This window comes from Tursiops truncatus, chromosome 8 (genome assembly GCF_011762595.2).
Source record: "Tursiops truncatus isolate mTurTru1 chromosome 8, mTurTru1.mat.Y, whole genome shotgun sequence".
NCBI classification, from domain to species: domain Eukaryota; kingdom Metazoa; phylum Chordata; class Mammalia; order Artiodactyla; family Delphinidae; genus Tursiops; species Tursiops truncatus.
In genome coordinates this window covers 101,214,779-101,336,971 of record NC_047041.1, presented here as the reverse complement: position 1 = coordinate 101,336,971, position 122,193 = coordinate 101,214,779, and the positions used below count along the sequence as shown (strand labels likewise).

The window sequence follows — 122,193 nt, the reverse complement described above, 5'->3', positions numbered from 1 at the left end:
TTCAAATCCCACTACAGATAGTACATCTCCTATTCTGTAAATGATGGCAAAAATTTCAGATTAAAAACAGAAAGTTTGGTAGGAACGTAAAATGGTGCAGCTCCTATGGAAAATGGCAGTTCCTTAAGAAATTAAATATAGAATGATCATGTGATCCAGCAATCCCACTTCAGTGTACACACCCAAAAGAAATGAAAGCAGGGACTCAAACAGATATGGGTACACCCGCATTCAGAGCAGCATTGTTCACAATTGCCAAAGACAGAAGCAACCCAGGTGTCCATTGATGGATGGATGGATAAACAAAATGTGGAATACACAGACAATGGAATATTATTCAGCTTTTTAAAAAATATTTATTTATTTATTTTTGGCTGTGTTGGGTCTTTGTTGCTGCGTGCGGGCTTTCTCTAGGTGTGGTGAGCAGGGGCTACTCTTCACTGTGGTGCGTGGGCTTCTCATTGTGGTGGCTTCTCTTGTTGCGGAGCACGGGCTCTAGGCACGTGGGCTTCAGTAGTTGTGGCTTGCGGGCTCTAGAGCACAGACTCAGTAGTTGTGGCGCATGGGCTTAGTTACTCCACAGCATATGGCATCTTTGATTAGGGATCAAACCCGTGTCCCCTGCATTGGCAGGTGGATACTTAACCACTGTGCCACCAGGGAAGTCCTCAGCTTTTAAAAAGAATGAAATTTCAACGCATGCTACAGCACGGATAAACCTTGAAGACATCATGCTAAGTGAAATAAGGCAGTCACAAAAAGACAAATAGGGAATTCCCTGGTGGTCCAGTGGTCAGGACTCGGTGCTTTCACTGCCCTGGTTCAATTCCTGGTCTGGGAACTAAGATCCCATAAGCCGTGAGGCTCGGCCAAAAGAATAAAGCAAACCCCCAAACTAAATACCGTATGATTCCACTTGTATCAGGTCCCTAGAGTAGTCAAATTCATAGACACATAAAGTAGAAGGGTGGCTGCCAGGGGCCGGGGCAGGGGGTGTGGGGAAATGTGGAGTTAGTGTTTAATGGATACAGAGTTTCACTCCGGGAAGATGAAAAAAGTTCTGGAAATGGATGGTGGTGATGGTTGCAGAATAATGTGAATGTACTTAATGCCACTGAACCATATGCTTAAAAATGGTTGAAATGGGGGCTTGCCTGGTGGCGCAGTGGTTAAGAACCCGCCTGCCAATGCAGGGGACATGGGTTCGAGCCCTGATCCAGGAAGATCCCACCTGCTGCAGAACAACTAGGCCCGTGCGCTCTAGAGCCCATGCTCCACAACAAGAGAAGCCATGGCAATGAGAAGCCCGCGCACCGCAATGAGTAGCCCCCGCTCACCGCAACTAGGGAAAGCCTGCGTGCAGCAACAGAGACCCAACACGGCCAAAAATAAATAAATAAATTTTAAAAAAGGTTAAAATGGTAAATTTCGTGTTATATATGTTTTACCAGAATAAAAAAAACGCATCACCTTTTAAAAAACAAATCAGTGTAGTCAAGAAAAATGCCTCCTGGTCTAATTCTGCTTTGGCCTCTGGTATGAAATCTCTGCCTAGAGGTAGAAAAGCCTGGGGGTGAGGTGGGAGTCTGAGATTTGTAGGGTCAAAAGGATGGAAAAGAACCAGCAGAGAATGGAAGAGGGGTCACCGAGGCCGGCATTGGCCTCCAGCTGCCCACGTGGTCTGTACCAGTCAGACACGAAGCCCCACGCCAGCACCTTCCCCTCCTCTCGGTCCCCACTGTCCCCACGCGGAGCCAGCCCTCTTCCTGCAACGGCTTCTTCCTCTTTGATCTTTGGTCCGTCTCCCTACTCGGCCTGGCTGGTGACCCTTCTAAAACCTGGGTCTGACCCCCCGTCTCTCCTGCTTAAACTCTTTCGGCAGCTCCCATGGCCTCAGCTTCAGCCTTGCAAGGAGAACTGTTCTAAGCCGACTCCGACCCAGTTTCCCAGCTTCACGGTCCTGCCTTTCCCAAGCCCCGTGTTCCTTTATGTCTCACAGCATAACCATGTTTGAATACCTTCCATGTGCACGCTAATAAACGTTATCCCTGACTTGCTTAACAACCCTGCTAGGTTGTTAGGTAGGTATCACTGGCTGCATTTTAGAGATGGGGAAACTGAGCCTCACAAGGCTAGGTTGGACTCAGAGACCTTTGCTCTTTTTGCCACATGTCAGATCCTCTCTGTCACTCACTCTGGTGCCTCAGTGCCTTTGCTTATGCGTGAGCATAAGTCCGTCAGCCCTCAGGTTTGGCTCAGAATCACGACACCACCGCACCCTTGCCCCAGACATTACCAATCTTGGTGTTTTCTTCATGGTGTTCAACACTATAGGAAATTTGCTTGCTTACAGATTTGATATCCTTCCCCCCACCAGACTTGGAGCATGTCTGATGCACTGCAGGTGCTCAGTAGGCAGCGCTGATGAGATGGGTCTGCTGACGAGCAAGGCTGATCCTGCCCAGCCCCAGGCCCAGCCCGCCCTGCCGTGCGCTCCCTCAGTCCTCTGGCGCCCAAGAAGCTGTTGGTTCCACTGCGCCAGGCCCGTGGTTATTCCTTGCCTCTTGGGCCTCCCTGACAAACCCCAGCCCCCAGGGCCAGCTCCTGGCCTACTCCGGTGCTTGGCCGTCTCTTGTCAAACACCCGAATTAACGTCAGAATATCCCCAATTGGCACTTGGTTCGTTCCTGCTTCATTCTCACTATGGGCTAGGAATGGGGTACCGTCTTCCAGAAGGCAGGCCCCGCCCTGTTCAAGGCCCTCTGGGGCTGGGGTCTCCCCCAGGGTCAGCCCACAGCTCCCAGAGCCTGGCCTGACTTCAAGAGGAGCCTGGGGGCAGGGTACGGCGAACACAAGTACCAGCAGCAGCAAGTTTTATTGCAACCAGAATCCCCTGGTCATGTAGGAGGGGTGGGGTGGAGGGACATCGGTCACTGGTGCCACATTCCCAGTTAAGGACACAGAGCCAGAGATCCAGCTGGCTGTGCCCCACGTCTTCCCTCACCCTCCGCCCCCCAGCAGGGCGCTGATGGGGCTGAGGCAGAGGGAGGTGAAAAGCAGATTCCATTTCAGCAGAGCCTCAGTCCAAGGGGTCTGAGGAGCAGTTGGCGGTGGGGGTCCAGGTGGCCCAGGAGGCACAGGGCACTTTGGGCTGACGTCTACACATATCCTCGTGGGGCTTAGGGGAAAGCAAAGAGGCCACTCTGTCCACGGGGAGAGGGTGGGAGGGAGGGGAAACAAAGGCTCAAAGTGAGAAATCACTGGCCAGCAACCACGCAGGTGGGACCTTGGGACCCCGACTTCTAGATCAGGGCCGTGTCCACCAACTGTCTCTGGCATTCACCCCAGCCTGGCCATTCTTGTGTCCTATGTGGGGATCTGCAGGTGGCCCAGGTCCTGGTCCATGATCTGGAGAACGTCGTCCAGGATGGAAGGCCCCAGGTCTACATGCAGGGAGAGCAGGGAGCTGGCGTGGGACAGGAAGGGCTCCTCAGCCCCAGACTCGGGGCTCAGCCCACTGTGGGTCGAGGCAGCCTCTGGAATCCGCCAGATGTCCACACTCCCTGCCTCCTGCGGGGAGGGCTGTGGGGAAGGCTGAGGGCTCTCCAGGTGCAGGCGAGGGGGTTTGGGTGGGGCCTGGGCGGCAGGCAAGGTGAGTGCCTGGGGCCCGCCGATGACGGGGAGGGAGATGGCGTTCTTGAGCAGAGGGGACGGCCCGTCGGGGAGCTCCCGCCCGCACAGGGTGGCCGTGCGCGTGAACTGGAAGGGCAGCTCAAAGCCACCATCCTCCTCGGCCTCCTCGACCGCCGTCCCCGGCAGGAGGTGGAACTTGCCTTGCAGGAAGGAGATGTCACCGAACATGTCACTGCCGCCACCACTGCCGATGTGAATGGTGTGACGGAAGTCCCCCAGTGGTGGGCTGATCATGTCTGAGGACAGCAGGTCCCGCAGCTTCTCCTTCTTGCCTTTGCGGCTGCCGCGCTTCAGATAGATGGGCACCTTGGTGGACATCGCGACCTCACCACCCAGGCCTGGACAGTCTGCTCGCAGGACCACGGCCTCCGCTGCCTCCTCTCACCACCCTCAAGAAACACCTAGAGGGAGGTTTCCAGACACCAAACACCTGCCAAGTGCGTGTGGTGTGACCAAAGTTGGCCCAAGGAATTTGGAAAAGAAAGATAAACGATCGATGAAGTCAGAGGATCGAGATAACAAAAATCACTTTCTCCCAAGAGGGTTGAAAACTCGTCTGAAAACTGGAAGCAGGAAGGCGCAGAGCTCGTAGGCAGTGATGCTGTCTGGGCTCGTCCTCGCCAGCTTCTCTCTGGTCCAGGGCTGAGGAGCTGAAACATCAAGGGTACAAGTCAGGGACAGAAGGACAAAGGCAGAGGCATCCGTCTTGTTTCTGGGTCTCTTTCATCAGCCCTGGGAGCCCACGTGGCGCTGCACGCCTGTGGGGAGCCCTCCTGGCTGAAGCCTGTGTTCGCTCACGGACTTGTTGCACCTCAAGGCCTGGATCAGCAGCGCCAAGCCCCTCCCTCCGTGAGTGGGGAACCTAAGCGACAGGACTGAAGTCACATACCTGCCCCGGCTCTGATCTCTTGCCCTGAGTCCCCAGCTCTGCTCATCGCTGTGGTCTGCATTCAACTGTGCCCAGGACATGACCGTGCCAACTTGTCTGGGGGTCTCGCAGATTTGTCTCAGCTCCCGATTGACGGAGGATTGAGATCTTGTAACCTCTGTCTCATCCTCCCAGGCCTGGCACAGCAGGAGTTCAGCCAACAGTGCATAACGACCGACACCTCCCATTTGGCCCCATCACATCCTACTGGAAGTGAGGTCACCTGCTCAGAGCTTCCCTTTTCTCCTCCTCTCCGTTAGGAGTTCCTTATGGGCAAGGCCTAAGCTTAATGTAGTTTCTGCCCCTCCTCCCTGCCCCAGCGCCTAAGGGGAAGATGGAGTGGGGGATACAAATATCTGAGGCGTGGCAGCTCTGCTCTGTGCCTGGAATTTCGTTGAGTTCTTTGCACACACATCTCATTTAATCATCACAACCACCTTCCTATCATTCCCATTTTAAAATTAGAGCTATCAGGGAATTCCCTGGCAGTTCAGTGGTTAGGACTCAGCGCTTTCACTGCTGTGGCCCGGGTTCAATCTCTGGTAGGGGAACTAAGATCCCACAAGCCACTAAATAAACAAACAAACAAACAAATAAATAAATAAAATTAGAGCTATCGGACATTTTGGAGGGATTCCCATAAGGCATTGCAGAGAGAGAGAAGCAAAATGAACAAATGTAGTCTAGAAGGATCCATTTTTTGAAAACATTGACCAGCTCTCCTCCCCACTCCCTGAACATGCATGTATGTGTACCTGCATATACAGGTCTGCATAGGATTATATTCGATATAGGAACAGAGAAGAATATAGAAGGCTGGCACTAGGTTGTCATGTGGTATACCTAGACTGGGGTAGAGGGCAGGGATGGGGTGTGGGTCTTGTGACATGGGAGGAAAGTTGTCCTCAGAAAAAATTAAAATCTGGGGCCCATTACTAAGAAATGATATATGTAAGCCAAATATGAAAGGATGGTCACCAAAATGTTGATGGTGGTTCTCTCAAAGTGGTAGAATTTCAGGTGACTTCCCTCTCTTGTTCATACTTTTATAAGCTCAAATTCTTTTTTTTTTTAATTTTTTTAAAGGAACTCTTTTATTTATTTATTTATTTATTTATTTATGGCTGTGTTGGGTCTTCGTTTCTGTGCGAGGGCTTTCTCTAGTTGCAGCGAGTGGGGGCCACTCTTCATCTCGGTGCGCGGGCCTCTCACTATCGTGGCCTCTCTTGTTGCGGAGCACAGGCTCCAGACGCGCAGGCTCAGTAGTTGTGGCTCACGTGCCTAGTTGCTCCGCAGCATGTGGGATCTTCCCAGACCAGGGCTCGAACCCGTGTCCCCTGCATTGGCAGGCAGATTCTCAACCACTGCGCCACCAGGGAAGCCCTATAAGCTCAAATTCTTAATAAGAAGCATGTATTATTTATGAGCACGTATTATTCATGTAGTCAGAAAAAATAAAGATATTTTTAATGTGGAAAAAATAAATACACTCTGGAGGGGTATCGTGCAGGTTTGACAGAAAAAGGAAGTGGAGCAAGCACTTCCTCTAGTTCCCACGGTGGGGGATTGGCCTGATGTGTAGAATCAGAGCATGGAAGGCAAAGCAACTTGTCCAAGGTCACCCAGCAGGTACCTAGATAAGCCCACTCTCCCCAGGCCAACAGGGGCTGAGCAGGTGGGAAATCACTGGGGAAGCACCGAGCAGCATCAGGGAGGCCTCTGCCAGGTCCTCTGCCCCATTATTCATCCCAGGCCAGGCCGGGCAGGGCGAGGGAAGAGTGAGGGGACCGGCAGGAGGGAGCAGGAAGGAGGAAAGAGGATGCAGGAGAGGCTGAGTCCCAGCTACACCCCCCCAGCCCAGGCCCTTACTCAGGAAACCCCACCCCAGGACCGGACACCCTGGGTCAGTTGAGCTGAGCCAAAGAGACCGGACATCTTGCCCCTCCCAGAGCACCTGCAGCTTAATAGGAAACAAAAGAATGACTCTCCGGTGGCAGAATTCCAGCTAAGCTTGGAAGAAGCTGGAGGGAGGAAGAGGGAGGCAGGGAGTGCTCTGAAGTTGAAGTCTTGGACTCCCATCACTCCTTTATCTAACAAACATTTATCTGTGCCCACCATGCCAGGCCTGGGGGCATGCCGACACACCTCCTATCTGTCCCCTTGGCAGGAGAAGTCTTGGGGTAGCTTTTCCTTCTTTTTCACTCACGGAGAGGGGGGCTAACCGAGGGGATCTGCCCAGAACTTGGGCCAGTTCCCTCCCATCATTCAGGGGTGCCAAGACAGCCTGAATGTTTCCACAACAAATCCGGTGTCCCTGACAGCTCTCTTGCTCTGAGCCAGATGTACCCACCCAATTCCAGATGTGGGGAGAACTGAGGCTGGGGGGAAGGGTTGGGCCAGCCTCAACCACCAGGGGAGAGCTGGGAATTGCAACCGTCAAGCCCCAAGTATTCAGATTTGGCAACTACAAGACCCCAGGCTCCAGCTACCCTTGCATGGTTTCCATTTTAACGTCCCAGGCACAGCACGGTGGGTGTCATTACTGGCCTTTACAGAGGCAGAAGCTGAAACTCAGAGATGTTAAGCAACTTTGCTGAGGTCACCCAGCTAGTAAGAGGAAGAGTGGGCACTACTACGTAGCTGGGTCCCAGTGGCTCCGATGCAGTGGGCCGTGTCAACCTCTGTGAACTGCTTGGGGAGCAGGAGAGAAATAGGCTCCCACCTGGGCTGGGGCCACCGGGTCCCCAGACCTCCTCCATTTAAGTCCTACCTCTTGGTTGGCCCCCTCTCTCAATTTGCAAGTGTCCAGAGATGTGAGAATGAGCTCTCCATCAGGACAAGGCTCTGGGGGCCTGGGACGGGGGGCCTTCCTGCAGCTTTGGGAGGAGCAGATGGGAGACATCCCAGCTCTGTTGGCTTGCTCTGGAAGGAGCCCGGGGCCTCCTTTAGAGAAAATGACTTCCTGGATGCAGAACCCTTCCTGTCACAAGAACTACTAGGCCACTCTCCACCAGGAGTGTTCAAAAAGCAGGCCTCTGACCTTGAACCCATCTCTACCTGGAACTCACCCTAACCTTGGGAAGACACCTTTCCTCTCTGGGCCTCACCTTCCTCGTCTATGAAATGGGATGACAATAAAGCCATTACCAGGGGGCTACTGGAGACCCTACTGCCATACTGCAAGTGAGAGAGAGCGCCGATGTACAAAGACAGGGGTAGCGGGTCACTTGTCAGCCCCGATATTTATTCAGCAAATAGCTGTAGGGCCTTCCTCAAGCATTTTGGTTCTCCGGGGACAGTGCTCCAAACAAGACCAAAAATGAACAGCCCCCGAGCAGAGGGGTCCGCCTCCGCCTGCCGGCCAGGACTTAGCCTGCCTGCGTAGAGTCCCCCTCGCTGGCAGCGGGGTCTCCCAGCGTCGCTGTGCAGAGCGGCGCTCGGCTCCGCGGCCACTAGGTGGCGCGCTCTCTCCCTCTACTGCCCCTCGTCCCGGAGGGTTCCCGGCGCGCACTCGGGTCTCCAGAGCGTCTCCTGCTCCCCCAAGGAGCCGCACGTTGACGTACCAGGTGAGGATTGTCTGCGGGATCTTCTTCTCTTGGGGGGCTCTGGTCTCACAACCCGACAGTGGGGGGAAAGGGAGAGATCCTGGACCCTGCCCGGGTATCCAAACTCAGGGAGGAGCCTCCCCCGTGCTTTCCGGCCTGGGCGATGTCCGAGTGTCCGCTCGGCTCAGGGCCAGAGCTCTGGCGTGCAGCCCCCGCCCCTGGCTCCCGTGGGTCCGGCTCCTCAGCCCCAGCTCGGGTTCCGGCGCCGACCCCTCCCAGCCCTCTGCCCGAGTGCAGCCCAGCGCAGTCCGGATCCGTTTCAGGACACTCGCGGCCACGGCTAAAGATAGGAGGACACCTCACCATACGACCCTGAGCCCGGGCGGGGATGGCGGCGGGAGGGTACTCCCGGGTCCTGGGGTGGGGGGCGGGGGCTCTGGCGCAGTGTGGAGGGCTGGACCGGGAGTTCAGGTTCGGGATGCGCGGCGCACCGCAGGCCGAGGGGGAAGCGGGCGTGGCCGCCGGGACCAAGGCGCGGGCGGGAAACATGGTGCAGCCCGAGGCACCCGGGAAAGGATCTACGTGGAGGTGAGTCGGGGGCCGGGGCGCGAGCTGGGATGGGGCGCCTCGAGTATGGGCCTCCCTAGGAGCCGCGGTCGGGCCGCAGAGTCCCGGCCTGAACTCACCTTGAGCGCGTTCAAGCGACTGACCGGCGGGCGGCGAAAGCTCAGGAGCTGGACCGCGCGGCGATGGGACAGACCTGGGCTGTGAACTTACAGTGCTGACAGTGGCCCCTAAAGCCCCGCCCCCTGCCGCGGAGCCAATGCCGGGACCGCCCCAACTAGGCCCCGCCCACAGCCTCGCCCTACTCCCTGGCCCGCCTGGGTTCCCCCTTTGGAGGCGCAGCGCGGGGGTCCAGCAGCCGCGCGGGCCCGGGGGTCCATTCCAAGCTCGGGCGGCTGCGGCCCAGGCGGCGTCGGGTGCACGGGCTGGACTTCGCGGACTCCGGCTGTGCCCGTCGGAACCAAAACTCTCGGTTCTAGGAGGGCCGGGTCCGGGGAGGCGCCCGCACAAGTGTATTCAGTGACTACTAAGGAAATGAATGAGGCCTTAGAGGCGTCTATGTTAAAATATTACAGACTTCCGAGAGCTTTCAGGAGTTTGCCGCCCCTTAGAATACAGGGCATTGAGGGTGTGTGCGGGAGGAGTGGCCGGGCCATGCCCGTATTTGCTGTCAGGCTAAGTGGCTTCCGGGGCTGGGGTGGGATCCGTACTTAGACTCATTCCAACATTAGTTGATTGGCTGGTTGGTTGGTTCATTCATTCTTTCATTCGTTCAGTACGAGCAACATTTACTGAAGGGCAGGCCCTACACAGGAGCTGGAGATAGACTAAAGGGAACTCTGCCCTTGCTCCTTTCAGTGATTCAGCAGATAATTGTGCATCTATAGGTGCCAGGCGCTGTTCTTGTCGCTGGGGATGCAGCCCCCTCCGGACTGGGACCTACTGTCCAATGAAGGGAAATGGAGGAAACCCAAGTCCCCAAGTAGACTGTGATACCCGTCTGAGGGAGCAAGTGCTAAGAAGAGTGGGGCAAAGGAAGGGTGGATGGTAATGAGGTGAGGGGACCTTGCTTTCTGGAGGGTGACAGCTGTGACCGTACAATGTGACCAGGATGATGAAAGCTTCCATACTGTAAATGTGGGAGGGACTCTTAGGGAGAGGGGGTCAGGAAGGCATCCTGAGGGAGGGAAGGATGGGGAGAAGGGGAGTGGAGTAGGCAAATGGCCCCTCCCTAAAGATGTCCATGTCCTAGTCTCTGGAACCTGTGAATATATTTCGTTACACAGCAAAGAATAATTAAGGTTGCCAATGGAATTACAGTTACTAATCAACTGACTTTAAAAGAGGGAGATTACCCTGAATTATCTGGGTGGGCCCAATGTAATCATGATGGTCCTTAAAAGTGGAAGAGGGAGACAGGAGAGTCAGAGAAAGAGATGTGATGACACAGAAATGCTGTGTTGCTGCTTTGGAAGATGGAGGAAGGGGCCACAGACAAAGGCATGTGGGTGGCCTCTAGAAGCTGGAAAAGTCAAGGAAACAGATTCTCCCCCAGAACCTCCAGAAGGAACACGGCCCAGCTGACGGCTTGATTTTAGACCCATGTTGGACTTCAAACCAACGGAACCGTAAGTTAATAAATTTGTGTTGTTTTAAGCCCCCAAGTTTGTGGTGGTTTGTTACAGCAGCAATAGAAAACTAATACAGGGAAGTTTCCTCCTTTAACTCCCCAGGGAGCATCAGTCAGGTGGATTCTGCCAGGACTGGCCTGGTGGCTCAGAGGAAAACTGAGGCCTGGACAGTGGAGGAATGGGGCCCTGGGCCAAATTGTCGTGTGTGTGGATAAGTATTGTACCTCTCTCCCTTCCTGCCACCGCGGCTCTGCCAAGAATCCACCCACCCAGGCTTGCCTGTGCCCTTACCAAGTGCCTCTTGCCCCTGAGCTCCTCAAATCCTCTGAGAGCCCAGCAAGGTGGGCAGAGCCAGCATCACTATCCCCCTTTACAGAAATGGAAACCGAAGCTCGGGCCCTGACAGTGATCTACTTAGACTGCAAGTGGCAAGACATGCTGGCTCCGGGCCCTCGTCCCCACTCAGTCTTCTCACCCAGCCATTGTCACCCCCCACCCCGCCTTCCTTCCCACACACAGCCAGGTAGGGGGACAGCTAGGTGCCAGGCCCTGAGCACTGCTTCTGAGCCACAGACCCAGGTTCTGAGCTGGCTGTGCTGCTGACTTGCTCTGTGGCCACAGACGAAGAAAGTACAGTCCCGTTCTGAGCCTTCTTGCCTGTAAAATGGGAGTTACATGAGTCCCAAGCAAGAGAAGGGACTTGCGAGTGTATTGTTGATGGGACCACACAGTCCCCGCAGGCAGGAGTTTCATGGAAACATTATAACAGGAGCTTTGGGGGGTGGTGACTGGCCTTGTCACCTGACCTGGAATGAGTCTAATGATGCCTAGATGACTCTAATGATGACCCCCCTGAGCCTGCGGCGCAGCCCCGCCCATCAGCTGAGCATCCTCCATTGGAGGAAGGGGCTCGGGGAAGGTCAGGAGCTCCATTCAGGGCTGGCGGCAAAACAAAGTTACAGAGGTGAAAGCTTGCAGAGGCAAAGACCCTCATCCAAGGTCACTCAAAGCCAGGAACGAACTCCAGAGCCCTTTGGAGAGGTTCTGGGGTGTGTGTGTGTGTGTGTGTGTGTGTTTGTGCAGTTGGGGAACCTTGGGGGATGGATAGAGAGCAGCAGATTTGGCCCCCGAGCCTGACCCAACCCCCGGACCCCTCCCTCAGCAACTAGCCATCCTCCCAACCAGGACCCAAAGCCACAGGAACCGTGCTCTGGGGACTGTTTTAATCCCACCTGGCTGTGACGTGGCTCCGCCCAGTGCCGGCTCCCTGTGCTGCTCTCCTGCCATCAGCCAGAGATATGGCCCCCACAAAGCCCACATCCAAGGCCCGCTTTGTGCCAGGCACTGGGTTCTGTGCTTTGCAAGCACTCAGGTAGGTGGTTCATTCTCCCCATTCACAGATGCGGTCATGTCACTTGGCTGGGGCCTGAGGAATCCCTGGGGATGGGGCTGCTGGCAGCTCTCAGCTCTGCTGAATGGACGAGATCTTCGCAGATACGCCCAGTGTTGCCATGGCAGCCCTGCAATTAATGAGCATTTATAAAACAGGATTTCATTGACTAAAACTGGCTTTTTTATGCAACTTCTCAGGCAGTGTGTAAAGGCCCAAGTATGGGTGGTGAGGCCGGGATCCTGAGCCACGGGAGGGCCAGGGTGTCCTGTATTTCTGACCCCGTAGACACTCAGGCCAAGTGCCCCCTGCCCAGCCTGACTGAGGGTCTGCTGCCTCAGCTAGGGCCTGGACTATTCTTGCTGGAAGGACTCCTGGACACCCCAGTGTCTGAGGGGGTAGGACCCTGAGGGACATTCAGGACAGGTTAGAGGCAAGGAAGCCTGTGTGGAGCAATGCCCCAAGGGGCTTCCCTGGAGGCCCAGTGGTTAAGACTCTGTGCCTGCAATGCAGGGAGCATGGGTTCGATCCCTGATCCGGGAACTAAGATGCCACATGCTGCGCGGCACGGCCAAAAAATCCCCCCAAAAAATGTGGTATTCAAATTCCTTCTTCTCAGCCTGGAGCCTCGCCTTGATCCTGAGATAAGCCCAGTCCCCACCCCTCTGCCCCCCAGTCCCACAGCAACTTCCCACACCCACAGGACCTGTAATCACCACACAGGGACTGACTCAGCCCTTCCTTCCCCGCCCAGTCTCTTCTTCCTGAAAATCACCCACGTCAGCAGCCCCAGCCCCCAAAGGCCCTGGGGGATAGGGCCCGAGGCCCCCTTTTCCGAGGTTAGCCTGGAAGAACGGAGGAACTGAGCCGGAGGGGTAGGACTCCCAGGCCGGAGCCAGCTCTCCTCGGCTCCGCCCACCCGGGGACCTAGGGAGGCAGGTGGGATGAGGGGACCAGGAGTCTGGGGACAGGTCTGAGAGCAGGGAGTCAAAAGGGAAGGGTGGTGATACTCTTGGGGGCGTCTAGGGGGCAGTGTGAGGAGACAAGGTCTCTGGAAGGGCCTCAGCCCCCGCCACCCCGATCCCCTGCCACAGGGAGACAGGGAGCAGGGCCAGAGCTCCGTCCACCCCTAGGAAGCCTCCTCCGCACAGCCTGAGCTCAGCCTGCAGGGCTCCGTGGCCTGAGCCAACCCCAGGCCTGGTTTGGATTTTTCCTTGATTGTTTCTTGTTTCCTTCCTCCCCTGGGCTCCTGCCAACTCCAGCCCTGCCCTCCTCGCTTTTCACTTGCCTTCATAGAACTCTGACCTGGCAGAGGCTGGGATTCGAGATGAGAGTCCCTTCGAAGCTACCGCCAGCTTCTGCCTCTGCCTTGGACCCCTCCTTGGGAGCTGGGTGGCAGGGCCTTACTGGGGGACTTTCCTTTGGGTCCGGATTTTTGGCCCCAGGCCCAGGGCCATGGGGGTTTCCGGAGTGGTGACAGCCCTGTCCTAGCAGGGACTGAGGCACTTCCTCCCGGAGGCCTCTGGGAACATCCAAGCCACATGGCTGTCTTTTGGCCTGGGGAACACAGAGTTAGCAGGCGTTGTTTTCAACACTTCCCACCCCTTCAAGGCACCTTGTCATTATTCATTTTGAAAACTCATTTGCATCTACCTTGTGCCTAGAGCTGTGCTGACTGGAGAAGACACAGAGGGTCAAGGCTGGGCCCAGCCCTCAGAGAACAGATACCCTGAGTAAAACAAATAACCAATTCTAAAACAGCACATTCTGTGCCATAATGGAGGTCCTTGAAAGCAGAGGCCAGTTCTGATTTACCTCTTTCTATCCCAGGCAGCATAGACGAGGCTCAGTGAGCGACTATGGATTGAGTGAAGAACCAAAAAGAACAGCAGTAAGAAGGATTTGTTCTGCTAGAGGTGGGGAAACAGATGGAAGAGTTAGGAAGGCTTCGAGAGGAGGTGATATTTGAGCAGGGTATTAATGGATGAGTAGGAATTTGCCAGGCGGAGAAAGGAAAGGATATTTCAGGGGGAGCAGGGAGAGGCAAAGGCAAAGGCCAGAAGGAGTGCGAGTAGATGCATGGTGTGAGCGGGAAACAGGATAGATGTGTCCAGCAGACCACGGCATAGGAGAGGGGAAAGACCAGGAGGGTAGCTGGCGAGCACCATTATTCTTGCCCAGCTCCCATTCCTCTTATTCTGCTGACCACCCCTCCATCTTCCAGAGTCTCCAGTATGATTGACCTTGCCTCCAAGCTCTAAAAGTGGGTCTGAGGCCCCAGCCTACCCAATCTGAGTCATAGGGATGGTTTAGGGATGGGCATGTCAGCAGTGGGCTTCAGCCTGGGAACTTGTGGTGACTATTAGGGTGACAGATGCCAAGATGTCAACTCAGGGCTGTCGACTCACGGAAGAGCTTGTCCAAGAATAAAGCCAGCACAGAGGAAAGCAGAGCCCAGAGAATGACTCTCAATAACATTGTTCGTGCTTCTGGATCCAGCCATGCCTGAATCAGACATCCATTACGTGAACCAACAACTTACAATTTTTGTTTAGTCCTGTTGGAATTGGGTTTCTGTCACTTGCCCATTAAAGAATAATTAAAAGCAGACAATAGCTCACGAGAGCAGCCGAATGCTGTGGGAGGGAAGCAAGGATCTGTGCAGAAGTGCGACATGACCAGAATTGCATTTTTTTAATGTAAACTATCTTGTTGACATGGTAATGCTTTCGTGTGGTTCACAATTTAGAAATCACAGCAGGCTGAAGAGCCCACGCGCCACATCGAAAGATCCCGCATGTCGTGACGAGGATCCCGCGAGCTGCAACTAAAGACCCGAAGCTGCCAAATAAATAAATAAATAAAAATATAAAAGAAGAAATCACAAGAGGCAAAACGTCTCCCTCTTACCCCTGTTCCCCAGGCACCAGTTCTCCTCTCCACAAACAACCAGCGTTATCAGTTTCTTGTAAACACTTCTAGAGATACTCTTTGCACATGCAAGCAAAGCCCCATCCATTTTTTTTTTTACACAAATGTCAATATTTAGACAAGTAGAGCCCCAAAGTACAGCAGACCTTGGTGGGAGCAGGGGGAGGACAGGCCCCACTGCCGGGGGCGATGGGGGAGATTCTGCAGGAGCCATGGGAAGCCACAATTTATTGAGCCTCTGCTATTCACATTGTCCGGCACCTTCCTTTCTTCAGTTGACATTATATCTATGACCACTTCATGTCAGTTCATAGAGTATATCGTCAGTTTCATTTTCTCACAGCTGCACAGTGTTTCACATGGGGTGTACCATAATTTATGCAAATTATGGTCTCTCCAGCCTCAAGCCCCCTCTCCACTCCCTCTGTTCTGGACAAGGGTCTTTCAGCCCATCAGCCACACCCATGGCCTCAGTTGACGGACGTTTAGGTTGTCCCCAGCCCTTTCCTGTGACAAGCAGTGCTGCCATCTTGCACAGATGCTGTTACACACTCGTGTGAGCACAGCTGAAGAATAAGTTCATAGGGGCTTGGGGGTCGCAGGACACTCTCTGTTGTCATTTGGTCAGCTCTGTCCACTTGTCTTTCTCAGGTGATGTGCCAGGTCCAGGCCCCCATAGGGACCACAGGGCCCATTTCTCCTCAGCCTCACTGGCAACTGGTTCTCAGCCTTTTTGATTTGTGTCACTCTGGTAGGTAAACACTAACTAAAGACAAAGGAGCCTCAGTGTGGTTTTAATCTGTGTTTCTCTTGTAAGTGAGTTTGGCCATTTTTCATAGGCTTCAGGGCCATTTCTATTTCCTTTTCCATGAACTGGAAAAGGAATTAGAGAATTATGCTTAAGAGGATCGATTCAGAGAAGGGGACGTGGAGGGAGGCCTGACTGGAGGCAGGTGCCACTTTGCGGGGGATGGATCAGGAGAGAGACGGAACTTGGCTCTGAGCTGTGGTGTGAAAGACGGCGCTGGAGATGATGAGGTCGAAAGATTGGAATTTGGTGACAGATGGGCCACAGGGGCCAGGGAGGAAGGACCGGGGTCAGGCCGGTCCAGTGTGGTGACTTGGGTGATGAGAGGGGCCAGGGAGGAAAGGGAGGACAGTGGGGCCACCAAGGGAGATGGAGGATCCCAGCAGGGGCCCCGCCCACTCTCCACCCCACATCATGACTGATGCAAAACACCAACCTGACGGCCACACGCCCCTGCTCACATGCTTCAGTGGCCACAAACCCTGGTCAGGGACCCTGCTGGCCTCCAGCCTCAAGCCACCTCTCAGCTCCCTCTTCTCTGGCCTTGAGCACACCCAGCCTCCAGGACGGGCTCCTTACACGGCTCCTCCCTTCACCGGCCGCCTCCTGCGATTCCTGCAGGTCTCAGCCATGGTATCTCCCCTCGGGGAAGCATTCTGGACCCCAATCGATGTCGAGTTCCCTCGGAGAAACTCCGGACCACGGTCCTCTCTGAGTCATCGTCATCTGATTCATGTCCATCCCCCACTGGGCTGTAACCACTGTTGCCTCCCCAGAGTGGATGGCAATGAATGTGAATGAATGAACAGATGAATGAATGAAGGGCAGGGTACCGTGGGTAGCATACAGGGGGCAAATAGGAGACGAGGGTTTAGGAAGTAAAAGAGCCTGCAGTTGAGACTTCCCTGGTGGTGCAGTGATTAAGAATCTGCCTGCCAGTGCAGGGGACAAGGGTTCCAGCCCTGGTCTGGGAAGATCCCATATCCTGTGGAGCAACTAAGCCTGGGTGCCACAACTACTGAGCCTGCGCTCTAGAGAGCGAAAGCCACAACTACTGAGCCCACGTGCCACAACTACTGAAGCCCGTGCGCCTAGAGCCTGTGCTCTGCAACAAGAGAAACCCCTGCTTGCAGCAACTAGAGAAAGCCCGCACGCAGCAACAAAGACCCAATGCAGGCAAAAAAAAAAAAAAAAAAAGACCCTGGAGTGGGCTGCCTCTGTTTGAGGCACAGTGGCTCTCGGTGCTTTCCTGGCGCCCCCTCTAGGTGGAGCAGGAATTCTCTCCATTTGGTGGTACGTGTCTGCATCCCGATGCTGAGAAGAGATCCCCACACAGAGCCGGCACCACTGCAAGTGTCTGCGAACAGGAGTAGGCGTGGGAACAGGCATGGGAACTGATGGGCTAGGGCCCAGGTGGACGTTTCATGACAAGGCATCCCTTCGGCAGGTATCTTTTGTGGGCCTACTGTGTGCCAAGCACTCTACAGGGACGGGACAGGATCCCTGCCCTCAGGGAGCAGGCATCGTGGAGCAGAGGGGCAAGAGAGTTGTGTGTATACACACACACACACATAATTTTTTCTTTCTTTTAAAATAGTCCATGCGCATGGCAAAAGATGTCAAACAGGATGTGAGAATGGACACGACAAATAATCCTCCGAGCCCTGACCCCTGGTTCTCCAACACCCATCCCCAGAGGTAAACCACTGTGATTGGAAATAATCTAAGGTCAGAACATTTGGGGTTTCTTTGTTCATTTATTTTGTTTTTAATTTATTTTACTGAAGTATAGTTAATTTACAATGTTGTGTTAGTTTCTGGTGTACAGCAAAGCAATTCAGTTATACGTATATATATATATAAAATGGTTTGCATCTGCTAATCTCAAACTCCCAATCCATCCCTCCCCCACCCCCCTTCCCCTTGGCAACCACAAGTCTATTCTCTATGTCTGTGAGTCTGTTTCTGTTTCGTAGATAAGTTCATTTGCGTCATGTTTTAGATTCCACATATAAGTGATATTGTATGGTATTTATCTTTCTCTGTCTGACTTACTTCACTTAGTGTGATAATCTCTAGGTCCATCCATGTTGCTGCAAATGGCATTATTTCATTCTTTTTTATGGCTGAGTAGTATTCCATTATATATATATATATATATATATATATATATATATATATATATACACACCACATCTTCTTCATCCATTCATCTGTCGATGGACATTTAGGTTGTTTCCATATCTTGGCTATTGTAAATAGTGCCGCTATGAGCATAGGGGTGCATGTATCTTTTTGAATTATAGGTTTGTCCAGATATATGCCCGGGAGTGGGATTGCTGGGTCATATGGTAGTTCTATTTTTAGTAACCTCCATACTGTTCTCCATAGTGGCTGCACCAACTTACATTCCCACCAACAGTGTACGAGGGTTTCCTTTTCTTCACACCCTCTCCAGCATTTGTTATTTGTAGACTTTTTAATGATGGCCATTCTGACCGGTGTGAGGTGATACCTTATTGTAGTTTTGATTTGCATTTCTCTAATAATTAGCAATGTGGAGCATCTTTTCATGTGCCTGTTGGCCACCTGTATGTCTTCTTTGGAGAAATGTCTGTTTAGGTCTTCTGCCCCTTTCTTGATTGGGTTGTTTGTTTCTTTGTTATTGAGTTGTTTGAGCTATTTGTATATTTTGGAAGTTAGGCTAAGAAGAAGAACATTTGAAGAGGACTCCAGATCTCACGGGAAAGTGGGCCCCGGGAGCAGCCCCCCAGGACTCAGGCATGGCTGAGCCTTCCAGACACTGGCCCAGGGCTCCTCCAGCTCCCGGAGCAGAGAGGGGCTGCTACGGGACTGCCTCTGCCCACCCTGCTCTCCCCCTTTCCTGGGGGTAGGGCCTGCTGACTCAGCCCTGCAGGTCTTCAGTTCTCTCTCTCAGTGAGAAATGCTCAGACCCTGGGAGGATCTGGGAGCCACGGGAGCCAGCAGGATAGATGGGGCTCTGCGGGGCCCCGCCAGGCTCGGGGCAGATGCCCAGGCTCTCAGGGAGCAGTGCACGGGGACAGGGGTCAGCGGGGTCACGGACCAGCAGCTGTCCCCAAGACCCCCGAGGGGCCCTGGGCCCCGGCAGCTGCATGGCTTTCAGCTGTTAGGCGGGCTCCCTGCTGACAGGAGGAGGGTGGGTCTGGGTGGGGAGTCTGGAGCTGGCCGTGGGCCCAGTGGGTCCCAGAGCAGACCAGCCCTGAGGCCCATGGGGCCCTGGCATTTCCAGGGCAGACCCAGAGGGAGCAGACATAGATAGGCCTGGCCGCTCAGGGAAAGAAGATCTAGAATGATGAGGCCAGGGTGACAGAGGGGCCCAAATGCCTGAGCGTGGGTGATTAAGTCCCACCCCAGCGACCTCCGGACTCTGAGGCCAGGCGCGTAAGCTCCCCCTCTGGTCTCCCCTCTCGTCGGCCAGACTCCCAGTGCTCTGGGTTCTCTTGAGAGTAATGAGTTCTACGCAGGCGACTCCTGGATCAACGCCTCCAATCCTCACGCCTCACCAGAGCCCGGATCTGTCATCCCTGATGTCCTGGGAGGCTGGGCCCATCTGGGTGCCCCCTTCATCCCGACCTGCCCCAACAGATCCAGGCATCCCCTCCTCCCACATGCTCCCAGGCACCTGGGTTGCTCCCTGGGACTCCTCTGAAGTCTGTCCTTGCTGGGTGGCCAAGTTGGTCAGTATGGCACAGAGGAGAGACGAGGGATTGGAGTTCAAATCCCAGCCCCATTGCTTACTTCGGCCGGTGATCTTGAACCTCTTGGAGGCTGCCAGAGGGTTAGATGTGATCTCTGTGTCAAAGTACACACAGTTGGTCCTCAGAAATGGTAATTCCCTTTCCTTCCTACCCAAGCTGTGTTTTCTCAACTTAAACTTAAGAAAAAAAAAGGGGTGTGGGGGGGAATTCCCTTGTGGTTCAGTGGTTAGGGCTTAGGACTTGGCGCTTTCACCGCAGCGGCCCAGGTTAAATCCCTGGTCAGGGAACTAAGATCCCAAAAGCCGCGCAGCATGGCCAAAACAAACAAAACCCGGATGGTGGTGGTGGTGGTGGTGGTATTTGCTATTTCTCTTTTTATTTTATTTTCTAAATTGAAGTATAGTGGATGTACAATATTAGTTTCAAGTGTACAACATAGTCATTCAGTACTTTTATAGATTATACTCCTTTAAAGTTATTACAAAACAATGGCTATATTTCCCTTTGCTGTACACTATATCCTTGCTGCTTATCCATTTTATATATAGTAGTTTTTATCTCTTAATCCCATACCCCATCTTGCTTCTCCCCCTTCCTCCTCCCACTGGTAAGCACTACTTTGTTCTCAGTATCTGAGTCTGTTTCTGTTTTGTTAGATACACTTGTTTGTTTTATTGTTTAGATTCCACATATAGGTGCTAACATGGAGTATTTGTCTTTCTCTGACTTATTTCACTAAGCATAATCTTCTCTAGGTCCACACGCATTGTTGCAAAGGGGGGTTGGTATTTGTGCTTTAGGTTTGGGGGCAGGAGACTCACTTCACCAGAGCTCGGACATTGTAGCCTGGTGCTGACCTCTCTCCCCAGCTTCTGGCTCTCTGTCCTCTGGTTTGATCCATATTCAGGAGGCGTTTCCCTTCATGGTGGCAAGACGGCTGCAGCAGCTCCACCCTTATGGTGTGTCTTTTCTCCCACCTCCAGCAGAAGCCTTAGAGTCATTGTGTTTGGCATGTCTTGGGTTGTGCCTATCCCTGGCCAATCACCGAGGCCAGAGAAATGCAACGTGCGGTTTGGTTTAGGCAAGGGAGGTGGGGGGAGGACAGGCAGTTCCTCCACAGGGGAACTGGGGTACTGTTTCCATAGGAACAGAGAGAGACTGCTGGGGGGCTCTGTCCTCTGATGGCTCTGAACGTGTCTCCCGTCTCCCGCCTCTCCCGGCTTCACTTTGCCCTTTGCGGCACTGCCAGCCCTTTCCTAAGACACAGATTGGATGTTGTCCTTCCACTACTCAGAAGCCTTCAAAGATTCCCCAAGGCACAAGAATCGATCCAAACTTCTCAGCAAGGCAGTCTAGCCTCCTCGAGGCATCTGGCTCCTAAGCAAGCACAGTTCCAGGCCCATCACTTCTTTCTTTCCCTCTTTTCTTCCTTCTCTTCTCCCTCCCTTCCCTTGCATTCCCTTCTTCCATAACTCTAAAGCCCCTCCCCCTACCATACCTGGGTATATGATATACCCAAGAGCATTGAGAACATGTTCACACAAAAACTTGTACAGAGTGTTTACAGCAGCACTACTCACAATAGCCCCCAAAGTGGAAACAACACTAATGTCCATCAACTGATGAATGGAGAAACCAAACATGGTCTATCTGTATAGTGGAATAGTATTCAGTCATAAAAAGGAACGAAGCACTGATAATGCTACAACATGGGTGAACCCTGAAAACATTATGCTAAGTGAAAGAAGCCAGACACAAAAGACTACATGCTGGTTGATTCCATTTATACGATACGCCCAGAATAGGTAAATCTAGAGAGCCAGAAAGTAGTTTAGCATTTGCAGGGGATGGGAGTGGGGTGGAGATGGTGAGTGAGTGCTAGTGGGTATGGGGCTTCTTTCTGGGGTGAAGAAAATATTCTAGAAATAGTGATGATGTTTGCATAACACTGTGAATGTACTAAAAGCCACTGAACTATCTATACACATTAAAGTGGTGAAATTCGGGAATTCCCTGGCGGTCCAGTGTTTAGGACTCTGCACTTCCACTGCTGGGGTCCCGGGTTCAATCCCTGGTCTGGGAACTAAGATCCCACAGACCTTGCTGGCAAAAAAAAAAAAAAAAAAGAAGAAAAGGAAAAAAAAAGGTGAAATTCGTGTTATTATTATATCTCAGTAACATTTTTTTTTTTAATGTAAAAAAAAAAAAACCTACCTCACCCCACCCCAGTCAGTCAAGACCTTTCACATCTACTTAGAGGGCCGTCTGGAGGGAGAGGCCACGTGTGTCCAACCAGAACTGGCTCTCAGGTGGCTCAGCCAGGAGCCCCAGGGTCGGGGGAAAGGAAGCGTGTATCAAACAGAGAAGTGAAAAATCAGCCCAAATGGCTACTCCCAGCACTAGGGGAAGCCGCAAGGCTGGGCTGAGCCGGGCTAGGTGACCCTGAGTGAAGGGAAAGGAAACACCGAGGCCAGGGCTGGGCAGGGCTGGGGCATCGAGGCCTGGGAGGCAAACGTGGTAAGAACACAGGACTTTGCTTCTTCAGAACCATCTGCTTCATCCTTGGGCTTGTGTCTTGAAGGCCCAGGGCACGACCAGGACGAGGGAAGATGCCACCAAAGGGGATTCTGAAGCAGGTGGGTCCCAGGAGTCCAGGCCCAGCCAGGTTCCTCCACTTCATCCACCCCCATCACCAGTGCCCCCTCCCAGAGCCTTATTTCAGAATCCTGAGCCCCAGTGAGGGGAGGGGGGAAGAGCTCTCCCCACAAGCAAGTGGGACGAGGCTTCAGGAAACTGGTGACCCAGGTGAAGAGGGGCCGAGGAGCAGTCAGCCGGTAGTCGCTGGGCACCGACTTCCCGCCAAGAGCAAAAGGGAAGCGTCTGGTGTCAGAGGGGCACGGGTCGCCAGACCTGTCTGCAATCTGGGGTTCTCATCCTGCTTTTTTTGTTTTAAATGCCTGCTCAGGTCCTCCCAGAGCATTGCCAACAGTCACACGACTTGTATCCAGGCAACGGGCTCTTGCTCCCATTCACGCGGAGCACCAGCTTTCTTTCCCGGGAAGCTGCACACCACCGCCTGCCTGCCCGGCACACGCCTCCCTCCCACCAGGATACAGGTCTTTTCTCCCCTCTGTAAACCGTCCTATCCCACTGGGGCCTCTGGATTGTCCTTGACCAATGGGCACCAGGACATTACCATTCCCCACAAGGCTGCTGCAGCAGCAACATAAGAATTGCCAGAGCCGTGACACCCAAGGAGCCACACGTGGGCTCAAACGGTAAGGGCCGGAGCCTTGTCTATTGTGGCCAAAGGCTCGTAATCTTCCCCGGCAAGGGTTTTCCAAGGCGGGGAGGGGTGGGGTTTTAGCTGATATGTGGCTTGATAGAAATACAAATGACATTCTCGAACTGCGGCAACTCTATCAGGTTGTGGAAGAGGGGCCCAGGCTCCATCCTGAGGCTGCTAAGTCACAGTGGCCCTTTGACCGTGGCTGGGTGCTTCCCGTGTGGGGGATCCTGGGGAGGAGGGAAAATCAGCTCCCCAGGCTGGGGCTTGTCTCCAATTCCTGCCTTCAGAGGAGGCACTTGTAAAACGAATGAAACAAAGCAGCGACTGCTTGTTTTCAGAGGGAGACCAGTTTTACCCAAGCCTGGTCCGATCTGTTGTTGATTCCACTTCACCATCAGAGGAGGAAGGCAAAGGTTGCACACTATTAGGTTAACTATTTATCTCTGACTCAAGGCATCGGCACGGGCTGCTCCCTCGGCCTGACAGCTGCGGGTTTCCAGCCTTGGCTTTGGCGTGTGAGGCAGGACAGCCGCCAGCTCAGGGCAGAAACCCGCTCCACGTTTAGCCAGCGACATCCTCTCCCCAGATGCCAGGACACACAGGTGCGGGGACGTGTTGGGGACCCTGGAAGGCCTGGCCTTCCAAGTGTTCTGGGCTAGAGGTGAGCCCCAGGCTGCTGGTGACTCGGCTGAACCAGCGCCGGGGAATCCAGCTCTGGCGCAGCTCTGGGAGGCCGCCCCTCCCGATGGAGGGGTCAGGCTGGGACCACAGCAGGCCGGCGAGGACCGTACTGGGCGGGCCGGGCCCGCAGCCAGCTGCTCGCTCCATGGCCCGAGCCCAGCGCCTCCTCAGCACAGAGGCTGCGGGGGCCTTGGGAGCAGTCTTAGGAGGATCGGGGCTGGGGCTGGGCGGAACCCAGTGTGACAGACGCTGCAGAGGTCCAGGGGGGCAACATTCTTTGTTCACTACCAGGAAAAAGACGGAGCGGAAAAAAGATTAAACTCAGAAGCCACAGAATTTACTTTCATATCTCCAAAAGTTGTTTCTATGTCTGACTCAGTAGGAAATCGCAAAGCCTTGACCTTCCCGAGCGCACCGCGTCCACAGTCAGTTCTTGCTGGGCTCCTAGTGTCCATGAAGAAACAACAGCTTCTTCCAGAGAAGCTCGACGTGGAGTAGGGGTCCAGCTGCCCAAGGTCTTCCCGCTGGGCCCCCTGCCTGCAGCCCTGTCCTCCCCAGCTGGCTGCCCCCTCTCCTTCCATGGGTGGGATCTTGGCAGATGTCTACTCCCGGGCTCTCAGTGTCTGGGAGGCCCGCACGACGGGGGGATGACAGAGGACCGAGACTCAGATCCTGACCACCTGGGCAGCAGTACATGGGCTCCGCCTGCCCTCGGCGCCCGCGGCCCGCCTCCTAAGGTAGAGTCGGCCGAAGGTGCCCCCCACCTGCCCTTTGGTGAGGCGCCCGGGATTCACACAGACGCAGCCAAGGATGTCCTGGGGGAAGGAAAGAAAGACTGTGGATTTGGAAAGGCCAAAATCATTGGGACTGATGTGAAAAAGCTGGACTCATCTAGCGATTAGACCCTAAAGAGGACTTTATAAAATGGAAACGCAGGCCGACAGAACCATCTAAGTCAAATATGCTAATTTATTATTAGAAAACTCAGAACCTTTTGAGTCTCTGAAACAAAATAAAGAAGATGACTCGGCAGGGTGACAATAAGCTCCCAAACTTGGAGACAAACTTGATCTATTTGTTTCCCAACATGAAAAAAAGTTTACCTCTAGAGGTTGAACTGGCTCTGGTTTGGCAAGAGGAGCTTGATCAGGTGGATTCCCTGTGAGGGACCCAATCCCCGGGCAGGGCCTCAGGCGGCAGAGATGAGAGTGACCAAGAGCTGCTTGGAGGTCATCTCAGAATTCAGGAGGGGGGCAGGCAAGCCCAGGGCACCTGAGGTGGCCTCAGGTGCGAACCATGGTTTGAGGGTCTTCCTACCTGTCTCCGGCGCCCCCAGGCTGGGCTGACGGAGTGCCGTGCCCTGGGGCGGGGAGGGCAGCGAGGGGGCGCTGCTCACTTACGCACTTTACTAACATTTGTTTTCTGAGACTGGTTCTGGCGTTTCTGGGAAATGGTGGAGTTCAAACCTACCTTCACAAAGTATCTCAGCTCTGAAGGGGCTATGAAGACATCGGGGGTGACGGGCAGCTGTGCATAGGCATAGAAATTCTCATAGTCAATGGCCATGTCCTCCTGGGGAGGGTAGAGCGGGTAGTAGCTGCAGAGACAGAGAGAGACAGTCAGCGGCAGCTGATTCAGGGACCCCCCTCCCCAGATGGATTTCTTCTATGTCACTGGTTTCCACGGTTTCACAGACCGTCTCTCCCTTTCCTCTGTGTTTAGGGGACAGGACGCAGGCTTGTCATCCCAGGGTGGAGTTCCCTGGTAGTGGCCTGGGAAAGGTGTCGAGGTCAAATCTGTCAGAGCTCCCTGAGCCCTAAGCGCTCCCTTCACGGTCAGCTACTCCGTCGGGCAGGCTCACCTCCGCTGCGTCAGGATGTGCTTGAGTATTCGGCTGAACCTGTCTGAAGTTCCGGAAGAACTAGGAGAGGAAGAAAAGCAAGAAACGGAAAGTGGAACCTTGTTTATCAGTGCCTGTTTCTCCTCGGGAAGGAGTTATTAAACTAGAGAGAAGCGACGCGGCCAAGGCGTGTGACAAGAAGGTACCTCTGGGGAAGTTTAAAGACCTGCCCGCAAATGCTCGGTCTGCTGAGCAGGACACTGGGTTGAGAAGGGAAAGAGCAGGAACACCTTGCGATCAGGGCCCAGGCAGGCTATCACCAGCTCCGCATCGTGCCAGAGAACGTGGAGTCTGTGCCGGCGCGAGGCCAGCTGTAGCCGGCGTGACCCTTGCTCCTCCAACCGGAGCCAACAAACACACACCCATTCTCGCCTAGGACGCAAACTGCTCCACACTCCTTCCCATCATGGCGATGCGAGCAGTGAACCGCTGAGCCTCAGCTCAACAGTTCTGGCTGTGTCTGATCCTCCGCAGGGCTACACACTGTTCTGGAAGGGGGAACACCCTGCGGGGTGAATTCACAGTCACCCTCTACAAGCAGGGACATCTTGTTTAGGTCACAAATGTGGGAAACAAAGAAAAGTAGATGAACTTCTATGACTAGAAGTTAAGTGCAAAGACAGAATGAATGTGGTCCTTCAGGGTCTCAAACACCACAGAAACAAGTGGTAACAGAAACACATGCATCCCACCGCTCCCCTTGGGTGCAGAGAAACTCAGTGGCCAAAGGCTTTGGCAGAAAGTGCTGCTCTAGGGGCTGCCCTCTCAACCCTGCCAAGCAACCCCTTGGCCAAGGACAGGACCAGGATCCAGAGGAACTGCCTGCGGGACCGAAAAACCCTTCTCACCTACTGATCTCCTCAGCCCCCATGTGGAGCAGCAGATCGGTGGATGTCAAGCCAAAGATCGTTCCATTTATGGAGAGCGTGCAGGGCTCGGACACAAACTGCACTCGCTAAAATGAGAAGGGGGGGACAGACGTTTGCACACCAAAGCTAGAAACTTCTTCCCCATGAAAATGGGGGGTCTGCAAGGGCTGGGGGGACCAGTGAAAGGGGGACCAACCCAACGGACAGTAAGTCACACGCCTGCCTGTTACAAAGAGAAGCTTAAGACGCAGGCATGTGTGCCTCAAAGGCGCCCCCGCCCTCTGCTTCCGGGACGAGTTGGGTCGCCTTCGGCACGTTGGACTCTGGCTGCCTGGTCGAGGAGGGGACGCTGGTACCTTTTTGTCCTCCCGAGGCAGGTCGGAGCAGCTGAAGGGCGGCTGTGGGTACACGGGCTCGTGGTGCACGTCTCTCAATGATGGGACGAAGATGAGGTGTGAGCCGGAGCTACTTTGCCAAAAAAAGCATCAGAACAGGAAGGAAAATGAGTGCAGCTGAGTTAGCATAGCTGGGTGACAGACTTAAAGGGTCAGAGCTGGACACAAGAGCCTACTTCCAGGGAAGAAGTTCCGAACGGAGCTCTCCTATGAAGGCGGGGTACCGTTCCCCGTGGGACACCAGGAACGAGAGACGACTTGTCCTAATTTACACACAACCACCTGGATGGGGCTCATGGCTCTCTCCCAGGACACGCTTTCTCCTGGCTCCGTATGACGTTCTACTCGAGAGAGGAAGAAGACTACTGTTTCGTAGAAAAAGGGGAGAAGAAACGGAGATCTAGGAAAGCAGGAAAGACGAGGATTTGACTGAAAATCCTCAGAGCCAGATCTGAAGCCAAAGTTCTGACTCTTCACACTGTGTGAACAGACGTGGCTTTTAGGCGTCACTAGCCTCCCTGGCTGGGGGCCTCTTCCCTCGGGAGGGACCCGGCAGGCTGAGCAGATCTGGGAGGGGAAGGCACGGCAGGTTCTGGTTCGCCAAGAGCCCGCCCCGCCCACCCCTCCCGCACAGGGAATCAACGCCCTTGGTTTTTCTTTCTCAGCAGCCTGTCTTACAAAGATGAAAGAAATATCTAACTGCAACAGTAAAAGCAGAGATGACAGACATTTCCTTTGATGGCGGCAGGAGAATCTCTAGGGTTACAAGATGTAAGTGAAGAAAAACCCCGTAACTCTAGAAGCCAACCTTTAACCTCTCCAGCCACGCAGAAGAAGAAAGGGGGAAAAAAACCTGTCCTTGGCGGGGTGGGGTCTATTGTAAAGAGGGAAAGTGTTACTTTGGGGCGAGTTTAACAGCCACCAATAGCTCTCACTTCTAGCGCCCTCTCTTGCTTAAGACGCAGTGGCTTCCCAGAGGCAGGTACAGGCACCTGTGCAGGTATAGGGACGTGGCTGCCTCTCACATGGGATAAAGGTGTTGGTGATGGTTGTCACACCTGTCACTTGTTTGTCAGGCCCGCTCAAAGCGTGAAGTGAGGCTTCTGCAGCGGAAATTCAGAATCTTGAGACCAAAGGCACTTTGCGAATTAGCTATAGTCCCTTTGACATTGAAAGTTAAGTCCCTGTAAGTAGCCAAGTCTATGGATTTGGGTGCTGAAGTCTGGCAGAGAGGCCGGGGGGTGACCCGAAGGGGACAGTCTGTGCTTCAGATCCCCGGGGCTCAGTCCGTAATGGACAGGAAGGCGGAGGCACGGCTGGCCGCCGTTAAGAGATGGACTTGCTCTGCTTCTGTGCAGGCTCTGGCAGAGCAACAGTTAAGGAGGAAGCGGGCCTCTGGCTCAGGGTTATAGGCTGGCTGCAGGGGGAGGGATCCGAGAGAAAATTCCAACTATGCTGAGCATTGCACAACTTCATACACCGCGGTGGGGAAGGGCCTTGCAGCCGCTCCCTCCCTCAAGCTCCCCCCCGCCCCTGCTGGGCTCTTGCGAGGGGAGGTGCTTCCTCACTGGCTCTGGTTTTCACTGATAAATCAGCTTAATGCTCTGCGTTTCTGACCTCTCAGAATAAAAATAAATTCCCCCCAAGGGAGGGCCATTTTTATACTGTTTTGGGAAGGGTGGGGCAGCCCCTCTCCCCGAGGCACACACTGGCCTCAGATGAAAGTGCCTGGTGGTGCTGGGAGCTCACCCCCAGAGCAACAATGCCTGGTTTGTTCTTTGTTTGTAGCACTGCTGTCAATACCATACGGGGTGAGGAACCCAAAACAGAACCCCATCTCAAATCGAAAAGCACCCAGCCTGCGCAAGGGCACCGCCCCGCAGTCCCTGCCTATCCCAGAGGGGATCTGAGGGCTGATAAAACAGGGACACCAGCCCTGCTCCCGTGTTTCAGGATTTATCTCCTGAGGAGTGCTAGGGGCCTCCAGGTCTGACAAACTCATTCAGGGTCACAACAAACCTGGGAGGCAGAGGGAAGGCACCTATGTTATCTCACTTGGAGGGAGGGAGGGGCAGATCCAGCTGCAAGGCTGTCACCTGCACAATTCATGCCCCCTGACTCTGGGGCAGTTGGGGGTGTTCTTCCCCAGTCCGAGAGGCCTACGACACTGGCCCGTGCTGCTGGTACAAGAAGGTAGAGTTACAGCTAATCAAGCTAATCAAGACCTGAGATCAGGTCTCCCGGCCAAGGGGCAGAAGATTATACATCTTGTGTTAAAAACCACCTTTGTTACAGACTTACTTTTAAAAGCTTAGCCTCGGGAATGTTTGTTTTTGATGAGCTCAGCTACAGGGAGGCAGATCCCCAGAGGAGGAGATCCACCACCAAGGGCAATTTCTCTCAAACCCTGGCGCTGGAGGGAAGGGACAGGAAGCGGAGGTGTCAGCTTCCTGAAAAACTTTCTACTTCTAGCTTAGACCCTTCCTGGAATAGAGGCTTTTCTCTCAATTTAGAACTGCCCATTTCTCATCACTGCTATGACCTTTCCCAGTCTCGTCCCTAGGGTCTGGGGCAAGCATTCAAGATCCCCACCCTCGTGAGTTTCTACGATGGTTCATACAAGGCGGCGGCGCCCATGAAACGAGGGAAGCACTGACTCGGGGAAGGACTTGGGCTCACCCCAAACTCACTCACACAAGGGATTTTGTGGTGTAAGTCATCAAACACCACCCTGGGAAGATTCCCGTGGAATATGAGTTTATACAAAAGGGAGTGAGAGGAGGAAGGAAGGAAAGAGCGAGCAAGGGAAGAGCGCAAGTCTGTGTAGCCTTTTCAAGTGTGTTTATCTTTGTTTTACAAAGACGCCTCCTCACTCAGCATCTGTGCACTTGAAGTTCAAGGGTTCTATCTGATCTCTGTAGTTCAAAAGGATATAAGGATGGGAACTACCACGACTTTTGAATAGTTTCAGTTTCTTAATGAGAAGCCCTGGAGAAACTTAGGAAGCGTAAGGTTCTGCCCAGTATTTTGAACTCTGACCTTCGTGTCCCTTCGATAATCGTTCGTAGACATTGCTTGAAAACTTCTTCAAATGGGCTTGTCAGTAGACAGCTCTGCAAGAAAAGAGGAGACAGGTTTACAGGGGAGACGTTTGGCATTTATTCACTTGTTGAGCGCTTGTCAGATGACCCTGGGGGCCAGCCCCTGAGCAAGGAGCTGAAGGAGTCACAGTGGCCTCTGTGCTCCAGGAGCTGAGTCTAGCTGGGGGCAGGAAGGAGGCGGCGGAGAATCAGTCCTCCTGAAAGTGAGCCGAGGGGACGACTAGGAAGAAGAGGGTTTTGGAATCTTTTCTGTGGCAGGTAAAACCTCCTGAGACAAAGGGAAGAAATGTCCTCAGAAGGGTCATTTGTGTTTTAAATTCAAAGGATGGCAAGATGATGTGGGTCATGGAGCTGAGGGTAGCAGCCAGGAAGGTACTTTCACAGGCGCACCTCCGGGACCCGCGGGCACCTGCCTCAGCACCAAGGGTCGGTCGCACACCAGGAGGACCGGGACTCGGATATCTGGATCCCCCTCCCCCAGCTTCCAAACAGCTCTGTATTCTGGTGAAATGAAGCCCTCAAATTCAGTACCTTTATTAAAAATGCCCTGTGATAATGCTTTCCTGATCAGCCACACGGATTCATTTAGGTTGTTACAGATGCAGGGTAAACTCAAAGAGACGAAAGTAACAGTGGGGGCTTGACTGAATGTGAGTATCCGGTATCTCCCCCTCCCAACCCCAGTCACTTACCTCTACCTGTTCATGCTTAGCATCCAGGAAAGGTCCAAACTGCAGATAAAGCCGCAGGGGAGAAACAAAGGTACCGAAAGAACAAATCAGAACCACACGTGTGTGAGTGCCCTCACATAGCCTCTCCTAGCAGTTGTCTGTCCAGGGTCCATCGTCCCTCCAAGGCCACCTGTACAGCCTGGGCCAGGCAGCAGCTGGGGCAGGGGCACCCAGCTAGTATCACAGGCAGAAGGACCTGACGCCTGGATGCTAGCTGTTTTGCCTCCTACAATACCGGGCTTTTTCCTTTCTCAACCCAGCAAGGGAAATCTACCTCCATGCAGTTGTATTGTGAGTTTTCAGAAGAGGTGAGCTCACAAACTGGAGTAAGAGACAGAGGTGGGGATACTGTAAAGTCAAGGCAGGGCGGCAAAACAGCTCGGGCTTTTGGATTAATTCCACGCACACCTCACCTCGCCAAAGGTGTAGGCTGAGCACTAAAAAATATTTTTAAAAAGGAGGAGAGTCCCACACTCATCCTAAAAATTTAGAACCTCATTAGACCTTTTTCTAAGACCGACCCCCCAGTTTTCCCACTGGTGCCTCCCCGGGTGAAGCTGTCCCAGGAGGGCCTCCTACCAGGATGCAGACGTCGGGCTGGTCACGGTTGATGATGGTGATCAGGTCGAGCAGGGGGTCAAATGTGATGCTGTCAGATGTGGTGTATGGCCCACAGGCCACCAGGACCATGATTTGCTCAGAATCTAAGAAAGAAAAGATTGTTAAGATGCTGATGAGAGGACGCTGGGATGGTGGGAGAAAGGACAATTAGGGAAAGATGCCACGGGACTCAATTCACTGAGAGTCTCCTTACGTGTGCAACTCCAGGAATCCAGGAGGAGCAAGACCTCATCCTGCCCTCAAAGAACCCTCCATTGCTGGCAGAGACAGGTAAGTATGCAAACAACTAGAACTCGATAGATATTTACCAGCAGCGCACGAGTCATGGTAGGGAAGTGGGCATCTGGAGAGACTTGATCAAAGTACCATTTGCTTACATGGTTTTCCTCCCAACATTTACTTTGTGGGGTGGGGTGGGTTGGGGGTTTGGTAAAATACATATAACACAAAACTTACCATCTTAACCTTTGTTTTTGGCTGCGCTGAGAGGCTTGCGGGATCTTAGTTCCCCAGCCAGGGATTGAACCCATGCCCTTGACAGTGAAAGAGCGAATCCTAACCACTGGACTTCCCTCTGATCTTAAGTAAACATTTCAGTGGTATTAAGTAAATTCATAATGGTGTGTAGTTATCACCACCACCCCTCTCCACAACTCTTTCTATCTCGTAAAACCGAAACTCTGTTCCCGTTCAACACCAACTCCTGCTCCCCCGGCCCCCACCCTCCCACTGTCTGTCTCTATGATTCTGACGACTCTAGGAACCTCGTCTGAGGGGAATCTTGTGGTATTTGCCTTTTTGCGACTTTGCTTACGCTTGTAAGTAGGGTGTGCCGGAAGCCAGGGCAAGGCAGGGGCCCGGATGGCCGAGATTTGAGTGCTCGGTGTGAGGGACCATCTGCTGGTGAGTGCAGCTGGAGAATCTGGTACCTCGAGGAGTCCATAATGACAGGCTGGGGTGCAAGGCTTGGGACGGGAGACTCTTGTGTGATGGGGTGCAGGGCCATTGCTTTGGGGCACCCTTTTCCTCACAGCGTCTGCTTTCCTTGTGGAGAATCAGCCTTGTCCTCCATAAGCGCCCCCCTCCACCAGGGGGGGCTGTAAATTAGGTGCACTGTCCTCCCCTAGCCAAGGAGCAGGTACGGGACCCAGCTTAAGCCATTCACACTCTCCTCTGGATTCTGGAATCTCAAGGTGAACTACCCAAGGACAGAAAAAGATTGGCGCTGACCCACCCCAGCAGAGATGCCTGGAAGAGACAGCGGGGGACTCCCTGCTACCTGGACACCTCGAGTTACTAAGCCCTAATCCGTGTCGTAAGCCTGTTCCAGCCACCTGTCCAGTCTGTGGGCTACCTGGATCTCCCCTAACAAATTCTCTTTTTATTAAGTTAGTCTGAACCTGGTTCTGTAGCTTACAACAACAAAACCCAAAGATCCCTGACCTCTTTTTTTTTTCCTTTTTTTAATTAATTAATTTTATTTTTGGCTACTTTGGGTCTTTGTTGGCCGCGCGTGCGGGTCTTTGTTGGCCACGTTGCGGCGAGCGGGGGCTACTCTTCGTTGCGGTGCGTGGGCTTCTCATTGCGGTGGCTTCTCTTGTTGTGGAGCACAGGCTCTAGGTGCACAGGCTTCAGTAGTTGTGGCGCACGGGCTCCAGAGTGCAGGCTCAGTAGTTGTGGCGCATGGCCTTAGTTGCTCCACAGCATGTGGGATCTTCCCGGACCAGGGCTCGAACCCGTGTCCCCTTCATCGGCAGGTGGATTCTTAAACACTGCGCCACCAGGGAAGTCCCCCTGACCTCTTAACAGGCAGTTTCATTAGTTTCCTATGGCTGCTGTAACAAATTACCACAAGCTTCGCGGCTTAAAACAATACACATTTATCATCTTACAGTCCTAGAGGTCAGAAGTCCTAAAATCAAGGGGTGGGCAGGGCTGCATTCCTTCTGGAGGCTCTGAGGGGAATCTGTTTTCTTGCACTCTCCAGTTTCCAGAGGCTGCCTGCAGTCCGTGGCTCATGGCCCCTCCCCCACCTTCGAAGCCAGCGGCCTAACATTTCTAATCTTTGTGACTCTCACCCTCCTGCCCTCCCTTATCAGGACCCCTGTGATTACACTGAGCTCACCTAGACAATCCCCATCTCGAGAGCCTTAACTCAGTCACACCTGCAAAGTCCCCTTTGCCATATAAAGTAATACGTTCAGGAATATATTCCAGGAATGAGGACCATTATTCACCTACCAGAGTGGCAACAACTCAACTGAGAAAGAGAATTCAAGGGGAAGCGTAACACTCGCCACACCCAGCAGTGCCGTGCTGCTGCGGGGGACAAAGCTAATGGTTCTGAGGAGCCTACAGGAGACGTCAATCCCAGGTAAACGGTGAGTGCCAGGAGGGCCAGGCTCACATCCTATTCTGTGTGTCCACACCCAGGGTGCTGTGAGCCCAGACGCTGCTCACAAACTGTCTGTTAACAACCTACTCAACTGCTTCCAAAGGCTTCCCTGGCACAGCTCAGGCTCTGGGCATTTCAGCCCTGTCTGTTTTCTTCGTTACCTGAAGTCGATCCAGTACCAGCACTCTTGCTTCCATAAACACTTATTTTCTGAGCGAATGTGCAATGTCATAAACTCCTAGATTTCGTTCCTGATTCCAGGCTGCCACTAAGAATGACCTCACACGATATTAACGTGGAGGGGGTGTTGACAATGTGCTAGTGTCAGCCATCTCCCTGCTAATCCTCAGCAGTCTTCTGCTTTGCTTACAAAAATGCTTGGAATTGTTCTGAAGCAAAGTTTATTAAAATGTTCGTCTTTTCCCATCTAGGTTAGTGACCAAATAACTCTAGGCTTTCTGAGAAATTTGCCTAATTTTTAAATACATTTTTTATTTTGGAATAACTTTAGAATTGTAGAAAAGTTCCAAACATAGTCCAGAGTTCCCATATGTACACCTTTCACCCAGCATCCGCTAATGTTAATGCTAGCATCTTATATAACTATGGTACATTTGTTGAAACTAAGGAATTAATGCTGGTATATTACTGCTAACTCCTGACTTTATTTAAATGTCACTAGTTTTCCCATTAATGTCCCCTTTCTCTTCCAGGATCTAGTCCAGGGTGTCACATGGCATTTACAGAAATTCTTTTAAAAATGGCTGCTCTTTAAAAAAATTTTTTAAATTTAAATAAATAAATAAATAGCTGTTCTTTTCCCTTTTCAAAGCTACCTTCAAATACCTGTTAAACATTAGTCTTTAAACGACAGTCCTTGTGGAGTCAGAGCACAGGCGATAACGCTGACAAAGCCATGTAGGCCCAGACCCCTGGCCTTCCACAAAGGGCCAGTGAACCCACCAATCCACAGTCGCCCTTGGAGCTCCGGCATGGTGCTCTCAAACAGCTCGTGTAGCTTCCCTGGGGCCTGAGGAACTGTGCTCCTGTACCCTTGTCCACCACCCTCCACCCGTATTGTTAGCAAAATAATGTTTGAAGCAAAGTTTACCTCCATCCTCTTCAGTGGGCTGATGGAACGGAAGAGGCACGCCCTTCAAACAGGAGAGAAGCTACGGTGAGGTTTTGCCCCCGGCACTGTCTTTGGTCAGGAATGCGGTGAGCACTGAATGGTGGTGTGTTTGCGGGTGTCTTGCCCCTTGGAGCTAAAAGCCTACAGAGTTGATGGTCCTGCCACTTTTCTTTACCGAGTGGCAAAGAAACCTGGGTAGCACAAGGTCACGGCTAAACTCATAAAACACCCAGCAAAAAGCAGGAGCAAAACAGGTGCCTGTAGGATCAGGGTCCTGCTGGGCGAGCATGGGTCCTGCTACTTCTCCTCGCATCCTCTGGAAATCTGTGGAGGCCTGTTGCTAGAGCAGGGGCGGCTGAGCCACGGGCTGTGGGGCAAATCCGGCCACCGCCTGTGTTTGTAAGTAAACTTTACTAGCACACAGCACACTCGCTGGTTTACGGGTTGCCTATGGCTGCCTTTGTGCTACGATGGCAGAGCTGACATTGTGAAGAGACCATACGGCCTGCAAGAGCCTGAAATATTTACTGTCTGGCCCTTTAGGGGAACAGTTTGCGAGGCCCTGACCTAGAGGTAAGTCCCACTCTATAGACAGAGAATTGAGAAGCAAATAACTGGGCCCTTACAAAGGATGGGCTCTAGGACAGACAGAACCGCATACACTGCCTGCAGCAAACCGGGGGGGAGTGGGGGGACACCGGTACCTCGTAGAGTCTGGTGGCAACAAGTTTTCTACCAGTGGTGTTGATTCCTTCCATAACCACAACCTGAAAGACAGGCAGCAGACAGGCTTGCATCACAGGGGAGATGAACGGGAGGTCTGGAATAAGTTATACTCTGATAGAGTTAAAAGTATTGTCCAGGACTTCCCTGGTGGTGCAGTGGTTAAGAATCCAGCTGCCAATGCAAGGGACACGGGTTCGAGCCCTGGTCTGGGAGGATCCCACATGCCGCGGAGCAACTAAGCCCGTGCACCACAACTACTGAGCCTGTACTCTAGAGCCCGCAAGCCAAAACTACTGAGCCCGCACACCTCAACTACTGAGACCGCGTGCCGCAACTACTGAAGCCCGCATGCCTAGAGCCCGTGCTCCGCAGCAAGAGAAGCCCCCGCAATGAGAAGCCCGCGCACCACAAGGAAGAGTAGCCCCTGCTCGCCGCAACTAGAGAAAGCCCACACGCAGCAACGAAGACCCAACGTAGCCAGAAAAAAAAGAAGTATTGTCCAGCTACTCTCATTCTGTAATTGTAAACTTGGGGGTATTTTTCTAGAAAACAAACCAAGGGGGTTATGTTGGCGTAATAATAATTGTACTTTACATGGGTGACCTCATTTTACCTCTCCTGTGAGGTAGGAATTATCATCCCCATTTCACAGGCAAGGACACTGGTTTTGAGAGGTTAGTAATATCTCTGTAATCACCTGCCTTGTGGGGTGGAACTGGGGTTTGAACCTGGCAGCAGATCCCAGAGCTAAGGTCCGAGCATATGGGGGAAGGTTGAAATCCCTACACTGGTGTCCCCTCTTGGGCCTGAGCTCCAGCTACACCTCACGGCATCAGACGTCAAAAGCGAGGGGCAGCTGGCCAGCGACGAAACGCTCACTCTTGGAGCCACAGCCCTCTACACACACTACGGAGCAAACAAGCACGCCCGTGCCCAGTGGGAGACGCCCCTGATCTCACCTGTCCAGGAAACAGAGAATACTCTTTGAGCTCAGATAGATCCACTGGAATCTGAGCGCCTGAGGAATGCTCCCGATCTCCCTCAAGAATCACCGACTTGTGGTTCAGCTTCCCGTTGCTGTCACAGCCAATCTGGCCCAGCAGGGTGACGGGCTCCTGCCGAAGGTACACATAAGAATGACAGTCTTTGGGACAGGAGCTCAAAATCTGGTCAACGTAATGAAGAGGGACACAGACCTTTTCAAAACAACAACACACGTTTTTTTTTGTCGGGGCATCATTTTGAGCCTGAGGTGACCACAAACATCATCACTGGCTCCTTGGGGTGGAAGGACCCTTAAAAGGCATCTAGTCTGCCCACCACCTAATGCTTGAGCCCCTCTAAGTGGCTGCCTGAGCCAGAGCATCTCTAGTTAAGGGGAACTTGCCCCCTTGCCACCCCCAGCAGCCCATGCACCGCACCCCTGGATAACCGTTAACAAAAGCTCTCATTTACTGAGCTCACTAAACAGCAGGCACCGTTCTAAAGGCTTACGTGTATTAACTCATTTAATCCTCACAACAACCGAAGGTGGATGCTATTACTGCATCCATATTACAGATGAGAAAAACCAGTAACAGAAAGGTTAGATAATTTAGTCAAGGTCAAACAGTGGGAGAAGCCTGGGTTTGAAGCCCAGAAGTTCGGCTCCAGGGCCATATCCTGAACCACACACCAGAGTGCCTCTTAACAGGAAGTTCTTCGTTAAACTGAGCTGAAATTTCCCTCTCTGTGGCTTCCTCTATCCTGTTCCCACTCCCGGGGGCAAACTGAGGAAGTCTAATCTTTCCCCACGAGATTGTACATCCCAGACTCCCCTCCACTACTTCCTCCCAAATTCCCCCAAAACTTCCTTATATGACATGGTTTTGCCTATCTTCCCCAACTGGCCATTCTTCTCTGAATGCAAACACATGACAGAGGTACCATAAAGAATCTTTGAGAACACATCTCCCCTTAAAGTACGTTCTAGAGAGAAAGCACTGGTGCACGTGCCAGATTAAACTATGACATAAAGACACGATTGGCAACACTTGGTCCCTAATGACAGAGGCCAGAGAAGGGGAGAGACTGTGAGTCACCGTTTCTGGAGATCCTCACCTTGCTGCTGTCCTCATATCCTGATACTTGAATGCTTGAATCCCTCAATCTTTGTTTACAGGCAAGACTCTAATACAAGTGCAAAGGAAATGATTTTCTCTGGTCACAAAACCAGAGAGCACTTATAACCCATTTTACCAAATTCATCCCAGATAGATGTCCTAACTAGAAGGTAGACGATCAGTGAAAAGGAAGCAGGAGGCTGCTTTTTCATCGATTTAAAAAAACAATATCATTCAGGAAAGATTATTAGAATAACTCTTACTTGTGCTGTGACTAGAACAGGAGTAAAAGCCTCAATCTTGTAATGCTCCTTGAGCTCACTGCCAAGTTCTTCTATCTTACAGGTCAGAACTGAAATCCCAGAGGGCAGAAAGTGTGTTTAAGACATTTTACTTGCCAAGAAGAGAAAACATAGCACCTTGTAAAACATTAAAGTCAGTCATTTTACAGAAGCAGGAAGGGTGCCTAGGACACCGGCCAGTTCGTAACTTTCTGAAGGCCGAGCCAATTTCCCGATGTTGGGCTGCTGAGCCCGGCCTTCCATTTGGCCACAGGGGGTCACGCGGCACAATCCCAGAGTCAGTCTGGCTCCCACCCTAGCCTTCCTCTCACTCAGGTCGTCAGGGAGGTTTAGAGGAAGCCAAGCCCAACCTGGAAAGCCTTCCATTCTTCACAAGGAAGAAGCCATAAATGTCTTTGCTTCCTTTAACACTTTAATTGGCTTTCTTTACACAGTTCAAGTGGTTGTTACTGGGAAATGGTTATGTGCTTTCTCTTTAGCAAAGTGACGTGATTTGGGAGAAATACTGAGAGTTATCAGCTCATATCCTTTTACTAATAGGGGCACCCGGAGGACATCTATCAAAGGCAACCTTGAAACTTGTTCTACCAGCCTAGCTGAAGCTTTGGTACTGACTCGAGACCCTTCCGGGTGGTTTTATATCCTCCAGAATTTCAAAGAGAAAAACAATTACCTTCTCGAATGTCTGGGAGCTTCTGAAACATGGATTTGTAGCTCCCGGTTAGTGGCTCTGGATACCCCAAGACCTTCACGCTGATGTTACTGGCTCCTTCTCTCCCGGACCAAGACATCACCTGTGCTGAGCCAAAGGAGGTAACCACTTCTCCTCGGTTACTTCTCGAGCTGTATTTCTGAGAGGGAGTAGCACTAATTGGAAGCAAAAGACATTAGTGTTAGTGTGTTCATACCTAAAAGGAGAGAGGAATAGGATGAGGCTGCCTCTTGAAAATGGAGATTTGGAGGAGCGCCAGGCTGGCCTCACAGTTTATAAATCTAACCAGCTTAATGGGGTTGCACATTCTGGGCCTTTAAGGAATTCAGGAACGAGGGGGTTGAGGAACACCAAACGTGTTCAGAGGAGTTTAGATGCAAGGACACATTTTAAAAGGTCTTCTCCTGGCTTAAAACTAAACAAAGTAAAACAAAACCCAAACTCTGAATTGATGAAAAAGCAAGTTCCGAGTACTATTTTCTTCTTACGAATTTTCAGCGTTTGTTAGAACATCATCAGAGCCTGGAACTGTGGATAAGCCAAAAGTTGCCGTGCATACACCTAAGACCTCACGACACAGTTCAAGGTAGAAACAGCAATGAAGTGAAGTTAAATGAAATGAATCAGCTTTCCCCAGTGTCTCTGCAGGTGGACGCATAACGAGTTCTGTCAGCTGGTGAACAAACACTCCCATTCTCCGAGTCTCAACGGACAAGTTCTCGTATTTCCACTCACTGACTGATAAATTCCACCTCCAAGGACACACGGGTATTGCTGATCTGCTTAGAGGACAGCGAGGTCTTCTAACCCTTTGGTCATGAACACGGCGTAGAGAGAGGTCCAATTAAAACAGGCTTCATTTAATGTTCCGAAACTCTGCAGGAACAAGTTCTGTGGGGGCACCGTTGCAATGGGTGCTACCAGTTCCTCCTTCCCAGGGAGGCTACAGAAAGCAAGCTTCATTAATTACCTCTATCTCCAATGCTGCCTCTACCTGAATAATTTAGAAGTTACTGTCATAAATTACAAAGCCAGTTTCTAATGTCAGCTTGCATTAAAAAATGGCGCGCATTAAAAAATGACTAGGCAGCACATCGCCGACTGCTCCGAGCTCCTCCCTGTGAAGCTCCATGGGGTGGGCGTTACAGCCAGCCCTTTAATGCAGGGAGTCGCTCACAGGGCGTCAGCCGTAGACAGATCTACGAGTTGCAAAGCCTTGCTTGCTGAGAGGATAGAACTGCTGTCATGGTGCCAGCACCTATGAGAACCATCTCTGTACACCACACCAACCATCTCTGTGCATCCAAAGATGCCCTTCTAAGTCTGGAAAGCTCACTTCGGAAGCCCGTTTGAGAACTCCCGAAAGCAGGAGTGGACCACACTAAAGTCAAATCGTCCCTCAGAATCCAACCACCGTTCAGCTTGAATGACGGCTATCACCTCCTTTCTTTTCTTTTTTTAATATTTTTTGGCCATGACGCGTGGCTTGCGGGATCTTAGTTCCCCGACCAGGGATTGAACCCAGGACCACGGCAGTGAAAGCACTGAGTCCTAACCACTGGACCGCCAGGGAATTCCCTATCATCTCCTTTCTAATGTGACAGGGCTAGAAAGTCTTAAGCTCTGCTCCGTCTAGAAGAAGTGACTCCTAGCAGCCAAGTGTTTCCCTAACTGGTTAACATCACTGTTCCTTTGCCTCATCCTGATGTGGCAGCGCCTTTCTCCTCCTCAGTAGAGCTCTCATCTATGGAATTCTCTCACATAAGACATGTCATTTATGGATTTCCAAAAGTCACATGTGATCATTGTGGATTTATGTGCAGAGGTGGCAGCAGGGATAAAATACCAATTAAGCTGGTGTAGATTCCCAGTGACAAGAAAACTCTCAGAAACTAATTGTAACCCGAGTGAGGGACAAAGAACAGGTTACGCAACATTATGAACAAAGATACGTGCTTTTCTTTTTTAAAAATAAATACTTCAGATAAAAAAAAAAAACCCCAACAACACACGAACTAACAGAAGCAGGTGGAAACCTATTTGCCTCTACTGGCAAGACTCAAAGGCCTCCCAACTTCTGAATAGACAGGTTGTTTTCAGTAGAAGATATCAGTTCCTGATCTAGGAAATGAGCCACAGAAAAGCAGGTAGAAAGTGAGTTCCCTTAATTACCGTAAGAAACAGTAATTTTCCACACAGGACAAGAGAGCAGGGAGGGCAGAGAGCCATAGGCTTTCCAGCCAGCTCACTGCAGAGGTAACAGTCCACTCATATTCATTCAGTCATGCTGTAGTGTCAGCCGCCACTAGAAACCAGAGAAAGGCAAGGGCAGGCCTGCTGTTGGGCAGCTGAATTAATTATGAGCCATACCTTGGAGAGAAACTTGATGGTGACAGGAGCTGATGGGGGCTTCGAGTAGACACACTCCTTTTTGTGAGGGGGGTTTCCGGAGTGGTGATAGCTCGCTTCTGAGAACCCTAGAAACAAAAGAGGAAAAGAGCCCAGTCACTCTAGATCCAGGCTGCTAATTAAGTGTACAGTTCCTTAGGAAGAAAGGGAGGACGGTGCCCGAATGAAGGGTACAGATAGGATAGGGTTGGTTTTCTTCTTAAGGCCCCATTTTCCAAGTATAATCTCAGAGAGAAATCCTCGTCAACTGTAACCCAGTATTCATCAGTATCATGTCTCCATTTGGGAGGCAATTATGAAACAAACGCCAACATTCCCCAAAAAGGATTGCCAAGCAGGCGATCTGTCCTCTCAAATCACTCGCGTGTTCACTTTCCTTCCCCACCTCTCTTTGCTTTACAACAGCTGTGAGTTTTGCTATGCATACGGTTCTGACCTGCGTGGACACATTTTCCTGACAAGGGATGGGACCATGTTACTATTTATTTTGGCAAAGTCTACCACGCATTTTCAAAATTAAAGAAGGGAGTGACTCCAGGCAGATAACGAGTGAGCTCATACTTGGAGAGGACTTAGCAAATGCCTCACTGATGGTCACTTCTGTTTTCTGGGTTTTGCTCATCAAGAATCCAGAGATACCCAGAGCAGAGGGTGAAACCCCCAAATCCCGAGATCCATTGTTCCCCAGAGTCTGGGACGACCAACTGTGGCTGAGGAATGACAAAATCCTTGCCTGGACGGCAACCAGGCGGCCAGCTAGTCTGCAGACATTCCCCTATCCTTGGGCTCCTCCTGGCTGCAGGTTTAAGTTATGCCACCAAAGCTGCCTACAGGGGTGACGACGAACAGATGGGAGAGAAAGGATTCAAAACCACCATGAAGGAGCTGGAATGGAAACTAGATTTTAAAAAGACCCTTATGCTACCACCCTTATACAAGAGCCATTTAAAAATATTCCTTCCTAGGGCTTCCCAGGTGGCGCAGTGGTTGAGAGTCCACCTGCTGATGCAGGGGACACGGGTTTGTGCCCCGGTCTGGGAGGATCCCACATGCCACGGAGCGGCTGGGCCCGTGAGCCATGTCCGCTGGGCCTGCACGTCCGGAGCCTGTGCTCCGCAACGGGAGAGGCTGCAACAGTGAGAGGCGTGCCGCAAAAAATAAATAAATAAATAATAAAAATATTCCTTCCTAGTATTTCAATATTTTTCCAATTAAAAAAATCCTAATAGTTGTAATCTTATTTTGAATATGAACCTTCACTTAAGTAATACATACACTGAATTTTTTGCTCTATATTAATTATGAGCATTTTCCCACATTGTCACAATCTTCATCCTTTTTAGTAGCTGTGTTGATTGAACTGATATACAATAATTTACTTAACTACTTCTCTATTTCTGGGTGCATTTGTAATTTCTGGTGACTATAAATAATGCTGAGATGCCCATTTTCACACACACAGCTTTTCCTAGAATTTGGATTTGTCTTTTTGTTTTGTTTTTTTTTTGCGGTACGCGGGCCTCTCACTGTTGTGGCCTCTCCCGTTGCGGAGCACAGGCTCCGGACGCGCAGGCTCAACAGCCATGGTTCACGGGCCCAGCTGCTCCGCGGCATGTGGGATCTTCCCGGACCGGGTCACGAACCCGCGTCCCCTGCATCGGCACGCGGACTCTCAACCACTGCGCCACCAGGGAAGCCCTGGATTATTTTTTTAGGGGAGACTCTTACTAGGGACGATTATTGGGCCATAGGATGGTAAAGATTTTATGGTTTTGATATATTTTCTCAAACTATTTCCCCCAAAGACCCTTCAATATACAGTGGGCTACAGAACTCTAGGTCTCCCAGGACATGGACAGAGGATGGGACTCTGGGAGAGAGCAGAGCCTCGTGGCTCTCATCCTCAGACCTTGCGGTGAAACCTGATTGTGTCAGCAAACCAGCTCCAGCTACGCTCCTTGGGGGTGCGCTCCCTCTAACCAAGCTCAGGAGACTCACTAATACTACGTGCCAGTTCATTCACCTGTAATGAGAAATACCGAGGGACCACAGTCTCACATCCTGGGGTGAGCATATCCTCACACCACACAGGAACCCAAATTGTAGCCAAGGATGCCAGCTTATTCACTTATTAGAATCATAATGCCGACATCATGGGAACTTCAAATCCTCAGGCGAATGCATCTCTCCCTGGCAGGAAGGACATGTGGAGAGCCAAGATTTATGGTGAGCATGGGAGCAAAAGTGTAGCTGTCAATTGCACAAGCCAAATATTTAATGGTGACAAGCTAAGACCACTGACATATTCACCTCTGTAACAGGGGCACCGCTGCCCCTAAGATCTGACACGGGCACTGTTTGGGTGGGAAAGGCCAAGGCTTGGCTCTGACTCTGTCATCATGCTGCCACTGATGTCTGACAGTTTCTGTGTGATGGGCACTGTTCTAAGCATTTTTCCTGTTTCTAGCCCAGCCCCATTCTGCCTCTCCTCTGAGCTTCAGACACATATTTCAAATTGTTTGCTCATTTCAACCCAACTCTCTCAGCTCTGATTCCAGGGTCACAAATTTTAATCCGTGACTGAGCCTCTTAGGTACTTTTGTAGCAGGAATGGGGTGTCCTTGATATGGTATTTCAGCCATCAGAAGGGTGTATACGTCAACAGTAAATTAAGTAAATTGGCATCTGACTTATGCATCAGTCTACTGAGAGCTGAATTACCATGAGTCAGTCCTGCAGAACACTGTGAACATTTTCGCTTTCTTGCTCTGGACAGGCGCACCTAAACTATTCACCTCCTTTCTTACAATGTAATTTACTTTGAAAGATTAAGGCTTACTCCCTGGTTAAGGATTTCCACAAACATATTTTCTATAAAGAGTAACTACTATTGATATTACTGAATACATTGCTTTGGGCTTGGCGCTTTACACATTCATTTAATTTTCAAGCCCTCTGAGATAGGAGATATTATCGGCGCTGGCTGCCAGCTTCTTGAGGGCAGAGCACACCCAAACCTGTTTCATTCACCAGTTCACCCAGTGCCTGGCATATAGTAGCTGCTCAATAAGTGAATGAATGGATCCTGATTTTAAAGGAAAGGAAAAGGCAGCTCAGAGAGATAAAAGCAACTCACTCAAGGTCACCGAGGTCTCTGACTCAGGCATGGAGGGCAATGCTTTTCCACTGCCCTACTCCACCTCTCACACTGGGGTCCAACACCCAAGTCGGATCATTCAGTTACAGTCCACTTGATACAAAACTAGGCAACCATTAAAAAAGAGTAATTATGGAGAAATTGCATTTATAAAAATTTTATGATATGATAACTGAAGAAAGCAGGACAACCATGTGTCCACGAGGACTGCCATCATGCATAAACATCTATGCATGTGATCGGAAAGGAAGATGCATAAGTGGAAGTAGAGCAGGAAACTGTATGAGTGGTGAATTTTCTCCCTTAGAACTTCAAACGCTGTGCTGATATTTTTAGACTAAAGAAAAAAATGCTGTGTGTAGAATGCAATTTCCAAACACGGCACACGCACCTTAGAGGGTGTGGTGTAAGCATTCAAGAGGGTCTCCTCTTCCTCCTCCACTTCAATCCTAAGAACACTGGTTAAGAGAAACAATAAACTTCCACCCAAAATCTAAGGCAAGCGTTGATCAAATAAGAAATCTGAGTATTAGTTACATTTGTTGCTTGTTTCTAAAATTATACATGCAACAGATAACAATAATGCAATGACAACAATAACAATAGATAAATGATGAAATACAATATGTGGTTTGATGCAAAGGCCTTGATCAGAAAAGGATACAGCTCTTGTATGGAAACGATGTCTCTGGCTCCCGCATGCCCACTGTCCTTGGAGGCACTGAGCCTGGCTTTGGACAATCTTTTGCTCAGAAACTGAGGAAGAAAAGATAATGAATATATTATTCCATAGTCAAGTAATAGAGGAGGCGTTCCCCACAGCCATGAGGTAATAATGGGCATTTGAAACATAATCAAAGATATAAAATTCCTCAAAGGAAGAATGCAGAAGATGCACAAGACCAAAAATTAAAGACTTCACCTGTGACTGTTTCCCTATAACACATAGCAGTTCTAATATTAACACCAATTATTTGTTGAAGACAGTTTTAGGTGATTTACATCCATTCTCATTTCATTCAATAACCATAAAAAGTACAGATCAAGAGAACCACTGAGAGGAGAGGAAACTGAGGCTCGGAGCCATTAGGTTAGTTGGTCCAAGCTCACACTGGGACTGAAATCCAGGCCCGACTCCAAAGCCCACACTCTTCTCAATACAGTGCACTGTCTCCCGACTGAGTAGACCCGGAGAGTTACGTTATCAGTTCGCCTACAGTTTGTTCTTTTTTCTTCTCTTTTCTTTTTTTTTTAGTTTGTTCTTACCTCGTGCTCAAAAGAGTTTAGGGTCTCTGAGGTGAGGCAGTCTTTACGTGTGCTGGTGCAGAAGGCTATAAGCTCGCCAGCCATTCCCTCCTCATTCTGTCCATACAGAACACACAGCTCTATCACTGCAGGGGGAAATTAGACACGTAAGAACTTAGTTCATTGCTTGCAGCTTTCATCTTGAAAAGTGAAAATAATCCTCTACTTAAATTCAATCAAAATTTATTCAGCACCTACTAGGGACAGGCACTGTTCGAGGCCCAAGGACACAGCAGTGAATAAAAAGAGACGCACCCTTGTCCTTAACGCAGCTCACTATGGAGGGGAAACAGAAAACAAATAAGTAGGGCTTCCCTGGTGGCTCAGTTGTTGGGAATCTGCCTGCCAATGCAGGGGACATGAGTTCGAGCCCTGGTCTGGGAAGATCCCACATGCCACGGAGCAACTAAGCCCGTGTAACACAACTACTGAGCCCGCGTGCCACAACTACTGAGCCTGCACTCTAGAGCCCGCGCGCCACAACTACTGAGCCCACATGCCAGAACTACTGAAGCCCGCGCGCCTAGAGCCCCTGCTCCTCAACAAGAGAAGCCACCACAATGAGAAGCCCGTGTACCGCAACTAGAGAAAGCCCGCGTTCAGCAACAAAGACCCAATGCAGCCAAAAATAAATAATTTTAAAAAAATGAAAAAATAAAACAAATAAGTAAAAGACATACGTTAGACAATTAAATGTGCTTTGTAGGAAAATAAAGCTTGGACAGGGGTGGGGGAGTGGGGGGAGGGGCTGGCAATTAAAAAAAAATTTTTTTCCCTGCGCCACCAGGGAAGCCCTGGCTGGCAATTTTAAACCCAGTGATTAGGGAAGGCTTCATTGAGGAGGTGACTTTTTTTTTTTTTTTTGCGGTACGCAGGCCTCTCATTGTTGGGGCCTCTCCCATAGCGGAGCACAGGCTCCGGACGCGCAGGCTCAGCGGCCATGGCTCACGGGCCCAGCTGCTCCGCAGCATGTGGGATCTTCCCGGACCAGGGCACGAACCCGTGTCCCCTGCATCGGCAGGCGGACTCTCAACCACTGCGCCACCAGGGAAGCCCGAGGAGGTGACATTTGAGTAAGGACTTGAAGGAAGTAAAGGAGCGAGTCAGACAGTGTTGAGGGGAAGAGCTTTCAGGCAAAGATCCTGAGGGAGAAGCAAGATCGGTAAGGCCTCTGGGGCTGGGATGCACTGAGGAAGGAGGCGACAGAAGATGAGTTGAAAGGATGAAGGGGGTGCAGACCGTTGGCCACTGTAATTATTGAGCAAGCCAAGAAATCACCAGAGGGTTTGAACAGAGCAGTAACACGATCTGACTTCCACTCAACAGGGTCACCCTGGCTGCTGTGTTAAGCAGACTGAAGGGGACAAGGGCAGAATCAGGGGGACCAATTAAGAGAACCATGGCAAAGTCCAGGTGAGAGATGATGGTGGCTTGGATCAAGGTGGTGGCAGTGGACGAGGGGGAGAAGTGGTTGGACTCTAGGTGGGAAACGCTTTGAAGGTAAAGCCAGTGGGATTTGCTGACTGGATATGGGGTGTGAAGAGAGAAAGGCGACAAGGATGATGCTGTGGGTTTAGCCTGAGCACCTGGAAGGGGGCAGTTAACTGAGCTGGGGAGACAGCAGGAGGAACTATGAGGAGAGGAAGCAGGAGCTTAGCTTTAGACACGTGGAGTTTAGATGCCAATGAGACATCCAGCTGGAGACATCTAGGAGGCAGACCAGCCCGCAGATCAGGCAAAAGGTCTGGGCTGAGATATACTTTGGAAGTCATCAGCAAACACATGAATGTAAACCCAGGAGACCAGGTGAGATCACCAAGAAGCCGAGTGCATCTCGGGGCTCAGGATGCGGGTGAATCCGCAAAGGCTGAGAGGAGGTGACACGCATGGTAGAGAACACCTGGGAGGAGCATCCAAGCAGCTATGAGAAAAAACGTGTTTTAAAGGAGAGGACACGATAAATGGCATCAAATGCTGCTATTCATCCAAACGAAGACTGAAAATGCATCCCTGGCTTTAGGTGAAGGTCGTCGGTGACCTTGAGAGGAGCAATTTCAGTGAAGTGGTGGGGATGAAAAAGCTGACTGAAGTGGGCTTAAAGAGGAAAAATTTGAAGAACAGGTAATCCTGAGGAGGAGGTTTGTTGTAATTGGGAGAAGATAACTGGAGTGGGAAGGCGGGACAATGGAGTATTTAAACGGAGGGAGTCTAAGAGTCACATTCCTAGGCTATTAGGAAAAAAAACCTTATAGAGAGAAAAACGGAAAATAAGGGGAGAATTATTAGAGTGATGTCCTTGAGGAGGAGAAGGAATGGGATTTAGGACTCAAGTGGAGCATGTGGCTTTTGCCAGGAATATGGAGAATTTATTTACTGTAATGGGAGGAGGCAAGGAATATGGCACAGACACAGGTCAGTGGGAAGAAGTAATGGGGGTAGCTTAAAGAAGTTTTCTAATGCCTTCTATTCTTCTCAGCAAAACAGGAAGTAAGTTCGTCGGCTGAAAGTGAGAGTGGGACAGAAGGTCGTTAAAGGCGCGGCAGGTGACGAATAATCATAGGAGACTCAGGGTGAACAGACCAGGGAAATATGGTATGACTGTCAGGCAATATTAAAGTCCCAGCGAGGTTAGCAATTATGAATTCCAAGTCTAGAATTCCAACAGCACTGCCAATGTAGTCCTACATGAGATGGAAGCCTTTATAAATTCTCTTGTTTCGATTTCAGGCTCACCAAATAAATTTCTGACTATGATTGGCTTTCTCATTCAAGTCTCCTGTTAGGAAGAGAATGCCCTGGAGATAAAAACTTGGAGTATTCTGGTCTCTCATAAATTACCACGTTTGCATCCTGGTTTTATATATTAAAAAAGTTCAATATGCTGATGAATGATTAAGGCAGGTGCACAATCACCCTGCTTCTAAAACTGAGACTGTCCACACCTCCAAAGACTTTGCTTCCAACAACTCCTTACACTGCCCCAGACCCTGACCGATACGATGGACCAATACAACGCAGCACCAGACTCGGGCACAGGAGACCTGGTTCACAGACCAGCTCAGGCAATTAACTCTCCTTATTTGTTTCTCCATCTGTAAACAGCTGAGAAGCTCCTTAAAGTTCCTTCCAAAGCTAAAATTCAATTTTAGGAACCCACCTCAAAGGACTCATATTTGCACAGACCACCAACAGTTTTGATGAGAAGTGATGCTTCAGCAGAAGTTTAGGTGTAGGCTGGAAAGGGAGGAGCCAGGAATAAAAAGCTACTTTTCAAAACCCCAACATCTCTTGCTTTGTTATTGAGCTTTAAGCATTTTCCAAACTCGGTGAGACTGCGCCGATTTAAAATCCCTCTTCATATTCTTATTTTTGATTTGGGAATCCACGCAGTACCCTGTGAGCGTTTCACAGTCCTCACATCCCAAACCTCAATACTCAGTTTAACTCATCTCACAAACACGGAGAAGCCCCATCTAGGGGAGGTGAACCTCGGAACCGAGCGGGAGCGTGAACCTGGGCTGGGGTCCAGGGAGGGGGCAAGGGACTCACACTTCTCAACCACAGCCTCCTCGCATTCTAGGCCGAAGATCTCCAACTCCTCCACCAAGAGCTGGGCGGACACGGCCATGATGACCCAGGAGGAGGGCCGGGGCCGGGCCCACCCAGCTCCGACCTGACGCCAAGAAACCCACAGGCGTGGAGATCGATGAGCAGGACGAGCTCCCTCTGATCCTTTCACCCTCCGAGGGACCGAGACGGAGAGTGACCAAATGGCCCAAGACCTCAGGCCGTCGGAAGGCCCCAGCCGTCAGTCACGGAGAAACACGTTTTCTTTTTCTTGAAGCCCCCAAACGCCTGAAGGAAGAGAGCAGAAATCTTGAGAAGTCGTTCTCCTGGGGAGAACGTCCAGCTTCCTAAAAGCCACCACTGAACATCTCAAGACGGGATTAGAGCTGAGCAGCCCGGAAAAACCCGCCAAATGCTTTGTATGCCGCCCGCATGCGCGAGACCCGGGTTCAACCCCACCCCTTCCCCTCTGCTTCCTGTTCCCAGTTCCCGGACTATACGCGCGCACGCGCATCCGAGGGCGCGTGCGCACAAACGCATGCGCGCCCGCTCGCGCGCCCGCGCCTGGCGGTCGGCCCGCCCTACGGCGGCTGCGCAGTTATCCCCAGCCGGGCGCGAAAGCAAGGCCTGGGCGCACAAAAACCCGGACTCCCGGAACCGAAACCGCGGTTCTGCACCAGCCGCCGATGCCTTGACTTCCGGGCTTCGCGAAACTCCGTGACGTATGTTCGTCACCCTTTCGTTCCGTGCCTTGGTGCGCAGGCGCTGTCGTGTATATGCCCTTAAATGTCCCATTTTGTGCCCAACGCGGGAGAGGACGGGCTTGTCGTCCCTCTGTGTCTCCTGCTTCATGTCTGCACTCCGTGTGACTTCGTTAGGGAATCTGGTTGCCATGGTTATCGTCATGGTTACCACCGTGGTCCCAGCCACAGCGATAGGTCAGTTTTCTGGATCTGGAGCATTTCAGTGGAAAGAGGTGGAAAGGTGACAGAAGTGATTTGGTTTTGGGCATATCAAGTTTGGGTGCCTTTGGAATTTCCAGGTAGAGGTTCCCATTAGGCGACTGGAAGCTTGGGAGTGAAGATGGGTCCCTGAGGGGGAGAGAGTTCAGAGGTAAAATGAGAAGAGGGTCTTCCCCCGAAATATCTCCTAATTCTTTGACCCAAAATCTCCACTGACTCAGCTTAGATAAAATAACCTTGGGCATCATACTTGACTAATGGGATGGTAGATGGGTAGAGTCTCTAGAAAACTTTGCTGGTGTATGTCAGGAGCCTTAAAAATGTTCATCCGCCTTGACTCAGCATTTCTTATCCTAAGAAAACCAGCCGAAATTCAAAGTTTTATGAGCAAAGATGCTCTTCGTTTTTTAATTTACGATAAAAAAGTACAATTAAAAAATGGAAACAGCATCCAAAGGTAGGAAAGTATAGGGTATCACTACAGCAGTGATTCTCACGACTGCACTAAAGAGACCAAAGACTTTTAGCGGGCACATGAGATGTGGGAGGAAGAGCCAGGCAGACCCCTGTCTTGGCCTCAGTCCAGCCGTGTGAAACAGGGGGTAGTCTGCATACTAACCACAGTTGGGGGAGGGCTGGAGAGGGAAAACCACCTTACATTCCCCTAAGGCTTCTTACTGGTGGGTACCAAGGGCAGAGGGTGGGAGCAGTCTACCTGGGTATGGGCAGTAGAGCGTATATTTGTTTTCTATTGCTATGTAATAATTTATCACAAATTTAGTGGCATAAAACAACATTCGTTTATTAGCCCACAGATCTGTAGGTCAGAAGTCTGGGCACAGCATGTCTGGGTTCTCAGTAAGGCTGAAATCAAAGTGTCAGTTAAGTTGCATTCTTTTCTAGAGGTTTCTTCTACCAGCCAGAGACACTGCTTTTAATGGGCTCATGTTATTAGGTTAGGACCACATTGATAATGTCACTTTCTTAAGGTCAACTGATTTGGGGACATAACTACATCTGCAGAATCCCTTTATAGCATGTGAAGAGGGCACTGTTCCAACAGGAAAAGACATTGGCCCAATAGAGCACAACAAAGAAAAAAAGCAAAAGAGGAAGTTACTGGAACAAAGACATGATCTATTTTGAAATATGTAATGTCTTCAATATTGGGTATAGCTTCATTTCATGATAATTACCAAAATAGTCTCATAAAGAGGAGAGAGAGTTAAAAAGTCATCTGTTCTGTGTGTCAAATAGGCTAAGTATGACACTGACCCCCTTCTCTTTCCTTTAATGAATCATTTAGCTGTCTCATTATTTGGAGGTGGGTGATGGGGGTTGATAGTCAAAGGACTGGTTCTGGCCTCTTGAAAGCTTTTAAAAGCATGTCAAGGCCCTCCCTCTAGAATGTGGGGTTATTTGTCATATATTTACTCTGTTAACAGGAAAAAAACCTCTCCATATCCTGTTACAAATGCTTACTGACCATTTGGATTTCCTTTTCTGCAGGTTTACATCCTTTGTCCTTTGCCTTTCTTACCAAGTAGCAGGAGTTTTTGTATATCAAAGATCAGGGGTTGTAAACTATGGCCGTTAGGCCAAATTTGACCAGCTACCTGTTTTTATGAGGCCTGTAAGTTAAGAATAGTTTTTACGTATTTATTTAGTTATTTATTTATTTGGCCACGCCAGGTGTCTTGCGGGATCTTAGTTCCCTGACCAGACATTGAACCCGGGCCCATGGCAGTAAAAGCGTGGAGTCCTAACCACTGGACTGCCAGGGAATTTCCAGTTTTTACATTTTTAAATGGTTGGAGAAAAAAGAATAATAATATTCCATGATGTTATGATGTATGATGGAAATTATATGAAACGCAAACTTCAGTATCCATGAAGTTTTCTTGGAACACAGCCATGCTTATTTGTATATGAATGGTCTATGGTTGCATTTGTGCTACAAAGACAGACTTGAACAGCTGTGACAGAGACCTCGTGGCCCTCAAATATTTACTGTCTGTCTCTACAGAAAATGTTTGCAGACCCCTGCATAGACAGTAACCCCTGTCCATCAAATATGTTGCACACATTTTTTTCCCAACCTGTCTTTTTTTTTTTTTTTAAGCAGAGGTATGTTTCTTTTCTTTTCTTCCAGTTTCATTGAGATATAATTGACGTACAGCATTGTATAAGTTTAAAGTGTACAGTGTAATGATTTGACTTACAGACATCATGAAATGATCACCACAAGAAGTTTAGTGAACATCCGTCTCTCCTAGAGATACATTAAAGAAATAGAAAAAAAAAACCCACCAAACTTGTGTATGTGATGAGAACTCAGGATTTTCTAACATAACAACTTTCATATATAATGTACAATGGCGTTAATTACATTTATCATGTTCATCACATCCCTAGTACTTATTTATCTTAACTGGAAGCTTGTACCTTTTGACCACCTTCATCCAATTCCGTATCACCCCACCCCTGCCTCTGGTAACAACAAATCTGATCTCTTTCTATGATTTTGTTTGTTTTTGAAGTATAGTTGGCCTACAATACTATGCTAGTACCTGTTACACAACAGAGTGATTCGATATTTCTGTACATTTCAGAATGATCCCACGATAAGTCTAGTTACCATCTGACACCATACAAAGATATTACAAAATTATTGACTATATTCCCCACACTGTACATTTCATTCCTGTGACTCTTTTATTTTGTATTGGAGGTCTGTACCTCTTTATCTCCCTTACCTATTTCTCTCCTCCTTCCACCCCCTCCCCTCTGGCAAACGCCTATTTATTCTCTGTATCTATGACTCTGTTTCTGTTTTGTTATGTTTGTTCATTTGTTTTGGTTTTTTATTTTATTTATTTATTTGGCTGCATGCGGGCTTTCTCTAGCTGCAGGGAGCGGGGGCTTCTCTTGTTGCAGAGCACGGTCTCTAGGCTCGCGGGCCTCAGTAGTTGTGGCTCGCGGGCTCTAGAGTGCAGGCTCAGTAGTTGTGGCCCATGGGCTTAGTTGCTCCGCGGCATGTGGGATCCTCCCGGACCAGGGCTCGAACCCATGTCCCCTGCATTGGCAGGCGGATTGTTAACCACTGCCCCACCAGGGAAGTCCTGTTTTGGTTTTTTAGATTCCACATATAAACAAAATCATACAGTATTTGTCTTTCTCTGTCTGACTTATTTCACTTAGCATAATATCCTCTAGGTCCATCTATGCTGTCACAAGAGTTCATTCTTTTTTATGGCTGAGTAATACTTCCTTGTGTGTGTGTGTGTGTGTGTGTGTGTGTATGTATGTATATGTATCTATATCTATCAATCTATATATCACATCTTCTTTATCCATTCATCTATTGATGGACACTTAGGATGCTTCCATATCTTGGCTGTTGTAAATGATGCTGTTATGAACATAAAGGTGCAGAGAGCTTTTTGAATTAGTGTTTTCCTTTTCTTTGGAGAAATACCCAGGAGCGGAATTGCTGGATGTTATGGTAGTTCTACTTTTAATTTTTTGAGTAACCTTCATACTGTTCTCCATAGTGGCTGCACCAATTTACATTCCCACCAACAGCGCACAAGGGTTCCCTTTTTCTACATCCTCGCGAACGCTTATTTGTTGTCTTTTTAAAAAAATTTTATTTATTTTATTTATTCATTTTTGGCTGCATTGGGTCTTTGTTGCTGCACATGGGCATTCTCTAGTTGCGGAGAGCGGGGCTACTCTTCATTGTGGTGCACGGGCTTCTCATTGCAGTGGCTTCTCGTTGCGGAGCATGGGCTCTAGGTTCACGGGCTTCAGTAGTTGTGGCACGTGGGCTCAGTAGTTGTGGCTTGCGGGCTCTAGAGGGCAGGTTCAGTAGTTGTGGTGCACAGGCTTAGTTGTTCTGCGGCATGTGGGATCTTCCCAGACCAGGGATCCAACCCGTGTCCCCTGCATTGGCAGGTGGATTCTTAACCGCTGCACCACCAGGGAAGTCCCTGTTGTCTTTTTGATAATAGCCATTCTGACAGGTGTGAGGTGATATTGTGGGTTTGATTTGCATTTCTCTGATGATTAGTGATGTTGAACATTTTTTCATGTGTCTGTTGGCCATCTGTATGTCTTTGGAAAAATGTCTATTCGGGTTTTCTTCCTACTTTTAAAATTGGGTTGTTTTTTGATGTCGAGTTATATGAGTTCTTTGTATAGTATATTAACATCTCATCAGATATATCGTTTGCAAATTTCTTCTCCCATTCAGTAGGCAGCCTTTTTGTTTTGTTGATAGTTTCCTTCACCATTCAAAAACTTTTTAGTTTGATGTCGTTCCATTTGTTTATTTTTGCTTTGGTTTCCCTTGTCTGAGGAGACATATCCAAAAGAAATATTGCTAAGACCTATGTCAAAGAGCATCTTACCTGTGTTTTCTTCCTCAATCTTTTAACCATGTTTCTTCATCCAAAGTTTTACAACTTTTATGTCTATCTTTTCCCTTATGACTTTTAGGTTTCCTACTTTGCTTAATAAGATCTTCCCAACCTAAACTTATGCAACTATTCTTCTGATATTTCTTGCGTTAATTTAATTGCTTTACCTTTTACACTAATCCAAACCTTGAAAACATTATTGAATCACAGTGGACAACCTTGTCTTCTTCTGTATCTGAGGGCAGGGTTTTCAGGATGACCTCATTTGGCTTGATGGTTGCTACTGGTTTGTGTTAAGAATGCACAATCAGAATTTAGTTATTTTCTTCTAGTTCTATTTTACTTAGAGTTTATTAGGAACGGCTGCTGCATTGTACTCAATACCACAAGAGAATGATCTCCTCTTTTAACTAATGGATGTAATAGCATGTCACTTTTAAAATGATAAAATATTCACTTTAATTAAAAAATTTGTGCATCAAAGGACACTATCAAGAAAGTGAAAAAATAATCCACAGAATAGGGGGAAATATTTGCAAATCATGTATCTGATAAGGGTCCATTTTCCAGAATACATAAAGAACTCATAACTAAAAAACAAAAAGACAAACAGCCCAATTTGAAATGGGCAAAGGACTTGAATAGACTTTTTCCTAAAGAAGATATATAAATAGCCAATAAAACATGAAAATATGCCTAACCTCATTAATCATTAGAGAAATGCAAATCATATTACTTCAAAATAGAATGGCTATAACAAAAAAAGAGGAACAACAGCTAACGTTGTCGAATTTGTGAAGAAATTGGAACCCTCAAACATGCTGGTGGGAATACAAAATGGTGAAGCAAACAGTCTGGTGGTTCCTCAAGTAGTTAAATATAGAATTGCCCTATGATCCAGCAATTCCTCTCCTAGGTGTGTACCCAAGAGAATCGAAGGCATATGTATACACAAAATGCTTCTACAAAAATATTCATAGCAGCACTGTTTATAATAGCCCAACACTGGAAACAACTCCAATGTCCATCGACATGAATGGACAAATAAAATATGGTATATCCATACAATGGGATATTATTCAGTAAATAAAGGGAATAAAGTCACTGATATATGCTGTAACGTGGCTGAAACTTGAAAGCATTATGTTATATGAGAGAAGACAGAAACAAAGGGCCACATATTGTATATTTCCATTCATGTGAAATATTCAGAATAGACACCGGTGGAGACAGAGAGTAGATTTGTGGTTGCAGGAGCTGGGGAGGGGAGAATGGGGAGTGATTGCTAATCGGTACAGGGTTTCTTTTTGGGGTGATGAAAATATACTAGCAGTTGATAGTGGTGATGGTTGCACAATAGTGTGAATATACTAAAAAACATCAAATGGTACCCTTTGAAAGGGTGAATTATCTCAATAAAGCTTTTATTTTAAAAATGTTCATGTAGCTGTGTTTTGTAAGCAATATAGTCCAATACAAGTGCTCGTTATATAGTATCTCACATTAAAGGAAATAATATAATTCCTGTTAAGCCATAAAAAACCCTTCATATCCTGAAGGGCTGAGGTGGGTAGGGTTTATCGTTATTTTTTCGAGTGGCTTGTCATCTCAAAGGAACAGTTTGGTCAGGGAATAAAATACAATGTTTCATGCAGTGACGTGCTGTTCTCCCAATATAAAGTCTGTCTGTGGGCATAAAACCCAGGCTATCTATGGTGGAGAGAGGCACAGCTTCTGGCCCACGTGGCCGTGTGGCCAGTCAGGAAACAGCCACTCTCTGGGGGGCCTTCCAGACCAGGCTGTGCTCTAAGAGAGCCCTTGGCTACCAGGTACTGCACACCTGCTCTGGGGCAGCTCTTTGACCTTCACTGTGTCATGTAATGATGATGCAATCCCTGAGTTATTGGTATTGTTACGTCTATTTCCCACATGCAAATAAGGAAACTCAGAGAGGGAAGTGACACGTCTGGAGAGAGTTCTAGCTTAAAGGTTGAGGCAGATCCAGCCCAGCCCAGGTCTCCAACACAAGTTCATGTTTTAACTACAGCCCCAAACAAACAAACCCCCCCAAAACCAAAAAAGCAGAATCCCATCTTAACATAGGAATACAATACTTGCATAGTGCTTTACAGCTTATAGTGCTTTTACTATACCTTATCACTTGATTTCTAGCACATTTTTAGCACATGCAAGGAAGACGTTGTTAGTCCCATTTTACTGATGGGGATTCTACAAACTTGGAGAGTTTAGATAATTTGCTGGAGGTTGCATTGCTGGTAAGGAACAGACTAAACTGTGGACCAGTTCTTTTATATTGCAGCTGTGAGTAGGTGTAGCAAAACTATTGTGGGGAACTCCCAGGGAACAATGAGGTGAGATTTCAAACCATCTCCTGTCTCGGATCCTGGACTTTGATTGCAAATGGGGACCTCACATTTGCTAGAAATGATTGAAAGGCTTAAGGTCAGGGCCAATTGTACACTGCTGTTGGCACACACAGGGTGGATAGGTCACATGTATTCTGTACCCCAGCAAGAGCTGGCGCAAAGTGGAAATCATATGGAACACAATGCTGAGAATCTATGTTTGGAAAATGCAAACTTAATAAAGGGTGGCTTTTGAGCCAAGAATAGCAGTATATATAAATATAGCATATAATATTTTATATACTATATAACATAATTAATAATACATGTATAATAGTATATAATTATATACACCCCCCCGAAGTTTGCCAAATAGAAATTTTAAAGGGCTTGAGGGAAGTGTAGAGATAGGACAGAAATACTTTGAACTGTCATGTAATAATGTAATTTATAATAATGAGAAGTAAATTTTGAGACTACAACATAATCCCAAGATTAAGCAATGTTGTATCCTAAGTCAAGTGAGAAAGGACTTATTTTACACTTTTAATTTATTTTATTAAAAAAAAATTTATTCCATTCTCTATATAATAATTTCATTTATTTTATACTTTTATTATTTTATTTATTTTATTGTGGTAAAAAAACATAAACGAAAATTTACCATCTTAACCATTTTTATTTGTACACTTCATTAATGTTATCTTTTATTTATTTTTGACACTAATATTGCTTGGAGGGCACTGCTCTGCAGTGTGGACATGTTACCACCAGGTGGCGGTAGTGTGGTACAGTCCCAGGGACTGCGCTTCTGCAGGATTGTTATTCAAACCCTTCCCAGATTCCCCATGCTGTTGCTATGGGAAACTAAGGTTTTCTGGAGAGGGGGAGGCAAGATTTTAAAAAACAAAGCTATGAACCTTGAACCAATTAACTACAGTTTATTGACTTACTACCACGTCTGAGGCGCTGCGTTGGCCCCGTGGTGCGGAGATGGTGGGAGGGGGAGGGGCGTTACATCGGGGAGGGCTGAGGGCCGGGGCCGTACCAGCAGCTGATGTCTACTGCGCACTCGCCCTACTGGGTGCCTCTTCTGTGTAGTCCTTACTCGTACGTAAGGCAACCCGGTGTGTATTACTGCGACTAGCCTCTACTGCCCAGATCGTTTCCTTATTATGGCCACTGCGATCTGTTTGAAATTCAAGCAACCTGCGTAGAACCCTTTCAGTGGGTTCCTCTTACCTTTGGACCCCCAAGGTCCAGCCTTTGTTCTCCTGTCTCAGGCCACACTGGTCCATCTGCCACAGAGCTCTAGTCCCTGCTGTGGTCCAGCTCCTCTTTCTCAGGCCCTCTTCCTTGACCTCCAGAGTCTCTCCTTCATGACCCTTATCACAGCTTTAATGTCACATTTGTCCTTCTTGGATTCATATTTCTCCAGCTCATTTTACTGTAAGCTCCCTGGGGCAGATCACATGTCTGTTCTTGTTTTTTAATGTTTTTTAAAAATAATTAATTAATTTTTGGCTGCGTTGGGTCTTCGTTGCTGTGTGCAGGCTTTCTCTAGTTGCAGTGAGCAGGGACTACTCTTCATTGTGGTGAGCGGGCTTCTCACTGCGGTGTCTTCTGTTGTGGAGCAGGGCTATAGTCACTCGGGCTTCAGTAGTTGTGGCATGCAGGCTTCAGTAGTTGTGGCTCGCGGGCTCTAGAGTGCAGGCTCAGTAGTTGTGGTGCACGGGCTTAGTTGCTCTGCAGCATGTGGGATCTTCCCAGACCAGGGCTCAAACCCGTGTCCCCTGCACTGGCAGGCGGATTCTTAACCACTGCGCCACCAGGGAAGTCCCACCTGTCTGTTCTTATATTCTGGTGCCTGACGTGTGGCAGGTAGATGCTCTCAGGAGGTGCTTATTGACCAAAGGAAAGAAGTGGAGGTTGGAACGCCTTGCTTAGGGTCCAGCAGGCAGTAGAGATGCCAGCGTAGACCGGGTGCAGATTTCCACTCTGTCCACTCAAGTTGGCTTTGAGCCCTATGTGACCTTGGACGGATGAACTTCAGTTCATCTGCACTTCAGTTTCCCAGTTTGTCAAATGGGTATAAAACCAGGTGGACTCCAGGATGGCTGTGAAAATGAAATGAGTTGACACATGTGAGGGAAACATCTGGGCATTGGAGTGTTGGCTAGAGGCCAACGAAAGAATGTAAAATATCTCATTAATAATGCTTTATATTGATTACATATTTAACCCAAAATATTGGGTTAAAAATGTTATATTTTACTATAATGTATATTATAAATTAATTTGTTTTTTAAAAAAAGAATGTGCCTATTTATTCATTTTTCTGACAAGTCACAATAGATTTAAAAAAATATTTATTTGTTTGGCTGCACTGGGTCTTAGTTGTGGCACGTGGGCTTCTCTCTAGTTATGGCACGCAGGCTCCAGAGCGCGCGGGCTCAGTAGTTGTGGCACGCGGGCTCTCGAGTGCATGGGCTTAGTTGCCCGCGGCATGTGGGATCTTAGTTACCCGACCAGGCATCCAACCTGTGTCCCCTGCACTGGAAGGCGGATTCTTAAGCACTGGACCACCAGGGAAGTCCCTATAAATTAATTTCTTTTTACTTTTTTTAACGTGGCCACTAGAAAACTTTAAATTACACACGTAACTTGCATTATATTTCTACTGGTGCTGTTCTAGATCGTGGTTCAGATGTGGAATATTAGCTGGGTGGTCCAAATGCAGGCTTTGCCTTGCACTATTGGGTGGACTGGAAAAATTTGCCGATATTCCTGAATCTCAGTAAGTGTAAGTTTTGTGAAAATTGTGTGATGATGTAAGTGAAACCCTTGCACAATGCTTGGTGCCTGGAATGCCCTTGATAAATGTAAATTATCCTACTTATGCGCGTGGCAGGGATTAGACAGAACTCTGATGGTGGGAACAGCTAGTTGCCCCATATCCACATTTTTCTTCTTGTGCCAAGACACTCCTGCTTTTTAGCCGGGCCCATTGCTCCCCGGAATCAGGACTGCATCTCCCAGCCTCCCTTGCAGCCAGGTGTGGTCATGTGACCAGGCTCTGTCCGATAGCATGTGAGTGGGCATCCTCTGGGCTGTGCCCTTAAGAGGAAGAAAGGGCATGCCGGCACTTCCCCTTCTTTCCCTTCCCTGTGGCTGGAATGGGGACATGGTGGTAGCCATCTGGAATGGGGACTCTGAGAACAAAGGAAATGCTCAAGGGACGACAGAGCTACAAAGAGAATAATCTTGGGTGTCTGATGCTGTAGAGACATATTCTTCCCAGCCCTGAGGCTTATGCCTAGCTTATTACAGAAGAAATTAATTTTTTAGGGAATTCCCTGGTGGTCCAGTGGTTAGGACTCAGTGCTTTCGCTGCCAAGGGCCCGGGTTCAATCCCTCGTTGGGGAGCTAAGATCCCACAAGCTTCCCGGTGTAGCCAAAATAGTGAACATAATAATAATACAATTTTAAGGCCACTATTATTGTGGCTTTCTGTGTACTCTAACTCATGCAGCTCTGGTGCCCAGAAGTTGCCCAAGCTGGCACCTTGGATACCAGGATTCCCATGCTTGCCTTGGTCCAGATTGGTTCAGAACCAGGCAAGGCTGAGCTTGTGTCTTGAGGTCCTTGGTGTGGCTGGAGGAAGCTGGGCATGGACATCGTTGCTTCTCCAAGGGCATCCATCTCTACTCCTTTGTCCTGTTTCCTGAAGGAAGAGCCCAGCAGGCTGGGTGTTTGGATGCAATATCCCTGGTGGCTGACCAGGTCCTCTTGGAGATGCCCAGAGTGGCTCCGTATGGCCCTAGGTGGACCTGCATTCATAAGGCCTAAAAGATTCCTGGGAGGCCACAAGCACAGAGGTGTTCTGGTGTATGAATTATTCTAAGTATTTATAAAGTAGTCTCTCAAAAGTGAGTTTAGTGGGGACCACTTCTCCAGATCCTGATTATCTCTGAGGATGTGATACATGTTTTATGTTGTTTCCATCCCAACAAACATGTGATGCATGTTTGTTGTTTCATGCAAAGCTGAGGACCAGAATCTGAAGCATGAAGGAGCTGTGAAGAACCAGTGTAGACAGTCAGGGCTGCATCAGCGTCAGTTCCCAGCTCGCAACTCACCTTCTGTGTTCTCAGAAGGACAAAGTGAAAGCCCTGGGCTTGATTACCAGTGGTTACTGAAGAGCCAAGGAGATATGGGTACGACAGCCACTCCCTCTGAATGTGGAAGGCCATGGAGAAACCCAGAGGAAGGAGTTGATTCTTGTCGGTCAAAGAATTTGACGGTGTAATTTCAGTTTAGAGGTTTAAAATATGTCTACAAATTCGTTGATACTTCTCCCTTTAAAATGTGAAGCCTCATCCCCCTCCCCTTGAGTGTGGCCTGGACCTAGTGACTTGTTTTTAGTGGACTGAATGTGGTGGAAGAGCCCGTGTGTGACATCTGGAACGAGGACATAAAAGCCAGCCTCTCTCCGTTCACTTGCTCCGGGGGAACCAGCTGCCATGTCATGAGGACACCCAAGCAGTCCTAGGGATAGGTGTACCCAGCAAAGACTGAGGCCTCCTGCCCACAGCCATGAATGAGCACCTTGGAAGGAGATCCTCCAGCCCCGTCCAGATTTCAGATGATGCCACCCCAGCCAACATTCTGTCTGCAACCTCATGAGGGACCCTGAGGCAGAAGAACCCAGCTCAGCTCCCCCCAGCTCCTGACCCATAGAAACTGTGAGATAGTATGTTTGTTGCTTTAAGCTGCTGAATTTTAGATGAATTTGTTTCATGGCAATAGATAACTAACATAGGTTTTCTGAGATTTCTCTGCGTGGGAGCTTCCCTTGAACTCATATCCTTCTTGGCTGGATGAATTCTTATATTGTATAAAATCTTTAGGAATAAAAAGTTTAAAATATTAATTCAGTGATTTGATTACAGAACAAGCATACACAAGAAGGTATATAATTTTTTTAAGTTTACAAATGATCCAAGTGGTGTTGAGGCAATCTTACCCCAGGCGCCACCTCTACACGGATGACTCATGGATTTTTCATTTTTTTTTGGCTGTGCCGCACATCTTCTGGGATCTCAGTTCCCCAACCAGGGATTGAACCTGGGCCACGGCAGTGGAAGCCTGGAATCCTAACCACTAGGCCACCAGGGAACTCCCAACATGGATCTCTAGCCCAGACATTTCCTCTGAGGCAGAGGTACAGGCACAACTGCTTTTTTGGTGCCTCTTTTAGAGAGGAAGCATCTTAAATTCAGTATTCCCAAAACTAAATTAGGGTTTCGCGTACAACCTGGTCCTCTTCTAGCATTGTCTGTCCCAGCAAGTGACACTAGTGTCCACCTAGGCCCACACATCAGAAGTCTAGGAGTCCCCACGACAAAGCTCTCATCCCCTCCCGCCACATCACCTATTCTGTTTGTAGGCATACCTCATTTTACTCCACTTAAATTGAAGGTTTGTGGCAACCTTTCAACAAGCAAGTCTGTCGGCACTATTTTTTTCACGGCATTTGGTCACTTTATGTCTCCGTGTCACATTTTAATTCTCATAATATTTCAAACTTTTTCATTATTGTCATTTTTTTAAAGAAATTATTTTTGGCTGCGTTGGGTCTTCATTGCTGTGCACGAGCTTTTTCTAGTTGCAGTGAGCGGGGGCTACTCTTAGTTGTGGTGCGCGGGCTTCTCAATGCGGTGGCTTCTCTTGTTGTGGAGCACGGGCTCTAGGCGTGCGGGCTTCAGTAGTTGTGGCACATGGGCTTAGTTGCTCCGCGGCATGTGGGATCTTCCGGACCAGGGATCAAACCCGTGTCCCCTGCCCTGGCAGGTGGATTCCTAACCGCTGCACCACCAGGGAAGCCCCAGTCATATTTTTTATGGGGATCTGTGATCAGTGACCTTTGATGTTACGACTTGCTAAAAGCTCAGATGATAGCATTTTCTTAGCAATAAAATATTTTAGAATTAAGGTATGTACCTTTTTTAGACATATGCTATTGCACATTTAATAGACTACAGTATAAACAAAATTTTTATATGCACTGGAAAACCAGAAAATTCATGTGACTCGCCTTATTGTAATATTCACTTCATTGGGGTGGTTTGAACCTGAACCTGCAGTATTTCCAAGATATGCTTATTTCACTCTTCTCTTCCCAATGAAACCGCCTTTCTCTTTCCATCACCACCATGCTAGACCAGGCTACCATCCTATCTCACCGGGATGGCTGGAGTGACCTACCGATTGGTCCCCACACCACTCTGGCTCCCTTCCAATCTATTTTCTACTCCGCAGCCAGAGCAATCTTTTCAAAGAGCAATGTAATCCTGTCACACCGGCCACCTCTCGCCTCTTGCCCCATCTAACGTAAGACCAATCTTTCATTTCCCATTGCTTGTAGGATGAAGAACCACATCCTCATTGAGGCCTGAAGCCTCTGCCCAGTCTGACCCCAGCTACCTCCCTCCAGCCGCCTCTGATATTACTCTTCCCCTTGATTCTTGTGCTCCAGCCCCAGTGGTCTAGCTTCCATGAATGAGCCAAGCTTCCTCCTGCCACAGGACCCTTGCACATGCCCTTCCCTCTACTTGGGTCTCTCATTGTCTGGTAGCTCCCACTCTTTCTCTAGATCACAGACCAACAAGAAACTCTCCTTGACCCACCTGACCAGGCCAATTACCCTTCATCATACTCTCTCATAACTCATCTTAATGGAAACTTTATACTATTTTTGACCCCATTCTAGATGGTAGGGGCCCTATATATATATTCACAGTTGTGTTTCAGTGCCTGGCATGTAACAAGTGCTAGTAAGTATCAGTTGAGTGAATGAATGAATAAATGAATGTTACCTCCTTTAATCTTCAGAATAGCCCGATGAAGTGCACGTTATTATCTCCATTTTCCAGATGGCGGAACTGAGGCTAAATGACTTATCGAGGTCATGTAGCCATAATCTGAACTCACCTCCAGCTCACTCTAGAGACCAAGTCATCTATCCCTCTGTTGCACCTTTGCCCAAATATCTTTCTGAGTTTTGTCTCATTTGGTTCACTTTCTTTTACATACCAGACAATTTCCTGAGACTCTCTTGAGTTAACAGCCTCCTCTTTAAAAAAAAAAAGAAAGTAGCTATTGCTGTGAGGCTTTAAGGATTATCAGCAAACTGTACACGACAGGAACTGGGCCAGGCAAACTGCTTTCCTCCTATTGTAGAACAGCTTAATGTTTAGTGATTAAGCAGAACCTCTGAGTGCAGTTGTGCAGGCTGTTCACTGAGCAAGGAGGCCTGGCCAGATGGGCGAGGACAGCCTGCCGAAATTGAGCCTATGTTTTACTGGCCAAGCTGTGCATCCTACTGTGAAGCTGTATCTCCCTGGGGGTGGGGTGGGCACCATTCACCCACCAAGCTGAGTGCCCAGGATGCTGCATCTTCCTGGAGGGGGGTACCTTTTCCAAGTTCACTCAGGTGTGGTGTATGGACTAGGTGGCCCTGCATTTATGGTCAGTTGTGGTCAGTCCACTCACATGTTTTACTTTTTACTTTTTTTAAATGAATTAATGTATTTATTTGGCTGTACCAGGTCTTTAGTGTGGCATGCGGGATCTTTAGTTACAGCATGCGGGATCTAGTTCCCTGACCAGGGATCAAACCCGGGCCCCCTGCATTGGGAGCACAGAGTCTTAACCTCTGGACCACCAGGGAAGTCCCCTCACATGTTTTTTTTTTTTTTTTTTTTTGCGGTACGCGGGCCTCTCACTGTTGTGGCCTCTCCCGTTGTGGAGCACAGGCTCCGGACGTGCAGGCCCAGCGGCCATGGCTCACGGGCTTAGCCGCTCCGCGGCGTGTGGGATCCTCCCAGACCGGGGCACAAACCCGTGTCCCCTGCATCGGCAGGCGGACTCTCAACCACTGCGCCACCAGGGAAGCCCTATACCCTCACATGTTTTAATTGAATCAAGCGCTCTGTACTGTAAGAATTTAGGAAGAAAAGGCAACTTGTTTATTTGGGGAGTGTTGTGTATAAAAGGGAAAATATGGAAATGCCGTCAATCTTTCTTCCCAGCGCTGTCCCAGCCCTGCTCTTGAGGTGCACGATCCTCAGCATGTAGACGTTCTTCCTTAGGACGTGACGTGAACTAGAACCAGGGTTGGCCTGAGCTGGGCCCCAGGTGTGGCTGTTTATCTTGTCCTTACAGGTGACATTGTGGGAGATGAGTTGTGTCTCCAAGGATCATGTGAGCGTACAAGACGAACTGTGCTTCTCCCTTTAGGAAGCACTCACTGAAGGGAAACCCGAGGCGACTCCTTTCTCCCCTGTGGTCCTCTGGCCTCCCCCTCGCCCCCCCATTTATCAAAGAAGAGCTGTTCCTCCCCGGCCCCTCTCCCTCAAGGCTGGCGAGTGGGTGGGGACAGCAGCTGAGGAGGAATGCTGTTCCCCTTCTAAGGTGTTTCACCCCGAGGTCGAGCCAGAGGAGACCTGTTGTCCCAAGCACTTCAGCTTCTTGGGCTGGAGGGGTGGGCAAGTTTAATGAGTCCAAATGTTCTTCTGGCTGGTTGTGGGCACAGTATAAGCTTTCAGGAAGACAAGCTGGGAAGATGGAGCTATCAAGGAGGCAAGTTTTTTTTCCTGTTTTGTTTTTTAGAATTAGCTGATTTTTTACTAATGAACAAAGCAAAACAAATACCGAAATACCTGCGTGCATGTAGCTAGCAAGTGACCACAAGCTGTAGTGCATTTTTAGCTCCATTTATATGGAATTAAAGCTACAGTTGTTATACATCCTCCTACTTTAGTAAACAGCAGATTTTCGGTTTGTGTTAGTAGTTACAATGAGCTTCCTCATCAAAATTAGCAGGCTGACTCTGACATTCTGTTCCTTCCCGTCTCTTCCTTTTTTGTGTGTGGGCATAAAAGAAAAGTTTTATCTTTTTTTTTAAATTGAAGTATAGTTGATTTATTTCCTGTTTCTTTATCTTGTTTTCTTTTAACTAATGTATTTACATAGTTTATTAGTTATTTCTTCTTTCCTAATCGGGCCAAAAGAAAAAAAAATCTAGAACATTTTGAGTCTTTTTCAGATACAAGAGGACATTTAGCTATTTCTTCTTCTGTAAGTAATATTTAAGTATTCCTTTATGTTCTAAAGTCACTTTGTTGCTTTTTAAACCATCAAAAATGTATTGCATGTAGTATGGCTTGCTGTTAAATAGTAGTGTCTTGTTTGGCATATTGAATGAAAAATTATCTTTACAAGTTTGTCGGTTGAATTTCCTTTCAAACACTTCTTAGCTTTTACCTGAACATGAAACCAGGCAAAAGTTTGGGAAGAGAATAAACTGTCAACATCACGGTAAAACAAAGTTACAACATGGAAACCTTTGTTATGTGTCATTACAACTTCTCTGAAGAGGAATTCCCTGGTGGTCCAGTGGTTAGGACTCTGTGCTTCCACTGCAGAAGACGCGGGTTCGATCCCCGGTCGGGGAACTAAGATTCCACAAGCCGCGCATGTGGCCAAAAAAAAAAAGAAGAAAAGAAAAAGAATTTCTCTGAATAGTTATGTTTCTGCAACAAGCAAGCATTTACCCCTTAAATGCCTGGACCCCAGGGGCCCCTGAGGTGGCTCTGTAGCTCGCTGACCCCTGCTTGGCTCTCCATGGCTGCTGCCCAGCTCTTCACTCCCCCATCTCCCTGCCTGGCCTGTCTCTTGCTCGAAGATTAACGCCTTCCATGGAAAAGGTCAGGACCAGCCACATAATTTGCAAGGCTCAGTGCAAAGTGAAAATTCAGGGCTCCTCGTTCAGAAATGATTGAGAATTTCAAGATGGCGGCAGCAGAGCATTAACCCAAATGTGGGACCCTTCTGGGCGTGGGGTCCCGAGCAACTGCAAGGTTGCACACCCATGAAGTCAGCTGTGTTCACAGTCATTCTCGCTAATGCCAGAGCCTTCCTTTGCTTGAAGCCAGCACTGGGCCAGGACCACGTGGGCTGGCTGCCCTTCTCCTGACTTGGGCGTCTCAGCTGCTTCATCTCAGCTTGATGGGTCTATTTTATAATCCTCACTAAGTCTTTCGGAGATGGGAGGCTGGTCTGTGAGAGGGGAGGGGTGCTCTGGGAGCAGCCCCGGCTGGGGAACCAGGAGACCTGGCTGGGTTCTCTCTCCAGGTAAGGCTGGGTTGTGGCTAGGATTATATGACGACTGACCTTGGGTGAGTGCTTGATAAAGAGAGAAGTGGTCCTGATGCCGGGAGCTGATGAAAGGCTGCCCTGAAGAGATAACAATGGTAGCATTATTTAAGGTTGCTTTTGTTTTGTTTTTTTGTATTTTGCACAGTCATCCTCTCTGGAAACTTTGTCTAGTAGTTGGAAATCACCCAGGAAAATCATATCCTTTATCCATTACCTTATCATTAAAAGTAATCAGGGGACTTCCCTGGTGGCGCAGTGTCTGCCTGCCAATTCAGGGGACAGGGGTTTGATCCCTGGTCTGGGACAATCCCACATACCTTGGAGCAACTAAGCCCGTGCACCACAACTACTGAGCCTGTGCTCTAGAGCCCACGAGCCACAGCTACTGAAGCCTGCATGCCTAGAGCCCATGCTCCACAACAAGAGAAGCCACTGCAATGAGAAGCCCACGCACCGCAATGAAGAGTAGCCCCCGCTCCCCAAAACTAGAGAAAGCTTGCGCACAGCAACAAAGACCCAACACAACCAAAAATTAAAATAAAATAAAATAAATAAATTTAAAAAAAAGTAATCAGGACTCATTAAAAGAGCTGCCTCCTTGCAAATGAAGGAGAATCTATGCCCAGTGCCCCTTCAACTTCCCAACAGTGATGATCCTGTGCTCTGAGACAGCTGGAGAGGAAGTATCTAGAGCAGGGTCATGGTGGAAATTTCTAGCTCTGTGCCACTTGATACAGTAGCCACTAGCCACATGTAGCTACTGTGCACTTGGAATGTGGCTAGTGAAACCAAGGAACTACGTTTTAAATTTTATTTCATTTTAATTAATTTCAATCTCAGTAGCCACAGGGACCCTATAGCAATCACGTTGGACAATGCAGACTAAATCTGGAGTCTAGATTCAGAACATCGTAACCCCAGACAACTTTAAAATATTTGTAAAGACCCAAATAATGTCCCAAAGTGGTTATATTAAATGTTTTAAGCAGGCAAAGAACAGTGCTGGGAACCAGAGGGAAGGCTGCAAAGCAACCCACAGTTCCTGCTTCCAGAAGCTTGTATTGACAAGGAGACAGGATATGGAACATGAACTAAGATGTAAAAGTTATAGAATCTATGAGCTGATGGGATCTAAAATTGACTCAGTCCCTTTCCCACTGTGCTGTTAGACTCTGTTGTATAACAGAAACCACCTTGCATCACAATGATGAGGGTAATGTCATCAATGTCATCCACCAAGAGTCAGCAGGGACAGTGGGCCTCACGGCGGAGTAAGGATCTGCAAAATCTTCTCCTGCATAAAACCATGTGAACCCTGGCAAAAGATGTTAAAATCAACTTTTCCAGAACTCTGAAAATTAATCAAAATTAGTCAAAGGCTTGCAACAGATGCTCAACGGATTAGTCATTAAGGACGTGCAAATCAAAACTGCAATGAGATACCACTTTACACCCACTAGGATGACCATAATTTAAAAAATGGAAAATAACAAGTATTGGCAAGGATGTGAAGAAACTGGAACTCTCATACGTTGCTTTGCTGGTGGGAATGGAAAACGTTGCAGCCACTGTGCAGTTGCTCAGAGTTACCTGATGACCCAGGAATTCCTCCCCTGGGTATATAACCAAAGGAATTGAAAACAGGTATTCGAACAAATACTTGTACACGAATGTTCGGAGCCACACTATTCACAATATCCTCAAAGTGGAGACAACTCAAATGACAGTTAGTTGATGAATGGCTAAACAAAGTGTGGTTTAGCCACGCAAAGGACTATTATTTGGGCATAAAAAAGGATGACACACCGATACATGCTACAATGAGGATAACCCTTGAAAGCATTATACAAAGTGAAAGAAACCAGACACAATAGACCAGATTTTATATGATTCCATCTATATGAAATATTCAAAATAGGCAAATTTATAGAGACAGAAAGTAGATAATTGATGGCCAGGTATTAGGAGAAGGGAGAAATGGGGAATGACTCCTAACGGGTACTGAGTCTCTTTTTGGAGGTGATGAAAATATCATAAAATTAGACAGTGTTGATGGTTGCACGACTCTGTGAATACACTAAAAACCACAGAATTATGAACCTTAAAAAAATAAACTTTATGATAGGTGAGTTATACATCAATAAAGCTGTTATTAGAAACCACCACATAAAGCTACCAATTAAAAAAATTAGTTTGTCCTTTAGCTTTTTTGTTTTGTTTTGCTGTTTGTTTAGGGGGTTTTTTTTTGGCGGCTTGTGGGATCTTAGTTCCCCAACCAGGGAATGAACCCAGGCCCCAGCCATGAAAGTGCCGAGTCCTAACCACGGGACCGCCAGGGAACTTCCCTGTTTTATTTTTCATTATTTACTTTTAAAATTGTGATAAAATACACATAACATAAAATTGACCACTTTAAACATTTGTAAGTGTACAATTCAGTGGCCTAAGTACATTCATATTGTTGTACCACCAACATAACCATCCATCCATAGAACTGTTTTCATCTTGCAAAACTGAAACTCTGTACCCATTAAGCAATGACTGCCCATTCCTCCCTCCCCTCCAGCCCCTGGCAACCACCACTCTGCTTTCCGTCTCTGTGAGTCTGACTAGTCTATGTACTTCCTATAGGTAGAATCATACAATATTTGTCCTTTTGCAACTGGCTTATTTCATTTAACATAACGTCCTAAAGATTCATTCATGTTGTAGCGTGGGTCAGAATTTCTTTCCTTTTTAAGACGAAATAATATTCCATTGTATGTACGTACCACGTTTTGTTTATCTCTTCATCCATTGATGGACACTTGGGTTGCTTCCATGCTTTAGCTATTGTGAATAATGCTGCTATGACACTTGATGTACACATACATCTTCTTATCCCTGCTTTTAATTCTTTTGGGTGTATACCTAGAAGTGAAATGGCTGGCTCATATGGTAATTCTATTTTTAATTTTTTGAGGAACTGCCATACTGTTTTCCACGGTGGCTGCACCATTTTACATTCCCACCAGCAGTGCACAGGGTTCAAACTTCTTCACATCCTTGACAACCCTTGTTATTTGTGTGAAGTGGTATCTCATTGTGGTTTTGACTTGTATTTCCCTAACGATTAGTGCCTTAGTCAGTTCGGTCTACTATAACAGAATACCATAAGTTGGGTGGCTTAAAAAACAAACATTTATTTCTTATAGTTCTGAAGGCTGGGAAGTTCAAGATCAAGGTGCCGAGCTGGTGTCTGGTGAGAATCTTCTTCCTGGTTTGCAAGTGATGGCCTTCTTACTGTATCCTCACATGGTAGAGAGAGATGAATCTTGTGGTCCTTCCTCTTTCTATTAGGGCTTTAATCCCTTCATAAGGGCCCTGCCTTCATGAACTAATCTAATTACCTCCCAGAGGCCCTACCTTCAAATAACATCACATTGAGGGGTAGGGTTTCAACATATGAACTTTGGGAAGGACACAAACATTTGGTCCATAGCATTTAGTGATGCTGAGCATCTTTCCATGTGCTTATCAGCTATTTGTACATCCTTGGAGAAATGTCTATTCAAGTACTTTGCCTGTTTTTTTTTTAAATTTATTTATTTATATTTTTGGCTGCATTGGGTCTTTGTTGCTGTGCGTGGGCTTTCTCTAGTTGTGCTGAGCAGGGTCTACTCGTTGTTGCTGTGCGTGGGGTTCTCATTGCGGTGGCTTCTCTTGTTGCAGAGCACAGGCTCTAGGTGCACGGGCTTCAGTAGTTGTGGCGCTTGGGCTCTAGAGCACAGGCTCAGTAGTTGTGGTGCACATGCTTAGTTGCTCCGCGGCATGCGGGATCCTCCTGGACCAGGGCTCGAACCTGTGTCCCCTGCTTTGGCAGGCGGATTCTTAACCACTGCGCCACCAGGGAAGTCCACTTTGCCTGTTTTTGAATTGGGTTGTTTGTTTCTTGTTGTTGTTGAGTTTTAGGAGTTCTCTTTAATCCCTTATCAGATATGTGATTTGCAAATACTTTCTCCCATCCTGTAGGTTGTCTTTTTACTCTGTTGATAGTGTCCTTTGATGCACAAAAGTTTTTCATTTTGATATGTCCTTTAGCTTTTAGGTTCAATGTACAAGCCTTATATAACTTATATAATTGTTAACTTAGTTAATTAAATTTACAGTTTAAATATTTTATAAATGTAAGCACTTAATTGCCTAACAAGTAGGATCTTAACAAGTTCTTAGGTAATTCTATAACTCTAACAAACTTAATTTATAGACATGATAAAACTTAAGTTTCTGTTATACATGTCAATACTGTCTACTATTAATTGGTCCATCTAATCCATTCACTGCTTGTGTTCATTCTAACTTCCCTTCCCATTCTTCCCACCTGACAGGATCACAACCCTTACAGGTGTGGAAATTACACCCAGTGAGATTCTGAGCATCTCTCCTGTCTTTTGCCTGGCTCTCTTGTCATAGCTGTCAGGGTCCTTCTAATGACACCTGGATACAAATGATGCCTGGAAGGATGTGTAGAAAATGTTAACAGTCATCATCTGTGGGTCATGAGATCACAGGTGATTTCTATTTTCTTCTCTAGATTTTTCTGCATTATCAGGGTTTCCCAAAACAATCATGAATCATTCATTTAATAAATATTTATTGAGTGACTGTTCTGTGTGTAGTACCACCCTTGGCTCTGGGGAGAACAAGGCAGTCATGGTCCTTGCCCTCACAGAGTTTACAATCTAACAGAAAAGGAAGACATTGAACAAGAAGGACAAATGTGATGATGAAATGTGCTGTGGTTCTATTCTAATAGCATGTGTCCTAATCTGGAGGGGGCTTCTGGCCGGGGGTGGGGGGAGTGGAGTACTTCCTGGAGGGAGTGATACCTACCTGGGACCTGAAGGGTGAGAAGGCATTAGCTAGGATAGAGGTGGGTGACGGAGGAGTGTGAGCCATTTGCTTCTAACCCTGACACATGTGTCCCTCCCCACTGCTGCCAGAGAGGTTTTTCCTAAAATGCAAATCTGCGCTCATCACTTATTTAAAACTCTTGACTGAAAAATCATAAAGAACTATGAACGGTACTTACCTCTGGGGAGAGAGATGGACAGGGGAAATCTTCTTTTCATCTTGTGCCTTTCTGTGCCGTTTATACTTTCTAATTTGTACATGTACAACTTCTGCTTTTAAAATGTCAACAGGGGTCTTTTTGTTCAGGACAGTCCTAGTTTATTTCCTTCTTAGTATTTCTTCATATTCTTCTTCACATCCTTCTCTGACTTGCCACTGCCATCTGGAGAAAAAGCCAGTTGTTTAGCACGGCAAAAATGATCTGCCCTCTCATCCCTCATTTCCCACTTTTTTTTTCAATCCCAGTCGATGCTCCAGTGTTTTAGTCGGGACCTATGCATGGGAAATGACAGAAACGTGACTCATACTAGTTTATGCTCTTGGCTTGCTTTTTTCTCTGTTGGTTTCATTCTCACACTGGCTTTCTGTGTGCACTTGGCACTGCTCTACCTGTTCTGTGTCTATTTTCTCATTTAACTGTCCTATTACGGTGTAGGTAAGGCTTATTAATCTCATTTCACGGAGGAGAGAGTCTAATTAGCTCCCCCAAGGTCTCACAGTTAGTAAAGGAGTTGGTAAGACTTGAACCAGGCAGTTTGCCTCCAGAGCATCCAGGAAATTGGTCTCTTCCTGAAGACCTCTTGAGTCAGGACCCAGAGGATTCTCTTCCTCCCAACCCCAATCGGGATTTCATAGAGTGAATCTGATTGGCCCTCCTTGGGTCACATGGCCTCCCTGCACCAATCCCTGGTGCTGAGGAAATGGCGTATTCTGATTGGTCAGGCTGGCACATGGAGTCAGCCTCCTTTGAACTCTAAGGAATGAGTTTCCCACCTGGAAGTGGGGTGTTTAGTTACCTTCGCTCTGCAGTCATCCAGCCACAGGGTTCCATCTTGCATCTCCCAATATGCTTCACAGTCTCTCTTACTTCTCTGGCTTTGCCTATGCCATTTCCTCTTCCTGGGAATCTCCCCCCCATTCCCCACCAAGGTGATGCCAGCTTCTAAAGGTTCAGGTCTCTCATTCATTTCCCGCAGGAAATTCCTTGTAACGCGCCAGGCAGGATCAGAGGCAAGCTGGGGCGGAATGGGGCTGTCAGGCCCGCAGTTCTCCTGTGACCGTGCCATACCCGCCTTTTTGGCTGTGCAGCGCAGCACGTGAGATCTTAGTTCCCCGAGTTCCCCGACCAGGGATGGAGCCCACAACCGTGGCAGCCAGAGCACGAAGTCTTAACCACTGGACCACCAGGGAAGTCCTATGGCTGAGGCTTTCTGATCCATGAGTTTGAATGCAATGGAACCAAGCAAAGCAAGTCAAATTCCTTCCAGGGATTTGAAAATGTTAAGTGAAGAATCAGTGGCAGAAGATGCTCGGAGCTGCACCATCTACCATAGGTCCCTAGAGAAAAGGCTGGAGCACTCCTGCTGCGCAGGCCTGGAGCTGCACAGATCCTTTTGCCTTTTCTTCCAGCCCGTGAATTCACCCAACAGCTGTCCAGAAAAACCTCCTCTGGGACTCAGTTTAGCCAGAGTCAGTTTCTGTTGCTTAAGACTGGAAGAATTTTAGTAGATAAGTACCCCTTGCTCTGGTCATACCTGTGTACCCCTGTTGTACACCCTCAGAGCTGAATTACTTTCTCACTAGACTGGTTTCCCTGCATACGGTGTTATTGTTCCCATTTTACAGATGAAGTAAGCTAAGCTTAGAGAGGTTAGATGCCTTGCTCAAATTTACACACTTAGTGATAGCACTGGGACATATGGGTACCTGGAATAATGGGAAAGTAATGGTTTTATGGAAATACAGACCTGGGTTCAAATTACAACTCTGCCACTTACTGGCCATGTGACTTTTAGCCAGGAGAGGTATAAACTGAGCACTTCATAGGTATCAGGTACAGTGATTTGCATATATAATGTCATTTAACCCTTAAGATAACTTTGTTGGGTAGGCCTTATTTTCCCTCAGTTTACAGATGAGGAAACTGAGAATCGGAGCAGTCAATTGACTTGCCCAAGATCGTGTAAGAAAAAACATTCTGAAAGAATTTACTTCTAACTGTGAAGAGAGAGTGGGGAATGGAAAGAGTGTGGGGAAGAAATTTTCACCTTTTTTTTTCAAACATTTTCCTCTCATGTTTGAGTTTTTACAACATGTGAATTTGGGGGTGGGTATAGATAAAAATGTCTGAATAATATGATTATCACTCTATGAAGGCTTTAAGGTCAGGTGAAGTCTGGGAAGGAAATACCCTGACATAGCCACAGTCGGAGTGTTGAGGGGAGTGTGGCAGCTGGCCTCCAAAATGTCTCCCAAAGATCTTCAACTCCTGGTACCCAAGACCACATGTAGATTCCTTTGACGTGACTCAGGACTAACTCATGTGATCGATAGAATGTGGCAGAAGCGTGTGCTTTCTGAGGCGAAGGTCATAAAATGCATTCTGGGTTCTACCTTGAACTCTGAATCATTCCTTCTAGAGGAAGCCAGTCGCCATTTTGTAAGGACACTTCAGCAGCCCTGTGGAGAGGCCTGTGTGGAGAGGAACTGAGGCCTCCTGACAAAAGCCAGCTCCAACTTGCCAGCTATGTGGGTGAACTACCTTGGAAGTGGAACCTCCAACGCCAGTCAAGCCTTTAGAGGACTGCAACCTCATGAAAGTTTCTGAGTTAGAACCACCCAGCTGAGTCCTTCTTGAATTCCTGACCACAGAAACCATCGGAAATAATAAATATTTATTATTATTTTTAAGTCACCAAGTTTTGGAATGATTTGTTATGCAGCAATAGATAACTAATATGGGGGTGGGTGGAGTCGGGTAGAGATCATGGTCGATTATTTCACTCTGTTTTTGAGACTTCCCATGATGTCATGTCACTTCAAAAAACAGTGGTAAGGGCTTCCCTGGTGGCACAGTGGTTAAGAACCCGCCTGCCAATGCAGGGGACACGGGTTCGAGCCCTGGCCTGGGAAGATCCCACATGCTATGGAGCAACCAAGCCCGTGCACCACAACTACTGAGCCTTGTGCTCTAGAGCTCGTGTGCCACAACTACTGAGCCCGCGTGCCATAACTACTGAAGCCCGTGCTCCACAACAAGAGAAGCCACTGCAATGAGAAGCCCACACACCGCAACGAAGAGTACATCTGCTCACCGCAACCAGAGAAAGTCCGCACACAGCAACGAAGACCCAACGCAGCCAAAAATAAAAAACAAATAAAATTTTTTTAAAAAGTGGTAAAAATCATTTAAAAGAAGAGGGAGGGACAGACTATCTCTATACCTCTGTGTTTGTTCCAGTGCATCCCCAACTTTTTCTTTTTATGGAATTAGTAGAAAATATATTTGTTCCTCCCACTGGGGGAAGTTGAGGGATTGAGGGAGATTTGGGCTATTTCCATGGAGCACAGAGAAAACATTACATTGTCTTAGTATTTACTTTTTTACTAAAATAATAAAAAATGATGCAATGTATTAGGAAAGACATTTGAATTTGTATTATACTTGTCTCTAAAATCTTTTAAAATATTTTAATAGGAAAGTTGGGTTTGCTTCAGAACATAACTTTTTATATCAGGTTTTATGCTCAAGATGGCTGTGTGCAGTTCTTGTTTTTCATGATGATTCTTTCGAATTCAAGAATTCTTCAAATTCTTGATAGTCACCATCAATGCAAAATTGCATTTGTACAGGTAGCTAGTAGCAAGTAACAGAAGATTATCACTTTTTTTCCTTGATGGATATTCTTATCCATTAATTGATAATCATTAATTTTCCATTAATCAGAATGTAGATAATTCTATCAGTTTAAATTGTTTTCAATGGTGAGATTATCTTTTAAATCCAATAGTTCTGCATCTTCTGTCATTAAGAACTGCAATGTTGGGCTTCCCTGGTGGAGCAGTGGTTGAGAGTCCGCCTGCCAATGCAGGGGACGCGGGTTCGTGGTCCGGTCCGGGAAGATCCCACATGCCGCAGAGTGGCTGGGCCCGTGAGCCATGGCCGCTGAGCCTGCGCGTCCGGAGCCTGTGCTCCGCAGCGGGCGGGAGAGGCCACAGCAGTGAGAGGCCCGCGAACTGCAAAAAAAAAAAAAAAAAAAGAAGTGCAATGTTGAGATTTCTTAGGATATTGTTAATGGGTTTTTACTTTGATCAAATTTTTTCACATCAATATTTCAAAACAATAGTGTAGGTTTTCCTCAAGCAGACCCAGATACTGCTTTTCTAGTCTTTTTAAAAAAATATTTATTTATTTTTATTTGGTTGTACCAGGTCTTGGTTGCAGCAGGCAGCCTCCTTAATTGTGGCTCACTGGCTCCTTAGTTACAGCACATGGGCTCCTTAGTTGTGGCATGTGAACTCTTAGTTGTGGCATCGCATGTGGGATCTAGTTCCCTGACCAGGGATCGAACCCGGGTCCCCTGCATTGGGAGAGTGGAGCCTTAACCACTGAGCAACCAGGGAAGTCCCTGCTTTTCTAGTCTTGATAATTCTTTAGAGTTCAGTTTTTAACAACTACACAACCCGAGTGAACAATTCTTTATGTCCGAATTCTGTTCTACATACTTTGTCAGAACATGCTGTAGCTTACTTTCATTTGACCTTTGCATTTTTCAGTATTAAACTCATCCAGCAGCTCAAAAATGTCAGCTAGTAGCTATCTTTCTACAAATCTGTAAAGCAAGAATCATTCACAAAATAATTTTTGAATTCTATTTTGCCCCTATTTCTTTCCTTTGGGCAGCCAACACATTACCATGAGATTAGGGAGGGGGATGTGCTGATCCCAGTTCTTTTGCACAATGCTGGAAACAGGGACTGTTGCCATGAGGACTTTTTAGAATGACTTCTTGGCATCAGTGATGCGCAACTTGGTCTAGGGTCAGACATGCACACAGGAGAGCCTGTGGGCTACAAAACAGGTTATTCCTTCCTACCACTGTAGCCCCAGCTGACCTGGTCTTTGTCCTTGGTGGAGAACCAGACCTCTGCTGAAAGGCTGAAAACCTACCCCTCTGCCCCTCACCTCTCCACGCCCCCTACCAGTGGGAGGAGCTCCATGGGAGGTCACTGATTGGAGCCTTGGCTGCCTTCTGGGTCTTCGGGGAACTTCCGCATCGCACAGATCCTTCCCTCACTCCAAGCCTCAAGACGGCTGCCCTGCGTCTGAGAAACGGCCTAATTGAATCCCTATAATTTTTTTCATTGCGTGCCTCATTCCCTCGATTACCAGAGAAAACCTGCTCAATGTAGATAATTTGGAGAAAAAAATTTTAAATATAAAGCAGCCAGGAAAAAAATAAAATATCACCTGTACTTTGAGTCAACCACTGTCACCATTTTAACATATTGTTTTCTCTCTACCGAGTCTCTATTTCTTGACATAATTAGGAAAATATCATAAGTAATTATAATACACTGTTTAACAGCATATTGTAAACATTCCCCTTGCCATTAAAAACTCTTCATCAACATGGCTTTTAACTAACGCACAATGTATCATAATTTATTTAAATTGTTCGATATTTGGAGAGTTCACATTTTTTTCTGGTACATTAAGCAGGATGATGAATATCCTTGTAAATAAACTTTGTCCGTATTTCAGCTTATTTTTTTAGGGCAGAGTCTGGGAAATGTCATTGCTGCTTAGAAGAATGTGAAAATTTTTCCAACTCATGATCTAGAATGCCAAAGAAACTTCCAGAAAGGTTGCAGGAGTTTCCTCCTTGCTACCCGTACATCTCCTGCATTGACTATGCATTGACATTACTATGTTTGAAAATGTTTACTTAAATATTTGAAACAGGGCATCTCCTGGTTTTAACTGCATTTCTCTGATTATGACTGATGTGGAATCTTTTCCTCTGTTTACTTCCTATTGGTATTGTCTCCTTTGTGAATGTTCTATTCTTACATAAAAGGATTTTTTTTGAACGGGGTTAGTCAGGTGCTCCTTTGCTACGCTGCTCCAACAAACTCGGGCATAAACCCAACTGGGTCACCGGGGCTGACCCCAGACTACACCAGACATTCAGACCATTCTGCAAACAGTATCTGGTCTCGTGATTAATGAAAGATCTTGGGGATGAGTAACTTGAACCCTAGAAACAGGCATTTTCTTTTCATCTTAATCTTTAACATCCCGAGCCTATGACCAGCACTCATAATTATTTGATGAGATTAGAAATTGAGGGCTTCCCTGGTGGCGCAGTGGTTGAGAGTCCACCTGCCGATGCAGGGGACGCAGGTTCGTGCCCCAGTCTGGGAAGATCCCACATGCCGTGGAGCGGCTGGACCCGTGAGCCATGGCCGCTGAGCCTGCGCGTCCGGAGCCTGTGCTCCGCAACAGGAGAGGCCACAACAGTGAGAGGCCCGCGTACCGCACAAAAAAAAAAAAAGAAATTGAGAAAAATGAGATGGGCTGAGGAGTTCTGAATTCTTATTGTCCAGAAGTCTGAAACTCCACTTGACTATCTCGTGAGAGAGGCTGTCTCTCGCCTCCCCTTCCCCAATGTCACCGTTTCCCCACAAACTAAAACAAGTCCAGTTGTTTCCATCTCATGTTTGCTTGGACAAGGACTGTCAAGAAGAACCCTGGACAGGTCACTGAAGAAGCCCACGTACCAGCCAGTAATTTATAATGTGCTGGTCAAGTCTGAACCTCCTCTTGGAGCAGCTTCTACCAGCTTGTCTGCATTGTTTATTGAAAATTGTAGGTTCATGGTCTGCGCCTGGTTTACCAGGTTACACAGCCTGATTTGGGCTGTGACCAGTGGGATAGAAAAGACCCCTCAGCAAACTTGTACTTGGCCTCCCTGAGATCGAGATAGCTCACATCCATCCAATGGCTTGTGATGCAGGGATGAATGACACCCTGGGGGCTGCGAGGACCCTGGGAGGTGCACCTGGGTGCCCTGGCCCTTCCTGATGTTCGCCTGTATTTTCTTCCTCCTGCTGTATTGTATCCTCTGTCTTTTTTTTTTTTTTTTTTTGGCTGCACCGCATGGCATGTGGGATCCTAGCTCCCCAACCAGGGATTGAACCGGAGCCCCCTACACTGGAAGAGCAGAGTCTTAACCACTGGACCATCAGGGAAGCCCCTGTCCTTGGTCTTATGAAAGCCTTAAATAAGTGTGCTTTGTGGAGTCTTATTAGTTCTTCCAATTATAAAACCCTGTGTAACTGCCGGAGTCACGAAAGTCAAAGAGCAAAGGACCTACTCCTGAAAGAGAAGCAACAGCTAAATGCCATTTGCGATTCTGAACCCGATCCTCTTGCTTTAGAGGACATGGTTGGGGAGGACTAGGGAAACTTGAATGAGGTCTGAGGGTGAAATGGTAGTCATATAGCAACACTAACTTTCTGACTGTGGTGGTTACAGTGCGGTCATACAGGAGAATATCCTTGGAGGAAATACACATGAATATATTTGAAAGAGATGTCAACGTCTTTCAGAAAAGAAGTTCTTTGTCCAGCGGCAGCACTTCTGTAAGTGCTTCTGGGCCCCAGGTCTTGCTTCTCTGTAGGACATGCTGGCACAGACCCAGGAACCTAGAGGGAGGAGAAGTGGAAAAATAGAATGTGGCAGTGGGTTCTCTCCTAGCAGGGCCCAGCATCTGCTCCCAAACCACTTACTGAGAAACTCCTACCATCCCTCCCAGCCATCCCGAGCTGTGTGAGTCAGTGGAGATGGAACAAAAGAGAAGAGACTTCTAGAAAAGGTGACAGTAATTCTTGTTGGCCCTAGGCAGGCCGGGGGGCGTCAAGGGAGAATGCAGGTCTGATTTCACCACTCCAGCTCCTCCCAGGTGGACATGAGAGGCAAGGCCCCCAATATGATTCTGAACAAACTCAGGTGAAACATCTCATGGCCCTTAACACCGCAGGGGAGGCAGTGTGATGTGGGCTTCCTTTGGTCTGGAGTTGTTAAGCTTGAGAGTAGATAATCTGACCTTGGAGGAACCAGTTCTGCTTCACTGGTCTCCTGACCCCACCTGGACATCATGGTCACTGCATGGACTGTCTTCTCGCCCACGCTTGTCCTCCACTGGTCACTCCCTTCTGGTTGGTTCCTCTTGTCTCAGCTTCCCTGACACGGCTCCTTCACCTCTCTCCTCCCCACTCTGTCTGGTGTTGCTCTGTCTTCTTCCCCCTTCTTTCTTCTCTCAAGTGTAGATGCCCTGCCTTCCTTACCTTCACGAGTTCATTTGTTCTTTAATTTGCTCCTGCACGCTGCCATGTAAACGTTCTACTATGTTCTGGGCACACAGCCCTATCGGGGCTTCCAGTCCGGTGTGGAGACCAGCATTTGGGGAAGGAAATCCATCATTGAAGAAACTTTGTCACGTCACTGAAAATACAATAAAGTTATCCATAATGTTTCCCTGCCTTGACGTCTCCTGAATGAACACTGACTCCCTTCCTTTTAAAGCCTCCCAAGGGACTTCCCTGGTTAAAACTCAGAGGGCCCGGGTTCGATCCCTGGTCAGGGAACTAGATCCTGCATGCATGCCGTAACTAAGAGTTTGCATGCCGCAGCTGAGGAGCCCGCGTGCCGCAACTAAGCCCTGGCGCAACCAAATAAATAATTTTTTCTTTTTTTAAAAGGAATATACCTCTTTTTTTTTTTTTTTTTTTTGGTACGCGGGCCTCTCACTGTTGTGGCCTCTCCCATTTCGGAGCACAGGCTCCGGACGCTCAGGCTCAGCGGCCATGGCTCATGGGCGCAGCCGCTCCACGGCATGTGGGATCTTCCCGGACCAGGGCACGAACCCGTGTCCCCTGCATCGGCAGGCGGACTCTCAACCACTGTGCCACCTGGGAAGCCCCCCTCAGGGGCTCTTTTGGTCAGCTGTGGCTCATCTGCACAGTGGGATGCAGCCCAGATACAGGGAGGACAGGAGAGCTTTTTCTGAAGGAATACGCAGAGGCCACGAATGAGGTTAAAAGCCAGATACAAAACCATGCATGGGTGTGTCAGCATTTGTATAGAAAAGGGGGATGGAGCACATGTACATGTTCACCTAGATTGTATAAAATCATAAAAAATCTCTGTAAGATACATGGAAACCAGGCTGCCCTGTAGAAATTACTGGAGTGTGAGGCAGCGGGGAGAACGCTTCCTTGCAAACCCGCTTGTACCTTCAGGAATTTTGAACCTTGTGAATGTATTGTATGTATTATCTATTTTAAAATACACAAACTTTAATAAAGAAAAGTTAATGAAGAGGCGCGGGAGGCTGGGACCCGCGGCGCCCACCAGCACCCCGGTCATGTAGACGGACTGAGCCAGGTCTCAGAGGGCGCGGGCCTCACACACCAGATCCCACCGCGGGGAAGGGAGGGACGCTCTAGCCTCGGCCTCGGGCAGCAGCCCCACGGCCCCCCACCCCGCCCCCTCCCCCACCCCGACCTCCATCACCATGGTGGACAGGAAAACACTGTGGTTCTAGACTGAGTCGTCCTTGCGGCCCTTGGTGGCCGTCCTGTGGACGGAGGTGTTGGGGCCCAGGAGGGCCCACTGAGGCTGCATGAAGTGCTGGCATGGCTCAGGGGGCCCCAAGCAGGTCCAGGGGTACGGTGGCCCTCAGCCGGGCCCCCGAGCCATTGACAGTGGCCGCAGTGTGGCTGGCGGGCCTTTGGCAGTAGTGGCGGGGCACGGCGGCCGTGAAGTTCAGTTGTGGCCGGCCAGCAGGCTGCAGGGCAGCAGCAGGGCCGTGCAGACCAGCTGGAAGCCACCCACGCCACCCAGGGTGTCCAGCGGGTCTGTGAAGGCCATGGCCACGGGCCTGACCTGAGGCCCAGCCTCAGAGCCTTATGTGAAGGGGCTGGGACGGGGCCCTGAGAGGTGGAGGAACAGGCCAGGGTTAGGACCTCAGATGCCCGCGTCCCACAACTCAGAGGGGTCGGGTTATACCTCACAGGAGGCCTCGGGTGTCCCCAGGTCTGCAGGCCTCCCCCTCCTGCCAGGCCCTTTCTCCTCATTTCTCCCAGCCTCTCACCTCCGAGTTAGAAAAGCGAGGGGTCCTAGAGGGCCGCCTCATATCCCACTGCCCAGATCTCCAGGCTCAGCCCCCTGCCCATGGTCCTCGCAGGGGGGACCCCAGCAGTAAATGTGGCACCATCGTCACCCTCCCCTTTTCTCTGGAGGCCACTCTGAGGCATCTTCAAGAGCCCAATTCCAGGGGACTTCCCTGGCAGTCTAGAGGTTGAGACTCTGCACCTCCAATGCGGGGGACGCGGGTTCGATCCTTGGTCGGGGAACTAGGATCCCACAAGCCGAGTGATGCGGCCAGAAAAAAAAAAAAAAAGACGCGCAATTCCAGCCTCAGCACATGGGACCCAGTCCTGTCCCTGGGCTCCCTTGACGCCGGAGCCTTAAATGCTTGGAGGTCACGTAAGGGGGTGCCAGTGATTACAGCTGCTTGCCCCTCCCCCACTTCCCTGGAAGTCAGAGGCTGCATAGGAGACACTTGGAAAAAAGTCCTTGAAAAATGCCCAAATAGGGCAACCAAGAGGAAGCCCTGCTCTCCCTGTCCCCATCCCAGGTACTCTCAGGCTGGGGGTGTGGGAGGGGGCAGGGTCTCCGCTCATCCAGACCTGCAGTGTTCCAACCTCTCATCAAAGGAAACCCAATACAGAGCTAAGCGGGTGGGGCCTGGTGCACCAGGCTCCCCGCCCCTCCACCTGGCCCCTCTCACAAACCAGCCCAGGATTCCGGGAAGTGATGGACCACTCCTCTTACTGAGGAGGAGGCTGAGGCCCAGCAGGACTTGCCCAGGGACTCCCAAAGGCAAAAGGCAGATTCCAGGCCCTGTGCCCGACAGTCTGCCACTCAGGGCTCCACCTGGGGCTCCTGGTGGCCGAGGGCAGCCCCCACCCCCCAGCTGGGCTCCTTCAGTCTTTGCTCTGCAGACGCTGCCCTGGTTTGCGGCTCACCCCTCCCCACGCTGTCCCAGCCCCTCCTCTACCCCCACGTCAACCTACTCTTTGTCTTCTCTCTGGTAGAAGAGCTGGGATCCCGGGGTGGGGGGGGTGGGGGGGGGGTGGGCTGGAGCAGCTTATATAAGCTGCAGGTGTCTGGGTCACAGGGGCAACTCCCCTCCCCCACCCCCGAGAAGACTTAAAGGAGGCTCCGTGTTCTGGGGAGCTTCCTGGGGTCAGGTTTGCGCTAAGTAGGGGTTTGGGTTTGAGCCAGAGCTGCACGGGTAGAGTGTGTGGGGAAAGAAGGGGTCAGGGCTTCGAGGAGCGGGGCATGTGGGACCAGCAGGGCCATGTGGGACCTCAGCAGTATGGCCCCGTCCCTGCAGGGGGTGCCCCATCCTCCCCTCCCAGATGCCCAGGACTCCAGCAGAGGTGCAGCCTCCAGGGCGATGGGGAAGGGGATGGAGGGCAGGGCAGGGGCGGGTGTGAGGCCCTGAGCAGAGTCCCTGCAGGACAAGGCTTGCTGTGCCCTCCTGGGCAGCAGGTGTAGGCAGAAACACACTCCAGAGTCAAAGGTGGGGCCGTTTCCTTTATTATTTGGGGTTTCTCTGCATGGAAACATGAGACTGCCCCACCCCATGCCCAGGTGCCTCTGGCACCCTCTCAGTCCCCACAGAGGCCCCTTTAAAATCACCAATATAAAAAAGGAGGGAGGGAGGGAGGGAAGGCCTGACCACCCCGCAGGCAAGTGGGGACAGGGCTGGCGGGAATGTGGGGCAGAGGGGGGCACTGGCTTCAGCACAGGAAGGAACAGGCATTCATTCCCAGCCCTGCGGAGGACGCCCCAGCTGGGAGAGCGCTCCGCACGGCTAGACAGCAGGCTGTGCAGAGCTAGTGGTTATAGTTTAAAGGCTGCAGCTGGGGCGTGGTGGGCTTGGGGGTGGAATGGGTGGCCTGTGGAGGGAGGGGAGGGGACACATCAGGATGTCCAGAGGCCTGGGGTCGTCAGCTCCCCCTGGGGCCCCACGTGAGGCAGGAACTAGCAAAAGCTGCCTTCCCGATTTGGCAACCAGAGGGGCTGGGGGCGTCCATCTGAGCCCGTGGCCAGTGGAGGCAGGGAGGGCCACGCAGCTCTGCCCAGAACAAAGGAACCGGGGCGGCCGGGAAGTGAGGACGAGGAGGACGAGGCCGCCTCCTGCTCCAAGGAAGGCACTTGCAGCTGGCGGGGCCTGGTGTGGCGGGGCCTGGTGTGGCGTGGCGGGAAGGCACGGCCCGGCAGACGAGGAGGGCAGAGAAGCACAGCAAGGGGCTCGTGCAAGAGCCCCTCATGCGAACATGGTCAGCTGTAACCACTGCCAGGCAGAGGGCGGAGAGAGGGGTCAGCCAGGGCAGAAACCCCAAGTCCGGCCTCCCAGCTCCATGGCTCAGGAGTCACCATCTCCTCACCCCCCTGAGGGCAGGTGGGAGAGGGACCCTCCCGGGGAGGGGGCGGGGCACTCTCTTACCTCCTCGACCCCTGGGAGCCCAGGCTGCTGGCTCCTGTACAGGCCTCCAGGGGTCTGGCCCATCCTCCCCAGGACCCAGACACCCAAGCGTGTCCTTGCAGGACCCAGGTGGCCGGCCTTAGGGCTGGCGCTAAGGCCGCAGCCTCCAGCCCAGGAGGGTAAGAAAACACTGCCCCTGGGTACCTTCCCCAACCGGACTGGAGGACAGCCCCACCTTAAACAAGTCAAAGGTCACGACTCCATCCAGATCCGTGTCCAGAGTCTTGAAAAACCCTGTGTGTTCAAGAAATGATGACATGGGGCTGAGAACTCAGTGGGACCTTCAGGCAGGGCCAGGACCAGGCCCCACCTCCTGCCTCACCCCCACCTCCCCACAGCGCCGCAAGCTCTCTCACCCTCACAGCCGGGGAGCAGCCCTTCCTGCTGCTCGAGAGCCCCCTCCAGAGTTCCCACCCAACTCTGTGTCGCCTGGCACTCAGCCTGCCTGGACCCCACCTCCCCAAGACCCTCGTTGGGGACGAGTTGGGGACTGAAGCCGACGGGGACACTCACGGAACATGGTCTCCAGCCGCACTAGGCAGCACACGAAGTTATCGAAGTCCACAGCCAGGTCGGGTTCCGAGTAGCGGGTGATGATGAGCTCGTACAGCTTCTTGTTGAGCTTGAAGCCTGGCGCAGGAGAGCAGGTGAGGGCCAGGGACGTGCAGCCGGGCCAGAGGGGGCGGAGAGGGGGACTGACGCTGGGCAGGGTGAGCCCCAGGGCTGGGGGGCATGAAGACCGCCTGGGCAGGGCCAGGAGCTGGGCAAGTGCTGGTCCAGAGGGAGCTTGAGGACCCAGACTGCCCCAGGGAAGCAGGTGCTGGCCATCAGGGCCCAGGGTCCAGTTTCATTTGTTCTGAATGCCCTGGCCTCATCCTGACATGGGACTGAGGATGAGCCCTGCACTGCTCCCTTTGGAAGCTCTGGAGGCCAGCTCCACTCCTCCCTGGCTGTGTGGCCTCAGGCCAGTCACTACCCCTCTCTGAGCTGCACTTTTCTCTGCTCAATGGGATAATAAAAGACCCTATCCTCATGAGGCTGCAGTCAGAACAAAAGGAAGTGCTGATAAAGCGCCTGGCTCAGTCACCAGGAGAGAAAGGCAGTAGATGGCTGTTACTGCTTCACCACCATTGCCATCACCCCCCCAGGGACAAGGGCTAGTGGGTGGGCCACCGCCCTGGGTAGCTGTCAGAGAAGCGAGCCAGGGCCATCTCCCTGGGGCTCCACGAGGGCCACCAGCCCTCAGGCCTCACCTGCAGACTCGATGGCCATCCGCATCTCGTAGGCACTCATGCTGCCCGACTTGTCCAGGTCAAACTTCCGGAAAATTGACTGGGGGGGGTGGGGGTGGGGGGCAGAGGGTGAGGGCTTGGCGAGCATCCAGCCCTTCCCATCTGCCCAGGGTGGAGGGCTGACGAGGGTGGAGGGGAGAGGCCCGAAGGGGGTCAGCCACTGGGATATGTGGGCTCGGAGAGGCAGACCCAGGGCAAGGGCCTGGTCCACACAGCTGGTCTGGGAGCCGGAGCCCGGCCGCCCGCTGTGACTGAGGCTGCAGAGGAGGGGAGGGTGCTGCCAGCAGGGACCACCTACCAGGTAATTCCGGATGCGGTTCCACAGGATGTTGAACTCCACCAGGCCCAGCTTCCCGTTGCCGTCACGCTGGGCGGCCATTAAGAAGAAAACTCCACGGCTTAAACCAGGCACTGGGTGAGTGAGCACCGGGGAGAGCAAGACGAGGAGGGGGAGGGGAGAAGGGGCAGGAGCCCGCAGACAGCTGCCTGGGGCCAGGCCTGAATCGGGGTGGCTGGGAGGGGCGCAAACAGAGCACCAGCCTCAGGGTCACCTGCAGACGAGGCCCTGCCCGCCTCTCACTCAACACAGGCCTGTGCCTCGGTCCCCGCCCCACCCCGATCAATGGGAAGATGCCAGGAAGGAACTGGTCTGTCCACACTTGTCCCTTTCTCTGCGCTGCTCCTGGGATGGGTCACTCAGGGCTCTCCCCATGCCTACATCCCACCCCAAAGGCCGGCTCAGGAGGCAAAAGCGAAGGGAGGATACGTCCATGAGGTTCACCATGCTGCGGCAGGACTCCAGGCTGAAGCCCTTGGTCCGCAGGTCTTTGTCTGCAAGAAAAACCAGTCCCAACACCTCAACCCAGCCAGCTTCCTGGGGCTGCCCCGTGCTGGGCACACTGGTGGGACAAGGGTCCGGGAGGCACCATTTCTGTCCCCTGGTGTGTAAAGTCTAGGCTAGTAGGTATGTAGGATTGTTTCCATCATCAGAAAAAAGAGTTTAAGGTATTTTAGCAGTCAAGCCGGTGTCCCAACAGGCACGTCAACACCACCATTAGACCCGAGTGAAAAGGAACAGTGCTAAGTATAAGTGAAAGAAACACAGTAGCAACGTGCAGCATAGGCGGTCACGGCAGGGGTGGGGTTTGCTGCAGGCCCCGAAGGGTGAGAAGAGCAGGAGAGGGGCTCTGGGCTGAGGGAGCAGCATGCACAGAGGTCGGAGGTGAGAGGTCAGAGGCGGGGGCAAAGGGAAGGTTGAAGGGCAGTTGCCTTCAGTTTTGCACATTGGGGAGTGAAGCCGGCCACCTGCCTTCTGAAGGAAGGGGCGCCCACACACTGGCCCTAAGGTGCTGTCAGCAGCCGGCTAAGCTTCTAATCACACCAGGCACAGCGCTCAGGCACGGAGAGCAGCAAGACGGCATGAGGAGTTTGGGAGGAAAAAGGGTCGGTGAGCAGGGCTCAGAAAGGTGGTGGAGGGTGCCCCACCCACGGAGACCAAGGGGTTGGGTTCAGCCCAGGGTGGGAGCAGAAGGCTAGATTCTGGAGTTTGGAGGAACGGAGGTGGGGGGGTAGGGGGGGTGGGAAGCAGGACACGGGGTGGAGAGCAGCCGCTCAGGGTGCTCACGTTTGCTGATGATCCTGTTGAGGATGGTCTGCAGCTCCTTGACGCTGATCTCCATGTCCTGGGGGAAGAGGGAGGAGGAGCCTTTTCCACTCTGGGGAAAGGCTGCCCCTCGGTGCCCCCGACCACCCGTCCACCACGCCCAGCCTACCTCTCCTGCCAGTTGTCTGAAGAGGGATTTGAAGTTCTCATCAATCTCCTCTTCTGAGAGTACTTGCTGGATGGAGAAGCAGGGGAGAGCAGGTCAGGGGCACCCCAGCCTGGCCCCTGCATGGGAGCTGCTGGAGGCAGGGCTGGGACCACTCATCAGCTATGTGGCACTTCACCTCTGAGCCTCACTCTTCTCATCTGTGAAATGGGAACCTGGCCCCTACTCTATCCCTGTCCAGGCCTCTGTGGCCTAAATGTGGAGAGTGAAGGTCAGCTCAATGATGAACAGTGAGGCTTTGATTCCCTGCTGCACGACCTTGGGCAAGTTCCTTAACCTCTCTGAACTTGAGTTTCCCACTGAGAGGGTAGTGACAGTACCCTGACACAGCTGTTATGGAGGAAACGGGGTGACCCAGGTAAAGAGCTCAGCACAGACCCAGCAGAGAGCAAGAACCCGGGGACCCTGTGCCATTATTATGACAAAGTCCTTTGCAAACTGTAAAGTGCTGGGCAAATGAGGGATCAGTATTACTCTTACGGCTCCTGCCAGGAGGGGCTCTGCGCTGCCAGCCGGAGCCCAGGGCACAGGACACCCAGGGTGAGGGAGAGGAGGAGGGTGGCTGGTGGGGGCAGGGCACGTACCTCGTCAGGGAGATTGGCCTGGATCTGGTCATCCAGCTCTCTGCAGAGGGTGGGGAGACAGGGGGCCAGTCAGCAGTGGGGGGGGGGGCAGGAGGGGCGTGGGGGGGGCAGGAGGGGCATGGGGGGCGCGCAGAGAGCGGGGTGGGGGGCCCTTCTACTCACTGGGTCCCAGCGCTCTTCTCTGAGAAGAAACGCAGCACAAAGTCGCCCTCCTTGTTGGGCTCGAAGGTGGACGGCACCACCACATACTCCCCGGGTGGCAGGCGGAAGCGGGTGCTGACCTCCCGCAGGTTGATGAACTGCTCGGAGCGGGCCCGAGACGCGTTGGCCAGGAAGAAGTCCCGCTTCAGGTGCACGGCCGGCCTGCCCATCAGCTGGCGGGAGGGAAGGAGGGAGCGGGGGCTGCAGCTGCCCGCTCAGCCCACCCTTAGGAGCTGCCCCCAGACCCAGATCCAGCCAGAACCAGACCCAGATCCAGACCCCAGGCTCCAGGTTCTGGCCAAGCGGCTGGAGAGCTGTGTCACGGCTCCGTCACCCACAGGCTACCCGACCCTGACAAGTCACAGTGCTTGTTACCTCATCTGTAAAATGGGGGTAACAGCCCTGCCTACTGCACCGGGTGGAGGGGAGGAGACACCATGAGGTGAATGTAGATACTGTGACACCATGAAATAACTTTCTCATTATCCTTACCTGGAGCTTCCCCTGCGTCAGACACTGCAGGGCCTTTTACACGTCACCTCACTTAATGCTCATGACAACTCATTTTACAGACACTGACGCCAAGGCTTAGAGCCTAAGCAACTTGCCCAAGGGTACAGAACACTCAGCCCACTACCAACCTGCTCCTAGCCAGCACCCCAGACGGCCTCAGTGTGACAGTAAGACAGGAAGAGCCTCACGGGTGCGCATCAGGTGGGGCTCTGAGGGCCAGGGTTCAAATCCAGCTCCCTTACTTATTACCTGCTCTGACCCCCAGGAGGACAGTGTTTGCTCTGCCCACTGAACAGCAGGCAGGGGGGTGGGGGCACTGTGTTAGCCCCAAGATGAGGAGACTTCTTAGCTCTCTACGTGTGGGCTTGCCGCCGTCCTGCTCCCTCTGGGCACCATTGGGCCATGTGTGTTCAAGGGTGTGTAAATCCAGGCGAGTCAGATGCCACACCTACCTCCGGAGGGACCTGCCAGAGAGACGAGGGAAGTTAGAGATGCTTGCCTGGCCCAGGGGCAGATGCTGTGGTGTGTGCTGGGCAGCGGCCCTGAGTTCTTAAGATGAAAATGATGGGATGAAAAGACCAGGAGACAGGGTCCTGGACAGGGGCCAGTGTTGACCAGACCTGTATTCATTCCAGAGAGGGACCCCAGGACCCCAGGAGGGAGGCCCAGGCAGGGCCCTCTGTTCCTGGAATGCCCTGCACCTCAGCTCTGAACCAGAGCCTCCAGGACTGCCCCATGGGGCGGCCAACTGCAGAGTCCTCCGGCCCAGGGACACTGGAGGTCCACCCCAATCTGCTAAGAGGGACCGTGGGCCTGGGCTGAGGCTGCGACTGTCCTTTACCCCCACCAGGGAGATCCAGAAGTTTCTGTCTTGAATATAGTGCGTGAAGCAGGGCCCTCCACGGCCAGCCTCTGCATACATACTTCCAAGACAGGGCGCTCACTACTCCTTCAGGGAAGACCACTTGCCCACTTCTTTCTGAAACTGAGTCAAAGTCTTCCTCCCAGGTGTCAGCTAAGGCAGATCCCTCTGCCCGAAAGCAGCCATGCAGCCTCTAAGGACAGGGGAGAATTGCAGAATCTTCCCCTCTCCTAGCTAAACATCTTCCTCATCCTCCATCTGCCTCACGGGATGAATTTTAGGCCCCTGGCTGCCCCAGTCCTGGCGGAGCGCCTCAGCAGGTGCCTCCCGAAGGCTCAGTCTAGGGCTGCGTGCCTCAGGGGTGTGACTGGCCCCAGTCGGCTCTGGATGGGCGGGCGCCGCCTGGGCCTCTGGCGCCCCTGGCGCCCCCTGGCGGTGCTTGCCGGGAGGCCGCTTTCTCTACCGGGTGCTGGGCGATCCGCCCGCTCGCTCACCTCGTAGACAGCGAAGCCTATGGTCTCCATGTCGCGGCCAAATCGGCGCTCCCTACGGCGGTGCTTCTGCATGAGGGCGAGCAGGAAGCTGCAGCCTGACTCCCGACTCCTGTAGTCGTCGTCGTCGTCTGGGTCATCCGTCTCCTCCAGCCGGATCTTGAACTGGGGGTTCACCCAGAAGGTGGCTGCAGGAGGTAGGGAGGCAGGATCAGAGGAGAAGCAGAGCAGTGCCCCCAAGCCTTCCCTCCCCCATGTTTTCATTCATTCAACAAATTTTACTGTGGCCACCGTGTGCCAAGTGACAGATGTGCCACAGGGACACACAGGGTCCCTGCCCTCATGAGCTTCCATTCCAGAACGAAGCGGAGGCAAAGCATGAACAAGTCAGGTTAGTTAATGGAACAATTACAAAGAAAGCAAGCTGAAGTCGGGCAGGGAAGGAATCTTCGAGGTGACATTTGAGCCTAGGAAGCCTAGGCAGAGGGAGAAGAAAAGACCCACACCTGGGCCTCCAGTGAGCACAGGGGATCCAGGGAGGTTGGCAGACGTTGGTGGAAGCAGGGTCGGTGATAAGAAGTGTGGATTGAATCAAAGGCCAAAAGGACTCCCTGACAGGTTTACAGTGGGAGGGGCATGACTGGATCAGGATTTTAGAAGGTGGCTGCAGGGACTTCCCTGGTGGCGCAGTGGATTAAATTTTCCGTGCTCCCAGCACAGGGGGCCCGGGTGTGAGTCCTGGTCAGGGAACTAGATCCCACATGCATGCTGCAACTAACAGTTCACGTGCCACAACTAAGGAGCCCTCCTGCCGTAACTAAGGAACCCGCCTGTTGCAACTAAGGAGCCGGCAAACTGCAACTAAGGAGCCCTGGAGCCGCAACTAAGGAGCCTGCCTGCTGCAACTAAGACATAGCGCAACCAAATAAATAAATATTAAAAAAAAAAAAAGGTGGCTGCTGTGTGGACAGTGACTTAGAAGAGGGCGAGAGAAAGCAGGGTCTGAGAGGAGGCCACTGAGCTGCAAGGGCTGAGGGGGACTTGCATTTCTGGCAATTTAGTGATTCAGCTGCCTGAACAATCCTCCTGACTAAAACAACCAAGTGCCGGAGAGAATATGCAATTCTTTTTAAAGGCACCAATAAGTCCAGCATTTCCCCCTCCCCACATACAAAATTAACATTAATCAAAAAGAGAGATAATAAGCAAGGATGTGGGAACTTCCCTGGTGGCGCAGTGGTTAAGAATCCGCCTGCCAATGCAGGGGACGTGGGTTTGAGCCCTGGTCTGGGAAGATCCCACATGCTGCGGAGCAACTAAGCCCGTGCACCACAACTACTGAGCCTGTGCTCTAGAGCCCATGAGCCATAACTATTGAGCCTGTGTGCCACAACTACTGAAGCCCACACGCCTAGAGCCTGTGCTCTGCAACAAGAGAAGCCACTGCAATGAGAAGCCCGTGCACTGCAACCAAGAGTAGCCCCTGCTCTCCACAGCTAGAGAAAGCTTATGCACAGCAATGAAGACCCAACGCAGCCAAAAATAAATAAAATTATTTTAAAAAAATTTAAAAAAATAAGCGAGGATGTGGAGAAATCAGAACCTCAAGCATAGCCGGTGGGAACGTAAAATGGTGCAACTACTTTGCATAATAGTCTGGCAGTTCCTCAAATGGTAAAACACAGAATTACCATATGACCCTGCGATTCCACTCCTCTGGGGGTGTGTGTGTGTGTGTATATCCAAGATTAATGACAACATACACCCACACAAAACATGTGACTGTTCCAAGTAGCATTATTTATAATTGCCAAATGGTAGAAACAACCCAATTTAAACAAAATGTGATATAACCAAACAATGGAATATTATTCAGCAATTAAAAGGAATGGAGTACTGACACATGCTACATAACATGGATGAACCTTGAAGACATTATGCTAAGTGAAGGAAGCCAGTCACAAAGGACAACGTGTTGTATGATTCCATTTATATTAAATTATTGTCGGGAACAAGCAAATTCATAGAGACAGAAAGTAGATTAGTGGTAGCCTGGAAATGAGGGGGAGGAGGGGCTTGGGAGTAACAGCCAGGGGGTATAGGTTTTCTTTCGGGGGTAATGAAAACGTTCTAAAATTGATGTAATAATGGGTGCACAACTCTGTGAATATAGTAAAGGCCACACTGGATTTTACATTGTAAATGGGTGAATTATGTGGTATGTGAATTATATCTCAAAAAAGCTGTTTTAAAAAATGGAAACTGGGAGCCATGAAAGGTAAATAATGCCAAAGGATTTCTGCAGACTCCTAGAGGCCTTGAGTCCTGCCTGGGCTCAGGGGCAGGAGATAAGGTCCAGTAGGAGATCACAGCCATAAAACTGGAAGCCCCGTGAGGAATGCCAGCAGTGTTAAGTGTGAAAGAAAAATAAAACCACTGGGAGGAAGTAGAACATTCTCTGAGGATTTATAACCACAAGCCAGCCTTCTCATGAGCTTGCAGATTTAATTCATGCTGCCCATGAGGTCAACAAAAAAACATTAAGGAGAAAATTTATTTTTAAGAGTCCTGGGTCGGGAGTATCTCAGGTGACTGGCAGAAACACTAGAGGAACTTAACTTCATCCAATAACTCAAACAACTCCTGAAGATAAACTTCTGGCAGAAACACTAGAGGAACTTAACTTCATCCAATAACTCAAACAACTCCTGAAGATAAACTTCTAGGTCAAATACAAATAAGCCAAAAACCTCAGAAGGTTGAGAACCAGCAGCCACAACGGATGAACCTCATGATGGCTGAGGATGAGCAGCGACAAACAACAACTCACCAAGACTCCAGATACTGAAATTATCAGACACGGAATATGGAAGACTAGGCTTACTATACTTAAAGAAATAAATGAGATGCTTAAATACATGAGCAAGGATGAACAGATTAGAAAAAGAGCCATTAACACTTCCAGAAATAAATTTTTCAAGTGCAATTAAGTATTTGTCGGAAGGATTAACCAACAGCAAAAAAGAAAATTTGTGCATTGAGAATGGATCTAAAGAAACTACCCAGAATGCAATCCAGGGACATTCAGAGATGGAACATTTAAGAGATGTTAAGAGATCTGGAGGGTTGACTGAGGGGGTCCAGTTTACATTTGATTGGCATTCCAAAAGAAGAAAATAAAGAGAGTAGGAAGGTGATATTCTAAAAGATCATGGCTAACAATTTTCTAGAATTGTTGAAAGACATCAATCTTCATACACAGGGAGCTCGACAAATCCAAAGCATAATAAAAAGAAATCCCCACCTCAACACATCATGGTCAAATTGTAGAATATCAAAGAAAAAGAATCTTAAGAGAGAGAAAAGACAAACCATTTCAGAAGGCATGGTAGACAGACTCCCAACTCACATAGTGACAGTGGAAGCACAGTGAAGAGTAATATAGCATATTCAGGGAAGCGAAAGTAATGTCAATTCAGAGTTCTATATCCAGAGAATTGTCAAGAATGAGCACTCTATAAAGGCATTTTATACAAGTACCGAGAAAGTTTATCACCAAAAGACCCTCAGTAAAAGAAATTCAAAAAGATATATTTCAGACAGGCAGAAAATGATCTCAGATGAAAGGTCTCACCATTCATGAGAGTAGTGAGCAAAAATACTGATATTATGTGGGTAATCAAACAAATATGGGCTATACCAAATAATGGGGATGATGATGGTGCTAATTTAGGACAGGCAGGAAACTGTTAAGAATTAAAATACTAGCTAAGGATAGCAGATTGAACAAAGGGAGGGTCAAATATTTAAGATCCAACTTAAATATTCTCAAGTCTTTACATTATTCAGGTGGAGGGTAAAGATACTGATCAACTAACTTTGGAACTTATTAAGCAAGCTCTTCTGTCTTCCAAACTCACAGAGGGAAAAACAAGCAAAGAGAAAAGAAAAAATTCAACCCCAAAGAAGGCATAGCAGGAGGGACAAATCGAAAATGCATAGTAAGTCTGCTGAAATAAATACAAATATATCAGTAATCACTATGAATGTAAATGGATTAAACTTTCCAAATATATCAGTAATCACTATGAATGTAAATGGATTAAACTTTCCAATCAAAGGACAATGTTTTCCAAATTCAGCTATTAAAAAAATCAGTTATATGCTATTTATGAGAGATAACTAAAACACTGAGCTGTAGAAAGATCAGACATCAAACAGTATAACAAAACATACCACAAAAGTACTAGTAGTAACTAACAGAAAACTGCAGCAGCATAGTAACACAGACTGAAACAGACTTGAATGTAAAAAGAATTACTAAAGATGAAGGTGGTCACTAGATAGTAAAAAAAAAAAAAAGTTTAATTCACTAGGAACTTATATCAATTTTAAACTAGATGCACCTAGCTCAACATATGCAAAGAAAAATAACGGACAGAAATAAAGGGAGAAATTGGCAAAGCCAGCAAGATGGTGTGAGATTTTATTATCCCTCTTCCAATAATGGATAGATTAAGCAGACAAAGTAATCAGTAAGTTTAATATAATGAACAATTATAGAAGATTCCCCCTAACATTCAGAGAACAGTATACTGGTCAAGAAAACAGGCTCCAGGTTCACACTGACAGGGTTCAAATCCCAGCTCTGCCACTTATTAGTGACTTTGGCAAATTGCTTAATCACTCTGTGTCTCACTTTCCTTATCTGTAAAATAGTGATAATGTAGTACATCCCTCATAGGGTCAGTGTGAAAGGTAAGCAGGTTGTTATATTTAAAATATTTACAGGAGTGCTAACACAATATATGTGTTAGCCAGTCTTTTCAAGAACACGTGAATATGCATGAAAACTCACCCCATGCTGGGCCACAGCACCAGCTTCTGTTTATTTCAAACCTATGATCTCATATAGATCATATTTTCTGACTGCAAGGAAATTAAGTTAAAAATCAACAATAAAATAGTAACTGGGAGGTTTGATTATTGATTCAATCTCTTAAGTGTTACAGGTCTATCCAGATTTTTTATTTTTCTTGAGTCAATTTTCATAGTTTGTTTCTTTCTAGGAATTTGTCAGTTTCATCTAGGTTATCTAATTTGTTGTCATACAATGGTTCACAGTATTTTCTTATAAATCATTTATTTCTGTTGGGTTGATAGTGATGTTCTCTCTTTAATTCCTGATTTTAGTAATTTGAGCCTTCTTGTCTTTTTTCTTGTTCAGTTTGGCTAAAGGTTTGCACTTTTTGCTGAGCTTTTCAAAGAACCAACTGTTGGTTTCATTGATTTTTCTCTATTGTTTCTCTGTTTCATTTATTTGGCTTTCTTCTGCTTGCTTTGGGTTTAGTTTGCTCGTTTACTAGTTTCTTAAGGTGGAAAATTAGGCAATTGTTTTCAGTTCTTTCTTTTTCAATACAGGTACACAGTGCTTTAATTACTATTCTATGTGATTTCTCATTTACATTACTATTTCTTTTGATAAACTAACTCATTCTAAGGGGCCAGCATTACCTTGATACCAAAGTCAGATAAAAACATCACAAGAAAAGAAAATTACAGACCAGTAACATTTATGAATATCGATACAAAAATCCTCAACAAAATACTAGCAAACCAAATCCAACAGTATATTAAAAAGATTACATACTATGAAATAGGATTTATCTCAGGAATGCAAGAATGGTTCAACATAAGAAAATCAACCAATGTAATACATCATGTTAATAGGACAAAGGGAAAAAAAAACACATGACCATCTCAACTGACATGGAAAAGGCATTTTACAAACTCCAAAACAAATTCATGATAAAAATATTCAGGACTTCCCTGGTGGCGCAGCAGTTAAGAATCCGCCTGCCAATGCAGGGGACACGGGGTTCGAGCCCTGATCCGGGAAGATCCCACATGCCGCGGAGCAACTAAGCCCATGTGCCACAAATACTGAGCCTATGCTCTAGAGCTCACGAGCCACAACTACTGAGCCTGCATGCCACAAATACTGAAGCCCATGTGCCTAGAGCCCGTGCTGTGCAACAAGAGAAACCACTGCAATGAGAAGCCTGCACACCACAACAAAGAGTAGCCCCTGCTTGCCGCCAACTAGAGAAAGCCCGTGCACAGCAATGAAGACCCAGTGCAGCCAAAAATAAATAAATTAAATAAATAAATTATTTTAAAAATTCAGAAATTTAGGAATAAAAGGGAACTTCCTAAAAAAAAAAAAAAAAAAAGGGAACTTCCTCAACATGATAAAGGGCACTTATAGAAAACCCACTGCTAATATCATACTCAGTGGTGAAAAAAAAAAAAATGAAAGCTTTCCCCCCAAGATCAAGAACAAGATGCCCACTTGCACCACCACTATTCAACATTGTATTGGAAGTTCTAGCTAGAGCAGTTAGTCAAGAAAAAGAAAAAGTATCCAAATTGAAAAGGAAGAAGAAAACTATCTCTACTTGCAAATGACATTATCTTGTATATAGAAAAACCTGAAGAATCCATAAGAAAGTTTAGAGTTAATAACAAATTCAGCAAAGTTGCAGATTACATTAGAATATAAAAATCAGTTGTGTTTCTATACACCAACAATGAAAAAATCCAAAAAGGAAATTAAGGAAACAATTTCTTTATAATAGCATCCAAAACTATAAAATACCTAGGAATAAATTTAACCAAGGAGTTGAAAGACTTGTATACTGAAAATTACAAAACATTGCTGAAACAAATTAAAGAAGACATAGAAAAGTCAAAAGACATATCTTCATGGATTGGAAGACTTAATATTATTAAGATGTCAATACTACCCAAAGTGATCTTCAGATTCAATGCAATCCTTATTAAAATTCCAACAACCTTTTCCCACAGAAGTGAAAAGCAGATCCTCAAATTCATAGGGAATTGTAAGGGGCCCAGAAGCCAAAACAATCTTGAAACAGAACAAAGTTGGAAGACTCACACTTCCTGACTTCAAAACTTACTACAAATCTATAATAATCAAAATGGTGTGGTACTGGAATAAAAATAGACATACAGACTAAAAGAACACAACTGAAGTCCAAAAGTAAACCCATACGTAAATGGCCAATTGATTTTTGACATGGGTGCCAAGACCATTCAATGGGGAAAGAACAGTATTTCAACAAATGATGCTAGGACACCTGGGTTTCCACAAGCACAAGAAATAAGTTGGGTACCTATTTTACACCATAAACAAAAATTAACTCAAAATGGATCAACAACCTAAATATAAGAGAGCTAACATCATAATGCTCTCAGAAGAAGACACAAAGACAAATGACCATGGATTTGGCAATGGATTCTTAGATTATGACACCAAAAGCATGAGAAACAAAAGGAAAAAATAAAAATTGGGCTTCATCAAAATTAAAACCTTCTGTGCTTCAAAGGACACTATCAAGAAAATGAAAAGACAACCCACAGAATGGGAGAAAATACATACAAACCGTCTACCTCATAAGGCTCACATCCAGAATATACAAAGATATTTATATATTTAAAAAATATATGAAAAGACACCCCGATCTAAAAATGGGCAGGGCTTCCCTGGTGGCGCAGTGGTTGAGAGTCCACCTGCCGATGCAGGGGACGCGGGTTCGTGCCCCGGTCCAGGAAGATCCCACATGCCGCACAGCGGCTGGGCCCGTGAGCCATGGCCGCTGAGCCTGCGCGTCCGGAGCCTGTGCTCCGCAACGGGAGAGGCCACAACAGTGAGAGGCCCACGTACCGTGAAAAAAAAAAAACCAAAAAAACAACAAAAAAACCCCTGCATTTAAAAATGAGCAAACTATTTGAACAGACCATCCAAAAAAGACATACAAATGGCCAATAAATACATGAAAATATACTCAACATTATTGGTCATTAGGGAAATGCCAATCAAAACTTCAATGTGATACCACTTTACACCTGCTAGGATGGCTATAATAAAAAAGTTGGACAATAAGTGTTAATGAGGATGTGGGGAAATTGGAACCCTCATACACTGCTAGGAGGAATGTAAAATGGAAAGTAAAACGGCTGCCACTTTGGAAAACAGTTTACAGTTCCTCAAAAAGTTAAACATGGAGTTACCATACAACCTAAAAATTTCACTCCTACTTTAGACCCAAGAGAACATATGCTCATACAAACACATGTACATAAATGTTCAGAGCAGCATTACTGATAATAGCCCCAAACTGGAAACAATTCATCAACTTTGGAATGAATAAGCACAATGTGGTGTTATCCATATCATGGAATATCATTCAGCCCTACGAATGAAATGAAGTACTGATCACACTACAACATGGATGAACTTTGAAAACGTGATGCTAAGGGAAAAAAGCCAGGCACAAAAGGCCACATATTGCATGATTCCATTTATATGAAACGTCCAGAATAGACAAATCTATAAAGACGAAATTAGATTAGTGGTTACAGGGCTGGTGGGTGAGAGGGTTAGGGAATGACTTCTAATGGATACAGGGTTTCTTTTGAGCGCAGTGAAAATGTTCTGGAGTTAGGTGATGGTGATGATCACACAACATTGTGAACATATTAAAATGACTGAATTGTACACATTAGAAGTGTGAATTTTATGGTATTACAATTCTTAAAAACATTACATGTCAAAATTGTGTAACTCAAAGGTACACTTGGAGGGAAATTTATCATTTTAGGTGCATACACAGAAAAAAAATTAATGAAATAAGTGTCTAATTTAAGAAGTCATAAAATTACAATTGCATCAAAAAGAATAAGATACCTAGGAATAAATCTAACTAAGGACGTAAAAGACCTGTACTTGGAAAGCTATAAGACACTAATAAAATAAATTGAAGAGGACACAAATGGAAAGATATACTGTGCTCATGGACTGGAAGAATTAATATTGTTTAAATGACCATACTACCAAGGCAATCTACAGATTCAATGCAATCCCTATCAAAATACCAATGACATTTTTCACAGGACTAGAACAAATAATTCTAAGGTTTGTATGGAAACACAAAAGGTCTTGAATAGCCAAAACAATCTTAAGAAAGAAGAACAAAACTGTAGATATCACACTCCCTGACTTCAAACTATACTACAAAGCTACAGTAATCAAAACAGTATGGTACTGGTACAAAAACAGACACATAGATCAATGGAACAGAAAAGAGAGCCCAGAAATGAACCCACACTTATATGGGTAATTTATGACAAAGGAGTCAAGAATACAAAATGGGGGAAAAGACAGCCTCTTCAATAAATGATGTTAGGAAATCTGGACAGCTACATGCAAAAAAATGAAACTCAACAACTTTCTCACACCATATACAAAAATAAACTAAAAATGGATTAAAGATTTAAAGGTAAGACCTGAAACCATAAAACTTCTAGAAGAAGCCATAGGCAGTAGGCTCTTTGACATGGGTCTTAGTAATATTATTTTGGATATGTCTCCTCAGGCAAGGGAAAAAAAAGCAAAAATAAACAAACGGGACTACATCAAACTAAAAAGCTTTTGCACAGCGAAGGAAACTATCAACAGAATGAAAAGACTGCCTACTGAACAGGAGAAGAAATTTGCAAATGATATATCTGATGAGGAGTTAATAGCCAAAACATACAGAGAATTCATACAACTCGACATCAAAAAAAAACAAACAACCCGGGCTTCCCTGGTGGCGCAGTGGTTGAGAGTCCACCTGCCGATGCAGGGGACATGGGTTTGTGTCCTGGTCCAGGAAGATCCCATATGCCGCGGAGTGGCTGGGCCCGTGAGCCATGGCCGCTGAGCCTGCACGTCCAGAGCCTGTGCTCCGCAACGGGAGAGGCCACAACAGTGAGAGGCCCGCGTACCGCAAAAAAAAAAAAAAAAAAAAAAAAAAAAAAGGACAGAGGAACTGAATAGCCATTTTTCCAAAGAAGACATACAGATGGCCAAAGAACACATGAAAAAATCCTCAACGTAACTAATCAACATCGCAATGAGATTTCACCTCACACCTGTCAGAATGGCTATTATTAAAAAGACAACAAATAAGTGTTGGCAGGGATGTAGAGAAAAGGGAACCCTTGTGCACTGTTGGTGGGAATGTAAATTGGTGCAGCCACTATGGAGAACATGGAGACGCCTCAAAATGGAATTCCTCACTATGGAGATTCCTCAAAAAATTAAAAATAGAACTACCATGATATCCAGCAATTCCACTCCTGAGTATTTTTCCAAAGAAAATGAAAACACTAATTCAAAAAGACAAATACTGGATGATTTTGTTTATATGTGGAATCTAAAAAAACAAAACAAATGAAAAAACACAGCTAAACAGTAACAGAGTCAGAGATACAGAGAACAAACAGGTGGTTGCCAGAGAGGAGGGGGAGAGAGAGAGAAGACAAATAGGTAAGAGAGATTAAGAGGTACAAACTTTCAATTACAAAATAAATGAGTCACAGATATGAAAGGTACAGTGTGGGGAATAGAATCAGTAGTTTTGTAATATCTTTGTATGGTGACAGACGACAACTAGATTTATTGTAGTGATGGTTTTGAAATGTACAGAAATATCGAATCACTATGTTGTGGACCAGGAACTCACATAGCGTTGTAGTTCAATTATCCTTCAAAAACAAACAAACAAACAAACTCATAGGAAAAGAGATCACATTTGTGGTGATCAGAGGCAAAGGGTGGGGGCAGAGGGAATTGGATGAAGGTGGTCAAAAGGTATACATTTCCAGTTTTAAAGTGAATAAGTGCTAGGGCTGCAATGTACAACATGTTAAATAGAATTCACACTGCTATACGTTATATATGAAAGCTGTGCAGAGAGTAAACCCTAAGAGCCTAAGAGTGCTCATCACAAGGAAAAGATACATTTTTTCTATTTCTTTAATGGTGTATCTATATGAGATGACAGATGTTCACTGAACTTACTGTGGTCATCATTTTATGATGTATGTGAGTCAAATCATTACGCTGTGCATCTTACACAGTGCTGAATGTCAATTACATCACAATAAAACTGGAAAGAAAAAAAAGATGTCATAAAGTCTAAAAATAAATCCAAAGAAAGCAGAGGAATGAGATAACAAGCAAGAAAGCAAAGATTAATAATATAGAAAAAAAACTAAAAAGGATCAATAAAGTAAAAAAGTCATTTCTCTTTAAAGACTAATATTGACAAACCCCTCACAGGATTAGTAAAAACAAAAGAGACAATGCCAACAAGCAACATTACCAATAAAAGAGATGATATCATTACAGATGAGGTATGGTATATTAAGCATGACTTCACGCTAATAATTGTGAAAACAATATGCAAAGGATCAACTTCTAGAAAATAAAACTCATCAAAAGAGTCTCAAGAGGAAATAGAAGACCTGAATAATTCAATCACCATTAAAGATACTCAATAACAAAAGTTAATCTTCACACAAATAAAAGAGCAGGCCTGACAGCTTTATAGACCAGTTCCACCAAACATTCAAGCAAAAAATCATACCCACCTTATACAAACTCTTCTAGAAAACAGAAAAAGAGAAAACATTTCCCAGTTCACTTTGCCAGCCAAATACAGCACCAATACCAAAACTAGACAAGGTAAGTATGAGAAAGGAAAACTATAGGCAAACCTCAGTCATGAACATGGATGTAAAATTATTGTATAAAAAAAGTTATGTCATGACTCTGGTTTTCTTTTCTTTTTTCTTTTTTTTTTGCAGTACGCGGGCCTCTCACTGTTGTGGCCTCTCCCGTTGCGGAGCACAGGCTCCAGACACGTAGGCTCAGCGGCCATGGCTCACGGGCCCAGCTGCTCTGCGGCATGTGGGATCTTCCCGGACCAGGGCACGAACCCGTGTCCCCTGCATCGGCAGGCCGACTCTCAACCACTGCGCCACCAGGGAAGCCTGACTCTGTTGTTTTTAATCTCAGGAATGTAAGGTTAATTTAATATTAGAAAAGTGATCAGTGTAACTTACCTTTTTAACAGATAGAAGAAAAAAGCTAATTCTAATAATAAAGTATTTAATAACATTAAGCTTCATTAATCTGATAAAAGGTTCATACAAAAATGAAAACAAGGGGCTTCCCTGGTGGTGCAGTGGTTAAGAATCTGCCTGCCAATGCAGGGGACACGGGTTCGAGCCCTGGCCTGGGAAGATCCCACATGCCGCGGAGCAGCTAAGCCCGTGCGCCACAACTACTGAAGCCTGAGCGCCTAGAGCCAGTGCTCCACAACAAGAGAAGCCACCGCAGAGAGAAGCCCGCAAATCGCAACGAAGAGCAGACCCCGCTCACTGCAACTAGAGAAAGCCTGCACACAGCAACGAAGACCAAACAAAGCCAAAAATAAATAAATAAATGTATAAACAAAACCAAAAACCTAGAGTAGAAAAGTTTTTAGTGATGAAATCTACAGTCAACATTTACTAGTAAAAACTTTTCCTTTGGGCTTCCCTGGTAGCACAGTGGTTGAGAGTCCGCCTGCCGATGCAGGGGACACGGGTTCGTGCCCCGGTCTGGGAAGATCCCACATGCCGCGGAGCGGCTGGGCCCGTGAGCCATGGCCGCTGAGCCTGCGCGTCCGGAGCCTGTGCTCCGCAACGGGAGAGGCCACAACAGAGAGAGGCCCGCGTACAGCAAAAAAAAAAAACAAAAAAAAACCCTTTTCCTTTGAGAGAGGGGTAATACCAGGACATAGCCAGTGCTTGTCAGCATGCTGCAGGCCTGGCCAGCACATTAAACAAGAAAATGCAACAAAAGTAATAAGAATTGGAAAAGAAACAAATTCATCACTATTCTCAGATACTATACTGTCAGTTAGAAAAGCAAAAAGGATCTACAGAAAAATGAGTAAAGTTAACTACAGTTTAACAAGTTTGCTGGATACAGCATAAACTTAAAAGGTCAGCTGCATGCTACAGTATCAGCAACTACTTGGGAGAGGTAATTTTAAAAGAGATACCATTTACAACAGCAACAAGATGATAACGTATCTAGGAATAAATTTCAAGAGATGTATAAGTCCTTTATGATGAAAGACATTAAAGAAGGCCTAAATAAATAAAGAGATATACCACATTCTTGGATAAGAAGATTCAAAATTGTAAAGATGTCAATTCTCCCCAAATGGGTCTGCAGAGTCAATCCAATTCCAAAGTAAAATCTCAAAAGGGCTTTTTGTAGGACTTGGTAAACTGATCCTAAAATTCCCATAGAAAAAACAAAAAAAGGAGCACGAAGAGCTAAGAGACTCCTGAAGAAGGAATTCATCCTGTCCAATTTCAGGACCTATAAATCTATAGCTACTAAATCAATGCACTCTTGGCAGTGGGATAGGCCAAGGGACAGAAAAGCAACTCAGAAACAGACCCGCACATACGTGGGAACTGTATGATGGGGCTGGCGTTGCAGGGAAAGGATAGACTTCTCAATAAGTGGTACAGGGAACAGTGGTCATCTGTTTGGAGAAAAACTGATGAAATTAGATCCCTGTGAGGGAGAAGAATGCTTGAAAACAGAGGGCTGTGAGCCAGCCTGAGAACTGCTAACAGGGGCAGGTCATGAGAGCAGAGCTGTAGTGGTGGACGCGGCACAGCCGAAGCTGGCCAGTGAGACGCTGCAGCACCGGGGTTGGGTGGAAGCTGGACTGGAGGGGGTTAAACACTGAACTGGAAGCGAGCAAGGAAACGCTGAGGGCAGCACTGCTGAGAAATTTCACTTTGAAGGGGAGCAGAGAAATGGGTGGGGGAGTGGGTCGAGAGACAGGCGACTGTTCTGAGGCAGGCAGTTCTCTCATCACGACACAGAGTGAGAGGTGACAGATGAAGGAGCGGGAGGCTTTCAGAGTGAGGGAGAAGGGAGTCCGGAGCAGAGGTGCGGGGTCCCCACGAGCAGGGATAGTTCTGCCACTGTCCCGGGCGGCAAGGCAGCAAAGGCGGGCACAGGTCCAGTCAGGCTGGGGGATTTGGGGGTGGGAATGGGACGGGTGTCCCATGAAATCAGATGAGAGTGACAGTGGAGGCAGGTCTGAGGAGAGAGTGGGAACGTACTCATAGGAGCTGCTGGGGTCATGCAAAGTGCACAACTGAGGTTTGCGTCTGTGAATTTACAGGGAAAATACTGCCCCAGGTGTGTAACTTCTCTCCAGGCACAGTCAGCGGTTCTGGAGCCGGTGGAGAGGGTTCAACTAGGGTTATGGGGCAGAGGGACAAAGGGGCCGGGAAACTCGAGCGTTTGCAGAGGGAAGATTAAAATGGTGACTCCAACCTGGTAAGGATGAGGACTCTAGCCTGGTAAGAAGAGAAGGCGAGATGGGAGAGGAAGGATACCCCACGGATCTAGACGCCCAGGGAAAGGTGACAGAGAATCAATGAGGGAGACAGTGGGCCAGGAGGAAGGTCTCGGAATGAGGAGTGACAGGAAGGTGGCTGGACGGCAACGAAGCCTTCTCCCCTTGTCAGCACTCTGGCTCAGACCCCAGCAAGGGAATCAAATGTGGCTCTTTGGAATTTACAAGGACATTCAATATTTCATCCTCAAAGCAAACTCACGAGGTCAGCACAACTACCCCTACCTTACAGGCAAGGAAACCGAGGCTCAGAGAGAAGACATGTCCGGGGCAGCAGGGCCCAGACCCGCCCCCCTGCGCTCTCAAGGCCAGGTCACCTGGGTAGTTGCGGCAGCCCCCCGCGGTGCTCCCCCGCCGCCAGGTGCCCTCGTACAGGGTGGTGTTCCAGTTGCGGAACCTCTGGCTCTTGAGCGTGTCGGGCGTCAGGTTGCAGATCTCCAGGCGGGTGAACTCACGCATGAAGTCTCGGAAGGACATCCTGGGGGGGTCGAGGTGAGAGGTGAGCCAGGGCCCCCAGCCAGGGCACTGAGGGACGTGGCACGGCTCGGTTTGGGGGGATTGGGAGCTGGGGTGCCTGTCCCCAAGACTGAAGAGGGGGCTGCTCACCAGAACTCCCCGTCCTCCATCTTGACCCGGAGCTGCTCCCGAACATAAGGGTCTACGTTGTTCCACTCCGGGGAGCTGTGGGGAAAGGGCATTGCCAGGGGCTGCCGGCCACTGACCTGCCCAGCCTCTGTCCCTGAGGCCTGTCCTCCCCTGGCGCGGGTCAGGAGGCCTCCTCCAGGCCAAGTCCAGAGATCCCAGTCCCAGTTGTCTTATAGGGGCCGGGTCAGATGCCCCGACGATGCTCACAGGCTGGGCACAGCGGCCCGCACAGCCTGAGCTCTGTCAGGGCGGTCCTCAGACCCAGTCATATGCAGATGGGCCCCTCTGTCCAATCCTGAGCCCACCCTGGGCTGGCAGAGCCCCCAGCAGAAATGCCAGTGGCACTGAACAGCCTCCCCCAGCCTCCCTGGCCAGTGTCCGCAGCCCCTCACCCGTCACTCCAGGCTCCTGTCCACTCCACCTCGCCCCAGGGGTTCCGCATCCGGATCAGGTTCACCATCTGGCCCTGGTAGTTCACCTGTTCCCCAGAGCTCCCATCAGTGTCTGCTTCTGGTACACACTTTTAGCACCCCTTCCCTCCACCTCACCCTCGCCGAGCCCAGCTCAGCACCCAGCACCCACCATGGGAAGCACAGCTGAGAAGCCTGATGGGGAGTAACCTGCTGAGGAAGGCAGCTATGTGCACAAACTAGGGTAAGTCGGGGGGGCACAAGATAAACATCTCTGGATGAGAGTCCCCAGGAGATAGAAAAGGTGCTGCAGGAGGTCAAAGGAAGAGTCGGCCTCTCCCACAGCCCTGGCCACGGGCCAGAGAGACAAGGAAGCAGGGACGGCCCTGCAGGGAAGACCTCCACGTGGGGCAGTACCTGCTTGGCCCCGGTCACAGAGTAGGCATGGCCCTTCACTAGCTTCTTGAAGGTGACAGCCTCCATATCCAGAATGCTGGAGATCTGCAGAAAGACACACATACTATGGCCAGTGTCCCCATCCCCGGTCAGGAGATGAACCCTGAGTCTTGGCGTTCCCTTGCACACACAACAGCTATGCAAAGTGATAGGCAGGAACCCTGATCCCATCTCAGCCCCTGGAAGGGGTGCTGCCTGCTACTCCACCAATGTTACCACTGGTGGCGGGGCCTGGGCACCCCACTGACACTGCTTTTGGCCACAGCTGGCCAGACCCTGTGCAAACATGCATGAACACACACATACAGCCATGCATAGCCCCTCGCCTCACCACAGAGCCACGAGGTCCTCAGAAGACCTCGTGTGGAGGGACACAGTGAGGTGGAGAAGAGGGCGGAGAACAGACTAGAGTCGGGTAGGACTGGGGAATAGCATGGGGGCGGGGCTGGAGTGGAGGATGCAGTGATGGTGGGGGTGGAGGCTGACATCAAGGATGAAGGAGGTCTGAGGTTGAGTCGTGGGAGCAGAAAAGCAACTGAGGGAGTGAATGGAGTACGGGAAGAAGCGGGGGCCCACGGGAGCCGGCACTAGGAAGGAGCTGAGGTCTGAGGCTGCGAACTGGAGAGCAGACAGGCAAGGCCTTAGATGACAGGAACAAGGAGCTGAAGTGAGGAAAACAAGCTGAGGTCTGAGGCTTTGGGGACCAGGATGACGCCAGGCATGGAGGTGGAAGATGCGACTGAAGTGATGGGCGTGGCTGGGTGAGGATCCGGGGATGGTGTGAGGTGAAGGATGGGGTCTGGAGCCAAGCCTGCAGCGAGTCTGAGGCTGGGCTGGGTAGGGAAAGGGAGCCACTAGGAGGCTCAGGTCACAGGATGGAGCGCACTCACATCAATGGAGCAGCCCAGCAGGGAGCCTCGCTCCAGCGCCTTGAGGATGATGCTGTAGAGGTCGCTGGGCGCCTTCCGCAGCTCATACCATTCGGTGACCCCACCTGTGAAGTCCTCAAAGCCCTCGGAGGTGCTGCCTCCTGAAAGGGCCTCGTAGCTGCCATTCACCCTGTGGGAGGCCCCGGTCAGCACTCTGTACCAAGCGGGACCCCACACTCTGGGGGTGGCCTGGAGCTCTCGCTGGGCCTCTACTCACTTGGCATAGGCCTTCTCCAGCAGAGCACTCCAGAACTCGTTACCTTGGGCAGAGTGCACGAACACCAGCTTCCCGTCCTTGGTGGGCAGCAGGTCATCCACCACCACGTCCACCCACTCCCCAAACTGCCACAGCTGGGGGAAGAGAAGCATAGTGAGTAGCTGCTTTGAGATCCCCGGGGCCTGAGCTTACGCCTCAGCAGCTCTCCCACCTACTAGACACCTGATTCTAGGTCGTATATCCTAGACACGGGATCTGAGCAACTTCTCCTCTCTGAGCCTCACTTTCCCTCTCCACAAAAGGGAACAGCAATGCCTTCCTCATGGGAAAACTAAAGAAGATTAGGAAGGTAGTTTTTAGGGCAGCATTGTTGATATTTTTTGAAACAGACCAAGGGATGGAGAGGTTGCAAAGCCCGTGGGCCTTGACTCTCCCGGAACCTTTTAAGGCCATGACCCCTGCCTTTCCCCTCTCCCCATTCTAGGCCATGGTGTGTGTGTGTGTGTGTGTGTGTGTGTGTGTGTGTGTGTGTGTGTGTGTGTGTGTGTGTGTGTGTGTGTGTGTGTGTGTGTGTGTGTGTGTGTGTGTGTGTGTGTGTGTGTGTGTGTGTGTGTGTGTGTGTGTGTGTGTGTGTGTGTGTGTGTGTGTGTGTGTGTGTGTGTGTGTGTGTAGGGGGGCTGCGGATACCTATGTAAATTAGGTGTGGAATAAAAATGCGTCATCCAGATCCTTCAACCACAAGGTGGACAGCAAACCGCAGGGTTTGGTTCATAGATGCCTTGAGGGCCAAGTTTCCCAGAGAGGTAGGAGTCGGCCCGAGGCTAAAAGTGACTCAGTGCTACCGCATTGGCATTCGGGGCTGTGTGTGCGCTGAACAAGGGGGCGAGGGGAGGAGGTGGGCCCACCGCACTGTCTGTGAGGGAGTGAACGGGCCAATCAGAGGCCGGGGAGGAGCGGATTGGTGGAGTGAGGGGAGAGGGTGGGGAAAGGGCGGTGAGGCCACGCCCCGGTGGGCCAACGCTGGCAGGTGCCGCACTTGGCCACAGTAGTTGCCACCGCACGGTGGGTCCTGCAAGCCAAGCCTTAGGCGCCGAGGCGGATGAGGACGAGGTAGGGCAAGGGGCTCCCTGGCTAGGCGGAAGGAGAGGACACTGGGGCCAGAGATTCTCATCCAGGCTTCCTGGGGGTGTGTCTCTCCCAAAACCAGCCTACTGAGAATTCATTAGTGTGATTTGAAAAATGGGCCGTGCGCAAACAACATCAGGAAACGCTGGTTTAAATAGGCTTAATCCCGAGTCTTTCTTTTCTGCAAGGCTCTCTAAGAGGCTGGCGATTGCCAAAGTGCAGGCGGAGCTGGGAGTGGGTGGGTGGGTGGACTGATGCCAAGGGCGTAGATGGCCACATGTGCTGGTCGGTTTTCCCGGGAGAACACTCTCTGTTTCTCAGATAGGGAAACTGAGACCCTGAGGAGGAAAACGATTTGTCCCACAGGATATAACACAGAGATCTTTCTACTCTTCTAAGCACTGTTCTCCCCCGATGTGCACAAGCGTCCAGGAAAGCTGCCAGCCGAAATACCTGCCCAGCCGTTTCACACATGACAGATTCTCACACATGACGGATCGGAGATGGAATCAAGAGGTCACACGCAATACTTTCGAGAGGGAGGGCTGGCCCTGCAAGGTGTGGCCCTGAGCCACCCTAACTTCAGTGTCCCCACCACCTGCAGTGCCTGCTACCCCTCTCTCCCTCACCCCCCTTGCCCAAGGTGCATGTGGGGCTCCTCACCTGGAAATGGAAGATGCCGACATAGCCATCCTGGAAGCTTTGGCCATGTGGAACTACTCGGTGCAGGAGGGTGTCATTGAGGGTAAGGGAGGCGATGGCCGCCAGGAGCCAACAGTCCCCTGGGATGGGAAAGAGCCACGTCAGGCCTGCTCTACCAATCTGCGCCCAATGGTGCACACGAGTGCCATGCTGGGGAGAAACGGGTTCCCTGGGCAGGGCTCCCCTCAACTTACAGAAAAGACCCAGGAATCTGGGCAAACCAGCCCCAGCACTGATAGCCAGAGCCCGCTTGGGCTTGCAGAAGGGAGGGGCTGAGGCAGAGCAGGAAGGAACGGGTATAGGGAACTACTTTGGAAAAACACTCAAAACGCCCCAGGGCCTACCCAGTGCTCCCTGGCAGATGTCTGTGCGGGTGGCTCCATCCACGATGAACTGGGGGTTTGAGAACAGCTCCTGCAAGAGACCCAGAGTCCTGTCTCTGGGCCAGCCCCTCCTAGGGACCTGGAGTCCTAGTCCCACTCCTCACCCAGGAAGGGGGTAAACTGAATCCCACCCAGGGTGGCCCCTCTCACCGTGGGACGCTTCCACTTGATGCCATAGGTTTTGGAGGAGTTAGGGCCCAGGTCCTTGAAGCCCAGGCTCTGGGGCACTGGGGGGAAAGCCTCATCACGGAAGAGGGCCCCACTCTGCAGGCAGTGAACCCGCAGCTGATCATAATCCTGGCCCAGGTACTTGATGGCGTTTTCATGGCGGCCCAGGCCCAGCTCCTTGGCCCGCTGCTTTTGCACTTGTGCAGACACCCCGGTGCAGTACACCGGAGTGATGACCTCCTCAGTCATCCTGTGGGAGAGATGGGTCTGCTCAGAACCCAGGCCTTCCCAGGACTAGAGCTGGGACTCCTGTCTGCTAACACTGCTTTCCTTCCTCCCCAGACCTGGGGTTCCCCGCCCCCACTGCTCCTCTCACTGAATCAGGGCTGCCACCTCCCTTTGCTCCCACAACCCTGGAGAGGGGGCTTCCCATCCCCCCAGGTATGGTGGCCACCATCTCCCTACCCCCACCCAGTGCTACCACCTCTCTTTTACCAGATGCCCATTGTCCTGGGTCTGCAGTCCTGTGGTCAGCTAGTCAGGTTGGGGAAGGGCGGAGCCCGAAATAGCACAAGGAACCAGGAAGGTGGGAGACCCCAGGGAAGGCCTCTGACCGTTTGCCTGCCTGTAACCCCCCTCCTCAAACTAGCCGAGCTCCCGTACACTGGCCCCTTTCCCTGGCTTGGGGGCTGAGTACTCCAGGCAGTCGGGGTCCCCCTCCCCAAGCTCCTGAGACAGGTTGAATGATCAGGGCTGCTGCGTCTCAGTCCTTCCCCCTCCGGCCCTCCCCCAGCCCAGCGCAGCCCGGCCCCTGGAGGCAGTTAGGAACGCAGGCTGGGGCGGGCGCCGGAGCTGTGCGGCTTCCCCAGCCGCTGCCCCAGTTCCAGGCACTCAGAGAGCCCGGGGTAGAGGCAGCCCCTCAGCCCGGGAGCAGTGGCCAGGCTTCGGGAACAGCGGCCCGGCCACCCACCTCCTTACCTGGGGGAGGAGTGTTCGGGGGGTCGCTGCGGTCCCTGCGGCTGGCTTCCCCGGTGGCAGCTGAGGACAGGGCCCAACCAGGAAGAGCGCTCCTCCCCGCCCTCCTCCCGCGGCCCCTCCGCCCTCCTCCCTCCCTCCCTCCTTCTGCCCCTTCTCTTCCTCCTCCTCGGGCTCCAGCCCCGCTTCCTCTCTGCCCTCCCTTGTCTCTCGGGCACCTCCTCAGACTGTCTCTCTAACTCACGGTGTCTCCCCGCCCCTCCCTCCGCAGACGCCGGGCCAACTGCGCGAGAGGACAAATTAGTAAAAGGCAGAGTTGTCCCCGGGGAGGGGCCAGCGCCAGTCGGGGTGGGGAGGGCTGGGGCCGGGACGGAAGGGCACCGCGGGGGATGGGGAGGGAGAGGACAGGACAGGGGGTATTTTTAACCAGGGGCAACAGCTCGAGTTGCAGGGCCCGGCGGCCCCACCCCACGCGGCGCCCCCAGAGGACATTCTCGGGAGTCCGGCCCGGCGGCGCCGCCTCCCGCAGCCCCGGGCCCGTCCCCCCTGCGCCCCTCCTCCGCGGGGCCGCAGCTGTCCCTCCGCCCCCGGCCCCGCGCGCCCTAAGCGCGGGGCCGAGATTACCTCGGGCTGAGGCAGCTGCTCGGAGGAGGGGCCGGGCTGGCGGGCGAAACGACCCCTGCCGGACGCTCTGCAAACGGCAGCCCCACCCTGCCGGGTCCTAGCCGCAGACCGGCTACTGGGCAGGGCCGACTTCCCCCCCACGCCACCCCCGCGCCCTGGGGCGCAGGCTCCGGGCGCCGGGCGGGGCTCGAGGAACCGGTCCCCCACGCCCGGGCTGGCTGCGTGACCTTGGGTAAGTCCCTGCCCCTCTCGGCCTTAGTTTCCCCATTTGCGCAGCGACTGTGATGAAATGAGGAACTGTGGAAGCCCATCTTTCTCTTACTCTCTGAGGTTTCTTGAACCTGGAAGTTGCGAGGCCGGCATCCCTGCCCTCTCCTCCAAGCCCTCCCTCTCCCATCCACCTGGGAATGCCCGTGTGCCGCTTTACCCAGGAGGCGGCGGGAGAGACTGCGAGCAGGACAGTAGGCCCACCCGGGACCCGGAGAGACCCCACCTCCCGAGATGCAGAAGGTGGAGAGCCGAGAAGCAGGAGGGAGCGAGACGGCAGCGGTCCGGTGCCCCAGCTCAGGGCTTTTGATTGACCTTGGGGGCCCCGACCCAGCAGGTCGAAGCCCTTATATGATGTACACACAAGCATTTTGTTGGGGAAACGGTGCATAGCCTTCCTAGGACTTGAGGGCGCATGACCCCAAGAAGGTTAAGAGCCACTGATCTAATCTGACTCCATTCTCACTCCCAGTTTACAGATGAGGAAAACTGAGGCCTAAGAGAGTGCGGCTTGCTCAGCTCCTTCAACTGGTGAGTCAGGGCTAGAACCAGCTTCTGAGCTCTTTGCTCTTCACCACTGGGCATTAATGTGTCCAATCTTGACTAAACCGCCGACAGGTCTTTGCCTAACAGAGACCCATGACTAAGGCAGACCAGCACGTGCTAGAGGAGGCTGCTCTCCTGGTTCAGCTTTGGGGATTAAGGAAGGTGAATCCTATTGGAAAAGTTGGAATTAACCAGGCAGTGAGGTGCTGGATAGGGTGTTCTTAGCTGAAAGAACTGCGTGTGCAAGGGTCCAGAGGCTGGGGGAACAGGCCAGTAAGGGGAATTGCAAGTGTTCCTTGTGACTGGATCACAGAGAGCAGGGGCCTGGGAGAGGAAAGATGCTCTGGAGAGGTAGCAGAGGCCACCCCTCCCCTCAAAGCCCTCTGGCTCAACCTATGTGTCCCACAGTCCTCAGAATTACTTCCACCAAACTGTCACTCCTGCTGACTGCGTTTGACTGTTCATGGGCACTGACCACCTCCTGTATGTGCAAGGCACTATGCTCACCTGGGCATAAGATGGTGAAGACCTATGGCCTTGGCTCCCTCTGAAGGAAGCAGACATTGCCTCAACTTTTAGACCCACGATTGGTTGAGAAGAAGAATGGTGTGAAGGAAGCCCATAAGTGAAGCCTTAGCTAATCTAGGTGTTAGAAGAGGCATAAATCAGACAAAGGGCGTTATGGCAGGGGTGGGCGAGATGCCAGTGAGGGGAATTAATTGCCTTGGCATATGGAGGAACTGAAATATTCTTAGTGTTGCTTGAGCACAGAGAGAGAAAGGGAGAGAAGAGTTGTGGCAGGTCTGGGTCGGCCATGGAAGATGGGTTTTGTTCTACATAGAAGGCTGCTCAGATTTGTACAAATGAAGGAGAAGGATGCCTGGGAGTGGGTGGATCAAACTAGGGAGGTGGTAGACACAAGTGGGAAATAGATGGATTTGATAACTATTTAGGATACACCATATCAAAATGTAACTCCAACTGGATTATACACCTAAATATATACTCTAGGACTATAAAACCTGTAGAAGAAAGCATAGGAAAAATCTTAGCAATCTTGGGCTTGGCAAAAATGTCTTAAATATGACACAAAAAACTGAAACAATAAAAGAAAACATTAAGTTGAACTTTATCAAAATAAAACACTTTGTTTTCAAAAGGCACTATTATGAAAATGAAGAGACAAGCCACAGACTAGGAAATAATTGCAAATATATATATGTGTATCTGATGAAGGACTTGTATTTAGAATATATAAAGAACTTTTACAACTTAAAAAAATAATCCAATAAAAATGGTTGAAAGATATGAATAGACATTTCCGAAGAAGATATTGGATGGCAAATAAGCACATGAAAAAATGTTCACTCACTGGTAAAGTGCAAATTAAATCAACTAGAAGGACCACCATTGCAAACCTGGAATGGCTATAATTAAAAAGACCGACCATGCCAAGTGTTGGCAAGGATGTGGAGGAGTTGGAACTCTCATACGCTGCTGGTGGGAATTCAGAATACCACCACTTTGTTAAATAGTTTGGTAGTTTCTTTAAAAGTTAAACATATATTCAGCAATAAACAGAGATAACCTAGCAAGCTACAGAAAGATGCCAGAAGCTTAAATGCATATTGCTAAGTAAAAGAAGCCAGTATAGGGGCTTCCCTGGTTGCACAGTGGTTAAGAATCCACCTGCCAATGCAGGGGACACGGGTTCAAGCCGTGGTCTGGGAAGATCCCACATGCCGCGGAGCAGTTAAGCCCGTGTGCCACAACAACTGAGCCTGCGCTCTAGAGCCCGCGAGCCACAACTACTGAGCCCACGTGCCACAACTACTGAAACCCGTGCGCCTAGAGACCGTGCTCTGCAACAAGAGAAGCCACCGCAATGAGAAGCCCGCACACCACAACGAAGAGTAGTCCCCGCTCGCCACAACCAGAGAAAAGCTCACGCGCAGCAACAAAGACCCAAGGCAGCCAAAATAATTAAATAATTAATTAATTAAATTTATTTTTTTAAAAAAGAAGCCAGTATAAGAAAACTATATAGTGTATGATTCCAACTATATGACATTCTGGAAAAGGTAAAACTAGAGACAGTAAAGAGATCAGTGATGGCCAAGATTTCAGGGAAGGTGGGGGAAGGGAGCACAGGGCATTTGTAGGGCAGTGAAACTCTTCTGTGTGATACTGTAGTGGTGGATACATAACATTATGCAAAACCCATAGAATGTACAACACTAAGAGTGAACCCTAAAGTAAACTATGGACTTTAATAACAATGTATCAATATTGGTTCATCAGTTGTAACAAATATACCACACTAATGCAAAATGTTAATAGGAGAAACTGTGCGCAGGTGGGAAAAGGGATATGGGAATTCTCTACCCTTTCTGAGCAGTTTTTCTGTAAACTTAAAACTGCTCTAAAAAAATAGTCTATCTTAAAAAAAGACAAATAAAGTTAAGTACACACCTACGACACGACCCAGCCATTCCACTCCTAGGCATTTACCCAAGGGAAATAAAAGCGTGTGTCCACACAGACCTGTGTGTGAATATTCATAGCAGTTTTAATTGTAACAGCCAAAACTCGACACAACCAAATGTTCATCAACAAATTGTGAACGGATAAGCAAATTGTGGTGCGTATATATACAATAGAATACTACCCAGTAATGAAAAGGAACAACAATGGATGAATCTCAGAATAATTATACTGAGTGTAAGAAACCAGACCAAAGTACATTCTTCTATATAATTCCATTTCTATGAGAATTCGAGGAAAAGGATGGCCATTTAGTGACAGAAAGCAGGTCAGTGGTGCCTGGAGGGGCCGGCAGGTGGGAAAGGGCGGGAGGGAGAGATTACAAAGGGGCTTGAGGAAACTTTTTGGGGTGATGGATACGTTCATTACCTTGATTGTGATAATGGTTTCATGGGGGTATACATGTCAAAACAAAAATGTACCTTTTAAGTATACATAGTTTATTGTATGTCAACTATACCTCAATAAAGCTGTCGAAAACACCTATAGAACTTAGCCACTGATTGGATATGGCTCTTGGGAGATGGGGAGGAATCTGGGTGGATTAATGGTGTGGGGGACACTAATCTGGAGGGGATACTGGAGGATCAGGTTTGGAGGGTACCTTTGGGACCCACCCCCATCCAAGGGGAGATGCCTGGGGGTGGGACTAGCCCTCAGAATAGAGGTACAGATTTGGGAGTCACTGGCCATCGGTGCCACCTGAAAGAAGTATGTAGAGGCAGGGGACAGACACTTCGTTCTGAACACAAAGATGCTTCATAAAGATGTCTGTTCTTAAAGTAATCTATAGATTTATCGAAATTAACAATTCTAGGCACTTCCCTGGCCATCCAGTGGTTAAGACTCTGCGCTCCCAGTGCAGGGAGCGCAGGTTCCATCTCTGGTCGGAGAACTAAGATCCCGCATGCCGCGTGGTGTGGCCAAAAAAATAAAAAATTCTAACAGATTTTTAAAAATTCTAACAGATTGTTTGAGGGGAAGAGGGACTAGAAAAGCTGATTTAAACTTCATATGGAAAATTGAACAAGCAAGAATAGCCAAGAGGGACTTCCCTGGTGGCACAGTGGTTAAGAATCCACCTGCCCATACAGGGGACATGGGTTCGAGCCCTGATCCGGGAAGATCCCACATGCCGCAGAGCAACTGGGCCCGTGTGCCACAACTACTGAGCCTGCACTCTAGAGCCTGCAAGCCACAACTACTAAAGGCCATGAGCCTAGAGCCCGTGCTCCGCAACAAGAGAAGCCACCACAATAAGAAGCCCGCACACCGCAACTAGGGAAAGCCCGTGCACAGCAATGAAGACCCAATGCAACCAAAAATAAATAAATTAAAAAAAAAAAAAGAGAATAGCTAAGAGACTCCTGAAGACAGGAGACTAACCCTACCAGATATTAAATCCAATCTATAATAATTAGATGTAATGAAGAGAGGTACTGATGCACAAAGATCAATGAAAGATAGAAAAACCTAGAAATAGATCCCAATGCATATAGAAATTTAGTATAAGAGCAGCAATTCAAATCTGCTGAGAAAAGATGAGTTTTTCACTAAAAGGCATTAGGAAAATGGGCAGGAATTTTGTATATGATAAATTCCAGATGAACTCATGATTTAAATGTAAAAAATGAAAACAAAAATACAGCCAGCAGCTAAGGGAGACAGTCTTTTAATCATCTCAGTGTGGAAAAGGTCTTTTCAACTATGACACAAAACCCAGCAGCCACAAAAGTTTATTTTACTACACTAAAAAATCCGCATAGCAAAGCTAAAATGATAAACCAAAGAAAATAATTCCAATTTACATCCTGAAAGGCTACTTTTCCTTATATGTGAGTCAGGTACCAAAAACAGTGGCAAAATGGGCAAAGACAAGGACAGTTCACAAAAAAGTAGACAAAGAGCTCTTAAACATATGAAACAATGCTTGAGCTCACTCAAAAGAAAAATACAAATTAAACCTTCACCAAGACACCATTTTCTACTTAGCAGTTTGGCAAACATAAAACAATCTGGTACCTCACTGATTGGTGAGCGTTCTGGAAAACAGCCTTCACATGCTCTGCTAGAGGTTGGGGGGGAAGGGCAGTACAGGCATAGCCCCAACAGAGGGACATTAGGCAAAGTCCTTCAATTTTGACTTGACCTTCGGCTGAACAATTCTTCTAGGAATTCACTCTACAGATACTTTTTCACATTTGAATAATGCTGTTCTTACAAAGTCTTAGTGACTCTCTATAGCACTGTCTGGAATAGCAGAAGTGTGGAAACAAATGCCAATCAATAGGAAAAAAGATACATTATAGTACATCCACACAGAGGAATACTACACAGCTGTCGAAAGGAATGTGCAGACAAGGAACCATCTTTAAAATACGTTGATAAGTACACAGTAGGATGTATGGAATTCTCCCACTGGAGTGTTTTAAAAATGGGGGTGGGACATATATGCATATTTGGTGTGGTATCTTTTTTCTGACACCACGTCTCACACCAAATAGCTTTCTTCCCGGATACCAAATACATGCGACGGGTCCACACCAACTCTCCAACGCCATCTAGGTGCCTACAATTCAATTCGGACACCAGTTGCCAGAGTCAGCGCAGACCCCGTGGGTTAAGGGCTCAGTTCCACAAGATGCCGGCCACAGATGGAGTGCCCAGGCGACCCACGCTCCTGTGTGGCCGACTACAAATTTGGGGATGCCCACAACACCCCTCCTCAGGCCTGATAATTCAGTAGAACGCTCTCAGCACTCAGGAAGGTGCTTTACCTACTGTTAACAGTTTCTTATAAAGGATACTCAGGAGCAACCAAATAGAAGAGACTCATAGGGCAAGATGTGGGGGGGGGGGGGCAGGCGGAGCCACCCTCCCCCCAAACTCCAAATCCCCAGTGCCCTGCCCCTCCTGGAGGAAGTAGGGAAGCTGAAAGTTCCCACCCTCTAGATCAGTTTTCCCCCATCCTGAGTCACCTCATTAGCATAAACTCAGGTATGATCCAAAGGAGCTCATTATGAATAACAAAAGACGCTCCTGTAACTCTGGAAATTCCAAGGGTTTTAGGAGCTCTGTGCCAGGAACCAAGGACAAAGACCAAATCTGTATATTTTTATTATACTACATTTGGTTATATACATTCGGATTCTTTCTCTGGCAGGACATGAATTATTACTTTCATTGCTTCCCGGAAGGGGAACCAGATGGCTGGGAGTCAGGGGCAGAAGGTGACACTTGGAGCAAAATTCAAAACATACATGTGAATATATTACCTATTTGAAAAACTCTTACAAATACTTTACAGTCCTCGTCATGGCTTCTAACGGTCGCAGTCTCCAGGCTTTACCTCCTTACTTCTTGGGAGCCACTCAGAGAGAGGCAGGGGAATCACGTCCAGATTCCTCTGCCACCTGACCCTTTAGACTTCTCTGTCTTGTGTTCCGGCCGCTCCCCAAACGTACGTTCCCCTCTAGCCTTTCTCTGGGCAGCAGTTCCCTCTACTAGTAACACCCACATTTGAGCTCTACTCTTGAAACCTAGTTCTAAACCCTTCTAGGATTAACTCATTCAAATCTCAACCGACACCCTTTTTAGTGTAATACCCATTTTACAGATGAGGCAGTAGAGGAGATTAAATAACAGGCTAAAGTCACACATAAACCTGGACTTTGAACTTAAGCTGTCTGGCACCAGAGACCAAGTCTTAATCACTACTCTGGACTGTCTTTCCAAGAACACTGTTCCTCACCACCAGCACCCCAACACCACCACCCGAGCACGGGCAAACCTGACATTGTTCAAGGCCCCGTTCAAATGCCAGCTCCTCGGGTGAGTCTTCCCTGCTCCCCAATTAACAAACTTACTTTGGGGAAGGGAGAGGGGGTCTTGTATTATAATAATTACATTATATCCGATTGCCGCCCAGAGCGAGGACCAAGGCTCATTCCTAAATAGACCTGACCCTGCAGGCATTTCTAGACTGACAATGGAGCCGTTTTCCTTCTGAGCATTTTTTTGTCCAGGAGGTTCCAGACCCTCTTCTAAGGACTGCAGATACCTCATCTCATTTAGTCCCATCTGCACTGTGTGGATCTCACCATCCACATGGATGTTAAAAAGGGGAAACAGGCTCAGGATGACTGGTCACGGATGGGAGGAGAGGAGCTATTACAGGACCTGTGCTCATGGGTCTCCAACCACTGGTACCTAAACGTGGCAGATGCCCCTCTCCCGGTAGCTCCCTCCCTGCCCCCGCCCTGGGTCAGGGACCCAGACTAGGGCCTAAGCACAGTTGGTGTCCTGTGGACATGAATTTATTTGAGGAGTCAGGTCAGAGTGCGCACAAGTTGCAGGTAGGGAGGAAGGGGCAGGGGGCATGGGCAGCCCTGCCAGCCTGAGGCCAAGTAGACAGGAGGCCGGAGGGGCCCCAGCCAGTGGAGCACTGGGTCAGCAGGGAGCAGATGGGCTGTTCTTCACCCTGCGAGTGTCAGCGCCGAGGGCACGGCAGCAGCTTTGAGAAGACTGCGGGAGGAAGGATGGAGAGAGGCTCAGAGGAAGCTCGCCAAGCCCAGGCGGCTGGGAGGTGGCAGGGCTGGACACATGCCCAGGTGTGCTGGACCCCAGGCCCCTCCTTCCCATTCTGCTGGCCCCGCACCTGCCCCCCAGCCCCTCTCAGCTCCCCCTACTGTACCCTACTCACTGTAGAGGGTGTAGGTGCCTGGCTCCAGTTGCAGCTGGGTGGGCAGGACAATGAGGAAGGCCCCACTCCAGGAGTCTCCAGCCACTGAGAGACAAGCTTGGGAGGGAGGGCGGTGCCGCTCAGGGTTTTGGGAAGGGCACTTGGATATGACAGGCAAGGGGCAGGGGTGGTGGCAGCGGTGGCTGTGGCAAGGGGGCAAGCCACACAGGGGACAGTGGGGTGGCGAGAGGCCGGGGCCCCGGGGGAGGGGGATCTGGGCCTTTGGGTAGCTCCTCTGAGCCCTGCCGTGGTGGGGATGTCTCTCTCGAGTCCAGGCCCAGTGGGTCGGCTCCTTGGCCATGACCTGGCATGAGAAGAGTGGATGGTAAATGGGAGGTGGGAGGCCCAGCCTCTTTCCCCCACCCCAGGGTGCTGGCGGGACCTCACCTCCTCGCAGCTCTGGCGTCTCACCACAGCCCTGAAGCCCATCCGTGCCCACAGCTTGTCCCTCTGACACAGGAAGTCTGACACTCGATGATGCCAATCTTGGCCCAGGGCCCACAGAAAAATCACGCTTTTGGGGTCCTCCAGGTCTTCCTCCATGTCATTTGCAAGGTACCTGGCCACAGAGGCAGGGGGCAGGGAACAGAGGCTGTAAGCATCTGCCCTGCCCCACCCTGCCACTCCGAGTCAGGGTCCCCATCACGCGCCCAGGCCACTCACAGTGCCAGGAACAGATTGCTGTGGGTGTACTCGCTGAGCTGCAGGTTGGCGCGCCGGAAGTAGACCAGCACCATGGCCAGGAGATACTGCAGACACAGAAATGGGGAGAGTTAGAGTGAGGCACTGGGTGGGGAGGGGCTGCACCAGCCCCTTCTGCACCCAAGGAAGTTCTGGTGGGGCTAAAAACTCTGGGGTAAAATGGTGGGGAGGGGCCTGCAAAGACAAGGGTTAGAAGGGAGGCGCTCCCTCCACCAGACCAGAGGACCCAACGAATTAGCAGCACCGGAGCCCCACTAATTCAATCTTCCCCAAGCGAGGCTGGCCTCTGCCCCCACTGTGCCCTCTCACCTTATCTGAAATCTGGAAACAGGGATCTTTGGAGAGGAAATCCTGGAGGAAACTGTGCTCTGGGGGTAGAGAGGAGAAACGGTGGACTGGGGTTACCACCCCAACACACACAAGGTAAGAGGGGCAGTAGCCGTTCCAAAGCCCAAGCCGCCCCTGAACCCACTTTCTGACATGACACTCCCCACCTGCCAAACTGGGGCCACCTGAGGAGAGCAGGGACAGAGGCTGCAAGCTGAGATCCCACCTCCCACACCTGTTCACGCTTGGTCCCCACGGCCCCTGCCGTGCCAGCCCCCAAGTGGACTCACCCAGAAGGCTGAGGAAGGCCTGGAGCTCCTCGTGCCGGCGGAAATGGAAAGACTCACCCCCCTCCCCTTGACGGCTCCAGCCCCTCAGCTTCACCTGGGTGCCAACCGCAGGGATTGTGGCAGGATCTTGGGCATCACTCATCTCTTGGGGGGTGGGGGTGGGTGAGGGGGGGTGGGACGGGGTGACCTGTAAAGGAAGCAGCCCCAGGACTTAGCACTTACCCCACTGCCCCCCAGAAGTCAAGGGGATCAGCATGCTGGCCTGACAGATGACCTCCAGGAAGTGGAGGCATGGGAAATGGAGAAATGGGGGCTCAGAACAGAAGGAAACTGAGATGTGGCGCAGCGGGTGGGGGGAGGGGGCGGGGATGGGGGCAGAAAAGCAGCAGAGCTCCTGGAGGCTACAGCACCCTCCCCCCTCCTCCTGGCACCCCAGACCTGGCCAGAGAGGAAGAACAGCAGCAACAAACACCTCTGAGGGCTTCCTAAGTGCCTGGAGCTGTGTTAAATGCTTTAAGGACATTATCTTATTTCATCCTGGTAAGTAGACCCATTTTGCAAACACGGAAACTGAAGCATGGAGGTCTCACGGCCACTTCAAGGTGGAGCCTGTCTGACCCCAAAGCCAGAGTTTAACGGCTCCTCTTGTCTCCCACCTCACAACAACCCCCTCACCCTTCACCAAAGCGGCAGCCCTGAAAGAACCAGCAACCCTTTACCGCCCAGAAGGAAAACTGAGGCCCAGAGAGAGGAAGGTTATTGGACAAATACTGGGGTTTAGGGCAAGTTGAGGTGGGGCCACCTCAAACATTTTTAGCTACGAAGAGAGAGACTCCAACTATGGGGCTTAGGGGAGGGACCCCTCCACCACCCCTCGGTCAACCTAGGGGCCTCCATCTTGCTTCCCACAAGCAGCCCAGCCTCTTCCCTCCAGAAGCATTACCTGAGCTCAGGAGTTAACCTACAGCGTAACTCCAAGCCCAGCCAGCGCATTTATATAGCCCCAGGGCTGCCCCGCCCCCGCAGCCCTCCACCAATCAGGCCCCTTCCTGGGAAAGGGTGGGGCTTCTCGCCATCACCACCCACCTCTACTTGGAGAAAATCCAGTCAGTTTCCACCACTCGTCTCCCAGCTGCGTCTCCCCAAGATAAAAGCTCCTCCAAAGTCTCATCACCTACAAGAGGGTTGATCTCATCACCTACAAGAGGGGTGAAGGCAGGCTAGCTGGACGCCACAGCCTGAAAGGCAGCAGGAGCCCCTCTCGGCTCTTTACAGATGCAGAGCCAAGGCGCGGGGCGGGAATGCTACCGACCTGGGCTGAGGCGAGCGGCTGATGAGTAAGATGTGATTCAGGGATTGGGCCTTGCTGGGGAAGGGTCGCTGGATGTGTCTGTGTTTGTTTCAGATCCAGGAATCCCCAAACCTGGGAGCCAGAGAGGAGATGGTCTTGGCGTGAGAGTTCCCAGGGGCCACATCCTCCTCCCAAGGTCTTTTAGGGGTATGGGGAGCCCGGCCAGCAGCTCCAAGGTGGGGGAGGAAGGCTTTGCCCAGGACCACCTAGCTCATCCTCTCCACACCGCCACCTCCCGCCCCCGCCACACACACAGCAGACCTTAAGCCTTTTCATCTTCACTGGCTCAGTTACGCTTTACAGCCAGTTGTATTGGACAGTCAGAACCTGCATTACTTTCCACATGGGACAGGTGACATTTTTTCCCTATTTTTTTTTTTAACTGTGATAAAATACACATTACATAAATTTAACAATATTTACTGCCTTAACTTTTTAAGAATAAATTTATTTATTTATTTTTGGCTGTGTTGGGTCTTTGTTGCTGTGCACGGGCTTTCTCTAGTTGCCGAGAACGGGGGCTACTCATTAAGGTGGCTTCTCTTGTCGCAGAGCACG

At 49.4% G+C, this 122,193-nt stretch overlaps 5 protein-coding genes and 1 long non-coding RNA gene across 13 annotated transcripts; 1 reads left to right on the top strand and 5 right to left on the bottom strand.

Annotated features, from left to right (window-relative positions):
- Positions 1 to 2,859: 2,859 nt before the first annotated feature.
- Positions 2,860 to 9,198, bottom strand: CDC42EP2 (CDC42 effector protein 2). Of its 2 annotated transcripts, none has more exons than XM_033861034.2 (2): positions 8,853 to 9,198; positions 2,860 to 4,343 (listed from the first exon to the last, which is right to left on the bottom strand). In XM_033861034.2, the coding sequence occupies exon 2, from the start codon at positions 4,009 to 4,011 to the stop codon at positions 3,367 to 3,369; it is 645 nt and encodes a 214-aa protein (XP_033716925.1). In that variant the 5' UTR covers positions 4,012 to 4,343; positions 8,853 to 9,198; the 3' UTR covers positions 2,860 to 3,366. The 2 variants fall into 2 exon arrangements, with proteins under 2 accessions (XP_033716925.1, XP_004317927.3); XM_004317879.4 differs by lacking the exon at positions 8,853 to 9,198 and adding an exon at positions 4,583 to 8,128.
- On the top strand, positions 7,821 to 22,713 carry LOC117313191 (uncharacterized). Its single transcript, XM_073809448.1, has 8 exons — positions 7,821 to 7,836; positions 8,117 to 8,754; positions 10,286 to 10,358; positions 10,464 to 10,564; positions 16,756 to 16,937; positions 17,088 to 17,218; positions 21,812 to 21,866; positions 22,196 to 22,713. Exons 1-5 carry the CDS (start codon positions 7,821 to 7,823, stop codon positions 16,861 to 16,863), a joined length of 936 nt encoding a protein of 311 aa, XP_073665549.1. The 3' UTR covers positions 16,864 to 16,937; positions 17,088 to 17,218; positions 21,812 to 21,866; positions 22,196 to 22,713.
- An 802-nt stretch (positions 22,714 to 23,515) lies between these two features.
- On the bottom strand, positions 23,516 to 49,061 carry POLA2 (DNA polymerase alpha 2, accessory subunit). Of its 4 annotated transcripts, none has more exons than XM_033861030.2 (18): positions 48,607 to 49,061; positions 45,019 to 45,143; positions 44,417 to 44,508; positions 44,144 to 44,201; positions 40,557 to 40,663; positions 38,148 to 38,341; positions 37,436 to 37,524; positions 36,030 to 36,185; positions 35,049 to 35,111; positions 34,324 to 34,366; positions 30,776 to 30,900; positions 30,158 to 30,196; positions 29,404 to 29,477; positions 26,326 to 26,437; positions 25,949 to 26,055; positions 25,062 to 25,121; positions 24,671 to 24,797; positions 23,516 to 24,015 (listed from the first exon to the last, which is right to left on the bottom strand). In XM_033861030.2, exons 1-18 carry the CDS (start codon positions 48,683 to 48,685, stop codon positions 23,866 to 23,868), a joined length of 1,800 nt encoding a protein of 599 aa, XP_033716921.1. In that variant the 5' UTR covers positions 48,686 to 49,061; the 3' UTR covers positions 23,516 to 23,865. The 4 variants fall into 4 exon arrangements, with proteins under 4 accessions (XP_033716921.1, XP_033716922.1, XP_033716923.1 ...); XM_033861031.2 differs by having other exon boundaries at positions 26,326 to 26,434; positions 48,607 to 49,060; XM_033861032.2 differs by lacking the exon at positions 48,607 to 49,061 and adding an exon at positions 48,215 to 48,383.
- A 15,290-nt stretch (positions 49,062 to 64,351) lies between these two features.
- Positions 64,352 to 72,346, bottom strand: LOC141279409 (uncharacterized). 2 transcript variants are annotated; one of them, XR_012333592.1, is made up of 4 exons: positions 72,205 to 72,316; positions 71,666 to 71,869; positions 66,610 to 66,672; positions 64,352 to 65,891 (listed from the first exon to the last, which is right to left on the bottom strand). It is a non-coding gene; the product is annotated as an uncharacterized lncRNA (long non-coding RNA). The 2 variants fall into 2 exon arrangements; XR_012333591.1 differs by having other exon boundaries at positions 71,666 to 72,346.
- Positions 72,347 to 83,145: 10,799 nt separating this feature from the next.
- On the bottom strand, positions 83,146 to 110,847 carry CAPN1 (calpain 1). 3 transcript variants are annotated; one of them, XM_033861029.2, is made up of 22 exons: positions 110,247 to 110,847; positions 109,251 to 109,518; positions 109,062 to 109,131; positions 108,679 to 108,797; positions 106,891 to 107,024; positions 106,635 to 106,803; positions 105,706 to 105,789; positions 105,271 to 105,356; positions 104,840 to 104,914; positions 104,551 to 104,711; positions 89,889 to 90,073; positions 88,985 to 88,996; positions 87,981 to 88,192; positions 87,819 to 87,858; positions 87,178 to 87,243; positions 87,030 to 87,087; positions 86,172 to 86,236; positions 85,704 to 85,772; positions 85,367 to 85,445; positions 84,627 to 84,743; positions 84,289 to 84,347; positions 83,146 to 83,921 (listed from the first exon to the last, which is right to left on the bottom strand). In XM_033861029.2, exons 2-22 carry the CDS (start codon positions 109,515 to 109,517, stop codon positions 83,895 to 83,897), a joined length of 2,154 nt encoding a protein of 717 aa, XP_033716920.1. In that variant the 5' UTR covers position 109,518; positions 110,247 to 110,847; the 3' UTR covers positions 83,146 to 83,894. The 3 variants fall into 3 exon arrangements, with proteins under 3 accessions (XP_033716920.1, XP_033716919.1, XP_073665246.1); XM_033861028.2 differs by lacking the exon at positions 110,247 to 110,847 and adding an exon at positions 109,764 to 110,001; XM_073809145.1 differs by lacking the exons at positions 83,146 to 83,921; positions 84,289 to 84,347; positions 84,627 to 84,743; ... (7 more) ...; positions 88,985 to 88,996; positions 110,247 to 110,847 and adding exons at positions 89,144 to 89,587; positions 109,764 to 110,157.
- Positions 110,848 to 115,806: 4,959 nt separating this feature from the next.
- SPDYC (speedy/RINGO cell cycle regulator family member C) lies at positions 115,807 to 121,709 on the bottom strand. The gene is made up of 8 exons (XM_033861027.2): positions 121,597 to 121,709; positions 121,371 to 121,482; positions 120,285 to 120,471; positions 119,977 to 120,035; positions 119,629 to 119,714; positions 119,353 to 119,524; positions 118,927 to 119,269; positions 115,807 to 118,748 (listed from the first exon to the last, which is right to left on the bottom strand). The coding sequence occupies exons 3-8, from the start codon at positions 120,424 to 120,426 to the stop codon at positions 118,714 to 118,716; spliced, it is 837 nt and encodes a 278-aa protein (XP_033716918.1). The 5' UTR covers positions 120,427 to 120,471; positions 121,371 to 121,482; positions 121,597 to 121,709; the 3' UTR covers positions 115,807 to 118,713.
- Positions 121,710 to 122,193: the final 484 nt, after the last annotated feature.

Bases quoted from the DNA above. Each gene is read 5' to 3' on its own strand.
- CDC42EP2 (XM_033861034.2), bottom strand. From the start codon at position 4,011: ATGTCCACCAAGGTGCCCATCTATCTGAAGCGCGGCAGCCGCAAAGGC.
- LOC117313191 (XM_073809448.1), top strand. The intron at 10,359-10,463 runs GTAAGTTAATAA...TTAACTCCCCAG, and splicing joins GACTTCAAACCAACGGAACC to GGAGCATCAGTCAGGTGGAT. The intron at 10,565-16,755 runs GTGTGTGGATAA...CGCCCCCTCTAG, and splicing joins GCCCTGGGCCAAATTGTCGT to GTGGAGCAGGAATTCTCTCC.
- POLA2 (XM_033861030.2), bottom strand. From the start codon at position 48,685: ATGGCCGTGTCCGCCCAGCTCTTGGTGGAGGAGTTGGAGATCTTCGGC. The intron at 38,342-40,556 runs GTATGGCTCATA...GCTTCCAATTAG, and splicing joins CCATCAAGTTTCTCTCCAAG to TGCTACTCCCTCTCAGAAAT. The intron at 26,056-26,325 runs GTACCAGCGTCC...TTCTCATTTTAG, and splicing joins TGCCTCGGGAGGACAAAAAG to CGAGTGCAGTTTGTGTCCGA.
- CAPN1 (XM_033861028.2), bottom strand. The intron at 107,025-108,678 runs GTGAGGAGCCCC...CTCTTCCCCCAG, and splicing joins TCGGCATCTTCCATTTCCAG to CTGTGGCAGTTTGGGGAGTG. The intron at 84,744-85,366 runs GTGAGGCCTGAG...CTCCTGCGCCAG, and splicing joins GATGGCCATCGAGTCTGCAG to GCTTCAAGCTCAACAAGAAG.
- SPDYC (XM_033861027.2), bottom strand. From the start codon at position 120,426: ATGAGTGATGCCCAAGATCCTGCCACAATCCCTGCGGTTGGCACCCAG. The intron at 119,525-119,628 runs GTGAGTGGCCTG...CTCTGTGGCCAG, and splicing joins AGCAATCTGTTCCTGGCACT to GTACCTTGCAAATGACATGG. The intron at 118,749-118,926 runs GTGAGTAGGGTA...TTCCTCCCGCAG, and splicing joins AGGCACCTACACCCTCTACA to TCTTCTCAAAGCTGCTGCCG.